We start from the raw sequence: 117,238 nt of genomic DNA, 5'->3' as shown, positions 1-117,238 counted from the left end.
TCTACTGCCACAGTTACCTCCACAAATAATTCTCAATCAATTTGTTTCCTATAATCCCACTAATTTCATCAAAATTTCATAAACAATCCCAAATCCAAATCAACTCCACTTTGTTCACGTTTTCAAACAGATCATTTCGATTTCATTATCATAAATCCTGTCGACGAAAAATTTTAGACATCCTGAGTCCTTAATCCAATTCTCTCTCAGCATTCTTCATTTTTCAAAGAACTCCACCGCCATAGAACCGCTTAGAGCTCAGAAACGTGAAAGAAAGGGTCGACGCGGAAAACGAAGGGAACGAGGAACAATTTCCTACTTCGCAGAAGCGAAGAGTAAGTCGTTGCGAGCATCAGTGCGAAATATTCTGAGCGAGTGGTAACGCGCAAGAGAAAGTGTGAGAGAGAGAGAACCCGTGCGAGGGGCCAGACGTATGTAACCTAACTACTAATTTAGTTTACAATTAGTCGAGGAACGCTCGCAATCGTAAAAGAGTGCGTCTTAGCGCCTAAGAGAAGCGGCTCGATCGTTTCGAGACCTTCGTCAAGCCTTTGGCTTGAATTTGCACGAATACGAAAGAGAAAGAGAGAGAGAAAGCACGCGCGAGAGAGTGTGTGTGAGAGAGAGAGAGAATAAGAAAAAAAAGAGAGAAGTTTCGAAAGTCCTGTCGTTGGAAACTCGTCGATTCATCGACGGATCCTCGATTGGTTCGATTAACGCGTTTCCCCCTTCCTTTTAATTCGCGAACTATGATTTCACAGGACACGCGTTCGATCTCGATCCTTTATAGATCTAGGATTGTCGATGAATTAACGCGCGGAACAGCGACGTCTTCAACGTCATTTACACGTACAGAATTAAGCAGGAACACGTGGATACATATACATGCGTACACATCCATACACACATGCACAAACATACACACACACTCAAACACAATTGTCAATGTTTGGAATGTTGGGATTTGTTTAAATAAATAATTAAAGCATTTAAAGCGTACGCATCGGTACTTTAATTGCATTCCTTGTGATCCTGTTTGAGTACTCAGCCTTCTGGTTTGGATTTGTTTGAGTTCCATTTTGCGTGTATGTGATCAGTTATGTTTGCGAGTTATTTTAGTTTGTGTATTTTAATTTATTTACCATTTATTTTCGTTTATGGTAGATTCTATGATTTGTTTGATTTAATTCTACAGCTTTGAAGAGCTTCCTTTGCTTTCAACCCCTTAATGCAAGCAGTAGAGGATTTCAGGAGTTTATCTTGGGGAGAACTGGGTAAGTGTTATATTTATTTACTATAGCTTTAAGAACAGACTGTTGTTTCAATTGCAAGTGAGTTCCTACAATACTATTAATATTCACTGAAATAGTAGAAGCAAATTTTTTAATCGAATTAAATTTTTCTTGAGTTCTACTGAATAATATTTTGTGACTGAAATCAAAGAAAAATATTTCTCTTCCAATGGCGAAATATATTGATGTTAAGCATAGGGGAATCTAGATATGCTATGTCGGTTTTATATTTTTCACGTTTCCCTCATTCAATTTTTGTCGCTTCCACGAAAAATGATATTTCGATTATGTATTGACAAATTTAAAACCAATTTCTTACTTCCTACATCAAATGTTATGGCATGAAGTACGTAGAGCGGATATATCAATTTAAAGAAGCATATCACTTTTGCAAGTATATCCAGTCACATAGGAGCTACGTATAATCCTGGATGATTGATATTGCACTAGAGGTGCTTGCTGTATTTCTGTGCGCGGTAAATGGATGTATTGGATATTTTTCAAACAAAAATGTTACTGTAGACTATTTTGAAAGGTGAACTTATTTTGAAAATATTGGAAAATAAAGTTTTTATTTGACGAAGCTTTTAGTTGAACTCAACGTCAGGTTAAATACAAAATTAATTAAAGTACTCGAAAATTTCTGTTTCTATTTTTGAGCAGTTGAATTGATCAATCTGAAAGTTGGTTTCTGTGATTTTATCAAATTTATGAGAAATTCTTGTTCGTATATCGCACAAAAGATTGCTTTGATAATACGGATAAACATGAATCATTTCATCATCCTAAAAGCAGCTCAGCTTTCATACTACATCATGTCCTCTCGTTAGTCACATTCAACTTGGCATCTATCCTACTGAACACTGCACGTCACGTAACATATCCTTGTAGGAAATCACAGAGAATCGTTCCTCCTCCTATCTCTCTTGACAACAAAATTCTGTACGTCTGTCAGATCATTTCACAAAAAGCTTCTACTCAGAAAAGTAAGAATTCTTTATAGAACAAATTTTAAACCAAAAAGGATCTAAATTAAAAAGTCTTCACCCTTTAAAAATCAAGAATACAATAAAACACGAAGTCCATAATAGACACAAGTATAGAATTGAGATTCAAAATTTCGACGTCAATATATCATACCTATTCAAAATTAAAATATATGACTCACACTCTTTTACTTTACAAGCACAAATACTTTCCCCCTGATAGTCTAACAATCTCTCTCAACTCCCAATAGAAAATCAATTTCAATAACCCAAAGAATCAAGACGCCAGTCGTTCCCTTCGCCGCCTGAACGTCATCAGCTTAGGTTTCATCGCCCATAAACTTCCTGCTTGGCAGCGGGATAGAGCTTAGCAAGCTCTAAGTTATCGTATGACGTGTAGGTTTCTAGGAACTCGTACGCGACACCCCGTGCACGTTGCCGCGTAAAGCGAAGTCGGTTCCCAAAGGGAATTCCAAATAACGTCTAAAGAGGGGGAGAAAGGCGGGGTAGTGTGTACGTCGTGTAAAAGGTGAGCGAAACGGGCCAGAGGAGGTCCTTTCCCGAGGCGGTGCTCCGCTTTCCCGAGAAAAGCACGTTCTGTTTCGATCACATGGAAGCGAAGCATTCCTTGTTGAGGATCTGGCACCGTCGGCGACGCCAGCTGCCGTGAAAACCACGGAGACACTCGATGTTTTAGGGTAATGGAAATTCCGGTCCCCTCGCGGCTCCTCGAGAACGAGCAATCTCGAGGATCGTTTCTGGGTGAGCTATATACCGCACCTCCTTGGCCTGCCAAAGTGGCACGTGCGACAAACTCGTGGATGTGTGAATGTACGCCAACTCAACCACCCCTACCCCTTACTACGGCATATACATATGTACGAGATACGAGGTGTGCTGCGTTAAGTGTCGTCGCGATGGTCTAAGACTGTTACCTCATTTTGCTTTCGAATATTTCAATGTTCCAATTTTCACGATTCTTTTCCGCACTTTTTTTTTAATACTCAAATTATCAAATCTCTTTAGCTATCCTAATAGTTACACTCTTAAGTTTTCAAATTTTCTCGGAGTACCAAATTTTTTGATAATCAGATGTTAGTGTTTGATAGTTTTTAAATATTGAAGCCTTTAAAATTTCAAATTTTTAAATACTCGGGTTAACAAGTTTTTTTACATTTAAGTATTCAAATTTGGAACTGTTTTACTTTTTTTGTTGGACGAAAATGAAGTAATTGGTTTTAAGATTTAGGAAGATAATACATATGAGTTTTGGCATAGTCGACTTATTACAGTTTTGTAATTCTTGATTTTGGAAGTAAAAATATTTTACAGATGCATTGTCTATAGTGTCACCTGCAACAGTTTACCTCATAAGGTTTCGCCAATTTCCTTTCAGAAAAAACACGCATCATACAACGTAAAAAGAGCTATAAAACGAGAACAAGCTCGCGTAAAACAGAAATCATTCGTCACGATTTCACATTACCACCGCCCTTAAAGTTACATTTACATTTTATGCAACACTCTCTATGCGTCATGCAGCATCAAAAAAATACAATATCACGTACGATTCGAAAATAAAATGGAACAAAGCTCCCTCGCGTGCAAAACAAATCCAAAAAACAGAAACGATACATCAAATTCATACCCAACAAAAAGCAGCGAAAAATATTAAAAAAATATAAAAACGACAAAAGCAAAAAATCCGCAAACACAACTACGATCTACAAAAACATACTAGTGACCAAATGTAACAAATTTAAATTGAAAAAAAAAGGCTCCCCAAAAAACACAAAACTCAAAGTCCAAAAAATCGCAGATTGGAATTGAATTCAGGACAACAGGCATCCAGAAATGAAACCCTCTGGAATATTCGAACGAGGCTGTCGACGGATGGGGGTGGTGAAGATCGTACATCAAGATAGTTGAGCACGTAGGCAGTAGAGCGTCGGCGTACGAAAAAGAATAAACGTGGGTTCGCAGCCTCTGTCCCCCCGTTTCCTCGGGCTCTATCCCTCGCTCCTCTTCTTCTTCCGCTCGGCGTCCTCGTCCTCCTAGCGGCCTCGTATCGGCGCGTCTCGCGGTCTTCCTTGCGGAGGGTGGTCGAAGCTCGAGCTTTAATGGGGTGCTTCCCGCCTCTTGAGGGCCGAGCCAACGAGATCCGCCGCGGGCTCAAGTATAATTAGTCATGCCATACAGTCCATGGCATAGACCGAGTGTACCGACGGATATGTATATACCCAGCTATATCGCCGCTATAACACTGCTGACTCGAATGTAAATGAACGCCGCGTGTGCAAGCGGTAACGTTGCCACGTCCGTCGTCCATCGAACTTGTCTTGCCAGAGAGGCGAGTCTATTACGCTCGACGGTCGCGTGAATAGGGCACTGTGATTTCGAATGGAATCAGATGCACAATGAATGCCGACGAGCCTCGCTGGAGGTCTTTCCCCGACGTCCGTTTGTCGCGCTGACCGGTGACACTGCACGATGGACGCTGGGGTCGAGTGTCCCTGGGGGTTTATCGGCTGGATGCGCGATTAAGTTGCTGCTTTTGATGGCTTGGTGCTTGGGTTTTGTGTGGGAGTTCAATTAGTTCGTTTTCTTTTTCTTTTTTAATTTTAATCTGGGTGAGAGAGGGTGCGTAGGAGGAAATGAAGAAGCGGTGGGATAATTCTGTGGTTGTAAGGCAAAACAACCTAAGTCACATGTTTTTGTTTTAAAGTTTTCAGCTTTAATACTAAACGTATCTTTAGTGCCTTTTCTTCTCTTCCAAAATATTTGAAATGTTTGAAGGGGAATTTAATTTTAAAAATTTTTCTACAATCTCGTGAGCACAGTCTTTCTTTCTTTCTCTTTATGCTTAATAACATTAAATTTTTGATTCCTTAGTAAGCTTGAAATTTAGAATGATATCACGCACAATTATCTTACAGTGTTCTCCTCTTATTACGTATTCCGTTACGTGAAACATACGGACGTATACGTAAATTAGATTCATTTCTGGTTCGTTGCTTCCATTCATTTTGGGAGACGCTGCGCGGTGGTACGTTTACAAAATCCAAAGCGGGATCCTCGAGCTTTACAGAGACTGACTGATGCCCTCGTTTGTACTAATTAATTGCTGACGTTAAGTAGCGTCGCAAGATAAACGACGAATAAACGGGCTCGCGTGGTGGTGATAAAGCGACGTCAATTAGAAATGTCTTTCGTTATCGACTCACGAATACGATTATCCGAATAATCTGTGTATAATGGTGAAAAATTTCGTTTATTGCTGTAATATTGACCCGATTCTAAAATAATTACTGACTTAGGATTAAACTGATTAATTTAATATTTAATGAGTTTTTAAAATACTGTCAGGTGGGCTTATACTTCTCATCATTAATTCATAGTTATATTTTCATCCAGTTAGGGAATACAGAATATAAATAATTATATTTGCAAAGGAAATTATTTTGTATTTCCTATTTTTTCTTATTTAATTCTGTTTTTTTATTTTTATTATATTTATTAATTTTAGTAGCGAGTTAAATATTACAAAAACTACTATTCTAATAATATTTAAATTGACACTTATTCATATGTCATGAGTAATTGAACGTAGTGTGTGTATTGTATATTTAGATTTAATTATATTTTATAAAAGAATGATATTTATTTGAAGGATTTACGGATATTTGAATTGTAGTCACGAAACTACTACCACGCATGCGGATAATCACGTGATTGCATCTGCGCATGTACATAGTCACGTGGCCACTTTTACGCATGCGCAGAGTCACGCGTTATCTACTGCGCATGCACGAGCCTGCTTCTCGCAGTTTCTTCCCGCTTGTTCAGAAGTCGAGACTCTCTCTCAGTTTTTACTTGGTTTTCCATAGGAAAAGCATTTGATTCTTTATTGTACAACTCAGTTTCTGTTCCTGTGGCCTCGACATTTCTGTTTCTTGTATTTTTTTGTGAAAATTCTGATTATCTTACGAGGGAGAAGTCTCTGAAACAAGGAGCTATAGATACGACATTTTGTCTAACAAGTTGCATGGTAATGTTTGTAATATTTTGTGTCGAATATAGTTTTGCATGATAGCATATAAGTTAATAGAATTTTTTAAAATTTACGGTGGGGAGAAATTATTTATGTACATGTTCAGTCAGGGAAGGAGGATTTGAAGTATAACACATAATATTTTTATTACACAGGTTCAGATAGAAGGTTGGAAAGTGGAAAGTTGATCTGCCGTCACTACTGTGTGCTAAAAGATACTTCGAGAGGATTTTCATATATACAGAATACATATTTACTTTGCAAAGGATTGAGTCTGCAATGAATTTCGTGTAGAGTAATGGTGAGTACATGAGATCATATATCTTTATTTTGTTTCATTAATTTATTTGTGGAAAAATTATGTAAAATTTGTATAGCTTATACAATGTTTGTTCCACGACATAATGCAATTATATTTTGCATTTTGTTCTTTAAAATAATCACTATCAGTATTGTCTTCTCTCATATACAACTAATATTGCTACCAAATTAATTTCAAAATACTTTTCATCTACATACATAAATGTAGCACATTTACCTACATTTTTCCATTAACCTTTAAAACACAAATAATTCCCCTTAGATTCAACATTCTCTCAGGTTTTCAAATTCGAATCTACATTTAACGAAGGTGTATTCCCCCCCAGGCTGCGCAGAAAAATGTTTTAATCGCTGGGGGACGTTTTCACGCAATTTCGATTGAAACGCTCTTCCAAGCTTTTCCTCCAAAATGTTTTCTCGCCTATTTACTTTTACCTCACTGTCGCATATTTTGTCTAAAAAAAAAAACGTGTGTTCTTTCGGAAAGCAAATCATAACGCTGTGATTTCCATCGCTCCGTCTGCCACCTGGCACTCGCGTTTCTGGCGTGTCGGTTTAGCAGAATCGAAAGGACAGCCTTAAAAAAGGCTGACGTCGCGATGGAAACTGGAAAGCGTTTCCGCGAAAGTACAATATTTGTTTCGCGCCCAAGCACGCTGGCTTGAAGTATTTGACGGTCGTTTACGAGCGACATACTGGGCGTGCAGCGATAACGCCCAGCTATAGATATCACCCCATTTTACGATCGCGCGAAAGGCATTTTTGAAATAAAATCCTCGCGTGTTACGCCCGCTAAAGACTACACTGTGACTTTTATACGCTCCCTCTGTTCGACAGCTTTTCAAACAGAATTTCGTTTCCGCGATAATGGGCGTGCAAGAGCGAATTAAAGGAAATTAAAGGGCGCCGCTTGTGTAGTTCGAAAGGCGGAGGGACAATTAACGTGCCGCAGAGGGGCTCTCAATCTTTCTTGTATTTTTATTTGCAGAGGTATTGCAACTGCATCGACTTTATCGTCGAGTTACATTTCCCTTTGTAAATTTTACGTAATTTTTTTAGCGGTTCTTGCGGGGATAGAGTAGATTCAAAAGGAGCTCTGCGAGTTTCCTTTTTTAGGAGAAGTAGCTTGTAGTACTGTCTTTTAACGATGATTCTGGTGGCTCGCGGACGAATGTCGACGCGGCTTGTTGCTCCTGCCTCGGCGATTTCAGTAAATATTTCCTCGAGAGTATTCCCTCTTCCTTTATGAACTACGCTGCCAGGGGGTGGGGATCTGTGAAGCTATAACACTCCACTAAGAACGCAGCCTCCTTTTACGACCGTGTAAAAAACACTTTTGACATGAACTTTTTATACCTTACGATTATGAGCTAGTAGAATATTGTACCCGGAAGTTCATTTTATTTAAGGTTTAAGGAAACTTAACTTCGTCTTTCTGACAGGGAGTTATTGGTCGCGGAAGGGAAGAGGTGAGGAAAGTTGAATGAGTTCGTAAAGGGATAGGCACTAGGGCTGCGGTAGGGGTGGCAGACTTCAAAGAAGTTTGAAAATAAATTATATGACTTAAAGAAAAAAAAGAATTTTTCATTGAATTGTTCTCAGTAAAATTCTTGCAAGTAGATTGCACTACTTGTGCAGGGGTTAATTGAGGAAGCTAATGCAGTGTAGTAATTTAGTCTTAGAATAGGGTTCTTTTGCTAGTTTCACCCTTTATCCTCCATTAAGCGATAAATTCTTGTTTCACACGAGCACGAATCGTATTTTGGATAAAGGTGGCGAGGTATCGATAACGTCGAGAAAATACGACGGAAAGTTTATTCAGAGGCAATCGGTCTCGATACCCGAGGTACGTTTAATTCGTAAATTGTGGTCTCCTGTCGACCGACTTTACAATCCTGGAGAATTATGCTTGGACAATCGATTGTACAGTGTACCATTAGTAACGCAACTGGGGAATAATTAGATAATACGTATACATACCTCATACTACAGAACATTAACGGATATATGTTCTGCTACTACGTAATGATACTATTATCTCGGCAAGGTTTAAGAGGGATTATACATTCGATATTTTGAAGCTTTTAATGAGAAATTCGCGCAGCGTACTTAGAAGAAAACCAATTGCTTCCAAAGTGAATCCTGGAATCAGTCTTGAGACTTGAATAGTTGAAAGTGAAGAATAATTAATCAAAATTGCTGTATTATGAAAATACGAGTTGCTTTCAAGTGACACAAAATTCATTTTATTTAACTTCTGTAGTAGTTTCTGCTTCACAATAATTAAGAGTCATTCTTTAGTCGCTATGACAGTAGTATTATAAGTTTCGCAAATGTTTCAGTGATCAGCGCCTACATTCACACTAGTGTAACGATTCCTCCACGTCGGAGAAATAATTGGGTAATCACAAAGTAATTGTCGAACGCGAAGGAGGCTCATTGTCGGAGCTTGGGTGATTCGATGAAAGCACAGGGTAGAAACAACCCTCGCCTTTACTATTAACAAAGTGGATTAACACGGCCAATGGAGCTCTCGCTATCCTATTCAGCCTGTTTCATCTTCTATGAGGCATGACTGTGCCCTGAAGCTTTTATTTTACACTAAACGTGCAGCTGCCTCTGCTGAAGTATACACTGACAAACTTCCCTATCAAGAATGAATAATTAACTCGCAGAGGAGCAGCTTACAGCTGCGAGTTGCCCTTAAAATTAGTCTAATGCACAGTAGAAATCTTCAGCATTCTACTCACCTAAAAAGTATTCCATATAGAAGAAGAAAAATGAAAATGTATCGATCTGAATTACTATTCAGTTCCATGGCAACGTGCTCGATAGCATCTCCCATAAAATTGCCCTGAAATATTTTTTTTAACCGTCGATGGTAGCAAACCACGGAAAAATCGACGAAAGGAGCCGAACAACTTCTCTCGTTCGTCTATGTTACACGCGGAATGACAGCAGCTCGATCGCGACGCGGCGACGTCGATATTTTCTGACGATTTATATGACGAAAAAATGAAAATCCTCTTTTTCGCTCGTGTCCTTTCACAAGCTTCAAGCCGAATTCAACGATGGCCATTTAAATCGCTGCACGAGCGTCGATCCTCGGGAGAAAATGAGTGATTACTGGGAATACATCAGGTGGAGCGCGTGTCTCTAGGATGGAACGTTTCATTCGTCAGCTGGAGACAATATTGTTGTCGATCCGAGGAGGCTCGTGTCTCGTGCTCCCCTTTTTCTACAACGAGTAATAGAATCTGAAATACGGCCTGAGGAAAATTCTGTTGAGCCTTCGATTTTTAGAGAAATCTCGCTACTGATACCACGTTATTCTGGTAAAATATAGTGGTCTGTTCGACGAAGGAAATTGGAGCTTGTATCTAGGTCCAGGTAGTTGTGCAGAGAAATTAAGTGGCTCGCAGAGTACAATGTTTCAAATTAGATCAAATACAGTAAAGATAATAGCTTGTTGATGGTCGCTGTTATATCTAAGTTTCAGATATCTACTTGGCTTGCTCTTTCTTTAAACTTTTAATATAAGATTAGTTTTTATTTCACAACAATTTGTATAATACTATTACATATCACGTATACTTACTCTACATGAAAATATCTCTACCATCAAGTCCCATTCGAATAAACTCTCTAACACGTGTCAACTCATTTCCGCCAAAGATCCCCCAAGCAAAAGTTCGTCAAAATTGCTTTCAATCTCCCTGCATCCTCCCCTTGGCAGCTCCACGAATAACGATAGACGATCGTCGAAAGTTTCCCAGGGTCCTTTTTATTTATCGCTCATTTCCATCGAGCAGGAATATATTCCGAGGAAAAGCCATCGTTCTTTTCTCCTTCCTCGACTGTAAGGCAGCAGCTCCATTCTCTCTATCCCTCTTTTTCTCTCCGTCCCAACGACCGAATATCCTCGCAGTGCATCTTCCCGAGCTGACATCACCTTCAGCTATCTCGCCGGCGTATCGAGCCGAGCACCGATGGCATTTCGCGAACATCGCCGCGAATCTTATCGCTTTTCCTGGCCGTTGGCGGCGGCGCGCGATTTCGAGAAATTCGCGTCGAACGCGCGGAATGGCCTGCATCCACGGCGTTCCTGCACCTGTTGAATTAGGACATCGATCGGCTCGGCTCCTTACGACCGGATGAATGCCAGCCAAGGAAGGTGGGTCGACTCGCCTCGGCTCGGGGCCACTGAATAAAGCGATAAATTCGACGGGATACGAACTCGCGCGACAGTTTTATCTGGCCTTCGCTCGTTGTTTTTCGGAGACGATGGAGTTAATAGCGGCTGGGCCCTTGCGCGGGTGGGATCGATCCAGGGAATTAACGCGGAAGAGATAGCGACGCAGACGTAAATTTTCATGGATCGCCTTTATGATCGAGCGATTATGACCGATTTGGGAGGGGGATTCGAATTTGTAGCGATCCTCGAGGGGTAATATGTTTTGGGGTTGGTAGTGGTGGCTTCGTTTGAGGGAAAATTTTGGCAGTGGTTAATTGAGGGATTGGATTGTGAAAGGGGGAAGGGGAGGAATATGAAGGCTTCATGTTTTCGTAGGGTTTTGCTTCATTAGTTTGTTTAGTCCATGTTGTGGATCTACTGTGTTTGTAAGAAACAATTGAGGATTTATCTGTGTTCAGATATTTGTTGGGTTGATTGGGAGATACTGAGACTGTAGGGTATTTTGAGTTTCATCGTGTTTTTTTAACTTATTAAATACGTATAGAGCGAAGAAGAGTATGAGATATTGCTTCTATCAGAAAGTTGGGACTGTTAGAAGCCTTCACAATGAAACTTTCGTTGAAAGTATTCATGCAAAGAATTTGCACTAAACTTCTGATTCTTGATAACGCTTTCACCTTCATGAAACATCAACCGCGTGCATACATAACACGTTACACATCAAAGTTATAAAATTTGTTTAAAAATGAAAAAGTAAACTGTACAATATGATATTCCACAACACTTCTCATTTTCAAAATTGAACAATATTACCACAGCACGTACCAGTCAGTTCAAACTTTCCAAACCAGAAAATATTTTCGATAAAGCCCAACGAACCTACCACGATCATCATTTCATATTTAATTTACCAAAAAATGCCAGAAATGCGTACAAAAAAAATGAAATAAAGAAATATTTTCTAAAACAGTATTGGGATACCTCTGGACAGCACAGCGGAGAGTTTGACCATCGACGCAGGTAATGGTCACATTTGACAAACAGATGTTTTATGACCCCTGCGACCGGGTCTCGAAAGGAAAATTCCGAAGGTCTTCGAGGCGCATGTTTTCCATCACCCAAAACAGATTGGGGCTGTTACCAAGGGGTACCATCACTCCCACCAATATACAATTTAACAACCAGACCTGGTCGTCCAGGGTAGACAGAAAAAGGTCTGTAACCATCTCGTGAGGGCTAGTCCGATTTAAGCGTTGACGTGAACAACACGCGTCGTACCGAGTGTTATTTAAATGAATCCATTTCTGTTGATTTCTAAATATTTTCCTAAATACACAATAATCCCACAACAGTGCTTTGCAACACGGTCGTAAAAAACGACTCACATTTAGTGCAAGTGAAAATTTACATTGGAAACAATTGAAGTGTACAGAGTGGGTGGTTGAGTTAAAGTCGATCCGTAGTTATCACGAAGAAATATTTCATTGGTTAAGGGAATCGATACCGCTATAAGCTAGAGGGTAGGTATACCAGCCGCGTCAGTATAAATCGCGCCAGCAGGTCGAACGCTATGCCCTGCCATTCCTCGCGAGCCACCGTTCTGGCCACCAAGTGTTCCGCTTCATTTCCGATTCGCACGCGATCGAAATAATGCGTTACGATCCCTCTGTGCAGATTTCAGTTGGAAATTTCGTCGGTATTTCGTTTGGAAACGCGAGATCCTGGGCTCGAGAGTGCGCGTCCCGTCGCAGCGAGCTGAAGGAGGAGCATGGTCTTCGTGTGGACAACGGAAGAGTGAGTACTCAGTATTTATCGATATTGTTCCTCTATTATCACTGGTTATTTACATGACTTGGCGAAAGGGAAGGCAACACGAGGCGACTTCTAACGTGGCTTTTGTCGCGTGAATATTTAATGTGTTGGTACACAATTTTTTATCACCTTTCAGGCTTTCCTATTTCTTTGAATATATCTTTTTTAAAAAATAGAAAAGAATGAAATTTCGTAGCTCACGATCACTGTTGTATTTGATGTTTTGTATGTTTTGCAAAGTTTATGAATGGTAGGATTTATTTATTATAAAGTGTTTAATGTAATCTAGTGTCGATCACCAGTGATCATCATGGCAACCAAATATTCGCATCCCTGCAAGACAGTTGTCAAGATTTACAAATTTTTAAATTCTTGAGATAAGTGATAATTATTTTGGAATGTGTAGGTATTGTTTACAAATTATTCATTTCAGCCCACGTTGTTAAATTATTATTAATTAGTGATGCTTCGTGTCATAGACATCTGCTAAGGAATTGTAGGAAGGAATGCTCGCTATATTGCCTTCTGTTTCGCATTCTACAAAGCGAATTTGAAATATTCAGTCGTGTCTGTCGAGAGAAAGTATCCAGAAGCAGATGGCGCGCCAATGGCGGCGCTGAATTTCAAATGGCTCGTACATGCGTACGACAGCCCCATTGCTCGCGATTGAATGCTCTGAATATTTAACGCGTTCTTTACCATAAAACTGCTTCGACTTTCGTACGTACCTACCTGTCTGCGCCTTTCGACACCAATCAATCAAATGAACTTTGTCATAGCACAATGGTCTATGTCGAAGGAAAATAATAGCCGAATACGTAAGTGACTTCAAGAAACTCGAAGTTAAAGGGAACTAAATTTTTAATCTGTAAAAAGAAACTGAGTGGAACAGAGACACTTTTACTTTCAAATATACATAGGGTGATACGAAACCAATATAATTCATTTTAGGTGGTCGAATATTCTTTGACCTTTGACTTTTGCTTTATTCATAAATATGGTGTTTTAATATTCATAATTTTACTTTACGTCGTAAAAACTTTTTGAAGAAAATTATCGTAATCTTTAATCTCTGTTTCACTGTTTACCATCTATTTTGAGTTACTTTTAAAATGTTTATTTCCTGAATTTCTACCAAACTGCTGTTATCGCTATAATTTTTTTTCTGTATGTGAAATTTTTTAGAGAATTGTCATTGCCTGAAAAATTACCTGATAGTCACGTAGGTTTTTAGTAATATCGTTACATGATCCCAGTGGTATTTCGAAAAAGCTCGTCGAATCTGGACCATGTGTTCGGATCAGGATATATCTTATGAGAACTTACTATCCCAATCGTGTCACGTATCGAATTCTAGAAGCGATACTCCAACTTCGTGTTATATCGACTACCACTTTGCTTCCAATAAATTTCACTTACTTTGAACCTTCTCACCCTTCAATGTACATACGCTCGCAGTATGTGCGAGTACATAGCATTACACAATTTGCTTCAAATTCTTACTGCGCCGATATTTTCACTCCCTTATCGTTATTTTTCGTTCCCATTTTCGATGCATAACTTCTATATCTATTCTAAAATTACAAATTGAATTTTAATATTGTTTCTAAAGAGTTGAGGGAAGTAAGCAATTCTTTTTTCTTTCTTACCATCTACTAATATTACGAGCTCTAGAGATCTTGAAATACTTATTAAAAAGACCTAAAGGTAACAATAGCATTGTTAAATCTCCAAACTCCACTCTTACAGTAAGAACAGCCTTGTTAAATCCTCAAGCTCCACTCTTATTGATTCTCTTAAACTCAGGTCTGTTAGAGTACTTCTGTAAATTCTATAGTAGACTTCAACAACTTCACCATAATATTTTTCCCTTGTAGTACACTCAGACCCTCCCCTCGGATACTCCCATCAGACTCGACATATCTCAGAGCTTATTTAAATAATAATTCCATACGAGACAGGGGGAGAGCAATCGACCATCCTCCAAGTGTTCTCGATAGCATCTCTCCTTCCACATAGGGGTCATCCCCAGCTCCGCAGCCTCTCCTGGAGTCCATCCTTCGATGACCACCACTTGGCTTACGATAATTCTATTTACTATCTTCTATTGACCCGTACTTTCTTCGCTGCACCAAGCGATTGCACGTCGCTGGCCAGACTCCTGAGAGCTGTTCCACTCGATAAGGTGGGCGGGAGGTTGCTATACAGAGGAACACCGCGGAATATTGCGATGGGAAATTCGACGTTAGATATCGGCGAGTTGATAAAATGGAAATGCAGTAGGCGGCAGCCAACGAAGCTGCTCGAACCTTTCGCTTTTTTAACGGAACCGCGAGACTTCTCGAAACTTTCGAGGTAAAAGGGATACCCAGCTCGAAGCCCGATACACCGAGGCTGGCGTCGAGGCGATAATAGGGCAGCCGTCGAATCGAATATTAAGTGTCATTTACCTCGCAAAGAGGGTAATTTCGGCTCGCGAGATCGTTCGCTGGGGAATTGCTTGCGGTTTTGTTCGCCACCGCTTCGATCGTCGTTTCGAAAAAATAAGCGGCTGAGGAAACACTGATGGCTGGCGTTAGGCGATATCGGCCAGTGCTGGGCGAGATCTTGGATACTGGGGACCTGGCTCGAATAGGTATTCGATATTGTTTAGAAGGAGTTCCATTAAAGGGCGTTTCGAAGACGGGGTGGGGTAACTAGTCTTTATTGGTAATTGTATTTTTTGTTTGTGTAGGTATCAGTGTTTGGGTTCTTATGTTTGTAGACTATAGACTGAGGTTGATGCTTATACGAATTCATTTTTCTTATAGGCTTAATTGAAAATATAGAACTTAGCTCATTAAGGCTTATAGCGTAAACGTAACATTTCATTGACTATCTTTTTTTCCTTAGGAATGTTGCATTGAATCTGCTTCTTCGGGCAACACTTTTATGTTGCATTTACGCAATTTTGGGCCTTAGGGGCTTAATAGAGACTTGTTTCTGAAATATCTATACTTAAATTCAAAATTTAAATTTAAAATTTAAATTAAATTTGAATCCAAGTTTAATTTTTTGAATCAAAATTTAAAAGATTCAAATTTCTAATTCACTTACTATAAATTAAAAAAAAATTTCTTTCACAGTATTAAACACTTTAGCTAACGTTAATAGCAATTAATTTTCAAAAATTTGAAACGCGTTACTCTGTGCTCCATCCGTCCCGCAATTTTATCTAAAGAGATAATTAAATTTCACGCGCAAAGAATTCAATATAATACCGCCACAAGTTATACGCAATTATAGGATATTAAAACGGCTGAAATTTGTTCAGTTTATTCGAGTAATCATCATGTTATTAGCGACATCGACATGGCAAATAACATTTCATTTTCACGTGAAAATCACGAAATTGGGCATTGGTACTCCATTAATGATCGTTGCGCTATTAATAACATCTAGCTAATTCAGTGCTTCGTACGTTGAGTACACGATTTACCAACAGTTTTGAAACGGTTCATTATTTTCGAGGTTTACACGAATATACCTGAACTTCTGTTTGACGTGAAACGTATTTCAGGCTCTAATTTGGTGGGGTACTGGACGACTAGGATTTCGTGGGCAGCGATTGGCGTTTTACAAAATGAAAAGTGAAAAGGGTTTCCAGCAGAAAGAACGATAATCCGCGGACTTTGAAGTGAACACGAATTGAGAGAATGGAATTGAATTTTAGGCAAGCTGAAATGGCAATGACAGTATTGTGATATACAATGGGATTTGAATTAAAATGAAAATAAATTTTTGACGTCGGTGAGATTCCTTGAAAATAATAGAAATAATTGTGGCTGCACCCTCGGGAACAATTGCTATTGCGTTAAAACCGCGCCGCGAATCGTCCACGTCGAAATAAGCGGAATTTTTCGGATACAGTCGAGTCAGTGGCCGTGCAGCACGCACTGGGGTGTTAAAATCGATAATTGTTTGGCAGCCGTGTAAGCTGCAGCATTTTAGAATTCGATTTCCATGAATTTACGCGTTATCGATTGTACATACGTGCGCGGGTTTTCGGGCTGAGTTGTGCCAAAAAATGATTGAAAGGGGACGAAGTGAATTTTTGGTCTGAATTGACGAGGTGCCCAAGGCACTTTGTGTTGGGGCGTAATTGGGAACAATGGGGCTGTTACAAGTTAACAAAAGTAAAGTAACTTATGACAGGTAGTGACTACTGTAGAGGTGAAACAGTTTGGGTGAAATTCTTTTAGATAAAAATTGGAGTATTATTTATTGGGAATAAAATAGTTGAAACTTCATTTAGGATTATATCAGTCATATTACATTTCTTTCTTTCTATTTTGTTATATGTAATAGACATGCAATAAATAAAAAATGAATACATAAAATTTTACTCCTGTTATCGCTAACTACTTTGAGTAATCTTGTAAAATTGAGAATTTGAGATGGTCATATCGACTCTGGGGAGGAACAAGAGCAAGTTATGAACTGTCTTTGGTGCGGCAAGAAATTCTATTAAACTTTATACAGGTCAGATAACTGAACAAAAGCAAGCTTCCATCAGCCATACTTCGTATTTTCGTTCTGTCTTGCTGAAACTTGTAACTCCTGAACAATTCTCATTTTACTATTCACTTTATTATCTTGTATTTATAAATACGAACTTTCCAAACGTATTGAATACTGACAAGGTAAAATGAGAAGTAACTGATAAAGCAGAAATACGAGGGAATATTGAAATATGCAGAAATTATTTTTTTAACTCTTTATTCATACAAAATATACAATTCTCATAACTCCAATACTTGCAGTAAACGATTTTTTAACCAGCAAACTCATCATAATTTACAAAACTGTTTTATAGCTGTAATTAAAAAATCACAATTAATTTTTGATTGCATCACTTTTGAAGTACATTTGCAATACGTCCTAGCCATAACATTGGACCTTAAAATCTACTCAAAATTGATCCTAGAAGTTCTGCTAAGCCATTGGCTTCATTTACAGCCACTTTTACGACCTCACTGTATTTCATCCATCGACTGTAAGCATAACACGAAACGATCGCGCAAAACGTCGCGTTCCAAGTGGAAATTCCTCGAGAATTCGGGCATAGCTGCGAGTACGTGAATCGAGTGTCGATATTGGCGGAAACTAGCCCCCGAGTCTGGCGCAAGGAAGAGAGGCGGTCAGAAGGGCGGTTTGCCATTTGTCACCCTAATACTCGAGAACGGCGTGCGAGCGCCGTGGAGGATGCGCGGGTGGCGGGATGAAACCCTGTCGCAAGGGCATTTCAATCGAATATATCTGGGTTCCGATGTAGTTCTATGGGCATTCGTGCCGTGTTAAGTTCTCAGCCCGCGTGTACAATCTCGCTATCTTGACGGAACAGTGGCTGCAGGGCTTTCTGGACGTGTGAACTACAGTCGTGTCCAAAAACTTGTTACTCAGTAGCTTTTACTTAACTTTTACTTTACTTTTTTTTAGTTTTCCTAGATATATTTTTTTAGTTTTCCTAGATATATACAAACAAATATTTGATTTTTAAAAAATCGTCAATATTCTCAAGCACCCCATTTAAGAAACTATAGTAATCCATACATTGGTCTAATTTACTGTATGTTATTATTATTACATTACAAGCTACATCAAAAGATATTAATACTCTATGAATTCTATTTTATCTTTCTCTGTCATTAAAAAATAATTTCGTACCTTTTTTAACCATATGAAGCTAAGAAAAGTAGAGTCAGAAACTTTTGGAAGCCACTATACCCTGCAAGATACTTCATTGATTAGAAGAGACTACTGTGTCCCTTCGTATGCGAAAATCGAATGTCGTATTAAGATGGGAGGATCCTGCTATCCCTTTTTAGGGATCAAGGGACGCTGGTAAATCCATATAACGCTACTAGGGGGATGTTTCAGGATATAATATATTTCTATAACTGTTCCAGGACAATATTGAATTCTTTCCTTTTTCTCTTTTTCTTCTTTTCGCTACTGGCGAGTTAGAAACGTCCCATGCATTGGCATCACGAGGTATTGACTATTTATCCATTGTAAATGTCGCGTTTTTCTGTCGTACTTGTTGCTGGAACTCCCTCTGGCCGAATGCAAAAATTTCACTGACGCTCGAGTGACGGAGGAACTGACGATATCGAATACAAATCCCCCGTGTTTCTCTAAACATGTGTCGGGAGTTTCGAGTCGATGGATGCGGAACAGCTCGCTCGGAAAAACGTTCCAATTTGCTAGACGTCGTTGACATTCCAATGAGAAAAGTTATTTGGCATATGGAATCGTTATGGTATTAGGTTTTTCTACGAGCCTTTCCACGTTTCTCGTACGATGAGAAATGAGGCGAGTTAAAGACATAGGAGAATGAAATTAATTTAAGTGCATTGTTACGTGCTATTTTAACTGATATTAGAATTTCTCTATTTCTGTTCTAAAAAATGGAGCCTTGTGTTAATTGTTTTGAATTTTATGTAATTCAGTTTTTGAAATTTATCAATCAGCGTGTAAGCTTCTTTCAATCGGTTAGAAAATATCTTTTCAATCTATTTAACACTATTAGTAGAGTATTCAGCTAAAATTCAATTGAAATCGCTTTTAGAGCCTCAAGAGAAACTGGTTCCCAAAGTTCGGCAGTTCTCCATATAAAATGAGCTCGTTTGTGGATTCCCTTAAACCATTTCCCACGAGGCTTTCAGCATAGGCACCCTGAAGCTCTCACATACGCAATTTTCTATTCACATACTTTCGTAGAGGCCTCTGCCAGAGGTGGGCACTACTGATATAAAAAAGTATTTAAATAACGATTCCAGCGAAAGATAATTTCTCTATTTATTATTTGAAAATTTTGTCGACCTCAATTATCTTTCTTCAATGAATAACAAATGAAGATTCGTTATTTTTTATTCGAACTTCGACATTTTTATGTAGACAAAATTTCACGCCTTTCACATTCCCCAAAGTTTCAGTCTCTGGAATTTTCAGGTCCCCTCAGAACTCATAAACACATCGCTTTAATTACGCCCAGAGATACGAGGTCCCCGCGGTTAGCTCGCGAATGAATTTTCTTCGCTCGTTGCAAAGTGACGTCGTTGAGACTCTCCACCTAGAGATCCAGCGACATTCTTTCTGAGAAGATTTCGGAACTGCCACTCCCATCGTCCTAATGTTTTTCGTTTTCAAGCGCAGGGGTATTCCGTGTATCGTTAGCGAAGGGAATCGAGTCTCTGCCTTCGTCTCGAACAGCTCCCTTGAATTTTTCTTCGCGAGGGTCGAAGTTTCTTTCGCGATGCTCCCACTTTAACCGTTCTTTTACTTTGGCAGCGGACTTTCTTGCGCGTTCTTTCCGTCGTTACACGGATAACGGAAATTTGTGTTCTTCAAAGTTCACCGGACACGCGTTCCGCGTAGCACAAACACAGCGAAATGTAATTCGCGAGGGGAACTGGAAAGTTTAATTGGCCGATCAGCCTCTGGTGGTAGTCTGGTAGTTTGCCGCCCTGGCGAGTTTCAGCGGACTTCATTGCCAAGTTCCGAGAGTGGCTCGATGTGCCGTGGTTTTTGAGTGTCTTTTTAGAGGAGGTACCAGACCTTGGAGTTCGTGATCGATATTAGCGTGGTAATTGCATAGACTTCTATACAGGATGTTAAAAAAAAGTGCTTCCAGACTTAAGGATTTATAGTACTTAGCGAGAGGAGTAAAAAAAGCTCTGAAAATTTGAGATGTTTATAGTAACGTGTATGTAATAGATACTATGTATGTGTAGATATTTATATACTTGTCAGTTTAGTGCATACTTTCTAGGTACATTCGTTCTGTAACTACACATGAGGAGTTAGCAGTCTAGTGTATTTATATAAAAGATAGAGGTCTGTAGGTGAGAGGCAGAGATAAAGCTAAAAATACAGCTAAGTAGTTGAGCTAATATATAGTGTACTCGAAGTCTGATAAATTACCTTAAAATTAATGTGATCATAAATAAGTGTCAAATTGGAATTTTCTGGTACCCAAAATCAAATATAAAAAAGATTGTTCTCCTCTGTGTCAGTGTCTAAAATACAACGGGGATTAAGATCTTAATATGTACGAGGAAAATAGAAAACTGTGAAAAAACAGTCCCGCGAGTGTAGTCCTCGTCAAGGCGCTATCAGAGAAAGCCAATGTGTCCAGTAAAACATGTCAAACAGGGTGGATAGACACGAGGGTCAGCCAATATGAAATATCACGGTTTTGATTGCGTTAAATTCGTTATATCTGCAACCCAGCATTTCGCTGGCCTCGGTTGATTGAAATGTTATTTCAAGCAATGACTTGTATTTCTGCTATAACCGCATTTTGTCAGTGACAGTGGAAAGGGGCAATGTGTTGGATAGCCCGCGACAGAAAATTGCTGTTCGGTTGAATAAACGGGAAGGGATTTCGAAGCTTCCATTCACTGCACAGTTTGAGCGTTGAAAGACATCCTGAAGAATATTTAAATGAGAATCTCGATCCGTAAATCTTGCAGCGCGGGAAGCCGCATAAAACCGTAAACGCTCTTTTCTTGCCGCATTGCTTTCTCCCCTGAAGGAAATTTCACACTCCAGTATCAAACTTCTCTGATAAAAACTGTGCAGGGAATATTTTTGCTAGAACTGCTTGCCACAGCGTTCCTGTGGTAATTGATGATGGGGACTTTGACACTGTCTTTGATAAATAAGGATTACGATATCTATTTTCTACCATTTATTGGGCTCAGATTTTAGGTGAACTTAATTTCCATGAGAATAGAAAATAAGTTCAAGTGTACTTAGCTTTAGGTAGTTACAAGTTTTACACAAAGTAATTTTTCTGTTTTCGATTATCTGACATTCAAGAATCTAGGTGTTAAGGGATTCAGGTGTTAAGAAGTTAAGGGGTGTGGGTGTTAAGACGATCAGGTGTTAAGACGATCAGGTGTTAAGACGATCAGGTGTTAAGTCGATCAGGTGTTAAGACGATCAGGTGTTAAGACGATCAGGTGTTAAGACGATCAGGTGTTAAGACGATCAGGTGTTAAGAGGTTCAGGTGTTAAGAGGTTCAGGTGTTAAGAGGTTCAGGTGTTAAGAGGTTCAGGTGTTAAGAGGTTCAGGTGTTAAGGGGTTCAGGTGTTAAGGGGTTCAGGTGTTAAGGGGTTCAGGTGTTCAAGAATTCAAGTTCTTTTTTACAGTTTAATACCTAATTTCTACCTTTTAACAAACTGGATGTTTAATGCAAAAGAAAGATCGTTTAAAACGCTTTAAATAAACTTCAGGGTGAGTAATTCATTTCTCTGGCCCTTCCATTACATTTCAGCTTTTCATATTTTTTAAATTGTAGAGCGTATGATACTTTTATTGCCAAAGTGACTATCGTAATATGTAGAGTTTAAAGCAGATATAATCTTCGTAAGCGCAGTATGTATATTAATCACACCAGACTGACGCTTTAGTGCTCATAAATATGCAATTTTAGTCTCTGAATATTCTAGAAGTTTATTAAAAATAAGGAGAAGGCTTTTCCTCACTTTTCAAAAAGTTAAATTTTACTACGTGCTCCGAATCGGTGCCACCTTTAAAAGGATGCTACTGCATTCCACATCGATCGAAAAAATTCTTCTGTACGATAATTTCAAGATCTAAAGTATTCTAAAGTAGAATAGATATAATAAAAAGAAAATAGTAGACACAAAATGTTATTTTACCAACTTGAATTATAAACTTTGCTCTGATTTTTCATTGCCCATAAACGTCACGCGAAACAATTTAAAAAGAATAACGAAGGCAACGATCTTGAAATATATTCGAATCGCTTTAAAATGCATATTTCACTTACGGGTGGGGAATAATGAATAACAGATAGCTGGGATTCAATTGGCGTGTACGAAAATATATGGTAAATAAATTTAAAGGATAAACGAAATAACTCGTCGAGCCATTATCGTTCGCAAATATAGCGTGGATGTGTGCGCACGTCGGAGTCTCGGCTTTAATACAGGAACCTCGGCGAATCAATGATTTATCTCTGACCCTATTTGAAGTTTATAATCATGGTGCGGGCGGTCGCGAATGATGTGTTGCACTTTAATTCAAACACGTTATCAGGTGCAACGTCAGCGACGCGGATGATGTCATACAATTCGATGTTCCGCATATATATTGCGGTTCGCATCCCATAATATTGGAATCACGTTTACAAGTAGGCTCTCGATGCCATGGCGAGAAGAGGAAATACAAACATGGTGGCTTTAACTTAATGGATTTTCGCATCTTTAGACATATCTCTGAGGCTCTGGGTAAAATTATGAAATCACTTTGCAAATGAAAAATTGTGAATATTGAGATCTTCTGTACCTACATTTTTTCGAGGTATAATTACATTTGATATCGAATGGGTAAAACATTCAATTTCCAGAGACTCCTCAGAGTAACTAATATCTTTTTATCATAGGTCGCATAAAAAGTACTTGAAGTCGTTTTGTAGAAATTTTGCTCGTCGAAAATCGGACGTGTAACTGGCATGTTTTCTTGAGTAATTATTCAGTTTGGTCTCACCTTCTCGAGGGACGTAAATCTCAATGAAAGTGCGTGGAAGATTATCTGAAAATTAAAATTAATGGAGCTGTATTTGCATTTTCATACCGGTGGAAAGTTCAGTCACGGTGAGACTAGCGAACCTGAAGGAAGCTTTGAAAGGTTTATCAATTTTTTGCATCCGAAGGCTAATTTATAATAGTTCTTGCGGGGGTGGTCGTGTTTGAGGTGTATTCTCAGTAAGTTGGGTTACCATGAATTTTCATCGACCGAATAGATTAACATCTATTATATGCAGACTTGAACGTAGTGATTTGCTCAACTTTAATATTTATTCAGTAATGTAATCTCCCTTCTGCTATCAGTCTGATAAATTATCAGTCTCTCTACAATAAATTGCACCAAGAATTTCCATTCTAATGATATAATAAAACGATCAGAGTTTTCCCTCAAATTAACCTGTCTCATTTGTCATTTGACTGTCACAGTTTTTAATTTAACTATTAATAAAAGAAATACTACCTCGAATTGAAACAATCTTAAATTCATACTGTATAGAAAGACTCTAAATCAAGACCCAAAAATTGTATTTTGTTTATATTAAGTGTCACAAATTGGGTGTACACATTTTCAACAATCACTGTAGTATATTTCTCAAAAAGATGATATGAATAAATCCAGGCCTAAGAGAAGAACGATTTATTCGAGTCAGAGATTTCGTACGATCTCGGCTTCGTTGGCAGGCAGACTCCGTCAGTGTCAATTAGCCGTCATTATCGTGGTTTCAACGTAACTCGCAGGAAGGAGAGAACTCGAGACACGCATTGACGACGGAGAAGGTAGGGATAACGTCGAGGCGAATGTAACCGAGATTCTCTTCGTCAGGAACATCTCTGTTCGGTATCACAGGAAGCACGTCGTTTAAACCCTGAAAATTAGCGAACGATAATTGGCCTTTCGATCCACTGACGCGGAACGTTTCCAGCATCACGATAATAAAGAATATTACTGTCATGTGATGTCAACAATGCGAAGGAAGTGTGAAGTGATTAACTAAATGATCGCAGCTTGTGTTTACTCTTTTCCAATCTTCCATGGTGTTGAAATCAGATGAGGATCTCGTCATTAGCAAAGTTGAAGCGATTTTAGGGTGACCTTGAGATGACCTTAAAGAACAAGTAGATTGGAAATTTCGATGGCTTCATTTTTAGAAAGTAATAAATTTAATTAGAGCAATCTTCTTTGAATTCAAATATGTTCTTTTTTTATTTCTTTATTTAGTAAAGTGTTTTGAAGTAATTTTCATCTGAATATATATCCTCACTTGCCTCTCGCAAGTAGAGATGATTATATTTTCATAAAATTAATCGAATCTCCAAGAGTGGAAGCTTGCACTCTAAATGAAACAAAATTTAGAATTCAGTTTCTTTTTCTCGCGTTCTCTTTTCCAATGAAAGGCAAGTGATATTTCACAAAAACTAGGACATTCAAATGGGGGCACTGTGTACTTCCACTTTTTATACTCCAGAAATTTGTATTACTTTTCAGAATCATCCCTATGATTTTTCCACGTGCCAGTACAGTTCTGAAAGAAAAAACAAAACGTAGATTTGAAAGAATCGAAAAATCATTGAAACTAAGGGGAGTGAACCAGCCTGAAAGCGTTTCAATTATCGTTCACCGGAATTCGTAGAGGTAGCCTGAAATGCTAGCTGGTACGCGTGATAATTGACCCGTGAACATTTTCCAGTCGCTGCGATCGGAGCACATGCCTCGACGATGCGTGGCTCCGTATCGTTCTATCCAACATCGAGGAAATTATTATCCCAGGTGGCATCTGCACCCCTGGAATAAGTCTGAAATAAATGCTGGAAGTCGCCAGGCTGGAACCGTACGCTTAATGGAATATTTTCCGGAAGTCTGGTTAGCGTTTGACTCGGAAACTCGCTATTTTTCCCTTGGCAAATGTTCCTTGCGTTAAGTGATAATATTTTATGAAAAAGCTGCGAGAGCAAGGGTAATATGAAACTTAATTGTAAGAATGACAAGTGTAATTGGAACACTTGGCCAAATTAACATTATACATGAATAGGAAAATGAATAATTTTGCAAAATAATTTCACACGAAATTCCACCTCCAATTAGAATCTAATTATTGTTACACAGAGCATTAGTAGGTTCCTGAATATCTCTGCTTTTAAAAATGTAATTCAAAGCGGATTGCTATATTCTTATTTTAATGAAAGAAAGTGAACGTATAATGCGATAAAATAAAATATGTCGTAATTGTGGGGGATTGCAAATTGTGCATCCCTATTCTCGAAGTAATTGGTTCTTTAGTGATAAAGAAAGAAAGGGAGAAGAAAGACACAACAATGGAAAAGTGAATAGGCGAGTGGGGAAAAGTATGCAAGAGTTTCTCGCCTCGCATAATTTCTCGCTTAAGAGGTTAATAAACGCGTTTCTCGTTTAATGAGGAATTCGTTAACTGCGCCACGCGTTTTCGCATTTCTGCATGCCCGCTTAAGTGGAAGCATATTTAAGAAAAGTTCATGTTTATACTGCTTATTTATTTGTGCATGTTATCCTCTATTCAGAACAGGAGACGCATGGGACGCGATAAATGGATATCCTCTAAAATGCCACTAATGCTATAAAATATTACCAAACAGAGCTCGTGTTTTAGATGCCACGTTTTTTCCTGCAAATTTACTGTTTCTGCTTGGAAACATTGTAGAGATCTCTAATTCACTAGCTTCTTGTTTTTTTCAGTAGGTATTCCTGTAATCCGTGTTTCAACGCAGCTAGGAACTACGTATAATACTTTCTGCTTTTCGTTTGAGAAGCTTCTTTAATGTTTACATGTGGGAGAGTGTATTTTTACGAAAAGTTTTTCCTTTGATATATTTCAGGTTTTTGTAAAAAGATTTTACAACACTCATATTTTTGCGATATACAGAATCCCCACACTAAGTTTGCTATTTGCTTGAAAAATATCTAGCTTCAGTGTCTGAGTAAATTGTTATAACACATAGCTAGTCACTAATTTTTTAGAAAGGCAGAATTTCTTTGTGTATCGGATACTGGAATACTTTTTTCAAGAATAGTACAAGATTATTTTGAAATAAATTAGGTTACCTTTTACTATTTTTCTGTCTAAAGTTTACGTAAACATTACTAAGAATTCTGGATAATGCAGCTATTTTTAATACTTAGCTAATTATTTTGTGCAAGTGAATGAACATAAAAAAGTATTTGTAGCACAATCACAGTTGCAATAAAAAGACGAAGCACAGCTCAATGCTTTCACGAATCCAACCTTGGAACGCCTAATCGCATCAACGCGTTACGCAATGCTTATTAAAATTCCAAAGCAATTTTCTAATTATCCGTATCCCATTTTCGTGCTCATTTTCTTCTCGCTCATTATCATCTTTTTATGTTACAAAAACAGAACGATGCATCCTGTTCACATTGACGTTCTTCAGGCTTAAAATCACTTCTTCAAACAACGTCGCATAGAATTGCATATTCTGAAACAATAAGCATCCAGCACGTGACTTACTCGTGATCTATTAGTTCTTATTTCAGAATTAGAAGCTCAAACTGTAAGGGTTGCGTTTAGTTTGATCCAGAAAATCTCGTGATTTGAGATCAGTTTTGTCAAGAATTCCCGATAGTTTTTCTGATTTTCACGGTTTTTCATTCGCTCGTTAATTTCCACTGCAAAGCCAAAGATTGCAGCGAGTATTTATGTGAGATTCAGTAGACGTTACCCACCCACACAATACGAGACATTTTCCCACAATTCTAAATATAAAATTCAATCTCCCACACGTAATATTTCAAAATCAAATCAAACTAATTCATTTCATCATGTACCACGATTAAAAAAATTCTAATTTCTTCAATTTCATCTTGACACTACTCGAGGCCAGCAAACTCTCTACAAAATGTGTCTATACAAAATCTACTGTACTACTTGATCAGCTGATTCCAACAGCGGTTGCCATTCCACAAGCGTTCTGGGTCAGTTCTATCTCCAACGCAGTGTCGCATAATTGATCATTATCCCACATACGTGTACACGAATTTTTCCCCCAATCTTAACAACCAGCCCGACCTCGCAAAAACAGCCCAAATTGATATCAACATTCTTTCTGTTTCGTAATGTCTTACCCATTGTCCTTTTTGCGCTCGCGAGCCCCTGTTTGCTCGGCTCTCGTCGTTTCGACAAACATATCGCCCAGCATATTTTTTCGTCGCATTATCGCGAGAAAAATATAGGTTATTACCGCGAAAGGAGGTGTGCTGAACAGCGGCTCCGTGTTGTTCGGATTCGGCCGCGGTGAAAAACAGTCCCCGCCGGGGCAATTTTCGTAGCCACGATAATGAGAGCTAATAATTGGTAGTAGTCGTTAGCGGAAGTCCGCGACAGAACGGTCGCGATGAGGAATAATTCTCTGTCGTGATTATTGGTGGGCCGCAGCTATGCGGTGTAACTGTTTCGCTCGTTAAATCGCTCGACTCGTTCCGCGGGAACGTCGAACAGAGATTAACGACGACGATGATACCAACGTGGCTTGTTCCCTGTGTTCTTATTCCGAGCTCCTTCGTCGTTGTGTTATCAGGTTGCTTTGAAAGTTTATGCGTTTTTTTTTCTCGTTCATTTAGCGGAGATTGAGGTTTCTTTAATGGGGAATAAAGTGGCGACGAGAGGGACGAGAAGGTTGTTAAAAAGGAGACAAATTTTATTGGTGGCTGACTCTGTATCTGTGTGGCTGTTCTTGGGATTAATATTCTGGAAAATTTATTTCCCTTTTGGTACTCGGAGACTGTGTAGCTTTTAGTGTTAAATGAACGCACTTCGATGGCACGAAAGTGTGAAAATATAGTTCACCAGTTCTTTAAGTGAAAATAGAAAACAATTACCCAGTGGATTATTTCTCAATTGTTTTATCGTGTTAAAGCAGAAAAATTTTTCATGCGAGCTCCATCGTGGACATGGCCGTGCCCGTTTCACGCTCGTTTGCCAGAATTTAAGAGATAAAAGGTTCAACGTTAAGCGGCTCATCTTCTACGCTCGGGCGCGCGTTAATTAAATTTTCCTTTAGAATTTCAAATTCTTTCATTTTTTTTTCATCTGCGTCTAGTCAGCTCTACGAAAATGTCATACTCTTACGAAACAGTATGTTTGCATTTTGCTGCAGTTAGCGTGTGGGCGAACCTGTATCAAAGGGTTTGAAATTATTTTGCTCGCGCCATTCTCTTCATCACCGTTTTAATTAATTCCAAGCGATATTCATTGCGACGATTTTCGAGAACCTTGTAGCTTTGTACCTTTGGGGAGCCACTGTTAGACGCCTCGAGTTGCAGCTGTTGCGCTTTGCGATTATTCAGGAGACAGAGAAACTAGAAAGAGATCGAGGACTATCGTAGACCCTGTTTAATTTAATCGCGAGGGTGAAAATGAAAATGTGTAATTAGTTCCGCCTAATGCAGGAGGAAATGTACAGTGTCGTCTATGTCAATGAATTCCCACTATTGGAATTTCATTCACATTTGATACTAACCAAATCCGTGAAGAATGAAATTGTTGCTAGGTTTACAGTGTATTTCATATTAGGTGCCAATCTTTGAATACACTTTTAGAACTCGAAGTTTTCAGGGAGGAAAAGATTCTCTTAATCAGAGAAATTTATTCTTTCATCATCAGAATATATTATTTCATCTATTTCTCATCTTTTCCTTAGCTTATTAGAGGAATATTTTTAGTCTGACATGTACACGGCATTTTCTACTTGCTTTTACATGTAATATCACATAACCAAAATTGAGACATCTTGTACATTTTCTGAAATGGAGCAGGACAAAATTCTTATAATAAAAAAGTCATCCAAAAATAACACATACATAAACAGTAATATTTTCAAGCCTTGCAGTTTCTATAGCTACCATATTAACTAACACGAATTTTGACTATATGTATACAATCACAATTGGTACAAATTCCCTCGAAATTATTTACTCCATCGCCATCTTATTTATCACCTTGAGTTCGCAGTTTCACAGGAATTTATCGTACCTGATCCCTCAGTGGCTGCGTTTTAAATAATGCCCTGCAAATTACAGTCTCGTTCATACATAGTCGAGCAAACCGGAAGCGCAAATTTTCCCGCGAGGTTCGTGAATTATCGTGCGAGCAGCATTAAAGATTACTTTATCGAAAACTCTTGAGTAAACGTGCGCAGCTCGACGGCAGACGAAACGCGGGAGAAGTTCTTTGCGATAAATAATAACTTCTCTAATAACGAAGGAATTTACGAGCGAAGAGGTCTGGATCTGACGAACGCGGAAGCCACCCTCTCGCTGCAAACCACCCACGGCCCTACACCCCTTGGCGAAGTGGTAACAACGAAAAATGTCGGTCGTTGAATTTCGAAAATCGTAAAGTACGGCACGCTGGTGCCCTTGCGGAGAATTTCGTAAAAATTTCTCTCCGGTTTTACGCGAACCTCCAGGTGTGTGCACGATGCGAAGGATCGTAGCTTTCCTCCTCGAAGGAAACGACACTGTAACGGGGAAGTCGCGTAAAGATAAGAATAAGTTCGCGTGCTTAAGGCTGGGAAGACGTTAAGAAAGTTTCGAACAAGCGAGAACGCGAATGAGAGCTTACGAGCTAATTGAAAGGTGTATCTCTTAAAGGTTGAGCTGCTTAAAAAATCGTGATCCTGGTACGATGATACCCTTGATATTTCTTGGAGCTTGTTTTGTTACTGTAGTTACGTTTTATGAACTCTTTGCTAGCCTCCTTATATCTTAAAATTACTTTAGCGAAAAGCTCTCTCAAAAGTACAGAAAAGTTCAAATTCTCTGCAGTCCTATTATACAACACGTATGTAGTACAAATCCATCTTAAAGAAACAGAAAGTATCTCACCCCAAAAAGAGGAGACTCAAACAAGCCAAGGACCCAAAAATCTATTTTTAACCCCACTCTTGCGTATCACATCCCCTCGAGGCAATTTCCAAACAGGCTATCCAGTTTCCCAAGAACACTTGGCGCCATCGCCTCCGTGAGAAGGGTCCATCTCGCGAGCGCGATGAGCTAGCCGCACCTAGCTGGACCTCGACGACCCCGTGACATTTCTCAGGCTGAATGTCCGTCTTGCTGGTCCAACTGAATGATTATAGCGCGCGGTGTGCCGCCTCGGCGAAGGTTGTCGCCGAGGCCACTATACTTTCCGTCGTCGTCTGGCAGCCCTTTATCTCCGCGTGATATACGAGAGCCGAGCAGCGCTTTTCTCCGCGCGTCGCGGCGCTCGTTGCCCCCAGGGCTTTTAAGCTAATTCGAGGCGCACCAGCTGCAACTGCGCCGACCGCCCACCTTCTCGCCACCTTGCTCTCCGCACCCTTTCTGTCCGCGCCCGGGGACACCCCTGTCCTTCGCGTTTTCGGCTGGCGAAATCTGCCTAGCGCAGACCACCCTCGTCCTTGGCTGAGACGATCGTCGCGTACCCTCGAGAACGTCTTCCTTCGCGTTGGATACTGTCGTTTATGGGCGAGATGATTTCGTGGTCCACGGGGGGTGGTTTTCATGTTCAGAGTGCTCTGTAACAGTTGCGAGATCGTGGAGGAAGCTCTCCTTTCGAAATGGAGGACGTGTTGATAGTTATTTTTATCTCCGCGCTCGCGGAGGGAATGCTGCTGTATTTTCGAGGAATTTCATTTTATGGCTTAATCCAGGTCTCGAGTGCTTGCAGAAGGAACTTTTCCTTTTGCGAGTGTGATTTAGGAAGGGTAAATTAAGATATGTGATTTGCGTTAAGTAGGTGTTTTATTTTGCCTTGGAGTCGGGAGATCAAGATTGTGGTATTTTGATCCTGGAATGGTATATTGAGTTAATATGGTTAATATTGCGAATTTATTAATGCAATACGTAAGAAGAGGACTATTATTCAAGGGTTTCAAGATAGGTTTTTAATGCAGAAAGTAATTACTTAAGTTATGTATGTACATATGTAACTTTTTCGATTTTTATCGAAGAACGTCAAGCTACTAGACGTAGAGTCAAAGAAAAGTCTTTAGTTGATCAGTTTTTCTTGAGGCTACTGTTCCGTTGCAATTTCAGTCTCACAGATGAGTTGCTCACCGTTAAAACTTATTAGCAAAGTCATCAGCTTTTCAACTCTGTTGCTGAACCTGTTACAAAAGTAATAATCGTAGAATATTTCGTCCTTGATCATCTTGTCTGCTGCTTATATTACACAAATCTATTTCAATAGTTTGGAGAAGTTCCAAGTCGCTTCAGATTCATTATTTGTGTTTCAGTGATTGCTTGTCTAGGTCCTCCTATACCCCTCTGTTACACCTACAAATATTGGCAATTGCGCGAAGTTGTATTTCTCTAATTGCAAGCTAAATTTCTGCAAATAGCAAGTCCATTAAATTATATATAACAAATTAAAATGTTCATAAACCGAGCTACTAACATTCCAGAGACACGTTTCTCAAATCAACCTTTGAGTTTATAGTCTAATAGTTACAATCTTACTAAAAGTTTAAGGAACAGATTACAAGTGCAACTCATTTTCTCAAAATAATATGAAAATATGCTGAATATAGCACTGAGCTTAAAATGGAAGACCTCTACAGGAACTTCTATCTCTGAAAACAAGTCATTGATCTGCATCCTCCATAGGAGAAGCCATCAAGTCATCTGTTTAGAATAAATCAAGACGTTTAACCTTTAGCTTACGATGTCCGAGTCATTTAAATCTCGTACGAGTCAGTTGAAGCATTTCCAAATGGGTTGAGGTAAATCCAAATGGATTGTTGGGAGTTGGAGAGGGTCGTAGCGGGTCAAAACGAGGTTGAAAGACGTTCTTCCAGTGTCATCTTAAAACGTCTAGATTAAAAGCAGATTAAAAAATTCACGTCCTTCAGAATGACCCAGTCACCATTCCTCGCGATCCTGACATCTTTTCTCCCCAGAAGAATGCTGTTTCAAAAGGTGTGCATCAAGGATTCAGGCAGTGAGGTTCTCGCATAAATCACGCGCGATTCGGTTAGGCTGTCGGATTTTTCAAAACATCCTAATCCATCAAGATTTATTTCTCCGAACATTTTCATCCACGGAGATAATCTCCGCCACGTAACTCTTGAATGCGAGATTCCAGAAGGTCCGACGAATTATTTCAATTTAACTGGCTTCTGCTCTAAGTCCTCGCACGTGACGAGACTTTCTCGATTTTATTCCTGGGGTAGCTCGTTCGATCTTCTTTGAGAAGGAGGACAGGCGACTGGCTAAGTCAGAGAATGTTGCTATAGGGGGCAGGAGAGCACGATAACCGCCTCCCTGAAATATATTCCAGCTTCACTGCAGATAGCGTATCCCTCGAAAATAAGCTTTAAACGCACGCTTTACCTCGTACGGAATAACGAATGTGATCTACAAATCAAGTTTACGCGGCATACTTATGGGGAAACTTCTTCTACGTCTCTTCCGTCACAACGCCATTTATATTCTACAGGAATTTATTTTAAGGATTGAGCAAGAACACTTGAACTTGCAAAGTATATTTAACTAGCACAAGAGTGCACGGTTATAGTTATGATTTTCGTCCTGTGTTATAGTTGCGGGTGACAACACCATATAATACGCTATCTTTATTTTTGTTTCACTTGCACGAAAGATTTCTGACCGTCATTTTTTATAATATTCAAATATTCAAAGATGCAAAATTTGGAATATTCAGGCACTCAAATATTCAGATTTTTGAACCTTCAAATATTTGAATTTTTGAACTTTCAGATTTTGAAATATAAAAATTTGCTAGTCTTTGAATCTTCTAGTGTTCATACTTTTAAAATCAAATCGAATAATTTCCTGTTAATATTTCTATGAACTTTGGAGCAGAAGTGTATGTGGGGTACAGCGTGGGAGAAGTTCGCGTAACGCTTTCTATTTTCTAAATAGGATCTGATTAATCATGGGGACATGTGACTGCATGTGATTGATTAAATTGTCGTTGTGTTTCTGATAGGGAGTACTTCGCCTAATTGTACGGTTAGTATGTCACTCTAATCGTTTTAGCTCTGTCGTATATATGTATGTATTGACTTATCGATCATTTCGATCATTAATCGATCGATCCCTCTTGTAGTTGTATAATTCCACGGCAATAAAAAGAATCTGCGTTTTTATTGAGTGGATGTTTTCCATCTAACTGTATCATCTACTTCAGCAAAATGATTACATTGATGAATCTATGTCTGCCTGATAAGTTTTAGTTTGTGTAATTTTAATTCGAGAAATTTTAAGAGTTTAATTCTGAAGATTTTGATGTATTTAAATATCTATTCAAATATTCAAATATTCAAATATTCAAATATTCAAATATTCAAATATTCAAATATTCAAATATTCAAATATTCAAATATTCAAATATTCAAATATTCAAATATTCAAATATTCAAATATTCAAATATTCAAATATTCAAATATTCAAATATTCAAATATTCAAATATTCAAATATTCAAATATTCAAATATTCAAATATTCAAATATTCAAATATTCAAATGTTCAGATACTTAGATACTCAAATGTTCAGATACTTAGATACTCAAATGTTCAGATATTTAGATACTCAGATATTCAGATATTTAGATACTTATATACCCAGATACTCAGCTACTTATACGTTCAAACATTCAAATTCCTGAACTCTTTCTATCACCCCCGCAAATACTCCCATCTTTCTAACCACTCAAAATTTCTGTTACACCCAACAAATGCCACATCACCATAATCACCCAAGCCTCCGTCTTTTCCACGCCCAACAGTCTCATCCTTCATCCTCCGCAACGTTATTCCAATCTCCATGCCCCAGTATATCTTATCAATCATCCCGTCCGCGATTATCGGAGCGTTTACGCGACCCAGTGCACGCGGCCGCGTGTGCGCGCAAGGGTCAGCCGCTCGCGGCCGGACGAGAGGCGGAAAGATGGGTCGGAGAGACAGACCAGAGAAACGTGGGAGAGGGACATTTGCAATTCCAATCCCATCTTCGACCTCGTCTCCCCTCCCTCCCTCTCTCTCTCTCTCTCCCTCTCTCTGCATCCCCTCCACGTCCCCCTTGTCTCCGTGATCATCCGTTCCGCCGCGTGTGCAGACGATTCTCGCGTGACTGCGGCCGCCGCGGAATGCTCGATGAAGGACGGAAGTTCGCGTGCCCGCGAGCTCTCCAGAGCACGAGGAGGAAGCCGATGAGCGGGCGAGATCTCGCCAGGGCTCGGCTCTTTCGCGGCCGCGGCGAATTTCAGAACTTTCCAGCTCACGTTCCTCGACCCGAGGCAACCGCGCGCATTCGAACGAGGCCGACTCGCGTTTGAACTCGCGGAACACACCAAAGGAAAGTGGCCCCACTTCTTGGAGATCTTTCTGAGAGATGTTCCCTGGGAACCATTAGTTCAGCGTCTTCTTTCTGGTCTACTTTGCGTCTGTTTTTTCTCCCTTCTTTTTTTGCTTCGTCGGGGGCGGGCTACTCGGGGTGTTGCGAGGCTGCAGGGCAGAGAGGAAGTTGGTGATAGAATTCGTGGAAGAGAATAGGTGTTTGAAGAAGCGATATTTCTTTGCTGGGGAACGTATTTCTTTGGTAGTTTTCGGTGGGGTAGTTCGGTGGTGGCGAAGATGAATGGGGAAATGCGAAAATTGGGGTGATTCGTAGGGAGGAGCTACGGAGATATCCAGGAAGGAGTGGGCAATTTTGCGTGTAAAGGTTTTGTGGATTTCTTTGCTCTTCGTATTTAAAGTGACTTTAGTAGCTGAGTTAGACATCATTACTAAAAGTGTGAGAGATAAAGTAGGAAATATTTGCCACAGAAATTATTTTTATGAATGGAGAAATGGGCATATGCAGGGATTGGTAACAGATTTTATTATATTTTTGTTACATTTTGTTACATATGTATTTACTGGGAGAATTACGCTTTAAAGTAGTAAAATAATTGACAAATATTTCTTGTAGATTATACAATACGTATTAGTAAGTAAAAATAGAACGATTCCTTGTGAAAGAATAGTACAGAATTTTAGATTAATTTTTTTAGAGGAGATTTCATTTCAGAGGAAAGTAGCTTTGTATTTTTATAGAAGTACGTGTGTTGTTTAGTAAATTTCGTTTATCTGACTACTAACCAGTGTATCTCGACTGGATCAGGATGCACTACGGTCTGTGATCTCTCAACCGCAAACACAAACTAAAGAATGCTTCTTTTTATGCATGACCCATGTTCATTCAATCAGGAACGTCGAATCACATACGAATTATCAAGTATATGAAGATGGAGCATGCATAAAAAAGTAGCTTCTGCTGCAAGCTTATACAGTTGAGTGGCCAAAGCCCATCGAGCCGTGTCTACTGTGAATAGAAGCACGAGTAGAGTCTACTAGTCCGTGGTCAGACAAGTCGAGCCAAAGCGAGTGCACGGGCACTCGATTTTCAGAGCCAATTTTCTCGAAATCCCAGTACAGTATATCTTATTATTGTATAAGTTCATTCTTATATAAAAAAGTAGTCCATTTAATATTATTTAAATATAGGAGATATAATTGATTTTCCTCGTTCAAGAATTCTCTTGCCTCGTAACACGACATGAAGCTGTGTTCCTCATGTGCAACAAGTGGCAAATATATTTATAATGCTTCAAAGAGTTCGCTAGAAATAATTTTGCTTCAAACTTTTTCTCTCATTAATAATATTTAATACTCATTAATTTTCTGTGGCTTTACTCTTTCAAAGACATTTCTGTATTAAATTCTCTCTAATTAATACTATACAGACAGCTTCTGTTTTATCAATTGGAAATCTCTTTACCTATAAAAATCTCTTTCTTTCCCACAAAAATTCTTTACTTAGCTTCCAAAATTTAACTCTAAAATTGCTTTAATAAAGTTTCCTCTTATAGTCTCGTAACTCTGTCCAGTAACCCTATCAAAAATGATAAAGTATTAACAACTAAATATCAAAGATCAAGGAAAATCCAATGCAGATAATCGACTGTATACAATATATCTACATTCACAGTTTCATTTTAACTAAATCAGTCGTCGAAACAGCGTTTAGTAGCAATTCTTCGTTCCACAGGAAACTCGTTAAGCCTCCTAGCGGAAACGCATGTTTAACCCGTGGCTGATTAATTAAAAATCGCTCGACGCTTGTCCACGAGCAGTAATTTCGACCCAATATTTGGGAGCCAGTGGCGTCGTGAATATTTCAGCGTCGGTTGCGGCTCGAGAGCTCCTCGCGATAGTAAATAGGTCTCTGTGGGTAGTGGCCAGGCGTCGCCTGAAATCATTCGATTGGCAGAAAATACGGCTTGGCGAGCGGGGATTCACGGCTAATGAAGAATGAAGATTCGCGACTTCCGCGAGCTCGAGTCGAGCGTGCATGCGAAATCATGATTAGGAGGATGTGGCGGCTCGCGACGTGCGCGCGCTGCTCGTCCGATGAAAAACGCTTGTTCTGTCTGACAGTGATGGGAAGATATGCCTGGTAAAAGGGTACAGGGTTGAGGTGTGTCTCTCTGGCCAGATCGAATTAGGGGATCCTTCGTAGAAACGCGAGGGAAATGGATGTGGGAAAATGGGAGAACGACTGTGAGGAATTTTGGAATTTTTTATTTTAATAGTAGAGTCCATTTGGATAGTACTCAGTTTTCTTTACTTTTTTTACTGGATAGTAGACATATGAATTGGTATTGTGTATTTATTGCATTTCTGTCATGAAACATGGTATCAATTTTGCAAGAGTGTAGCTACACTTTCTGCCATAACAAAAAGAACAGACTTTGTGTCTGGTATTTTTGCTGTTATAGGAGAGTAGTACCGATATTGGAATTAGAACTGGAAACACGGGAGCTTTTACTAACACGGAATCTTCATTTTTTAAAGATATGAATTCAAAACGGTTTTAAAAATAAGCTCTCCAATTTTCTACGAACCTCCATAACGTCCATTTTCTCGTAAGCTTTGTATTTCCATGCATTTTCATTGTAAACACATTTCACAGTGTAATAACGGTATGCGTCTAAAATAACACTGAAAAGAGGAGCAAAAGCACAAAGAAATAAAAAATTTCAATACGTTTGTGTACAATACACCTTAAAAATATAAAATTTCGATCGCTATTTAAGGGTAAATTTTCAGGGAAACCATTTCTGTAAAATGTAGAAATAATACAGTTGAAGTAGAAAAATTCTTATTTTCCATGATTGTTTGAAATATTTGTTTTATCCATGTAAAAAATTCAATATAACAAGTATTTTTTTAATAATTCGAGTTAATTTTATATATTGTTTTAAATATGGGCACGATGGTACGTGATTTATTCGACACCATAGTACTTGAATATATTTATATACCTACAATAATCGACACAAGAGACCTACTCGAGATTCCAAGAGTAGTACTACAAGATATCTTGGGAAGCATATCAAACCGATAAAAAAATGATTATTACGGTCATATGACTCGAGTTATCTATTTGTTCTATCTGTTTTCTCCGTAAAGTTCATGTCACATGTTCTAAAACACGTCGATACCATATTGATGTTAAAAGTTGCATTTCACAACTTTTGAGCTGAAAAAGGAGTATCATCAAAGTAATTTGAAACCTTGAGAAAGAAGGGTAAGAATAAATCCATAAAGAATAAGCTTTCCTTGCATTTCCTGGAATCTTTTCGTTCAGAAGAAACGTTTTCCTCCCTTTAACAATATTTTAGCAAAATGTCTCTGCATGTGGGAACGTAAAATCGCAAAAAATAAGGTGATCGGGGATTTCCCTATTTTAGAATTCTACAGATTCCCAAGATACCCATACCAGATAAGCCCTTATATACATAATCTAAAATAGCATCTTAATTCAGACGAAAGCCCCGAGGCGGTTACACGTGACTTACAACGTACATAGATCGACTCTATCTATCTATTCTACTGCACCTTCTCAAGGTATTAGGAAAGACACGTTCCTTCATTCTGCATGAGCTCACGCTACAGAATTTATCTTCCTCCGCCATAGCTGCAGCGTCTATCATACCATTTTTCAATGTCATTGAATTTTCCTTTGGTATGTACCCTGGTTATTTCAGAATCGCTTCGAGCCGATATTATATCTGTCGTGTATCAACAACAGAAATTAGAACGCCAATCTGATAAACATCTCGCTATCGAGATATTGAACCTTTTAAAAGTCAAACCGACCCTCTCCACTTCCTATATTTTTTTCAATTTTAGAAAATCGAAAAATCAGAAAAATAGAAAATCAGGAACTAAGAAATTGTCAAATTCAAAAATTCAGAAAATCAGAAAGTATTTTCTATTTTTTACTTTACATACAGGATCCATCGCTTCGTCCCTCAATTTAATAGAATTAGTCGACATTGCAGCATAGAAAACAGTAGATAACCAAGCGATAATGCGATCGATTCGACCCTAGGATCTGTTTCTAGCTGCGTAGGATGAAATTGAAGGCAGAAACGGGCATGAAGTTTTAATTGCAAACGGTTCGCGAATACTTCCGTGACTCGCGGCAGAGACTTGCGCGCGCTAGACGAGTAATTAATTCTCAACACTGACCGTAATACCCGTGCAATCGAGCCGCGAACATGCATCGCGTTCCAGCCTGGCAGGAAGATGAATCGCGTCACCGGATTAGAGCAGACGCGACCGCCCACAACCACTTTCAGCACTTCCCCCAGTCGTTTCGTGTCACCTAGCTGTGGAATGGTATCGACTAGAAACAATTAGAGACGGGATTTAGGTAACGTTTATGAGTCCTAATCGCGCGCAAGTTAGGCTATCGCGTGAACCTGGGTCAGGATGTTCGATGGAACCATCGAGGTTTGCTGCAGGCTATTGATAGACATCATTTCTCTTCTAAAGTTATGTTACATATGTTTTTCATTGAAACGTGTATTATATTCTCTTATTAAATTAAACTTTTAGGCTTCTGCAGGAAAGGTATCGTTATTACATTCTGTTATTTCTGTAGGGTAGAGGATTTTTTAATTGATTTCATGTTCACTATGGCAGAATATTAATTTAATTAAACAGTTCAAGATAGTATTTCATATGGATATCAGAAAACATTGAAAATGAATATTCCATTTCCCAATTGAGATTCTTGAAATCGTGATTTTCTGAGTCCTTGAATTTTTAAATTGTTGAATATTCGAATATTTGACTGTTTGAATTTTTGAATATTTGAATATTTGAATATTTGAATATTTGAATATTTGAATATTTGAATATTTGAATATTTGAATATTTGAATATTTGAATATTTGAATATTTGAATATTTGAATATTTGAATATTTGAATATTTGAATATTTGAATATTTGAATATTTGAATATTTGAATATTTGAATATTTGAATATTTGAATATTTGAATATTTGAATTTTTGAATTCTTGAACACTTAAATTCCTAAAAATTAGATTTAAGACTCAAAAAATTAAAAAATTTAGATATAATAACATTGAAGCATTCGACTATTTTAATACTTAAAAATTTCTCGACTTGAACCATCCTATAACACAATAACAATTCACACGCGAGCACTTTATTCCTTATCTTACCTTCTACACACTTTCTTCGTCAAAGAAATTGATAAAAAACGAAAGGAAGAAAAAGTAGTCTACCATGGCTGAAAACACATCAACAATTAGATTTTATTGTTCAACTTCTGTCTTCCGCTCGAACTGTTAAGGTCAGCAGAAAATAGTTTCCCTCCCTGTTCTATTTCATTGCATTGTAATCAAGGGGACATCGATTAATCGCGATGTCTTCTGGTCGTCGCGGAAAGTAGGAGATTAATTACGCGAAATGGGTGGCCGTTCACAGTTTCTCGAGTTTCTTGCCGCGATTCCGTTTACGCCGCATCATTTCGGCTGAAATATCCGCGGAAACAAGCAATTAACCGCAGAGCTCAGGTGACGCGATGGAATGTAATTTGTGCTGAACTTTCTCATAATCGCATTACAAACTGTTCCTGTCCCTCAGCAGTTCGCGTGAGATTCCCTTTGCTCGCGACAGGACAGAAAAACATCAATCCTTTTACGAGGTCCTTGAACCACGACTTAGGATATCGAAAATACTTCTTACTGATTCCTCCGCGTGTAATGAATCTTCGTCTAGAGTTCCCTAACCGAAGAATGGAACGAAGGAATCCAGGAGTCTAAAGTAGGACTCTCGTGGTGCTAGTTAACAGAAATAAATTGGTTTGGTTAAAGTTATTTAGTAACTGTAACCAAGTTAAAATTGGCTGTCAGGACAGCTTTGGTAGAAGCTTGTTACTGCTAACTAGCCCAGCAAAGGTTTCTGGAGACCTGCCAACTATAATGCCATTTTTTAAATTTAGTTGAACTATTGTTTTATTTAACGAGATATAATGAGTCAGGAAGAACACGTAATATACATATTAATTGTAAGTGCAATATTGTTCCAATTATGTTGACGGAATTGTACATGAAGAATTGATTGATTTCACAAAGACGTTCGACGATTGAATTGAGTGATTGGGTGTTTCGGAGATGACAAGCGAGTAGAATGCCATGACTAATCCACACGCGACAGCATGCCTAAGATTCCGTGTGTCAATAATTATTCCGTCGTAATCAATGCAATTAATCTGGTCGGCATAGTAGATGGTTCATGTTGTAGATACGTTATCGTTGACTTGTCACGACGTCTGTGGTAATCCTATCGATAATCTTCGATAGAATCGTAATAACGACTTGTGACACGGTTCGAGGACTTTGTGGAATCGTTTGCCAAAAAGTGAACCATTTATCTTGCTTTTTGTGGGCGATAAGCGATTAAGAATGGAAACGCTGCCCTAAGTTTATCGAAGTCACTTTAATTGGAATCGCGGAAACTATGTTCTGCTTCATTCATGACATTTTATTAGGAAAGAATTGATATCTTCATTGCCTTTTTTTTTGCTCTACGACTTTTTTTCTATTAGACTTGATTATTTAGGAAATGATTTTAAAATTTTCCACGAGCTTACAAATCTCAGAGTTATCCAAAGATTCTTCTGCCAGAAACTATAATTACTATCGAGATTTGCAAATTGTACGTTTGCAGTAATGATATAGTCATATGATAGCTCTGAATTCCTAGGCTCACATTAAATACTAAATTCAAGCATTACGATGCGAACAGTTATCGTCAAAACGATAATTATTGCAGTATATTGTTTCGCCATAATATATTTCATATAATAATTACAACAACCTCCCTACCGGATACGATGATTCATATAAACAATAATTGTAACATGCTATTGAAACGAATATCAATTACAAGCATGACGAACTGTTTAATTTGCTACTAAATGCTGCTAAATACAACTCACGGCTACAATAGGAGCATTAATATTTGATTATTACTGTCAGCCATCAATATTAAACTAAACATACAAGTAAGCATAATGAAACACTATGAATGAACGAATAAATTGATGGTAACGATGCATTTAGAGTTAAATGAGCTAAACATTATCCTAATTAATACTAACTATATTTCTGTTTTTCGAGGGTCTTTCCATTAATTAATACAGAATTCATTATAATTCTGTAATATTACCTATACCTATACTTCTGCTCATGTTAATTCTACACAGCTGACATAATTAAATTTCCAAGTATTAGGAATCCAATAAAATATGGAACTTTGGAAAACCCTTGCTAAAAATTTTCAAAATTTTCAGACAGTGCTCCAAAATGAGACAGCTCCTAAAAAGAAAAACAAATACATGAATATCGTGGTCATGGCAAGTCCCAAGTCTCAACCTAATTTTGGCGTGATCTCAGAAAATTGACATGCTGGTTTCGTTCAAGTGATCGAGAGTGATGGTAACCCTAACTAGGAACGAAACTACGAACGAAACTACGAAATCATCTGTAACGTAAGTAAACAGTTGGCGCGAAACGCAGTTGTGTCGCGTTTAGAATACAACAGGTGCCTTGATCAACCTCGACAGATGAATCGAAGCCCAGCGTGATGTAAACACATCGTGCCAGTAGGAACGACACAACGTTGACAATGAATTCGGGTTATGGGCGTCGGACGATTGTATTGACACTGGGCCCGTAGTACTGGCACGAACGTGTCACGGAAAAGATCGAATCGCCATTACGCGACGCGCAGCAACAATTAATTACCGCGTGAGATTGACACAGTGTTCGTGCCGTATTTATATTCGAGTATCACCGAACACACTTGTTCGCTGCACCGAGCCTCGTGTAGTGAAAAGACAATATTCCCTTCATTAATTGGCAATTTTGATCGTGTCCTGACTGTAGAGGGGGAACGAGGCTTGATCGATGGATTGTCTGTTTTAAAAGGAGCAATATTTCAACTGTAATTTCCGAAAATTCAGTGTCTGCTTTGTTGAATGAGGAACATCATTTGTGGCCTACTTTTGAAACAATGTTTTACACAGGAAGATTCTTTTTAGCTTGTTTTACGCGAAGGGATACATTTAATTTTATTTTCGAAACGAGGATCCTTGTATGGATTGTTTCAGAGTAGTGAAAGTTTCAAAATAGTGAAAGATAACGATTGTTCCATCGAGGTCAAGTTTTTAAGAGGCATTGTACGCAATCGAAGAAGCGATAAGTTATCTGGTGTGCAACTTGAGAAGCTGAAGTTACTGCGTATCTGAAAAAAGTACAGTGAACTTTTCTAACTTTTCAATCTTCTAGTGATCTCTTATTGCATCATAAGCGCCACATTGTCTTGGAAAAGACATAAACGTACAAGTGTGTTTCAAGGATTTACTTAGCAGCAAACTGAAGATAACCTTCAGACATTCCTCAACCCTTGTATCTTTTGAAAATCCAAGAATTTACTAATAAATCAGACGATACACACTAGTTATAAAACTGAAGTGTTTCTCACACTGATCAACACATCAAGTTATGTCATATTGTCCATGTCAATTTTTACTCCAAATGGAATGAAGGAATAGTAGCTTCAACTTCAAACAGTTCTCTCATGAAATTAGAAAAAGAAGAAAAATAATACTTAGGCAAATCGTAACAACCAGAAGACAAGTATTACAGTCTACAATTTTATTCTACGTCACTCTTAAACTCAACATCAAAGAGAGGAATTCAACTCAAGCAAAAAAATCTCACAGAACAAAGCAACTCCAAATCAGAAGAGGGTCCTCGATTACAAGCCGAAGGTGCTCAGAAACTCAAAACAGCGAGCAGCAAAGAGAAGTCCTCGACTCGTGGAAAATCATAGTCATCAGGTCCCCGCGGTATTCCGAGGCCATTCTCCACTGGATCCTCCGCGATTCTCTCGGATCTTGCTAAATCAACGCGTTGACCTACAGCCGCGTAGACGATCAGGGGCACGACAGGTCGGTGGGTTAGGCCCGAATAGACTGTCAATGAGATGTCCAGCTGTGCCCATCCTGTGCAACGCGGTAACAATTATTACCGCGAGCGTAACAGCCGTGTCCCTCCTTGTCCGTGTTCCAGCACTTTTTACCAGCCCCACCATTCGCATAAACACACAGCTGAGCGGTGCACGGTTTGCAGCGTTTAGTCTCTAGTTAACTGTGCTCGTTCGACAGCGTTCGTTAGCTCGCCTATCCCACGGGTCAGGCTGTCGGCGACTTTTCCCCAGCGAGGAGACCTAGGGGCACACAGGGACAGATGACTTTCGTCTACACGCGACGAAAGGATCAGTCGAAAGGGAGCCGATGAAGGTGAAATCGCCGTGTGCATCTCTAAGTCGAGTCCTCTTGGAACAGAGGAGCCAGCTGGCTAGCCCGAGATGAACACGGACCACTGTCGTCGAGGTTTCGTTCGCTGGAACGTCTGCGTCGAGGAGACAGCTAGGTAGCGCGTCATCGATCATCACCGTGTTATCGATAGCCCCACTGTCTGTCTCTTGGGGATCGTGTTCGGTGCAGAAGAAAAGACAGCTAATATTTAACAAAGGGAAGCCTGCTAGAACCAGCAGCGTCAACCTTGAATCTCACGCTAACGAGGCGAATAAAGCTCTCTGCGTCGGTGGATAGGATCGCCGCTGCAAAAGCGGGTCAAGGTGTCGAAGACGTCAAGCGTTTGTCAAGATATCGGCACAAGGTGTTAGCGAGCCGATTCCCTTAGGAAAACAAAGTGTCACGCGACTCTTAACGATCGGCCCCGGCTGCCCCTATCAGCCGCGTGATCGTTGATCGACGATCGGGGGATCATCGTGTTTGGACTTTCACGGAGTCATCGTCACGCGACTCCACTGTCAACGATCGACAGGCAGCTGTCGAGCCGTGATCGTGAACCGTTGCCGACTCCCATCGACAGTCAATCGTGGAAAGCCGCGGGTCGCTCGTTACGCTCCTCAACTCTCATTCCTGCGTATCGTTTTCCATTTATCGAACCGCGAGTTTATCAGGACAGTTGCCACTTATTTCCTTGGACTAATATTCTGGGGATCGGTGTACTCACACGGTGCTCCAAAAAGGAACTCTATTTTCAAGAAGCTTCAGACTCAGGAATTTCTCAACTGCAGGAGAATTTCAGTGATCGAATAAACCGCGTGAACTTGGAAAAGCAAGAGAAGCTAAAAAAGCACAGTGTCCCTTTTCAGCTCCTTCGATAATTACTACATTTTCAATTATCCAAAGCAGTGTATCCCTCCGTATTGGCATCTGGATCCATTTAATCGCTCCTCGGTTATCCTGGATGCAAACATACACAAAGTAACGTCCCCAGCATCGAGTCGCGATAATTAATCCGGTACACCTGGATCTGATAGAGAAGCACGGAGTACGTTCGCGGATTCTGAATCGAAGCGTTGGAGCCTCGTCCCCTCGTGTATGCGTTGTGTGTTGGGGCCGTGTTTTCCCAGCAAACGTCGTTCCTTGGTGGCAGGCAACCAGCTCGATATGGAGATCGATATGAGCGGCAGGACAAACAAATCGACGGAGGAATTAACGAAAAGACGCGTCTCCATTAGCGATCAGATCCTCGGCATGGATAATCCGAGCTTCGAGCATCATCGGCGCATAAGCGCCAGCTCCGAGCATAATTCCGATCAGGGTCGGGGGAAATCGATACTGGCCCACGGGGGCAGCAACTACGGTAGCGCGGAGAATATTCCGCAGCACAAGTTCGATCTCGAGAACGGGAGGATCAATGGGAACAGGAAGAAGTCGGCGTATAGTTTGACCAGCTCCATCAGGGACAAGATCGAGTACTCAGAGGAGCTCGAACGGTGAGGCATTGTCTTTCGCGATTCCAGTTTCGTTCGGTTTTGCTCTGTGCTTGTCGGTCCCAGGTTTGGCTGGGTTTAGGGTCAGTATGTTGATTTGTATGTTTTGGGGTCGAGTTGGATTGATTCGACGGGAGGGTAATTGTGGACAGTGTTGACGGTTAGTTTAGTAAACGATGATTCATGGCATAACTTGGAGGGACATTGACGAATAAGTAGCGTGCTGTTGAGTTTAGTGTGGAGACGTTTTATGCAATGGCTTGTTTGGGAGGAAAGAAAATTTGCGACCTTTTTGGGTAGTGGTTTTTTTATATCGTTGGTGCAATTTTTGTGAATTTGTGTTCATTTTGGTTTTGTTCTGGGGAAGATGAGGTTGTGTTTGAAAGTCGATTTGAAAGATATGGGAAGATTATTTTAATGAAAGTTTGGGTAATTTTGTAGGAAGTTTGTATTCGAATTGTCTGCGAGTGTTTTACTCGAGTGAGATTATATTTATTGCTCGATTACAATTTTTAATATTTGTACTGTGACTCGAATTTTAGACGAATCTTTTTTTAATTACTTTTTATTTAGTTTGTAATACGCACTGTTCTTCTAATTGCCTATCCTAATATTTGTTGATGGTATAGTTGGTCTCCTATCACTGATAAGAAAAAACAATCAGACATTCTTTAATGGAATATCATCTACTAATCCTCTTAAGTATAGTTTGTTGCTTGTCAAGTGTTAACACATATAGAATAATGATCAAAAATATAAACAGCAATAGATGAATTTTATTGTAGTTTAATGACATGGAATTATGTCCCATAATTCACATGATATGGAGTGAAGGGAATTCCCAAACTGATAACCAAAATCTGATATTGTAGTTTGATATATTAATGTGTGCAGAGAAATATTAATCTCTTTACTTTTAGTCATTCTTATACTTCGATTGTTTATTTAACTATCATGGTTAACATGGTTTTCAATCCATAATCCAAAATTGACAAATTTCATAAAATTTAGAATCATTTACCAAAGTGTGTAAAATTCTTCTGTCACATAAACTCAGTGGTATGTCACTATAAACGCGAATTACCATTTCACGGGACGGAGTTTCCCGCGCGTCAATTAAAAGTTAATGAATGAAAACTATTCGAGGTAGGTGATTGTAATAAAATTGATTCTAACGGATCTAGGAAGTGGTTCAGAGATCGTGATGTAACAGTCGCAGTTACAGAGCCTGTCATTTCCAATCGCCTTGATAAGATCATAAAGTCTAATGAGATTAAATCGAGCGCGCCGCTGAGTTTCCTATGGATTTCATTGTTCGTGTCTTGGAAAGTATGCATCCTATGATTTTCCGACTCCTCGAGTTTTTATTTTATCTTGGATTAAACTACGTATTGAATCAGAATAAATCGCGACAGGGAAACCAAATTGAAAAATATCGCGCATGCAAAAAAAAGACATGGAAATACCGAAGGCTGCGACGCTTTCCGTCTGAGCCTTTACATCTGTCACTTTTTTAGAGGATCGTTCTCTAATTCGTAGCACAAGCAACAACACGGTAATTTGAAAGCAAAATATGTGATAGTCTGTGGAAGTGACTTGTGAACGTGGCATAACACTTTTTGAGCAGAGTTTCTTTCTTTAAAAAAAATGTTTCTCTAATTTCTTGAATGCCCTCTTTTTTACTGAGTCTGACATTTGTTCTGTCGATTTTATAATTAAAATAATTTTTAGATTCGTTAATATTTACTTCCAATTTGGTCTGTGAAAATATCTGAAGTTTTATTACGATCGATGATTCAGATGAAGAAGGTTTACTAATTTTTTCAGCAGGCAATTACTTTGCCATTTCTGGTAGTGGATCACAGAGTAAACCTGAGAAATAGAAGTGGATATTGATACTTAGTTTGTTGTTCTACGCGAAAGTTTCCATTTGTAAAGTCAATGTTAGAAGATGATCGGTGCCGTGTATAGAAGCGCAAATTTTTTGAAATTTCAAGTTTTGAAAGCAAATATTAGCGATGCTGTTGGTAATCAACGTGCGGTACAAGCACAATTTGCTGAAGGATTTCTCAAACTTCGCGACTTGCTCGTTGCTCCGAGTATATTGACTTTCCTTCTTCTTCTTCTTTTCCTTCGGTGCCTTACTTCCAACTTTTAAATCAGCAGTTCGTATTTCACACTACCTATTTGTACTTCGTATTTCCGGCTTCTTCATGTGCGCTTCTGATTTCGTGTACTCCGATCCTGTAGTACCTCGGGCTTAAAGTGCTGGAAAATTTGAATTCAAACACTTTTCCACGCTAGTTCTCCACTTGTAAATACTTACAAATTTAATATTTCCTTTTTTTTTATTTCAGGTTGGTAGGAAATTGTAAGCATTAAGTAGGTCGGGGGTTTTAATAAATTTAATAATAAAAAGTCACTTACTATTTCCTGCAATTTATTTCTTTTAATTTGTGAGCACCTGTTTGAACAGTAAAATATAATTCAAGAGTTCAGTGTTTCTCCAGCATAAAATAAATTTTAATTTCTTTTCCTACCACTCCTACACATATTACTTCACACTTCAGTGATCATGTCATTCGCATATAAGGTAAATGTCCCAATACCTGGACGCTTAGGATACATGCACAGTAAGTAAACAACCTAAAAATGCATGTCCCGATACTTGAATTATATTCTATTTTATAATACCTTTATTGTTCTCTAAACATTGTTTCTTATTAGATACACAAGACCTAAAGCTGAAAATGAAACAAAATTGGCATCACTGTCCAAGCACTGGATCCTGTTCAGCTACTGGGACATTTACCTTAAGTGACAATTGGATTTATTAGGTCTCTAAATTTTAGAGACTTCACAGCTCTAAAAAAGAATTTAAAAAAAGCTTTCGTGACTCACGCAACGTTTATCACTGAACTGGCAATAAGTAACCTCAAGTAGCAGTTCTCTAAACCTGTAATAAGGCAGGAAACAAAAAAAGAGACCAAAGAAACACAAATTCTGTTCTAACCACGCCTCTCTTTAATGTCCCTTTCAGGTCGTGGTTGTATCTATTTTGCGCGCGATGCCACGGTCGCGACGACACACCGTCTTGGGAGCCTCCCGGCTGGAGAAGAGCCTGTCCTCAGCCATTTTGCCCCAGCTACAGAAAATTCGCCCGTCTGGTCTGCCTGTTCCTGTTAGGGTTGCTACTCTGGGGCATCCTCTACTCCATCCTCGGCGAGACCGCCGCCCCTGGTGGCCAGCTCTTCGGTCTCGCAGCTCTTTGTCTTGCGGCGCACTTCGGGGGATGGCTGTTCTCCTTGACCACCCTTCCTGCCCTAACTGGCATGCTAATCACCGGAATTATACTGCAGAACGTCGGCCTGGTCAACATCGAGGGCGGCTACACCGTCGTCGTCTCCAATTTTCGGTGAGTCTACTCTTTGCTTGACAGTCGATTATAGAGAGGAATCGTCCATTGGAAGTCGTTCGATGAACTGTTTCGCGATGGGAGGGTGAAAATTTGAGGGCTCGGTGGAGGAACTGGTCAGCTCCTATTTTGAGCAAAACCGACTGTTTCTGAGAACTTTAATGTACTTTAATATTTGGTGTTTTTTTTACTGATATTGGTAAATTTTTAAAAATTGGAGCTGACTGGTTTTTGCACCGAGTACTTCAATTGCTGAGAAGGGAGTTGTAACATTGTGTTTTCGTTTCTTTATTGCTTTTTTACACTATAGAGAGATATTCGATAATTTTATTGATTTGTCTAAGTGATTTTAAAGAATCGTTTAAGTAAGAAAAGACCACGAGGTAAAAGAGTTTATTACAGATTGAACTGAGCCTCAGTCAGAGTAATAACAGATGATCGATGAGAAAATATAAAATATAATAACAAAGTTAAAAGAGAGTTAAAGTAGCGAGGAATTGTTTCAACACTAAAATTTTCCATCAATTTTTATCACTAACAGACATGAAAAGAGTTGCCAAATGTTCTATAGTAACACCAACAATTTTAATCCCAACTCCACTAACTTTTAATTAGAAACATAGTAACAAGACCATAGTAGGATTAACAGAGTGGAAATATTGTCGACCCACTGTACAGTGTTAGCGACTGCCTCTCAGCGATAAATCAACACAGTTCCCTTCTCGTCATCTCCCTCGTCTTGAACTTGTCTCACAGATAAATGAAAAGTAGACTGGCAGGGGTCTCAGTCATCAAATTGAATAACATTTCTCCACTTAGGCGGCTCGCGTAACAAGATCCTTAAAACGTTACTGAAGCTAAAAAAAAGGAACGAAGTGAGAGAAATTGGCGAGGGTCGACTCATAAGGGAATGCATGCACGCGTTCGAAAGTCATAATTTCGAAGCGTCGGGTATCGAGGCGTACCGCCTGTAGTTGGTTGAACGACATTGTTGACCCATTCGAGCTAAGGGGTTAATTATTATGCTGTGGCGCGTGACTACAGTTAGACTTTAACTGGGCACGTGATTAAAATCATGTGCCGTTACGCACACATTACATCTTCGGCTGAATTTGTAAATGGAACTTCATCATTTCGTAATTGAAATTTATTCCACCGCGTCATGTGATAGTATTTATTTCGTCGTATGCGCCATCACGTGTGCGTTTCGCCGGAATCGATTATCGATTCGATTTCCGTAACAGTGGAGTATTTCAATACCTTTTCGTGTCCCTTATCTATACGCTTACAGTTCCTTTCTTACATTTTCAAGTGGATAGATTAGACATGTTTTCGTTAATTAGCCATGAGCAACTATATCCCTCATACATGAAATATTTCAAAGTAATATCGACTTGATAAATTTAATTTAATATTGAAATTATTCTACTAATGGATCTCTGTTCCTAATTTACTAGAATTCTCTTTCAAACTTTCTAAAATGTATATTGAAACTGGATTCGTTATATTTAACCAGTTCTCCCATTTCAAATGTGTATACTTCGATATATCAAAGACAAAGAATCAGTAATATCGAGCCAGCAGTTTCCGCATCAATTTTTATTCTATGACCCCACTTCAGTCAAATTGAAACTCTTCCCATCCCCATTTTTATGCGACAATCTTCTGCTCGTCTCTATGTTCCTAATTTCTTGAAATCTCCAACGTCTCCGAGAATATCGTTTCCACGATATTAATATTATCTCAGCAATATTCTTCTTTCGTTACTGTTTGCTCGACGAGTGCATAGAGAAACATTTTACGACAATAAGGAGTTCCATAGTATAGCCGAAGATTGACTCGTCGAATGGATTGATGGATGAAAGGGGACAAACTGATGGATAAAAGCGCGAAGGAAACTGAACAAAACTCGCTGGTACAGCGACAGATAAGATATAATAGAGAGAGAGATTTTCGTTCGTCAGCTATTTCGTTCGGATTGATAGATCGCGCACCGTCGATATATCGAAGGTTTAAATCACAGCTATCCGCGCGGTACTTCATCCCCCATTCCGTAAGGAAAAACAAGAAATATTTTTACGGTTTCGAGAGGTATAACTATTAAAAGTTTTCCCATTTTCTCGTCAATATTTTATTTTCTTGGTGTCAGCTTTTGAAAAATACGAACCTCATTCTTTTTCCATTTGGGAATCATTTTCAGGGTAGTCAAACCTAGATCACGATCATTACTACTTTTATTAACGTTTCAGTGTCAGAATTCAGTGGCAACTTAATGCAATAATTGTGAGAATGATCCTTTTTTCATAGTCACAGAAAAACGATACTTATACAGGGAATTGTAGTAGAATAATAATTAATACGTTTATAAATAGGTGTGAATTCTTATAGTAAAGCATTTTTATTTTTCATCAACGCGTAACCAAATACAGGATTGAATTTATTTTCGGTACAATAAAAAATTACACCAGATTATGTTGTTTCCGCTGACAGTTGCGTAGCAGGTGATTATACTCTCCAATCACGTGCCACCTGTGGAAAGTATCGACAACGAAGACTCATAGAAAGTCCTCGAAGTAACGATCGACTCATTGCTAACATATGGTGGCCGCTTTTTAATGTCGAGGTCGGGCAATAGCGATTCGTCGTAGGCTCGCATAAGAATTCCCGCGTAGCATAGTAATCACGACTGGAGAAATAGAAAATTCAAGGTGCATTCCCCTTGACAATCGTGTTTAATAGGGCTATTTGTCAAAAGCTTCCATTTAGTTTCAGTGCTCGACTATTTCATGGAAGTTGTTCATTATTTGCTGGACCATTTACGACAGTTTCTTGAGCTTCAAATATTTTCAGTTTTCCAGAATTGAAATTGAAATTTAAAATAGCCAAGTGATAAGTTCTAATAGCCACATTATTTACGCCTACAATAGTCGTCACTAATAACCAAAATGCAGTTGATGCAACGTTAAGAAATTCATTAGAAAAAATTTAATTTTTCAGTTATGTTTATATTTAAAATTGCGTCTTCTTTTCTATTGAATTCTCAAATCGAACTTAACAGTTTTATTTCTCAGTCTCCGTCAGAATGTTTCATCGCACATTTTCAGAGTAAACAGGAAACTTGATTCAAAGTTGTTCTTGCAAACTTCACCACTCACTTTTCTTCCTGTCGATATTCTCTTTTTTATGCAGGTCGCATCCACTTCCATTAAAAAATCGATTCCATTTTCTCTCGTACCTATTCGATACTATACTCTTTTTATACATTTTTCCATTCCCTTCTATTTATTTATATTCTTTCATTATACATAGTTTTCAATTTTTATGTCATAGTTTCGATTTTGGTGTTCATTGTTAATGTTCATAGTAAACGATAGATAATTATAAAATCACGCTACGCAGTGCCTGTCTTATTACATACAGAGAACACGATTGGCCTTCGTAGAAGGCAAAGTGTCCATTTACGTGGTTAGTATATGCGATTGAAATGACGTAAATGAAGGCATTTCTTCGCACTTAAATAACATTTTCAAATTTAGCCTTATCTAATTCTAAATTTATAAGAATTCATTTAAAAAATGATTATTACCTTTAGGCATCTCTTCTTGATACTATTTTCTGATCACACTTTGACTTTAAGTAACACTTTTTAATTATTTAACTGTAGTTAATCACTGCTCGCTACTTGTGAAGTTTTATTAGATACTGATCGTCACTCCAGTGAAAGATCTCGTGCTAATTCCTACGATAGCAGGGTGTCATTCGTCATTCGCCAGACTGGCAGCTCAATCCATCTAGTCTGAGTCTCTCGACTGTTAGTTTCCATACAGTCACTATTTGTAGTCACAAAGCATTATTAAATCCGCTTCAATAATGCACTTGACACGCTGTAACGCTATCACGAGTATCCTGTTGCGTGTATTTACGGAAGAAACGTTGTACTGTTACGAAAATAGATTCACTCGTATAATTCATCATCGAGAGTATCACTGACTCGCAGTTGCATAAATTAGTCGCTTCTGAACCTATTGGTTTTTGACCTGCAGTGGTCTATACATACATACCTATACATTGTCAGAAAAAATATTCAGATATCACTGATTCTTCCTTTTCACCGACGATCTGGTTTTCTGTGCAATGTCAGTTCAAGTAGAAGTTACTTGCAAAGTTTGTATGTCACTAATCCATGATAAAAAAGCTGAAAAATTGTAGTTAATACTACTATCGATGCTATTGAAATTATTATATTTGTGATGAATATTTTTTACCCAGTTGAAGTATTTTATCGTCATGGAGTCGCAATCAGTGAAATATCTCCAGATTTGTTACTCAATTTAAAAAAAAAACTCACAATCCTCAGCTTAAAAAATACTAATAGGTACATGTAAATGGAATTTTTCAATCCTAGAGCTATCACACACATGATACAAATTCATATAATGTTTCCAACGATTACTCTGTCGCGTAGATTGACCATCTGAAGTATTGACGCGTGTACCATCAATCATTTTTGTACATTGACAAAGATGAACAGCGTTAAACTAGCTCAGCTGTTTCTACTTCAAACATGTAACACAATTTGTGGCACTTCGGCAAGGAATTGTTTCCCCCGTGATCGTATTTTAAAAATAAGAACGTAAAATAAATTACTCTCTCATTTAACACGCGTAAATCATTTGTATCTTTGGATTCGAAATGCTCTGTCTTAACATCGCACGTAAATTTCATCGATTCTCTACCCTAACATATGGCGTGTCACGTGGAAGAATTTATATCCTCCTCCGTCTGATTTCGTGATTATAAATCATCGTTTACGCGCTTTCGGATATTGAATTATGAGCCGTGAGCGCGCATGTGCACAGCTGTGCTCTGCCTAGCCTCATGTAGAAACAGTTATTCCATAAAAATCCCAGATACTCGAAACATTCTATCTAATATTCTCTACAATTTCCTCATTTTGGCGTCACTCTTTTCCTCAACAACAACTCATAAAGCTTCACCCATAGAGGCAGCACACAATCACATCTCATGAAACTTTCTACTGTATATATTTCAAAAAAAAGATGTTCCAGCAATAGTAGATAGAACAGAGAAATATGACACGAAATTAAAAGCTTTGCCTCGAGGTTTATTTTTTAATAAACTCTAGCCAGAATCTTCTCCATATTTTTAGCTGCAACTTTGAAAATATTAAAATTGGAGGACACGGAAATCGTTTTATCCGATGATGTTAGTGGTGAGCATAAAATGATACGTGATCGCGAACGTATCGCTCGGTAGCCCGCGTATGTCAGTAGTCGGTGACACAGTGGATTTTTTTTTTTATTTATCGAAAACGAGGGAAGAGCAGCGTATCCGACGGGAAGGAATGGGACGGGAAATATTGTGCTTGGCGCATTTTAATGTACAAATATGACGATGCACGCGTTCCGCGTGAAATATTGGCCGTCAAGAACGGGCAGAATTTATGTCTTTGATGCATGGTGTTCGTATATCACTTCCCATTGCTGTATCGCCGTGCAAGCTTCGCCATCGAAGTGTTGCATTACGCGCTTATGCATACCGCGACCGAGCTATATCCGGTTTGCCAACGACGTTATTCGCGTAATTATTCCTCTGAATCACTTTTGAAGGCAGCAACGTAAAATTGCAAATACGCCAGAAGCTTCTTGGTAATGGGGACATTGGAATTAGAAAATGGATTGGAGCAGGAAAGCTGGAATAATTTCGCTCCTGCGTACTTGTATGAAAAGGCATCGTTTTATTATATTTTGTACGACAGAAATGAATTTAATTGTTTTTTTAAGTGGCAGTTATTTGGATAGTATAAGAGACTTCAATGTACTTTTTTAGTGGTGTACTAAAGTGCTGCACTTTCGCAGCATTTTTTTTTTTCCTATAAGCTCAGTGTTATTTTGGTCATTCTTTGGAATAATTTTTTTTATATTCTTTCACTATTGCATTAACAAGGTGAAAGTAAATTTCTGATGCGCGAATAGGATAAATCTAGATTAATTGGGTATACTGCGTGTCATGAATTTGAAAGCTCTCAAAGGATGAAATTTAAAGTACAATTATAATACAAGAGTGTCCAATTTAATTCATTATGTACTCAGTGCTCGTTGGCGAGTGTCAGTGTTCGATATCGCGAATATTGATAGAATTATGGGGAAATGCCTTATCTCTCGTGACACGAATAATTGATTATCTTGTTTGGACACTCGTTCTTCTTATATGCACTTACACTCAATCAACCACTAAATTTCTTAACTCAACAGTCGGACGTCCTCTCTACAAACAGCAATATTTTAAAAAATACGAAAGCCCTAATAACAGCGTACACATTGAACAATTTATTTGCCAAAATTTTGCAGTACATCAAACTTCGTACACAAGCAAAACATTAATAACCAGACACAGTGTTTTAAAAAGCCCTACCTTATTTTACAAACTATCGCCAACTCACAGGTTGTAATTCTTTCCAAACTTATTTGTATGTACATCGATAAGGCGACTTTAGTAAGTTCTTAGTTAAAAAAACCTAATAAGCCAAATTTAAATTAAATTTGTACCCCTTTCAATCTACATTCACGTGCTCTATATTTTAAGACTAAGTACCTACTTAATTACTTTAACATATTCATGAAACAAATTCCCACAGCATCCTCGCCTTATTATAAATTATTAAACACATGTACCAAACTTTTCACAGAAATCCTATCCATAACTCCATAATTAAATTAGACTCCATTAAAGTCTATTAAAGTATGCTTCCAAAGAGAGTCCACTGAAAACAACATTAGATAACAGATATAGGTATACATATATCTCTGCCTCTTTTCTTCACCTTTTTAACGCATGTGCATTATGTTCAAGGTAACATAAAAGAGATGGAGTTATATATTTTCCATATATCTCCGCCCTTCCATCTTGGCTTGAGCACGCAGTTTCGATCCCCGATATACAGGCTATACAACATGAAGCAGGCCATCAAAATATCTCTTCAGCCCAGGTCAGCCCATGGAATTTTTAATTCCCATTGCTGATTAATTAAACTAAAAAAAAAAAGATTTCTATTATATTCCAATTGCCAATCGCTCGGTTCACCACTGGTGTTTGCCCTAAGCGACACTTCTGAAAATTTCATACGAGATTACGTCCTCAAAGGACCAGATCCATGCACTGGTTCCAAAGAGGGAGATGGGTGACGTGTACTACTCGAAAGAACGCGTTGTGTCATCCCAAAGCAATCTGACGACGATATTTTAAATTCACGTCGTATCCCGTGTCCTTGCAGGACGTTCTACGAGGAAATTCCCCGTGGGTCCTGTGCGTTCCTAACAATTTCCTTGAGGGGGCGTGACCCGACACGCGGCTTCCCTTTCGATGCAAACGTGTATTCTCCGCGAGTCTGAGACGTACTGGGGGCGAAACACATTCGAATTGTCCGACGAGGGTTTCTCTCGCAAGATTAATATTGGAGGGCGAGCGATGCGATACGGGAAGATTCTTCTTTCTTGCAGGCGATGGTGCACGCTGGCGAAAGTATTTCCAAAGCGAATGGAAGGCTCGCGGAAATTACTTTCACAGTGATAAATTTTGCATTCTTTGACGTTTCGAAATTTCACAATGCCGCCTCTTCTTGCTGCCTGGAACAATCCCCCTTTGTATGGCGAAATAATAAATTCGTTGAGACGAAAGTTGTTTAGCGTCAGGGAGAACAATACGTTCTCATGGCAGATGTATAATTGCTAATAATTCCTTCTGAATGAAAGCACGAGGGAAATTACAGCGTTGGAAATGCAAATGGAAATTGCAAACTCGGTTATATTCAGCTTCACTCTAACTTCGTTTACTCTCCGTGCAATAGCAAGTGTTAATACCTGCGACATAGGGATGCGTTTTGTAAAGATGGGATGGTAATGATGTTAGCTGAAAGATATTGGGACTTTCGTGACTCAATTACAGCGTGAAAGTTTCATCGTATTTGCTTGATCGGGGTATATAGAAAATTTGAGATTTAGACTTCTTAATCTCCTTATTTTTGTAACGTTTAAGTAATTTGTTGGACACTTAAAAAACACTTAAAAATGTTCAAACTTTTAAAATTCCATACAGCTCCAGTCCACTTTAAAAAAACTTAATTTTGCCAGTTTTTTCTCAATAGCGAGTCCACAGACTCTTCATATCTCGCGATTTTCGTTTGTCAGTCGGCTGCTTTAATCAATTAAGTTGTCCAGACCTTGGACGAATTCTTTTCCCCGAAGCCTCATAATCCAACCAGCATGGCATAGTTGCCGCCTACAGTATCGAGGAATTCTAATTAATCCTCCAGTCACGTGGTGTTTAGTGACACAATTACTGTCGACGACGACAATGCTATATACTTTAGGCTTACTCATTCTCAGTAAATATTTTGCTTAAAATTCTACCTCGAATTTTACCTAAAATAATAATTATAATATTCACATAAGCAGTGAACAATAATAATACTAATTTGTAGATTTTAGAAATTATATAATCATAATATTCCTGGATTAATCTTTCTTCTCCTAGATAATTAAAGTTCAGCTAATCAATATTCTACTGTACCTTACTATACTTACATATTCTCAAAATTTAGAAGTAAAATCAGTTCCCCACTTCTTACCTCTATTTCTGAATTGCAAAAAGCTTGCTACATTAAGCCTTCAACTTATCTCACCTAACCCCAACGTTGCCTATTATAAATTATGTAATTCGATATTCTAAAACCTAATAAGCCACCCTTCCAGTCCGCTGAGCAACCATTCTCCACCCGCTAGTCAGACGTAAGAAAATAGAATGGAAAAAATCTAACGCCATTTTGTATGGTCACCGACAAATTTCAAACCATTTCCAGTCTTTCGAGTTCCATTTTTGCCGCAAAAGAGATCGGAGGAAACGTCCTGAATGTGGTTCTACGTAGACACGGTGCAGCGGAGTAGCCAGTAGGTAACAGAGCGAACAAAATGCGACATCCGGGAGCAGTCTATAAAATTCCTTCAGGAGCGCACCCGGGAGACGCCCATCCGCGCCGTTCCACCCTGGACTTTACACGAAGACAAGGGTTGCAACGACGACGGCGTCGCGCCGCGAACGAGACAAGGACAGAGACGTCGAATTGCAGCTTCTGGTCTGGATCCTCGCGATTTTATTCCCGCGCATACCTACGGGACACTCCGTTGCGCGTTATTGAATCATTTACACCGTGTTATGGATCTCGTAACCCTTTTGTGACTCTCCTTTCCTGATTCCCTCCCCTAAGGGTTTCCTCGCGCGAGGGATGGTTCTCACAATCGCTGTCAATTCTCGTCTATTCAGAGAATCGATTTCAGTTATTTGGTTATTGTTGGTTGTTCTTTGGTACACTGTGATAGCATTTAAATTTCTTTTGTGGTGATTTAGGGGATTTATATAGAGTCTCCCAGGTTTAAAGTGTTTGACATTCTGTGGATCTGGATGAGAAAAAAATGTTATACACATTGGTTGTTTTTAAGGTGGGTCTATACTACATTTTATATAACAAAGTTAAAGGAGACATGTGTGTAAGATCTTTGTTTTCTGTTTTCTAAGAAGTTATGTAACTTTGTTATAATGTAATGTAGATCCAGCTTAACACTTTATTAAGAAGTTATAGACAAAAATACGAAATTCCAATGAAACGTTACAGTTAATTATTTAATATAATAATTGTTACTACTGACACTAAGTTTCATCTGAAGTAGATACAACTAAGTTTAATTTCAAAATAGAGTATGTTACTGTTTCCTTCGAATTTCGTGTTTTTGTGTATAACTGTTTAATAAAGTATATTACATTTTTCTTATCTAGAGTCATAGGATGTACTGACAAAAGTTGGCACTTTAAACCTGGGAGACTCTGTAGAGTATTAGGAAATTCATGGAATTTGTAATCTAAAAGGAGTTAGAAATCGTACAGAGACCAAACAGGCAATTATCCGAATCTTTCTTCTCGAAAATCCTTTGATCCATCCATTACGGTATAGGAGCCTCTGTGTAAACGATTCTCTCACGGCTTTCAAGCATTTTTAATAGCGAAACACCTCGAGGAGAGATTGCATCGCATTTATATCAGGATAAATCTCCTTTGTGCGCGAGCCTTTCTGATGTATTTTTTACTGCTCCTCTCCGTCAGATTATTTCCAATGGAGAAAATAAGTCTGGCAAAGCATAAAATTATCCCGCGGAAGTGAAATTTTCCGCTCAGCCTCGCGAAACGATCCGAAAACACGGTGCAAAAGCCGAGGCACTCTGTATCTTGTAGGGATTAACGTTAAGTATTCGAGTCGATAAATGCTCGCGTTCTCAACGATCACCTCATTAAGACCGAACTTCAAAGGGACGCTCAATGAATTTTCGAAGTGTTCGCTTTTTCACTTTACAGATCCCTGAGAATAATTCTAAAAGATTCTGAAAAACTCGAAAACCTTTAAAACCTGTTACAAAATTAAACTGCGCGTAGAATGTGTCTGGCTTGGCTTGTTCTAATGCCTTATTCTACTGACACTGCCGCACCTGACTTAGCTGAAGTAAACTTACAGTAGAATAATCCCCGAGTCAGACAGACTTCAGGCACCTTTGCAACAACTAGCAACTCTGAAACCTCAAACCTACTAAATTATAAATTCTACTTCTACTATACAAGCTCTCTTTCTAAACTCTCACAGAAAATGAATCAAACACCTCACATTTCTCAAGCATAATATAGATATAATTCTCAAAATTCCCTCTACATGAGCACACTGACCTCTCCAAAAACTAAAGTATCACAGACAGCCCCAATGAATGTTCTCAGCGCAGTTTGACTCCCCAGCCAGATACCATATCCATTTCTCCTTGTACAGAGCTCGTGAACAGAAGATTCGGACAGAGTACACGGCTGAGTATCCACTAACGCTCGAAATTAAACGCTTGAGTCAATAAGTGTTCGGTCACGGATCGACCACTTTGTTAGATTTGCTAGCCGGGTGTTTACGCAGCCATAGACCACGGCTTAGTCTATCTAAGCGGGCGTGCTAGCAAATCGCTTACGACGGCACAGTGTCGACCATGTTCGGCTAGGTTTGGTTACGTACCTACCCTCCATCCGACGTAAACATCCGGTTAAAGCCTGTATTATGCTTAAAGAGGGGAATGCTCTGCAAGCACTGATCTAGCGAGGACGGCCTACTTCGGTCGCGTGTGCTCTACGCCTTGATGTGAAATGGATTCGTTCGCCACCCACACCGACACGACAGGATCGACTCGACGAGAAGACGACCCATTCTGGACACGATCCAACGCTCGAGCGATTGATGATGTGCCGACGCGTTCGTAACAGCCCTGGTCAGTGCCAGTAGACAGGACACTGAGGTCGTTGGGAAGTCTTGTTGCGGTTTTCGAGAGAATTTGCAGTGAGATTGGGAGGAAGGGTGTTCAGTTGAATAGTCAGTCTTCTCAGTTTTTGTGGCGTTGAAATTCAGGTTGAATGTGAGTATCTAGTTCTTTTGAGGGATTGAGAAATTTTCGAACTTTCAAATTTTCAAATTTTTAAGCTTTTAAATTTTCAAATTTTCAAATTTTCAACTCTTCAAATATTCATATTTTTCAATGTTCAAATTTTGAGATCTTCAAATTTGAAAACCTTCAAATCTTCCAATTTTAAAACCATCCAGTTTTCAAATTTTCTAAATTTTTAAATTCTGTAATTTTCAAGTTTCTATATTTCCCAATTTTTCTACCTGCAAATGATAGTGAGTTCATTTTTCATAAAAGATTCCTGTTCATTACTTTTGGACTGGAAACATGCAATTTAACTGCAGAAAGCTCAGCAAATTCTAGAAATACGTACATTGTAGCATGGATAAAGGACGTCCGCGGACGTTCCTTATGGTTAAGCATAAAGTTTGTTTCAGTATGCAACATACATGTTTAGTATCTCTTCGCGAGGGAATAGGTGCACATTTTACCTGCAGTTTCTGTGCAAATGTAATGGGAAATTATTACACTCGCTTGTGGAAATGAGATCAAGAATGGGACACTTGATGTCACGCTTCTTGAAAAAGGTAGAAACTTTTAACGACAGTGAGGCAATTGTTTCGAAACAAGTTGCAGTTTTGTCGAGTTCTCACAACTTTCATTTAACACACTGCTTAACTTACTAGGAAGCAAATTTTTCATTCATACACATATAAAATATGTAAAATATGTTCACTTTTCAAATTCTATTTTTACATCTTTATTCTTCTAATAATAGTAGACAAAGCTTTCTGATAGATTAATTTATGGTTTCTAAAAAATGATGACGAGATGAGCTTACATTTCAAAAAATTCTCTCTTCATACTGAAATAGAAACTCTTCCCTTTTTGCTAGTATCTATTAAAGACTAGAATTATACACAAAAATAAATGTGAACGTAGTCATGGTGTTCCAAAGATTTCCAGAGTCTCTGATACAAATAATAGGGTCAAGCATTCACTGGAGCATTATCGTGCTTTTCGTCACATCGAGGCTTCGTCTACCTACTCAGCCGAAGACACGTGTACGAGGCTCGATGTGTCGCGGTGTGCTTGTCCTCATTAACAACCGCATATTAATCCATTTTAAAATCCAACCACTTAATCTCTGCATACACCATGGTCCGTATACTCACTCGCTCGACGCACGAACGCTCGAGGGCCTCTTTATCTCTGTCGACCTCGTCACGAGTCACTCTCCAAAATGCATTTTGTCAAGCCTTACGTAGAGTTTCGTGTGGGCTAACAGTGAAAGCTGCTGCACAACGTTTAAAATCAATTTTACAAACGCGAGGACGTGTACCAGCCCTAGAATCCTCTCTACCAAGTTTACTTTCTGAGATCGCTCGAGGACCCTCCTACCTGACTTCAATTTAGACAAATTTCTATACAAATCATGATGCCAGGGAAAGGATGAGAAAAGTAGAACGAGTAGCACATTAACGATAGCAATAATAATAGCAAAGTTTCTTTGATACATTTGTATTGAAGTATTGTCCTGTGGTTGGAAAGGAAAATGATATGTCACAGTTTTAGGAAGTTTCAGTTTATGGCTTAATTGAAATTCATAATCTGTATAAGACACATGAGGAGATGAGGGTAGTAAGAGCGAACCTGAGAAATCCGAATTTCGAGAAAAATGCTTTTTATTTATCTTCTATAAGAGCAGATAAAGTAAAAAGTACTTTCAAAAATATTTAGTTCACCCTCGCTACCCTCAACACCTCATACGTTCGTATGACATGTCTAGCATATTTTAGTGCGTAGCTTCAGCTTCTGAACCATCGATATATATTCCTGAAACACCCTGTATATCAACGAGGAGATCACAGGATGAAACGTAATTCGCAAGGGAACGACGCGCCCCAGAGGATAACGCGAAAGGGGATTAAAGAATCCAAGGAAGAAAAAGGAAGGTTTAATGCAGTGAAAACGGCGAGGGCATCCTCGCATTGAGGGGCAACAATAATCGAGGACGCGAGAAATGGTCGGTGGAGAAAAGGATTGTCGGGACGGAGGAGCGATTTCTATCGAGGCAATTAGAGAAATGGAGCCGAAGAGAGCGCGAGCTACCCCCCTCGATATCGTTATCATTCCCGTTTTCCACGTGATTTCATTAAAAGGCTATCGCTTCAGTCAAGGCTCTCGAGGCAATAAACCGAGATGGATAGATGGAGGATGGACTGGGTTGCAAAGGAGCTGCTTCGTTCCTCGGTCCAGCTCGGTGATTTTCAGTTTATCATCGATAAACAGACTCCCTGGCCGCCTGTGAGCAGCGTCGAGGAGCGGATCATCCTCAGCGTCGCTCTTTCGCCTGGGAAATATGGTTCCTCTGGACGTGATACTCTCGATCGTGCCGCGACTCGATATTACGCTCCCAAGTATCCGCATCATCGGGCCAGGCCGAGGCTATTACCGCCCACGCGAGTGCTCCCGGCGCAAATTTGCTGGGGAACATGCGCCCTCGAAATTGTACACCCACGACCGACCAGCGGTACCGCAGCTCATTAGCTGCCAGCACGTTTCGACCTCAAATTTCGCGAGAAAGCGATCATTGATTCTTGCGCACTGGGGGAAGAATGCGATTAATGAGGGAGAGGATTGACGGGGTTGAATCTTGCGCCAGGGTGCAGCTTTAAAAGTGCTTGCAGCTTATTGTAACTGGATTTGAGCTTGCTCAAGTTGATTTCAGCTTGTAGTGACACTTGGTTACATTTAATTAGTGTGGTCAGACTTAGTGTAATTGACATTTAATTCTCTGGGAGATACTGATAGGGGACTCAAGTGTTTTAAGTATCAGTGACTGAGGTTTTAGAAGTATATGAGTGACTTTATTTTACATTCTTCAGTAAGAATTCCTTAGTTTTAACTCACGTATTTTTTATGAATTTGAGGCGTCTGGAGGACTCTGAAAGTTACTCCAAGTAGGACCCTAAATGTTTTAAGAATCACTGGTTGAGGTTTTAAAAGAAGTATTCAACTCAAGTAATCACTTAACTTATTTTACCTTCTTCAGTAAAAATCCAATATTTTCAATTAACACTTTCTTCATATAGATTGATCAGTTTAATGAACACTTGCAATGCTACAGCATTTACAGTAAATACTATCAACACTCAGAGAGATTCCAGTTATACTGGTCACTCTGCAGGACTTGAAAATTTTCTCTGAAATTAAGTACAACTTTCATTCCATGAGAAATGACAATATACATAATTCTTCATACCCTTAGTTCTCTGTACTTTCCCCAAAACGTGTCGTTAATGAAGAGCTTCCAAAATTAGGAAACTTCGTAATTCGATGATTACTCCTAAATTTCACTTATGACGTAAAGGGTAGGCTCCCGTAATTACTAAATCAGCTGTCATTAAACTCGAGCTTAAACTTGCGTCTAACGCTTCCGAATCTATCTGCATATCGTGTTTGGAATTCTCGAGCACAGAATGCCTGAGAAGGATTAGAGGCGCGAGATAAGCAGGAGTGAAACGGGAGCAGGCCTAAAGAACGCAAATTGCGAAATCCTAGAAGGGCGTCTTTCCAAGTTCTCGATGCGACGGAATTCCTTTGATCCTTCGAGACCGATCGACGCATCGAGGATGCTCGTTAAAGGAGTTCCTCGCTCCTTTCTCGATCGACGATCCCCCGTGAGTAGAGGGATCGTAAATCAGTTCCTATCTGCGCTGCGTCCAGGCCTTATCTTTGCCTTCGATCGGATGGGAGAAGAGAAAAGTGGATTCCAAGCCGTAGAGGCGACCGAGACGTTTACGCTTATACTTTATTCATTTATTCGTGTGAAATCCCTCGACACACGTAATACGAATTAACCATGGCAAGAAAAGTGGAAGAATAATTAAAGATAATAAAAATTCAATTAAATAAGGGCTCTTAACTTAGAAGTAGATATTAATTTTCTTCCGTAATTCTGACAGAGATTCTTGCAAACACGAATTCTGTGAAAAAATACTCTTTGTATGAAATTTTTTACATAAATTTCTTGGATTGCTTGTGAATCAAGATGATATATGACCTGTTAGAGGGAAGATTTCGTGGGGAGAAGTATGAAACTGAGCAGAAGGGAATACGGTATTTGATCGCAGTTATTTTTATCGACCACTTGTTTCTGACTTCTATGATATTCGCGGAGGTAGTCGAGGGAATATGCGGGAGTAGGCATGTGAAACTGGAATACTTGGGAAGGTGTGTTCAAGAAGTAAGAATAATTTCAGAATGTCTCGTACTATGTTGTAAATGTGAGAAATTTTATTCTTATCTCTTGTTTCGCGATGGATGAAGGGTGGATTTCAAAGGATCTTTAAAGTGGACTTGTATAGTGAAACTTACAGGATAAGAGAAGAGAATTCTTAGAGGTTTGTCCTCGATACGATCTTGAAACCTTTGATTCAGGTTCTGGTTAAATATCTAACTAAAAGAGGTGGTGCATAAAAGATAGCATAAGAACAAAATAGAAACTTCTCTATTTTAATTTCTTAATTTGCCATATTTTTAATTTTTATGCACTTAATTTTTATATTACTGCAATATCATCTACTTTGACATTTCTGTAAAATGCAATGTGATAATAATGTTGCAACATCACCTGATAAGTACATCGCAAGTTGTTGCAGTGTTTGTGACGTAATGGAAAATAACACTATGATATTCTTTTTCTCTCAAACAATGAGTTTATAAAACAATTGATAAAAAGTCATATAATTTCCGAGATTATATTCTCCGAAAAAATGTATTAACAAATCCCCCAAAAGGCAGGATTACGTTATCTGAAACCGGTTTAGATCTCATTGCTTTGATAACACCTAATATATTAAACTCACATGCTTCTGATTCATAAATATTTACCAGCAACAATGAAAGTTGCTTCTGGGTGAGAATAAGCAGCCTTTGTCAGTGGATCTTTGTCATTTGAAAATTATGAATCACCTTCAACTGACGTCAAATTGACTTCACATAGCTATGCTTACAGTATCATAATTCCAAATTAATGTATTTTGCATTTAACGTCAAGTAGACATATGGTCACCATTAGTGAGATTACAGAGTGACGTCACCAGTTGAATACCAGGGATATTCTTCAATACCCCACAAATACCTAAACCCTAAATCTCCCCTTCTCCAGGTACCAAAATCTACTCACAATCCTCAAATTCCCAAACCCATATCTCCAATTACTCAAGTACCTAGGAACCTCCTTTCTAAGATTCTCGAACCCCTGAACCCTAAGCCTCGAAATCCCTAACTACCCAAGTCTCCATTCCTCAATTCTCGAGCTTCAAGTCCCCAAACCTCGAAATCCCCAACCCTCAGAACACCCAACCCCAACCCTGAGAACACCCACCCTCCAATGCCCAATACCTCCACCACCCACAACCCCGAAAATCTCCAAATCCCCAAATTACCAACTATTCCACCGCGCAGGGTCCACCTTCAGCTCGCAAGTACAACAAACTCTGCAGCAAGCTAGAACCGTAAAGTTATCAGATCGGTACCAGAATAGAGCTTGTCTGATCGAGATTCATGGCCACCCTGTATGCACACGTTCGCGATTAAGTACACCCTGGCTGGAAGTGGATAAGTCCAGGGACTGGCGGATAAACGTTCGCGCGACAGACGCAGAAAACGCGCGAAGTTGTCGGCACAGATGCACCGTTTGCGCGGATCGAGATTACCGAGGGACGCAGAGGCATGCCAAGAATCCCAACGTTTCTGGGTTAGAGACGTTAAGGCCGATTCTTATGGATGCATAAGATGCGCGCAACCTCTGGTTCGATCGATAATGCTCCTCGGAGTTCCCGCCGACTTTATCCCGAACGAATTTAGAGTGTAACCAGTGCGCTTTGGTTATCGATGAAGGTTGGAGGTCAGGTGTGTGCAATGATTTTTTTTAGAAAAATTCTACTTTAATTTAGCGATATAGAGAGAAGAATGGTTTGGATGAGGGAAGGCATGGGAATAAAGAATTTGTAATAGTGGGAATGCTACAGAAGTTGAACACCTTAGAAAATTATTTCTGTAGGAAAATTCTGAGGAGAGTTCCTTAAGTGCAGCTTACATTTTAATAACTCTGTCAGTTTGTGGAGCACGCCAAGACGAATGCACTTACATTCCTTTTTCGGAATACATAGTCGCACTTTATGAGATATTAACAGTTGAAGTTATTCTGTGTAATCTATTTTCTTGGGTGAATTATAGGTTTGAAAAACTGTAGATCTGAATGTTTGAAAATTTGAATATTTGAATATTTGAATATTTGAATATTTGAATATTTGAATATTTGAATATTTGAATATTTGAAAATTCAAATATTTGAACATTTGAAAATTTAAAAGTTTGAAAATTCGGTAATTCGAAAATTTGAAAAATTGAACAATCATCTCCAAAAAATGATCTACCATTACATTCACAGTCAGTTTGATTGCATATTGTGCTAAATGAAATTTTGGCACAAAGTCGGCGGAAAGATGGTAGCCGATTAAATAATAGGGTCGATTCGCCGAGCAAAAAAGCGTTCGCCGAAATGGGGAACAGATTCGTAATCCTCGGTGGCTTTAAGAAAAGAGGTCGGGGCCAACTGCAATCGAAGGTCGAACGATTAAAATCAGTCGTGTGTGAACTTCACTGGGAGATGTTGTTTTGTGCACGTTGCAGTGAGCCATTAATTCAAATTAGAATACATTTCGCTGGTCTAATCGCGACCCGACTAAGATGTAGGTCAAGCGTCCCTTCTGCGACACGTTTTGGCTCGGAAAACAGCAAGGTGGTCAACGAATGTCCGCCAAAAGGCTGTAATTTCACCTCCAGACGCTTCTGTCCGAACGTCGTTGCACTTTTACGAGAATTTAAATTTTTCTTTCGCTCCACTCTTGCAAGGGAGGCCAGGGCTCCTTCGAATAATTTTTCCATCGAGAAGAATTACAGTTTTACAACTTTATTATAAAAATATCGTGGCACTCCTTGGAATTTCTAAAAACAGTTTCTATATCATCTGTTTTTTTACAATTCATCCACTTACAAATTACGATTAATATATTATTTTATTTTAGTCTCACAGTTTCGAAGTTTGGAAGAATTAAAGTGAATAACACAATGATTAGTAATTTTAGAGATAGGGTATGTCATTTCTGTTCGCAAAGTAATTATCACTGAGCAGTTTCAAAGTTTCCTAATAAAACATTTCATAAAAAGCAGTTATTTCTAAAGAAGACATACTTTTCATAACACTCTTCAGTAATTAAATCTCTAGTTCGCAGTTTAGCGAGTGAAGATCCATTAGTCTTGTATTGCTTAAATAATTTCCAGGGATATTTCGCTTAAAGCGTGAGAACTAATATTGATCGACGTCGAATGAAATTTCCCATACAAAGGAGCGTGCATTACCAGAGGAAAAGAAACCTAGGAATGTGGAATTGTAAATTCGTGATATTCTTTCCGCGTACGTGTCTAAGTCACCCAACCATGTCTCTTGAAAAGGAAAATACGTCCCGTGAAGGGGGTGGAATTTGAATTATTTAAATAATCGTGTGGCCAGAAGCTAGAATGAACATTTTCCAGCGGGCACAGCCTTTAAATAACTTATTTCCATGGCGAGGTGGAAACTCGATACGCTTTTTGCATTTTGCAGCCTAAGGTTGTCCTGTCAGTAAAGGTCGATAGCAAAACGAAATCGGCAAATCGTGCTTATTGCTTTCTTTATTGATCTACTGATCTACTTTCAACATTTTTCATCCACGTTTTTAATCCGATTTCAAAGCTTTATGCTATCTACTCCTGCTAATTTCATGTGTGAATATCAGAGTAGCTTTGATGTTTGCAATATCGCAACATCGTTTCGTATTAAAGAGCTGAAGTAATTTCGTAGGAAATGAAAAGTCTGTTAAAGCTTTGCAAGGTACCAGAAATTAATTTCACGGTGCTTTGAAGTAGCAAACAGAAATAATAGAAAATTGTGTTTCGATATTTTTATTCGTAGACGTATCATTATAAGTGTCTAGAGGTAATACAGAATTAATATCCATTGATTAATACTACTACTCTTAGAAGCTAGTACACTTGACCAGACACGTTTACCTTACTATCATTCACGAATCGTACAACTAGCTTATCTCTTTGAATCTTTAGAAATACCCACTAGGAAGCAGATTACAGTCTTTAATATTTTACATCAATGGTTATCTCGAATCAAATCTCGACCCCGAAGAGGTCTTACTTTTCACGAATTTTGATCTCGATAAGACGATAAGGAGTCACGAGAAATGGATCATCTTCGATCGTTAATTATAATCATGAGCATTCCCCAAGGTTAAACATTTTTGTGCGCGTAAATTTATATAAAATTACGTAGCTCTCTAAAACTCTTGATCTCTTTCGAATATTACGCCACAAGGAATATAAGTTTAACCTTCTGATTAGAAGCAAATTTTCTCGCTCTGTTTGTGTAAAACACAGTCTGTCAAAGCAATTTAATTGTAGTTCCTCTCACTTAACTGATCGTCGTTGCGATAACAAAACCCCTGTTTATCGGACTGCTCGACGCCTGTCAAACTTCCGGTACACGTTTCCGCCAACTTTCTCCAACTTCCCTGCAGAAACGATATTATTCTTCAATCACAATCGAATCCAATGGGAAACAACTAGATTCAAATTTCTGTCGAAATATCGTCGATTTGTTGTCGTGGGAAATAGTCAGAAAAAAGGAGGACAGTTTTCAATTTCCTTATCAAAGAATGGAATTTCCCGAAGTAGAAACTCTCGCGAAAGAATCTGCTTGAATAGAAATCTTATTAAAGCAAAACCTGACTCGATGCAGCGTTAATAATACTCCCCTTTCTCGCCACCAGACATCGTGTCGTTTATATCGAATCCCAGCGGCAGAAATTCGTCCCAAGCATCCGATAAATCTAGTTAATCCAAGGAGACGCGAAGTCCCCTTCAGTCACCGTGGAAAGTTTCCGCGCTAACGTCCTCCCAGGACAAGTCCCAATCAATGCGCCGCGAGTGGCCCCCTTCGAGGCGAGCCCGCCCCCTGTCTCCGTGTAAATGAAAATTCCTGGTAGCTGGGGATCGTTCGAATCTGGAAAACGTGGGACGCGTACCCGCTGAAAACTCGAGTGCCGCGCGGATCGTTAAAGACGGCCAGGTCTGGGGAACTTTGGGAGACCGATTCGCGTTGGAGGCAGGCCGTCCGAAACTTATCCTATTACGAGTTTCCCGTGGAAGAGAGCGCGTCTCGGTCGGGTAACCAAGCGCTCCTGCAAGGCATCGGCAATCTTGAACGAGAGGCGGAGAGGCCGAAGTACGTCGAATTTACACCGAGAGACTTGAATTCGAGCGATAACCTGCGCTTGCACCACGAGACAGAGCAGAGTGCATCTTCAAAGCGACCCCAGGCGCGAGTGACCCACCCTCTATGGACCCCCTCGGGGCTGATCTGCTTGGGGGTTCGATCGAGGGAGGTTCGCCAGCGATGGGCTCTGCACACCTTCGAGGGGCTTCAGTCCTGTCGATAACAAGCGGTTTCACTGATCCTCGAGTGGGGAAAGTGACGAGAGATGGTGGGGGACTGGGTGGAGGGGATTTTGGAGGTCTAGGTGGTGAGACGAAAGGTCAGAGAGGAGAACTGAGATGTTGGGATGATAGGATATTACGGGTTTTAAGTCTAGAATGGTGTATTGTGGTAGTAATTTGTGTGGTTCTGTTAAAGAAGCTTCTGTGGAGGTTCTTGATTTATTGGATAGATTGGACTCGGGTACTCTCAACTGTCTCGAGTGTCTTAGTACCTGTTTCAGTACCAGACTCAGTTGAGAATTTTATTTTTCTCGAGATTTTTCAGTTTGGGTTTTTTAATGCGTTATTAGCTTTGAAATTTTTGAGACCTTTAAGATTTTTTATTTTAACCCTCAGCACACTTGATTTTTGCACCTTTTATAGGCAAATTGGGTCCACGACTATTTTTTTCCCTTTTCTGAATTTTCAGAAAATTTTGAAAAAATTCTGGGATACTTATTGTGTAGGATTAATTAAAAAAAATAAAAATTCAGAAGGAATTCTCAAAGAAATCAGAATTCGCTGTGGACAAAATGGACTCAATTTGCTGGACAAAGAATTAAATTAGGAAACATTGATTTGGATTTGGAAACACTGGTTGTCATAAAAATACCGCCACTAAAAATTACAGATATTTGTGAGAAAATTAGCTATAAAAAAGTATTTCACTCTGAATATAGATTCACAAAGTACACCAACTCTGCGTTATAAACTCGACACTGTCCCCTTCATATTCTGACGCCATTCACTTTCCTTTACTCTGCTCTTTGGCGAGACGAAACGAGTCCCCGAACTTCTCTCAGAAACGTCTCTTACCCACCATGACCTTTCCACTTTGCTCAATTCTCAGATGAAAATTTTTTATTTCCCACGTTAATTTCTTCATACATTCACAGTCCAGTTATATGTAGAATAAAATTGTCGTAGTTTATGAGTTAGCCAAGGACCTCATTTCATTTCGTTTAGTGTCGCTTTTAGTGAACTGGTAGCAACTTGAAGCAAGTTGGATCGAAGTGGAACAGGTTTGAAAGATTGTAAATGAATCGTCAAATATTTTCATTAAAGATTTATGTATTTATTACCTTCACCATTTATATCGTGGAAAATTTTCCCGAGGTCATAAATCACTTCGCGGTTGTTTATATTTGCAAGGAACTAAGCTCATAGTTAAACAACCCTCCCCACCATTCCTTTGGTAATACAATTAAGGAAGTGGTGGTAGCTAGAGCCGTGTCATGCGACCCTTTGTTATTAGTTCGCAGGTCATTTTGTCCCCGACCTTACTTGGTGAAACACGTATACTACGTTGTGGCTGAAATTTTCATTTGATTTGTGAAGTGTATAAGCGTTTCAAGTGGGATTCTAAAGGATTTACTGTATACTTTAGCGCAAGTAATTGTTACTTGAATTAATCCTATGCGCTGCAGCGGTAAATATACCTCGTAAATATATGTATATTATATGTATGTGTATACAATTAATGCAAACTGCGATTTTGTGAAGGTGCAGGAGTATGTAATGTTTTAATACCTTTTTATGTGATTCTCTAAACAAGGAAAATTGAAAATTCCAGTGTTTATGTAATTAAGCTTTTTTACTCGAGAATAGAATACAGTATATTTATAGCATTGAATATAGTATATAGCATAATAAATAGCAGTGATGTTTTTATCGAAGTTTTCCAGGAAAATAATTTTACGTTACACAAGTGTACTTGTTTAATGACCTAAAATTTGAATCTGCAACTAAATAAACATGTATCAGGTCGTTTGTGTTTATTAAATCTCAATTTATCGTTGAAACAGTGTATGTAGAGTGATAACACCGTCTGAGGCAAATGTTATCTACAATGATTCGCAATTTACAACTTCACGTCGTGTATTGCGATAGGTCCAATTCCTAAACGGGTTTCCAAAGACGATAAGGGTATTTATTTGCTGGACACTCAACTATTGAATAGGAACTGATAACTGGTTGTGAAATATTGTCTATGGTAACAATGAACCTTTTCGATAAAGACCTCGTATTTGCCTTCATTTTCATTCTTCCCGCGTAATTTGTAATAATTGTTATAGAAATACCTTATCAGTGGTGTTTAATAATTCATCTAAAATTCAGCATTCAATGAACAGCCCTCTTTATCAAACTACCAAATACATACATGATTCGGTAATAACAGAACCGAAGTAAAACCATTAATTGTAATACATTTCCCAGTTGGAATTTCTGTTGTTCGAAAATTCACCAGCAGCATTAATTAAGGCTTCACTGCTGAATTACAGTATTATCTCGAAATAAAACTGTTACCCCTTTCATAAATACACAAAAGTAATTAATTTATCTGTCCTTCTACATGAAGCTAATTAATAGTAAATTTATTAATTACAAAAACTCTGTTGTTGTAACACAAAAAGATCTTACAACATTTTAAATTTCTATTACAAGTTTAAAAATCCTACGATTTTACCAATGGTTCTTATAAAATACAGAAATTTCGATTACTATTCGAGAAGAATCAATTACTGATCTGCTCTATTTTCTGTTACAGAAAAGTCGCTCTAGTCATTATCCTCACCAGAGCTGGTCTGGATTTGGACCCCAACGCCCTGAAAAGGTTGAAAGTCACTGTACCGAAACTCGGTCTAATCCCATGGGTGGTCGAGGCACTTGTGATTGCCATAATGACAAAATACCTGCTTGGTTTGCCCTGGATATGGGGTTTTCTCCTCGGTAGCGTAGTAGCCGCAGTTTCGCCCGCTGTCGTTGTCCCCTGTCTCTTCAGGCTGCGCAGCAAGGGCTATGGAGTCGCTAAGGTAAGATTATAACACACATTTTGTAGCGTAATAATTTAATATCAGATTTAGTCAAGAATTTCTCCTGTAATATCGAAGTATGTAGATAGCTTACACAAGGTGTTAAAGATATTTAGTTTTTTATTGAAGATTTTCTTCTTAAACCAAGGGAAATTGAGATAATTAGAAGGCTTTACGCGTCCACAGTCGTCATACCGATTCCTTAATATGAGAAACAGCGAAATTGTTCCTTACATTTCAATTCAATAGGTCTCTTCGTGTGATATGCATTATATTGCGGTAGGATCACGTTCACAATGCACGAATAGCATACCCAACGCTCCTTTCATTGAAATGCCACATAAATTGTATTCTTGGAACGTTTCTTCAATAATAAGCAACATTTATTTGAAGAATTTCTTCATATTACTCGCGGTTAAGGAAATATTGCGAAAAATATCTTCCATAAGCGGATTCTGAAAATGTTGGGGAAAACTTTAGACGTTCCTATTATAAAGTATTAAGAATTTGTATTGTTATGAACTCACACTTTTAAATCATTTTTTTGTTATATTTTTTATGTGTAGGAAATATAACAAGATATTTTACATGAATATTAGTAATCTTTTAAGAATATGTGAAAGAAGTACAATGCTGAAAAAAATTATGACATAGACAAATTTTGGGCAAAAATCGGTCAATTTTGACTGATGATAACTCCGCGAAAAATTATTATAGGATCATGATCTTTTTTTAGAATTACAGCTTGAAGTCTCTGCTATAAGACACCATGCCTTAATTTTACATTTAGTGCATCTCTATTATTGTAGCACATTAAATCTGAAGGCATGTTTATCGTATTAAAAATTTAAAAGTTTGACGAAGTGCACAGACTTCTCAGAATTTTTTTCGGGGATACCGTTTGCAAGGGCATAAAATTCGATCCTTCCTCTTCAATTTAAAAAAAGAATCAAGTCGCTACGATTTTTTTTCGCAAAGTTACAGCGCTTCAAAGCAACCCTTGCATTTTGATAGCACATGGGGTAGTGCCAAGTATAGCAAAAATACAAGGGTTACTTTGAAGTTCTGTAACTTTGCTAAAAAAAATCGCAGCGACATGATCTTTTTTTTAAATCAAAGGGGAGGGTTCTAATTTTATGTTCCCGTAAACAGTATCCTCGAAAAAAATTTTAGCGAGTCCCTGCATTTTGCTAAACTTTACAATTTTTCTTTATTGAAAATCGCCAAATTTGACGAGGTGCACAGACTTGGAAAAATTTTTTCCGGAGATGCTGTTGACAGGAGCATAAAACGAGAACCTTCTTCTTTAATTTAAAAAAAAGATCATGTCGCTGCGATTTTTTTTCGCTAAGTTACACCACTTCAAAGTAACCCTTGCATTTTTGCTATACCTTGGAACTACCCCACGTGCTATCAAAATGCAAGGGTTGCTTTGAAGCGCTGTAACTTTGCGAAAAAAAATCGTAGCGACATGATCTTTTTTTTAAATTAAAGAGGAAGGATCGAGCTGTATGCTCCTGTAAACGGCATCGCAGAAAAAAATTCTAGGATGTCCGTGCATTTCGTCAAACTTTGGAATTTTCAATAAGATAAACATGTCTTCAGATTTAAGACGCTACAATAGTAGAGGTGCTCTAAACTTAAATTTGAGGCATAGTATCTTACACTCAAGACTACAGACTATAATCGAAAAAAAAATCATAATCCTACGATGATTTTTCGCAGAGTTATCATCACTCAACGTTAGCCGATTTTTGCCCACAATTTTTCCACTCCATAATTTATTTAAGCAATGTATTTAAAATATTTCTGATTTTTTAAAGAGTTGAAAGTACTTACAAAAATGTTAAAAATATAGACTGCTGGCTTCCTCATTAGACTATCAGTACTTCAAAAATAAAATCCCTTAAAGGTATCGTAGTTCGAAAATTCCGCAATCTGCTAACAAACTCACACCATCGTACACGCATCTTTATGCACCCGCTGACCCAAAACCATGCTAGCCACCAGCTCGAGTCGCTTCGAGGAATTTGAAACAGCTCGAGCTTGTTGTTCGGCACACGGGCTAGAAGTTGGTCGTCGCAGAATTTCGCGCGTCGAATTAGGTCCCCCTCGCGATTCTTCGTCGTCCCTCTGGGAGTCTCGCATCCCTTGTAAGCGATGCAACTTCGCTGCATCCGTTCGTCGCGCGGTGACACGTGGCACGAACCGTGCGCTGGGCTCGCCGAAAGCGGCTCGACGCTAATTAAGTTTCTTTTGAACACCGTTTCCACCTCTCTGCCTCCTCCTGCTCGGCGTACATAATTTCCCGTTCGCTCGAGGGCGCGATGGCGCGCGTAGAAAAATTCGCAACGAAGTCGAGACAGCGGAGGATTGCCCCCTTTGCGAACGTCGAGATGTCACGCAGTTCATTAACGTGACTGCCAGGAAATTTCCTTGGGAACGAGCGGTAAACGGGATGGCCTCTTGTCGCTCGACTGGGGGACGCAGAAGCAGCTTTTTATTTATCGTTGCGCTGTTCCAATGGCGGTTTCTCGCCCTTTTCTTTGAGCCAGCGCGAGCTGGATGTGGGTTAAGCAACTCGCTGATAAATGAAATTGTTTAGTTTGGGTGTGGGGTTATAACTGCATCGGCTCGAAGGAAATTCTTGGTTAAATGGCATTGGAGGGTTAGTTGGGGAGTGATGGAATTTTTTAAATTAATGCTGCAGTGTACTAGGTGGGTCTTCAATTGTTTTTTGTATAGTGAATCGTAGAGGGTACTTGGGGTATTCAGATGAAAGTGGTTGGTTTATTGGAAGGGAGAGAAATAATGGTTTCTCTTGTGTGGGGATACATATTTCTAGAGAATTGTAATTAGTAAAGGGAGTCTGCAGGAAAGAGATTTAAAGAATAAATAATAATAGGAGTGGTTTTATATAACTGCAATATTATTAATTATTATTAATTATTATTAATTATTCTTCGAGGAAGTAGAGAAGTAAATCAACGAGGTATTATTAATAATCTCGTAGTCAGACTCGCATAATGACTAATTCTTAGCTGAGAAGCTCCTCAGTTTTTCACGAAGAAACAGTTGAATAATTCATACTTCATTTCGTGCTCTACAAAATGAAGGAAACGCAAATCTATGCAAACAAGATGAGCCATTAACCTTCTTCACCAGAAGTACCTCCTCTATTATTCCAATCGATAACAAAAATATGAATCTACAAAATTTCCCAATTCCAAGCGCTGCACGGTTTCACCAACGACATTCACAATCTCATACATTTAATCAAATCATAGATCGAATAATCTAGTAATGAGATTTTTTAATCGAGGTCTTTAGAAATGAAACATATTCCATTACACATATTAAATCTCTCATGAACCGAACATAAAAGTTCCTCATCTCACAGTTTTTTATTGAAATTCAAATAAGCAATCACAAAAATACTAATTTTATATTTAATCTCAACACAATTAACTCGATGTCTCAGTACATAAAAAATTTATTATTCTCATTTTCAAACATTCAGAACCACTCTCGCTCACCCAAACACTGAAATCTCCAATTTTCAAAACGAAACATTACAAAACCATTTCGTTCGCCAAAGCTCTCGCCTCTGATCCCAAAGGTTGTCTCAATTTTCCCTAAGTGAAGCCACGCGACATTTGCCCAGAAATTAGTCGAAGCACCCAGCACAAGTAGCCCAATCCGTATTCCTTATACACGGCTCGCCGCGTTTCGATAATTGATGGGGCGAACGAACGCAGTCGAAGAATGGCCAGCTTTATTCCGCCTGAACGGACGAAATAAGGGGAGGAGCAGGGTTTGTCCGCGCGGTCAGACCTCGTTTAAACTACGAGAACCGCGAGGGAGTGACTGCCTCTTCCCCCGAGGCGAGACTGTAACGTTCGCGCGAACCAATGGCGATAAATTCAGCGAAAAGTACACAGTCGAATTAGAGGGAATCACGGCTTAAACAGCCCTTTGTAATTGCGGGAAAGTACAGTGGTCGCTGGACTCGGTGGAATCTCGGACGGAACGCTTTGTTCAATTTGGTCGAGGCTTGGAAGGGTGAATGGGCGAGGCGAGACTGTCCCTAGTCGTAGAATCGTTAAGATTGTGGATAAGCTGGGTAAGGTTCGGATCTACTGGTTTGGTCTTAATTCTGTGGCTGTTAGGTGAAACGACCTATGTCACATTTTCGAAAAATTTAAGTTGAGGTTTTCAGTCAGATCTAGAATATAGAATTTATATTTGCGGAAGGAAGAAAGAGCATTGAAAGTGTTTTTCTCACTTGAAAATAAGGGATGAAGAAGACAAAAGTCTGAAAGCAAAAACTTAAGAATTAGTCTGTCTTGAATTGGATATTCTTCGAATTTCATACTGACAAGGAGCATCACTTTAGTGTCATTTTTTTATTTTTATTTTTTTTTTAAATTGAGGATTTAACGTTGCATCGTCAACAAGGTCATTAGCAACGTGAGTTGTTAGTCATTGGTATTAAATGTATTCATAGAGCGTTTTGTTGCTTTGAATGAACTCGAGGGTGTTCTTAGCATTTTCTGTGTTGCAGAAAATTTCTTTCAGTGAGTTGAGAACTTTTGCCTGGGTTCGTGAAGCTTCGTATTTCTTACAGAAGGTGAAAAGGTGTGTTGACACTTGTCGCAGTAGGGGGAGGTGTTTTCTTCAGGAGATCTTCCTATATAATTCTTGTGTGACCGATTAGTGTCATTTTCTAATTTGGATGAAACTTGGTATTTGGAACGTGGTACTAGTGCATCGAAAAATATTACACAGGTATTTGTTTTAACTGCTGGTATTTATGGAATTTTCAAAATTTCAAACATTTAAAATACAAATTTTCAAATTTTTCAAATATATTTGAATTTTGAATTTTCAAATGCAAGTTTTAAATTTGAATTTCTGGAACTCTGTATTTAAATTATTCTATTTGCAATTGAATATTTCTATCTTTTCGAAATAGTTAAACGAGTTATACATCTATTAGGGATGCTGTTTAACATAGTCTATATTGAATTCTTCACTCGCGGTCTTATCGAAATAGAAAATTTCCACGAATTAAGACACCAGATTACATACAATTAATAAAATCAGCCGCCTGCATGAAATTAGAGACCTTTATCAAAGCGTTGTATTTAATGGAATTAACGAGCTAAGATTGTGTTCCCACGAAAGTCTGAGTAGAGTGCTCTAAAATTCAAAGGGCCCCGCCTCTATTTTCCTCGAATTAGATAGGATTAAGGCTCAAACAACGTCTCGTAATTGCGGAAGATTGCAGTGGTGGCTGGATTTAACCAGATCTTTATCGATGAAGTTTACTGTGCAGCGACGTTGTTCCTAGCTATTAGGCGCACGCTTGTGACTATTGCTTCCTTTTGAAAGGAACGGAATTAAGAATTCGCCATTCACGAAAAGAGAATGTTGTTATCAAATTTCATCAGGATTTCCTAATCCACTTATTTGATAAACCAACTGTATTTTATTTTAATTAAAGAATCAATTTTAGCGGATGAACGAATATGGAATATGGCTTGAACGTCGACATGTACAGTGACAAGCTTTCGAGGATAATGTTTGCTATGCGTTAGTGATTAAAATGAATTTTGAAATTAATTATTTCACGTGCATATACAGACTAGTTTTAGTAATATATTCGTGACTAGATTTAATGTGAAACTTTATTACTGTCCTTGTTTCAAATTTCCTTTTAATGTACACAATGTTTGTACAATAAATGTTTATATGTATTTTTAACGAGTTAAGTAAAATTATAGGTTGCTAAAAAGCTGTTCATTTTGTTTATCTACAGAGTAGATACTCAATATCGAAGGAGCGCAATTAGGTAATCAAAACGATCTTGAAGTTGCTCTTGTTTTCTTTTTAACATCGTCTTGAATGGGGTTGTTTTATTGAATTTATTCAGCTAGCATCACTTATTCACAAAGCGTATCCTTAGCTCTTTGACAGCCTGTCGCTGACAGTCGTCATTGATAAATTGACGTATTCATCAAATTCTCGAACGGGGCAAGGAAATTTCCATGAATGGGTAATTCAGTACTGCAGGGTCTGGCTATAACGATCCATAACTACTTGATGCACGCTTAGGTAACGATTGGAAGTGTTTTACAGTCAAGATGAAATCAATTAGTGACAATTAGCTGTTCTAAGGAACTCTGATAGTGTATATTATTCTATTTTGTTGCTTCCAGTTATAATTTTTTTGGAGCAGTTCTGTGGAATTTTATAAATATAGGAAAAATTGTGAGTGTTAACTTTTATATACTTGAAGATGTATAACTCGACCTGGAAGGGTTCATTAATCACGCCAGCATGGAATAATTTATATTTCAACAACTTTTGATGAGAGTGCTTCATGAAATATCATCTACATTACAGTTTTTATATTAATTATATTTGCGCTTTATATCTTAAAAAATATTAGGTCGTGAAGGTTCCAAAATTAATTACGATATTCTTCATAGAAAGTACATGTAATGTATATAAAACCAGATAAAACCAAAATGGCGTAATAAAAAACGACTGTGGGGAAAAGAGCAGCGATTCTGTGGAGCATCTTTTTTTCTATTCGCCGAAGTTTTAGACTCAAGGATTTATTACTTACCGTAAACTTCTTCAGGAAGTATTGACTGAAGGAGTAAATGCACAAAATAGATCCTCGAGTTTACGTGACACAGTAAATATACTCTTTACCTCACGAGAAAGCCATTTTACGAAGAAGTCTCAGCATCTGGTGCACTACTAAGAGAATAGGCTACTCAATCTTTCGAAAATCTAAGCACACTGTTCGTACCTGAAACCTGCAACAAATTTTTAAGATACTTACCCCTTATACTTCATTATATACAATGTTACATCAACTCTCGAACATAATTCAATAATTCACACTCATTCCCAGAACACAGAGAGTACAGAAAAATATTAATCACTAATTTTCATTTCAATTTATTATAATTAATCAATACTGTATCACTGATTTAATTATCCATTGTCACCAATAGAGACACTAGTTCACACAATTTGTTCTATTTTAATTTACATAATCGGTTACTTTTAAGAGGAATGAAAATTGTAAACGATTTGTTAGCTCTGACTTTCAACAAAAAGTCAACTCGTGGCTATAGTACGAGGTTAAGATATCCAATTTTATAACAATAATATATAACATTCTTCTGGAGTATCTCAAGTTCGCAAGGACATCACTCACAAACCAAGACTCCCTCGCTTCCACCACTTATCAAACTTCACCCAAGGCCGTGATCATTTAATTGGAACGTATTTCTATACACGTCTTCTCTCCCTCACGGAGTAACACAGACACCAGTCTCGCGGGAGTGTCGTAACCCGAGGAAGAGCCTTATTAAAAAAACGAGAGCTCAAGAAGGGGAACACGGCAGCTAACGAAGACATTTACTGCAACCAGCATTCCATTAAATTGCCCGAAGCATTTCGTTATCTACTAACGACGCGTGAACTTACAAATTGGAACACGCCACCCTCGAAGCGTGTCACTCGCTCAGGTCGATCTTGTCGAGGGAAAAAATTAATGAGAACGATGCCACGCAGTCGTCTTCGATCGTCGACGAGCGCCTCGAACTTGCTTCGTCGTGTCGCCTCGCCACTAAAAATGATAATGTCAGAAACGACGGCGAGAATAGGCGAAAGGGGATGGATGGCGAGGAGAAAAGGGGTTAAATAATTCAGTTTAGAAAATGGAGTGGAAGCTGTTCGAAGAGTGCAAAGGCTATTCCCTGGAATGCTATATTCATGAGACAGAACATCTACGCGGTGCTTTTTGTTTATTCCTCGGCAGTTGCTCCAGCAAGCCGCCACTCGAGAGGAATCGAACTTCGTGTCAGGTAATTCGCATTATTCGCTAGATCAAAGAAATTTTCTCCATACGTCCGTTGCTTCCAAGTCCAGGGGAATCGAGAGAAGGCTTTCGCGATGAAAAGTCGCCATGGATCTCTGAAATTTCTCTCCACGGGCTTTGCTTGTCGGAGGCTGTCCCTTGTTGGATTCTCCTCGAGCAAATATCTGCTCGCGTGGGAAGATTGAAGTGTCCTTTCGAAAGCTTCCTTCATAGACTTTCTGAGGAACAGAGGGGATACTTTTAAGAGCTCGTCAGGACGTCAGGACTCGAGAGGAGGGCTCGGTTTACGATACTGGTGTGGATTCTATGACGAGCTAGGGGTTTATTAATTGGGTATACTTTGATGGAGCTATTTTTGGTTCTATTGTATGTGGAGGAAAATGTAGGAACTTGGGATTGTAGCTTGAAAGACTTATTGAAAATTGTACAGTATCGCTCATAAGTATTCGAACGATTTCAAACATTTAGAATAATATGGGTTTATTGGTAGCAATCGATTTTTATTGCTTAGAGTAACTATTAATTACTGCCATAGATACAATTATTGTAATTGTTATATGCTTCGTTTTAAAATATTACTAATCCACACTGCTCACCCTTACTTCCATCAGAAAACCTTTTCACGAGTAATCCCCATCCCCATGAGTCGATCTCCGAAACGAGACCAATCAGACAGCGTAGCTAGGGAATCGAACAGCAGTGGATACGACGAAGCCATGACAAAACAAAGCGTCGCAGGAATCGCTGACCAGCTGGAACGTTTACCCAGGGACCTCTTTCTCGTGTCGGGATTCGATTCGCCAGGTCGAGGAATCGCGATAGTCGGCAGTCTTAAATCCCATACGAGCTGTGCCGACTCTCGATGGCTTTCCAAAGGCAGAAGGATCGTCAGCCATTCTCTCGTTAGTCCCTTCCCCTAATAATTCCCTTTTCCCTCGCCTGTGCCGACTCCACGGCCCGACAGATTATTTTCGCCGCTCTCGGGAGCCCTCGAGGCTGAAGTTCCTTAACGCAGGGAGAGTGGAGGTGGGCTGAAGTTCCCTCGAAGAAATCTGATTGCGCTCGATAACGAAGTTTCCGCGAACCGCGACGTCGGTGGTCGTTGCCTCGCTGAAAATAAGGAAAGTTGGGGCTCGAGCGAGGTCGAAACGCGGAAGCAGTCGATTCGCGACGGAAAAATCTCCGCGGCGATCGGGTCCTGAAAGATTGCTCATCGCAAACGGTTAATAACTGTTTCCTAGAACTTCGCTACGACTGACCCTCGTCTTACGTCCCTTCGACTTGATTTCGTTTCGTGTTATCGGCTCCACTCGACTCTCGAAAGCATTCCAGTGGGAAGCTGGGGTCGGCTGCGGGAGGGCGCAAGGAAAAATGAATTGGTTTGGACTTAATCAAGGGAGTTAGGAGGGATTCTGAAGTATGGGGTGGAGTAAGGGAGTTCTGAGGTCACTTGACAATTTTTTTTAAGATTGAATTGCATGGCAGAGTTGCTTTCCATGATACTATTAGTGTGTAGGTGTTAGAAATTTTGAGATGTGATTTTACATGCTGAAATGAGACGACAATGAAGATACAATCGTGTTTCAGGTTTTTCTTTTGAGTTTCTGAGTTATGGATTGTTGAGAAAATGCCTTGTATAGAATATAATTCAGTTTTATCTATTTAAATATTTAATTCAAGGTTCGTTATTAATTTTGTAATAATTGTCATTAATTAATAATTTTCTTTACAGGGGATTCCAACTCTGATTATTGCTGTGTCTGGAATCGATGACGCAGCGTCAGTTGCGATCCACGGAATAGTGAAGAGCATTATGTTCTCCCAAGATGCACTCTGGTACCAAATACTCCAGGGTCCTATCGCTATTATCGGAGGCCTTGGGTTCGGCGTCATGTGGGGGTGGCTAGCTAAATACGTTCCAGAGAAGGGTGACGTGAGTAATTAAAATACTTTTACCTAATTTTTACTGACCAGCGGTCAAACACTTTAGTCTAGTAAGTTACGTTGGGAAAGCCTGGAATTTTAAGATAATTACTGTGATAAAAATATTGTGGAATTTTGGACTTATTGGACTGGTAATTGGAGATAAGAGGATCAACAGGACATAAAACTCCCCACAATACGGAGTTGTTCTATAGAAAGTTTCCTATTTCACAATATTTTATTTGGTTCCCTCGGAACGTTAGTGACTCGTTCACCGGGTCAGATCGACCACAAATCGATTTTGAAGTCTGATTCAGGCGACGAGGCCCGCTGCCAAATCCTCGAAAGTGTCTCGTCACCCACCCCTAGCCAGTCTAATAGGTCTTTTAATGCTGTTAGCCTTGTTCGCCGCAGTGTAAACGCGTTCGATGGAGCGTGTGACCCTCGTTGCTTGACTTATTGACAGGGAAGAAACGTCGAAAGACGTTCTCGATTGCGCCCTGAAGAATTGCATTGACTCAGAATTTCAGGGGCTCAAATAGTTAGTAGTTCATTCTAGAAATTTTATTACTTAAAAATTCGAAATTAGGCACTTAGAGAGTAGACATCATAACTTCTCTAATAAGTGTTTTTCGCATCAGGAAAAAACTACGTAAATGTAACTTTCCTTAAAATTGTAGCTTGTCTCTTTCGTAGCCAAGTAGTGACAATCAGTACATGCTCAGACGTCCCTTGAACAAAGCGTTCTTGAATGCGAATTAACCTCCAATGGCAAATCTCTTTGACAACCCTAAGTTACATACAGCATGGATCTTGTGAATCTGTAGCCTAATTCCTTTGTGCCCAAGTAGTAACAGTCAACGTACGGTCAGACATCCCTTGAAACCCGACTCCTCAAAGCAAATTACGCTCTAAGCCCGAGTCTTTGAGTACCCTCAATTCTACACAGCATAAATCACGCGATAATGTAACTTGTCTCCTTTGCGTATAAGTAGTAATAGTCAACGTATAGTCTGACATCCCTAGATGAATGATTTCAATAACCTGATCACACTAATTCATACTTATAAGACAAAACGACACAAATCACATATTTCTATTTCCAAGATACTTCCAAGATTCAAAACTCTAAGGTTCAGAATTACATTTTTTGTAATTTCGTCCTCAAAAAAAAGAATTCTTTTAATTTAAAAGACAAAATACAACTTATATCGTGTACCCTTATATTCACAGACACAGGAAACCTTAATTTTCATTAATCCCTGTTTTACACATCCCTGTCAATAGTATCTGTTACACAAATAACGTAATTTCATCTAACTACAACTCTCCTCTTCTCCAATTCTCAACCACTTCACGAAAGACTGCCTCAGTTCTTTATACTATCGAACAGAACATCCTTTGGGCTTTCCATTCCATTTTCCTCGGTGAAAGCGTTCCGTTCGAACGCAGACACGACCTCGTTGCAGTCCCTCCTCCGTTCGTCATTCGCCTGAACGCTGGTCGTTCGCATGATTCACGGTGTCATAACGCTTGACCCGATCCTGGAGCAATAAAAGATAGCGCCTTGGCACGTGACCGCCATGATCCCTCGTTCTTTAACGCCACCGCCCGCCACCCCCACGAAACAACCCCCACGAACAGTTTTGATACAATACTACTGGCAATTGTCCGTTACAAGCTGGTTACAGTGGAAGCGTCGGTCGTTTCTCCTTTCCTTGGGCGAGAGAACGCTCAGAATAGCCCCACGACGAAAATTGCGCCAGTGCTTTATTGTGGCCTCGCGATCTGCCGCGAAGAGTGGAACGTAATCGGTTGGTGCAACGTGCGGGAATTGCAATTGCGCGGAGGATCGGGAATGCTTTAATGGTTATTTTTTTTTCTGAAGAAAATGCCTGGGATTCTGGTGTCTTGGGGAAACTCAGGAAATGCGCAAAGCAATTCGACTGTGGCGAATGTATTCAGTTCCCTTTTTTCCTTTTGTTTTCGAAAGATTTAGATGTAGATAACTGCGAGGAGAAATTTAGATGCGTGGTTGTGTTGGGATTGTTATTGAGAGAACATTTTGTAGGGGTTGGTTGAGTGTCTTCTTTGGGAGATGTTAGTATACTATACAGGGTGTTTCATATGTGGGACCCACTTCTCGCATATGAAATTGTGGATGGAATTTTTAAACTGACATAATTTTACTACTACTTAGTAAATATTAAAAATTTTGAATATTTAATTTTTTTAAATTTGCGAAGGAAGAAACTCTGCTAAAAATATCCCATGAATGGTACAGTGATTTCATCACAGTCGTAAGAAGTCCTTAAAAATTATTCTAGTAGTCCTTCAGAGTATAATTTATTATGAGAGATTGCGAGTCCTCTTACGCTGGAAGCTTTTTATTATCGTCAAGGAAGAGACGTCAAGGGAAACGTTTAACTTTAATAAAATTTTAGTAGTATATAGCCGCGCTATTTTAAGGAAGATGCAGCGGTTGTTTACGGGTGGATGTTAAATTTCCTGCAGTTTCTACGTCGTGAAGTTCCTTATTGGAAGACGCATGTATAATATTTTCTATAATCTTAATGGGACTTCAGGGGCCATTCTGTCAGCTGCTTTGATAGAAGAAAAGTTTAGCGCAAATGAACGACGCCCTTTTAGGCGGGTAAAAGGAGATTTATTCAAACGATGTTTTCGTTAAGAAAAACTTTTATGACTAATATCCCAGAAAGGAAGGTGCATGTAAGATAAAGGGCTTGAGCAACTCGAGCATGAATTTACTTATGTTTAAAGTTTAAAACAGCGTACTAGAAGCTGCAAGTTTTTATTGCAATACAGGTCCATCACAGTAAAAATTAGAAACAGTATTCCAAAAATTGTAATTCTGCAGTGTTCTTGAACAGAAATAATTGATTTACTGTCATGGAATAAATCATGTAGTTTACGTTAACAAAATAAACTTAGAAAATAACATAGTAATCAGATCGCCTCGCTGTCGCCTTGTATTTTCAAAGATCTTCGTCAATTCGCCCTTTGACTCCTTCGAGCTTTCCAATTCGAACACACGGTATCGACTCAAAGCACAAAGGGCATCTGAAACGCAATCCTCGAGTTCAATCAATCCCAGGCACCGATACGTTTCCTGAAAGCTCCCCGTTTCAGAAACAATCACCCGAAACTTTCGTGCTCTAGCAAACACTTGTCACTCACGACCACACAGAGGCCACGTGTACAAAGTGACCCATTTTCATCTCGGAATGGCTTTAACTCCCAAAGTACGTTCACTTAACTAACTCTGTCGATGAGTCGGGAAATAACTATTTTTTACCACTTCTGAGCTGTTGAGCAATAAAATCGTAGCACCAAGGTATAATTAGTATTTCAATTAAAATTTTTTATTAACCTGATTATCGATTAAACTTTCGAAGCACAGAGTTTTCTTCTCTTTCTTTCTAATATTCAACTCCATTACTCAAAAAACTCCAAAGCAGCAAGAATTACTTTAACCATTACAAATTACTCCCCCTCAAACACAGAAATGCGATTCCCCAAGGCAACATTTTGGCAACACTTTTGCAACGTTTTGGCAACATTCTCGCGGCATCTATCACGCAGACAAAACCAAAAAGGAAAAAAGCGACGCGCAATATCCATGTTGAACGTTCCCTCTTGCCCGCTGCTGCCTCAATAAAATTCCATCGCCGCACAAATTACGAGAAGAAAGTCGACAAAAACGAAACACATCCCAGAGCCAAGTCGTAATCTACCTTTAATCGAATCCCTCCGCTAGAAAAACAGTACCCTCCTCGAGAGAGACAGGTGAGAGTGGTCGTAGGGCGGTTTCCTAAGGGTTGTAAACGCTGATGTGCGTTATCGGGACAGTGGATCGATCGAAGATCAGGAAATCAGTGATCCCGCGGCAGGTCGCTCCTCGACGACGAGAAACCCTTTGTAACAGTTCCTGGCGCGGCTCGATGGAATCGTTTTTCATCGGAACGCAGCATCCCCGTCTTGGCAGATCCCTGCAGGCCGCGAGATACCGGTCGAACGACCGAGCACCAGCTACACCGCCGACAGAATTTATTATTCGCCTCGTGTTTCAACGTAATTTACACCCGTCGACTCTCGCGCCTGCTCCTCTACGCCGGTTGACGCAAATTGTACGTTATCTGTCTGGGCCTCTGCGCGCCCACGGGGCTGAGTTATCAATTTCGGAGGCAGAAGCCGCGCCGTGGCTGGCTGCGTTGCCTTCTGATAATTATCGCCTGCAATTGGTCGTAATTGGTTTCGTAATTGGTCTGGCCTGACAAACTGTTTTCTTGGACGCTCGGACGGTGAGTGATAGCGCGCGGCGAGGGTGGAAAACGTGGGGGAGGGAATGGGAAAGAATAGTGGCTTCTGGGGGATCGATTCTTGGGATGGGAATTTGATCATTTTAAAACAGTCTTAATTTAATGTGTCATTTTGATATGATAAATAGGGGAATTGTTATTTGAGGTTTTAATTTCTGAGTTGAGTGTAGTTTGATATATTTAATGTCTTTAATGAGACCTAGCAAGTGATTGAAAAGGTTTTGCTGATAGTGTGCATCATTTGAGTTCACTGCAAATAGTTCCAATCAACTTCAACTAGCTCTAGATAGCTGCAAGTAGCTATAAGTAGGTTCAAATAGCTTCAACCAAGTCCAACTAGAGCTCTCCAACTGTCTGCAACTAGCTTTAGCTATCTCCAGCTATCTGCAACAATCTCCAATTATCCTCCAACCTACTCACACGAATCACAACCAACCCAAACGCCATTATATCTCACATATCCCCCACCTACTAGCTCAAACACCCTCTCTCAAACCTCATCCATCAGACCAACCCTCCTTAATATCCCCATTGCTCGTTCTAAGCTTCCAAACCCTACCTCCAACAGTATCAAACACACACCAAAGCCCTCCTTAACAAAAAGAAAACTAATTTCAGTCTCCAAAGCTCGCGCTAGAAAATTCTCCCTCGACACGACCCTCGTCGGCGATACCAATTAAGAAACAACACCTTCGACACAGACACGCTGGACCAATCTAGCTTTCCCTGGGGTGGACAAACCAGTGACAAACTTTTCCACGATGGTAGCTCGCGGCAGAGGGTGAATCGCTTGAGGTGGGACAAGGCAGAAATCGATTTCCCAACAATCGTTGAAATTCGTTTCCGGTCCCCGGCGAAGTGGCTCGTCCGCTGCGCCAGTCAAGGTGCAGCGCACAGGGCAGGGGTGAGACTGGGAGAGGGCTCGAGGGGTGAAAAGGAAGCGCAAAAAGCGGGCCAGTGGGTCGATCAGCGAGCCGACCAGAACTCGAACTCGATCTTGCTCCTTTCCAGTGCAGATGTAACGACGCATAGTATTCTGAAACGATTGTCCAGCTGCGAAAAATAGAATCCTTATATTTTCTACTTACTAGGATACTACTCTACTTTACTTAGGGGACGAAGTTACTTTTCATTCGAGATTATGTTTGATTACTTTTTCCTACGTTCTGCAGTAATTTGAAACTCAATTTGATCGTGTTCGACGTGTAAAAAGGGGAGACATAGTGGTGAGACCTATTTGTAAATTTAGTTTGCACTTAAATTTAATTTTAACTTTTTGTTAATTCTGCGAGCAAAAAGATAATTGAAGCAAACGCTTATCTGAAATGAGTAAGTGAAATTTTCGCGATAATAAAACACAGATGAATGTGTATGCTTCAAAAAGTTTTTAAATTCTCATCTGTTTCCTCATTTGAAATTGAAATTGTCACTCTGTAGAATAAAAAATGGGTAGAGAGTTTCTGAATTAATACCACAAACTTATTAATTGTATTCTAAAACCTAACACGAGATAATTTATTACAGGAATAATTACTAATACGAAATTAACTAATTAAACAATAATTAATCATTCCGTCATGAACAGGTTTCCTTCTCTTGGCAAAATAATTTCGTCTTTTTAAAAGAGTTTAACAACATAAATTTTTTGGACGCAATTAATCACCTCTGAAATATTTGCTGCCAACTTAATCTTCCTATACGATTAAGCATAAAACAATAATATTACAAAATTATTAAAATTTGGTGTCATACGTTTATCTAACATTACACAAATAATATTTATAGTAACCTAAACATATAGCACATAACAATTAATAATTCAACAATAACAGTTATCTGTAAAGACCCTGAAAAATCTGTTATTGATGTGATTAATTCTAATTACCAATTGTAATTTAATTCTACATATTCATTGAGTTCGGTAGATTTATCAGATCCAAAATTCATCTCATGAAACATTAAAAATTGAGATTAATTTAATCCAGCCAATCAATTATTCCTCCACATCGAATACGTTAATGCTTTAGACATCTGCAATGCAAATGTAAAACCGTCGTTTTAAACAACCGTCAGTAGCTGCCAAAAATATTCTCGATATTTGGTTATCGGTAACGTTAACACGTTACACTGTCGGATTGGAAAAGTTTACGGTGTTTGTACCTGCACAGAACTGACAGCCGAGTCCAGAAACATTTTATCGAAACGCTGAAAAAAGAGACGCCGCGATTTTCACAACACTCTGGGAGCCTAAGGGAATTAGTCAAAGTTCGTTTAGAACAGTTGAAAAATTGAAATTTGTGCAACTACTGCTCGACACTCTCGAAGTCGATGCACAGGAAATTTCACTTGATCAGTTTTCACTTTGCGAAACGAAATATGATCGACAAACTCGTTTTGTGCAAAGTGTTAACAGGGAATTCAATTTTCTTTAATGGAATAGAAAAGGGTAGGTTACTTTTCTAGATTTTTTAGTTAAATTCTGTGGCTAATTTTTTGATTAATTCAAAAAGAAAAATTCATTTAAGATATCACATGTTTCCAAAGTCTCACCAAATGTCTTCGTCTCAAATTTAACACATTGGTTACCCTGTCACTCGTATATGGGTCAAAACTGACACCATTGTAAGTAAAATTAATGTATACAATTCTGAACAGTATTAACAAAAAACTATAGTGACAGCTAACTAGACAAAAAAGAAGACCCTAGAACAGACACAGAAATGAATTAAGAATATTCTCTTTCAAGTTAGAGTCACCGCCAAAGCGATAGAATTTTCAGTGAATCTAGTGTGACAGTGTGTTAAACAACCCCTTCCCACTAAATTATTCCCTCAGACCCTCTTCCTCATTCTCTCAATCCTCACCAAAAATTCCCCCTATTATTCACAGCCTCTCCGAATAATAAATATCCATAAACCCTCGCATCGCAACCCCAGCATCCCCCCTGAAAACACCTCAAAGAAGACACAATTTTTCCCACCCCAGCACACCCAAAAAGCGTCATCGTCGCCACGTACCGTGTCCCTAATAATTTGACTTAGAATCAGCCATTCCTAACCATGATACCAAGCTAATTGACGAGACGGGGGCGGGGGTGGGTCGCTCGCGTGAGCAAACAGTTTTACAAGGCAGGGGAGAATCGCGAAACAGGCTGCACGGTACGAGAACTCGAGTTCTGGGGGTCGTGGGCGGCTCGGGGGTGGCGTGGGGGTGAAGGCCGGATATGCGGGGTAGCGGGTCAACCGAGAAGGGGTCGTTCATCCCTGCGCGGCGTGGATTGCGCGTCAGTCGCGCTCACGAGTGCTCCCCTCGCCGCGGGGACCAGATAAATCCACTTTTGCGAGATAAATCTACCCTCGTCGCGGCTCGCTGGCGGAAGAGAGAGGGACAACAGAAGGCGAGAGCTCGTGAACCGATCGTAAATCGCGCGTAGTCCTAGCCTGGCACGCGGACGTGCGAATATCGGAACGTGGTTCTGATCTAGCTGGGAAGTTGGACCCTCCATTTTGCCCCCTGCCACGGGGGAGGGAAACGATTCTGGCCCGCGCGTCTTAGCGATTCGTCGAAGAAGCTACGTGACCGACAGACTTGGGTTATAATTCCGGATGGGCGTGGAATTTGGCGGACAATAAATTGCACGTGTCGCGAATCACGATGATCGGCGACCCCCGACGAGCATTCGGGGCAGATTTCGGGGAAGGTTTAGTCGCGAGGGCGCTGTGCTGCGGGACGCGTTTCACGAGGTGCTCTCTGAGGAGCTCGTGTTGTATACTGGTGGTCAGTAGTTTGGGGCTTCTTTCTTGGTTGAGGAAAATGAACATTAGAGTGTTTGATTATATTTCTGTGCCTCAGGATTTAAATTATTTTTAAAAAGTAGTTTTATTTCAGATATAATACTTTTTTCTGATCTTACTTGTTACTAAGCAAACTTGAATGATGAAAATTATTTCTTGGTTTATGTATCAAAGATCGTTTTTTATGAGTGATTTTAGTCCAAAGGCACAGAATTAGGTACATATACATATGGGTCATTTTTGTCCGAGCTGGTGCCTTAAGTGTAGGTTTGCAGGAACTTAAGACGAGGTGATAGGCATCGTACGTATATCTCTACACTGTTCATGGGAATTTTTTTGCATTCTTTAGATCAGGGTTTCTTAACCATCTTTGGCTTATGGCTCTGTTGTGAATACAGAGTGAGTCATTAACTGTATCACCTGAATTTTCCTATAAACAGTTTCCTATAAACAAGCTTGAAGCATTTTTTCATACAACAAACAGTTAATAAAAAAAATTCAAGTGACACAGTTGCGCGACTCACCCTGTATACACAATTCATCGAGAGCTTAAGACAAATTATTGTTCCCAGAAAATTTTCTAAGTTACATATACCATCTACGAACTTATGATATCTGCATCACAACAGAAGCGCGCGACTCTCGTCGAGACAATGAATCAGGGATTCGGATTGGTCGCGTGCTCTGTCCATAAATCTCATCGGGAAGTCTAGGCAGATTGCCTGGCAAGAAGCGCGCGTTCTTCGTCGGAGTTCCGAGCCAACGAGGGAGGGCAACCCGCGCGAGAATCGTGCCAGTAGGTCGATCAACGAGGGGCTTGTTTCCGTACGATTATCTATCTGGGTGCGTTTTCGCAGCGACATTCTGCGCACCCGATGCAGCGGGGATGCATCGAGCCGCGAAGCGGAAAGGAGGTCTGTCTCGTTCCACGAAATGCCTTGATACGTGTTTTATGGACGTACACGCATGCCTCCGCCTCTGTTACGCTGAATTCGAAATGACGGACGTGAACGAGGCAAGTGTCGGAGCCTGGATCTCGTGGAAATGTTGCCAAAGTGGATAGACGTTATTAGGGGATGGTGGTTGGAGATGAGAGAGAGAGGATTTTAGGGACAGAGTCCTGAATTTTTGGGTGCTGAGGTGAGAAGAGGAGAAGAGTGATGGAATGGTTACAAATTTTTAGATATTGAAATTTTCAAATGAATTTTGCATGGAGCAAGATTAATATAGGATTCTAATGCATCAGGTGTAATCATTTTCAAGTGAGTACACCCGGTAGAATTTCACCCAGTTCGTGGACAATTAAGGAAAGCCTTCTCATTTGCAATTTCGTAAACGCGCCTTAGTTCCTCGGTCGCATTAAAACTTCATTCGTCTTCCTGTCGTATCAGTCTTTAATTCCTTTTCAAGGCGCAGATCGGAAATTCACTTCGACAGATTCCAATCTCGTGTCCTGTCGGTGACAGGTGCCGCTGACGCAGGTTTTCATAAACTTTGTCACCGACATTATCGACATCGAATTTAACGACAAATGTTACTTTAATACGGCCACGGTAACGCCGAGATAAATATTCTCGTCGCCGCGTCAATTTTCATTAAAATTATATTCCCGTTTTTTAAAGCGTTTTTCAACCGCCCGCCAGCTTAACCACCAATACTTTCCCGCGTTCCTTTTTATCCTAAAAGTGATTCCACGAACGTGCTCAATTGCTTTGCAAGCGGAGTTACTGATTTAGTCGTTGAATTCATTGGCAACTCATTAATAACCTGTTTTAATTACGAAAGAAATATTAATACCTGTTTCACTTCCCCTTTTAAAGCTCCCGAATGTGTTAAAATATTCAGATTTTATTATTTCATTTTGGCGTATAATACAGGGGAGGAATTGAAGATTCTACTCGTACGTTTTGTATTTAAATATTATTCGCTGGTGATTGGAGAAAACGTATCGATTCTTAATAGATGTGAGTAGAATTTTTATCAATGGAAAACAGGGAAGTTGGGTGATATTTCTGTAATCATAGTTCCTTTAGAGATGTGGAAAAATTTCGAGCCTCAGATAGTGAAGAGAGCTTGAAATTCGCAAGACTGCAGAATGACTTCTGTCGTCTGTGGATTAAAATGAAAATTCAGGGTTTATAACCATAATAGACCAAGTCCAACCGAGTTAATTCTATGGAGACTGGCTTTACCGTGAAATCACAGTTATTAAATCGTAACGTAACGCCTGGGGCTTACGATGTAATCACCCTTAACACTATTTGACTCGTGACGAGTGACGTGTACCTTTCACGGTAATTTCACTTCTGACTTTTCCTAACAGTTCCGAGAAATTCCATATTAATAAAGTTCTGATTAATATTGTACTTAGTAATATGCAAAATGTTTTCAATACCAGTAGAGTATTGTATTAATACTCTACATTTAATGTATTGTAGATTGTAGAGTATTGTATTAATTATTTGCTTATTTCGAGCAACCTGTCAATTCACAAAATACAGCTGAAAAGCTTGTAACAGAGATGGAGAGACCTTCAGATCGTGTTATATAAAATTTCATCTATCCAAACACATCCTCGTTTCTTCCAATAGAACGAATTGACGTCTCCGTGGATTCGCTGTTCCCCCAGCATATTCGCCAGCAAAAGGGAAAACAGGGTGGCATAAAAATGAATATGGCTAGGAAACAAGTGAGGACAATATTTCAGTTAAAACTAAAAATATTTTTTCACTAAAATCAAAATCCTCCAGCCAATATAATAATATCCTCCAAACAAGTATCAAAAGACTACAAAGAGTCAAAAATCGATTCTTCAAAACATCCAGCCATACATGAGGATACAAGACCCTTCAAACACAAAACGCAAAGAAACGAATCCCAATTGATGGGAGACTACTTCCAACAGAAAAAAGAGTTTGCTATTTAGTCGTTGTGAGAACAGTGATCATCGATGACCCAAAGCAAAAGAGTCATGGATCAGACAGTGGCCAGGGATGATCATTCAGACTACCTTGAAACAATCCTCAGTTCGAGAGAGATCCATAGCTAAATACAAGCGAAACTGTGGCAGAGTCTCGATTTGTATGTAGACAGTGAGACATGGTCAACATAGCGACAGAGCGCGATACGATGACAGAGGAAAAAAGTGCTAGGACAATGCTCTTTTCCGCGAGATTTTTCCGCAGTCAAGATCCTGAATGCATGGCCACGGATTCAGGCCTCGGTCGTATCTAAGAAACGATGAAAGGTAGGCTAAAGCATCGCCTGTCTCTTGAATTGAAGGCTGTGGAAACGGGACAGAGATGCAAACGCTGCCCACCGCTGTCTTTCTGAAAGAAGCCTGATTTCGTGTCCAGAGGGAGGGAGCTTGCGACTTTGTGTGTCAGTTCGATGATAGTCTCGATGACGGGGAGGCTGGAAGAAAGAGTTTAATACAGGAAGATTGGAGGATCCGAGATGAATCCTTTGTAGGAAATCTGGGTCGTTGATAGCAGGGAGTTTTCCCTGTATTTTTATTTCTATTGGGAAAAGTTTTTTAAGTGCTTGATTTAATTGCATCTCTGAGGGGAAACTGTCGCGAGTTTCCGAACATTTTTGCAGAGTGGAATATTTTTTAGTATAGAGGGCGTTCGATGAGAAGTGTCAGTAAAATTTAAGGAGTAATTCTACATGGCTAAATAAGTAACAGTAAAATCAAAAGTGATGAAATTACGTTGGAGATTTCTTTTTAAAGGTATTAATTTTGTGTAGAAGTATCTAAAGATCGTCTGAAGTGTGTCTGACTTGGGACTTGTTCTACTGCCAAGGTGCTTAAGTTAAGCAGAGATCAGTAGAACAAGTCAGTAGAATAGGTTGAGTCAGATACATCCGTATTATAGGACAGGCCAGTAGAATAGGTCAAGTCAGACATATCTGTATCAGTAGAACAGGTCAGTAGAAGAGGCTAAGTACGAAACAGTGGTATCAGTAGAACGAGTCAATGGAATAGACCAAGTCAGACGCAGCTGTATCAGTAAAACAGGTTAGTAGAAGAGGTCAAGTACGAAACACTGGTGTCAATAGAATGAGTCAGTAGAATATGCCAGTAAAATAGGCCAAGTCAGACACGCAGATATTAGTAAAACGAGTCAGTAGAATAGATCAAGTAAGACACAGCCGTATCAATAAAAGAGGTCAATAGAAGAGGCCAAGTAGGAAACAATAGTATTAGTAGAACGAGTCAGTAGAATAGATCAAGTCAGGCACAGTCGTATCAGTAGAGTATATCAGTAGAATAGTTCACCAAGTAGGTCACCGCCGTATAAGTAAAACCAGCCAGTAGAATAGGTCAAGTCTGATACAGCCGTGTCAGTAGAACCAGTCAGTAAAATAGGTCAAGTCATGTACATCCGATGCACGTTTTAAATGTATCTTGTATATTTTAATTCTACATTTTCGTCTCATTTTAGCATTTGGAATCATCCTTTAAAGTTTCTATCACCTATCATAGAACACAGTAGCTAAGAATCCTTCAACCTTTCAATTAATTACTTCGATAATTTCAAAACCACAATTAAATAGAAGTCCACACTTCCACGTCTCACAATCTCACAATGCTCTTTCCACAACAGTTTTCTTCTTTACTCAAAACAGATTGAAGTTCCAAACCAGCTCCAAAAGTCTCGTATTATATCTACTCGCTCGAATCGGAAATGGTTCACGTAAGCGTAAGCGGTCAGTTATGCAATTCCATACTTTATGTACTCAGCGGATGCAGTTTAGATCCTTAAGAGGCGACTCTCCGCAAAGCTATCCAGCCCGATCCAGCGGAACGTGCTTAAACCTAAGCAAACTTTGATCCTTGATTAAATTTGTACGTATTCCTGGGATGGCATGGCTCCCGAGGCTTAACCAAACGTTTGCCAGGATAAGTAATTAAATTTGCCTCTGTGCGCGACCGCGATTAACATTTCCTCCCTAAAAAAGGGGAAACTGTTCCCGTCTGCCCTTCGTTGAGGCAACAACAGTGATCCCCTGGATCGGACAGTTTCCGAAGGATCGCTTCGTTGCTAGGCACAACGACGCAGAATTGAAATTTGCGGGTTACGTTAATGGCTATTCTCGCTTAACCAATTAATCGGCCGATTACTCGCCAACGGATAATTGGTATCAGCGAAATCGGGGGATAAGCATCGCTTTGTTAATCGTTTCGACTGCATGGATGGTTTGGTACAAAAGCTACTTTGAGTGGACAAATGTGTCGCGCGATCAAATCCCTTTCACCTTGTCCCTCCGTTACTAGGATCTAGTACAATCTTTCAAATGGAACGCAATTAACTCTGTAAGGCTGGGGTTACAGTGGATGCATTTTCTGACGAACTGTTGTTTTGACAAGTACGCCTGAACTATTTATTGTACAAGTGAGAGAAGCTCAGAGGTATTCGTCAGAAAACGCATCGACTTTAAAATCACGTACAAGTATTACAAAACGCTACTAGAATAAGAGCACAAACGAAATACAAATTTTCAAAAATTAAAATTCAGAAAATTGTAATAAAGTCACGTAACAGTCTCACCTGAATTTTCTTGCAAATTAAAATTGTTTCAACCGAAAATTCTTTAATATCGAATGGAGCATACTAAAGAGCAGCATGCTCTCGATACGAAACAACTTTCATTTCAGACATTCGTTAACGCAATAAACAGTTTATAATAAAACTCAGATAATACAGGCAGACGACTCATCCTGCGTATGACTAATTAAACAAGGTAACAGTTAGTATTAAACAGTCTCAAATAATCTTAGCTAATAACCTTCCTGAAGACTCCCGAAAGGCCAACCAGAGTTATCACGCGCTCTAGCCCCCAATGCTAATTACCCTCCTCGACAAGGGAGCGCCTTCAATCATCCCCTACACTCTCAGCTAAGTTTCATCAAAGAATTCCTCGGAGACCCGAGATAGTCAGCTCACCGCGGATGCAGCAGCGACAGGTGTCCAGGCGCGAATAAGTAAATATCGACGTGGCTGCAAACGAACTTTCCCCACGCGGGGGTAAGAATAGCAGGGAACAAGACGCCCCGCGAGGGCAGCCGCGGGCAGAGAACAATATTCAATTTACAGGCGTGATGCGCGACAGTTCGCGAGATATCGATTACGAAAGATTTGAAATTCAATGGAAGTGGGTTCTGCCTCGGTCGTAGGGGCCCACCGCCACAGTCGGCGCTTATCGATTTGCGCGAATTAAATGTTTGTGTACGGATTCGGTCGGAAAGCTGGCCAGCACTTGGTTGCCGCATCGCCACCTGCATTGCCTCTCGTGCTCTACCCTCCTGACCCCCTCGCGACCCCAGAGCCCCTTGGCTAAACCCTAGCAACCTTGCGTGGATGGCTTCGAGTCATTCTTTGCAGCCTGGTGAATCGCAAACTTGGCGGAATAATCGCGAGGAGGGAACGAGGTCGACCTCGAGATTTCTAAGTGTGGAGGATCTTGATGGTTTTGAGAGGATTGCTGTGTGACAACTTAGGTAGACTCTTTTCTTGGTGGGGAGATTGAGAGTTGATTGGGTGACTTTTTCAGGAAGAATGTATTGGAATTAGGGGAAGGGGGTAATCTTATTTTTATCTTGGTGTCTGCAGTGTAATTCTATAATTCTGAATTTATGTTTGAAGGAGTACCTAATATTTTTTATTCTGAATATCAGTCTATTTATACATCTAATTTAAGCTAACATTTTTAGAGGGTTAAAAGGTATAATTGTATATTATAATATTCTTGAGAAATACACTTCTGATTTGATCAAGTGAGATTATTGAGGAATTGAAGAGATTTCGCTGATCTAAATCATTGCAAACGAGATTTGTCCCCTTATTATAGGTAAAGGAGATCGTCGTGTTGCAAGCGATTTCTCTTCCGTCGTCTTCCTTGGTGTCTTCGGTTTCCTGTCTGCCGGATATCGAAAGCTTTTCGATAGATTTGGGCGAGGAGAAATAAAGCGGCGAGACTCGCGTCGGCTCGCTGTCTTTCCCGTCGACCTCAAAAGGCGAAAGTACGAGCAGGAAACGAAATATCGTTCCGCGGCCGATTGCGACGCGTTTTCCCTCGGAGGAGGGAACGTCTCTTCACCCATTTTGCGAACGAAAGATGTTCCATCGATTCACTGCGACAGTGAATAAAGAATGAGAAAAGTACTTCGTATTTTGCATCTTCCATTTCTCCCCTGAGGAACTTTGTTGTTAATTCCGCGCTCGATTGCTGTTAAAGAGGGGAGAAAGAAGAAAAAGCTTTTGAAACATTAATAGAAAATGGAGGGACAGCAAAAATAAAAGAATTTGATTGCTGGTTATTCTTCAAAGACTTAAATTAACAGTCACCAATCTTAATAAATTACTCTCGAGTTAAAGACCACAGAGGAAGTAAACGAAATATTACCTACATGAAATAGTAGCCACTTAACCATAAAAATAGCAGTAATTTATTATTAAGTCACTCTTGGAGACCAGAAATACCCATAGAAATGAAAAACAAATAACATCCCCTTCGCTACCTGCATCTCAATAACTCGTGATACAAATATTTCATCAGTGACAAACCTAAATATAAAAATTAATAATAAAATCCATTCACCAATAAAATAGACACGCGTAGAAGTACCATTTCCTGATACATCATCCGCATACTTCATCACCGCGATCTCCATTAAATCCGTTTCAAGTCGTCCCCAGCTCAGCAAATGAGAACTGCAAAATAAAATAGGTTAAGCATCGCGATTACGCCCTCAGTAGCCGGCAGGGAACAAAAGACGGTCTCTTGAAGGAAGAACTCACGACGGCACGAAGCTCCTCCGAATTTATTCCCGATTGAACAGACATTCCGTGCTGGGATGTATCGATTCCAGGCACGCGTCGGCCCTCTTCCGTCTACGTGTATCTTCCTCTCGAGGAGACGGGGGCCGTGCCACCGCGTTTCCGTGACGACAATAAAAAAGTCCCCAGTGCACCTTGCCGCGCGCAGATCAGAGGGAGGAGACGTCGAAGCGAGATATCGTTTCTTCGTGGCGAACTGCTGTCACGTTGCCTCGTTGCGTCGAGTACCCATATACCACGGAGATGTTTTAAAAATGTCTTAAAGGCATCCAGCGAAGCCCTAAAAATGTCCAAACGACGCCTTTCAAACGATCGATGTTACAAATCAGCATGTTTTTAGGACGTCTTAAAAGACATTCATAAGGCGTCTTAAAGAGGCTCAAATTACGTCTGTAGAATGAACAGAAAAAAATAGACGCCTCTGAGACATTCAAAAACATAAATCTTTAAGGCTTCTAAAATGTGCGTTCATAAGACATCTTAAGGACACCCTACATGAACCTTTTAAAGACTTACGCTTATGGATGTCTTAAAGGTGTCTACTTTTTGTCTGAACATCTCATAGATGTAATTTGGATATCTTAAGAACATTCGACATCGTAAGTCTCTAAGACACCTTTTTAGAGTGTCTTTAAGACGTCTTATGGGCGTCAATTTCGAAAGTCTTTAAGACATTCGCTGTCGAATATTTTCAAGGCGACCAAATTATGTCGTAAGACGTTCAGACATAAAATAGACGTAAAATAGACGTCTTCGAAGCATCGTGTGCTATTTGGGTACGTGTATATCTCCACGTCGTTCGTGGCGTCTGTAGCACGGCTGGGAACGACCGAAGGATTAACGAGGAATGGGTACACGGACGTAAGGAAAACACTATCGTCCCCCTATTCTTCCCCTCTTGTTTCCGAACCGTGTTCGTGGAGCAACCACGACTGCTTTGTGATACAGTGATTGATCGAACTTCGGAAACTGTTAAGGAGCAGTCAGTGGTCAGGGCTGGGAGGGTTTGGACCAGGTGTAATTGAAATAGCGAGAATGGAGTAAGTAAGTGTGCAAGTAAATGATACTTGTAGGTGGTGGTGAGGGAAGTTTGCTTATAATTATTTCGCAGTTATAAGAAAAACGTAAAGATTCTCTATGAGAATATTCTTATTTTTATGTTTAAGTTTCTTAAAAAAGTCTCTTTAAATTTTAGAAATTTTCGAAAATCTTTGAATTTTGGTCGACTATTCGAGTCGACTATTCGAGGTTTTACTGTAGATATTTATTTGCAATGACCTGAGTTCGTATCTCCCATAGATTTGCTGCTACCTTTTAGTTCTAGTCGATTTCAAGATTAAAGGACTTTTCGAAAAGCCCCTCTAAGTTGACTATCGTTATCGAAACCTTTCCGCTAGATTTCTTTCGAAAACCTCGATAGAAGGTCGAGATCGTTTCGAATGAGAATTGGAAAATCTTAGATCCACGAAAACCACTAGAACTGGAAATACCGAATACTCTGAGATAACCAGAAAATTGAAGACTCATATCAGAGTATGATACCTTTATTATAAATTCTTGTCTTTTTCTAGAAAAGTAAAAAGAATACTCTAACAATATTAATTCTTGATCAATAGATTAAAATGTTGTGCCCTTAACTATTCCTCAGATTAATCACATAACATTTTCCATTACATATATCTGACTAAAATCTATTTTTACAAAATAAATCACAAAAAATCTAACAGTTTCCCGATTTCCAAATTTCTTTACTCATTGAATAAACAGAAACCTGTTACCAAACGTACGTTGCAAAAACCAGACTTATAAATAACAAGTTACTGAATCACCCAATATGTCAAACGGTGAACAAAAGAAGAAAATGAGGTGAACAGAGAGACAAAAGAAACTGAAACGTTAAACAATAAAATATTAACACCCCCTTCAGAGAGTCGAAGCGCTGTATTATTTATTAAATGCAAATCCACGCGTCGTTTCCACGCGATTCACTGGCTGATCCGTATTTTATAAAGCGATATTAATGTCAACCTTTAATTGAGCCGAATCGAACGCAATAAATTTCCCGCGCTCATGAAATGGACGACGTGGTAGGAAAAACAGCGGTAGGATCGTATGCATGGAGAATCGGTTTCAGTATAAAAACCGAAGTGATAGTTCGTAGATATTGGAATCAGATCCATCCGACTGCGTTTCTTGCCGCGAATCGATTACGAATGAGAGAGGACGGGGAGGAAAAAGTCGAAGACGACTCCCTGTCGTGGAGCTCATCGACGCGGTAGCGATGGGGATAAGAGGACTTGAAATTTCAGCGAACACCGCGACGCGGATCTGCAGAATTGAGGCTTCCCCGCGGGAATCTCGGGGCTTCTGGAAATTTTTGATAGCCTTCGACTCTTCGGAAGCCTGAAACGTTCTTGACTATTGTCAGAGATTGAAATCTACGCGACATTTTGCTCCTGACTAAGAACTTCTCGATGTCGATGTTGCATACTACTGGATTCAGGTTTTGTTAAGGGTTGTACAAACGTCAGCTTTTCAGAAGTTCTTTTATACTTTGTGTGCGACTGTTAAAGAGGATGTGACAGGTTCCTTTTATCGTGCTTGGAAATTTTTTAATTTGAAAGTTTGAATAATTGAGTATTTGAATATTTGAATATTTGAATATTTGAGTATTTGAATATTTGAATATTTGAATATTTGAATATTTGAATATTTGAATATTTGAATATTTGAATATTTGAATATTTGAATATTTGAATATTTGAATATTTGAATATTTGAATATTTGAATATTTGAATATTTGAATATTTGAATATTTGAATATTTGAATATTTGAATATTTGAATATTTGAATATTTGAATATTTGAATATTTGAATATTTGAATATTTGAATATTTGAATATTTGAATATTTGAATATTTGAATATTTGAATATTTGAATATTTGAATTCCTTTATCTTTAAATTCTCGAATATTTGTGTACTTGTGTATTTGAGTACTTGAATCCATAGGAACAGTAACCCAGTATGAAAACTGCAACAATAAGTCTTCAGACTCTTTTTCACCAGTAAAATTTGTCGCCTAAACTTATTTCCAAGATCCATGGCAAAAATGTGTGCACTTCCCCACGTGCTCGTCTCCACGTTTAAGGGTCGCACCCGCCAGCTGACACGCATCTGTTTGAAAATCTGCAGGGATGCTCGCTTATTTGCGCGTGGTGCACACGCAGACAGGGGGTCGGATCGCCGCAGGAACGCAATATTCAGCGACTTATGGCAATATCGCGACGCATTTAGAAGAGGCTGCGTGATCACATGTAACCACGTCGCGACTGATCGCCATGAAACACGTGCTGGTTACGTGCGCACGTCTCCTGCGTGATTTGTGGGCGCACGAAAATTTCATAACAGCGTCCAACGACACAACAGACGAGAATCGGGGCGGGGGGTGGGCGCAAACTGGCTACGAAGCTTTCCATCCCTAAATCCGCTGGAATATCACGCCATTTTGCTCGCCTTCTCGATATCGAATTCCTTCTTTTAAGCAGAACGAATCTCTCGTACACTGGATGCCTTTAACGACGTCATTCGCTAGGAACCATTTTGCATAAGGGGTAGAGGTGCAAGAGGGTTGGAGTTACTTATTAAGGGTGACTATAGTTTGATTTTCTTTTTTTTATTTGAGATTGTGTAATCTCCTGCAATTTTAGGATTTTGTGGACATGAAGAAATGGTTGAGCTAGCTTTGATATCGAGAAAGGAAAAGGCATAGCTCTGAAAGTAGAAGAAATCGTGATATGTCAGACGTCGCGAGAAATGAGATTTTTCAGTATATTTTGACGCACGATTTCTTGATGCAGAAACTCTTCAAGATGATACAATTCTATGGGATACTATCTTATTTATATTTCCCTTAGCAAGTTATACATATATCGAGATGAAATATATTCTTTCTAGAGAAAGCAAGTAGATATTCATGAGGGAATGAAAATAGGAAACTAAAAATTTTGATTTTTATTCCATCAGTTGCCTTCACATATTTTCTATTTCCTCTGTTCTTATCATAGCATTTCTCTCTTCTGTTTGCTATTTACTAAATAATTAAATTTATAATAAATTCAAATACTGGTAAAAGATCAGTTCCTTTAGACAACATGTACAGGCAACTGAATAATAAGAGGATTATTAAAATTACCTCCTTGCATGTCTGATCCAAACTACTTACAAGATCCTCACGATCATTCCACGGTTCGCAACAAAAATACTCACAAAGGACGCTTTTGTCCCATTATACGGAGATAACAAGAAGACATCCATACCAAATGAAGTGCACCCACTCAGCATACTTCTCCACATTCCTCGACCAATTTCTACGTATTCCCAGATTTTCCTCCTTCCTCGAGATACAAAGCCTTTCAAAACAAACGAGCACTGAAAACCAAAAACTGTCCCCAACGAATCAACTCATAATCATACCAAAATATCCTCGAACGATTTACCACAAATCTCAACAAACCAACTACTCTTTATTTTCATAAAGAATACCATATAAAACATCCCTCAATTTCAAGAAGCTAGCAAAAACTTTCAATCCTCTTAAGAATCAAAAGCCTCGTAGTTCACAAACATCGAGGCAACAAACGAAGCAAGGAGAATTCCTAAACGTTATTGAATTAAAAGTCAGACGGAAGAGCGAGACTCACGATGGCTTCCTGCCTCTTTGAAAGTGCCAGGAAGGAAACGATGGCGGGGGTGGCGCCTTACTCCGCACAGCTTCGCAAAGTGCGACTTACCCTAACGCTCGTTAAAGGCAAGCAGATTTTCCGTGGTCGCCGACGTAGTTGCTCGGGGCCAGGGGCGAGAAACAAGGCCAGGAGGAAAAGAATTTAAAGGGGAGAGGAAAAACGCTAGTCGCTCGCGAAGAGGGTGGTGGCGCTTTAAATGAGGTCAAGGTGAATAATCTGCTTGTCACTGCGGGCGGAATCGCGATCCCCTGTCTCTCTCGATCCCTTTCTGGGAAGATTAATCGCGCCTCAATTCGACCAGAACCGATCCGATTTCCTCTCGAGGTCGGCCGCGTGATTAAATAAACGAGTTTGTCGGTTTGAGCGCTTGCAGCGGAGAATGAAGCTTCTGTGGTAAGTTTCGGAGTCCAGGCGTTACACGTGTCGTTGTGGTCTCAGTGGTGACCCTTTTGCAGTCTGAATTGTCAAATACTAAATTGTATCTGGGGTGCAAGTGTCTTGAGAATACGAGCGATAATTAGAAAATGAGAAATTGTGAAGAATTCTAAATACTGGAAGGAGGTTTCTTTTTTATCTCTTAAGCTGCTGACGACATTACTTTCAGCCCAGTCCCGTGATAGCATTAACAGATTAGCGCTGCTTAGGGTAATCGTTAGTCAATCGAGGATTCAATGAGGTTAAACCTCACTGAAGCGATCGTCCCTGAAGACCTATCTAATCGATCTTTCAATTCGTAACGTTTCAGCCTTTCATGGTGCCCCTGAGAGTGCTGATGCTATTAGGAGGTGGCTTGTTGGCAGTGTTTGGAAGCGAGGCGATCGAGCTTGGAGGTGCTGGGCCATTGGCAGTGGTTGCTGCCGCCTTCGTCAGCTGCTACTTCTGGCAGAAGCAGGGCTGGGAAGTGGATGACGTGAGTACCATTCAGATCTTTCCACAGAAATAAACAAAGAATTAAACTAACAATTGAACACCTACACGTAACATCGGGGGACCCATAGAATTAATTAAATAGAAGAAGATAGTCGATAGAGTCTCTGAGAACTAGTAGTTAAAATGGAAAGTAGGAGTTTTTTTGCATCGTGTTTCGTGCCCCAGAAAATTGACTTTGAATTTGTAATGAGATACCAGAGCACAGAGGTGCAGTTTTAGAGGCTCGAAGGATATACGAGGCAAGAGAAATAGGCTGTCTGACCACTGGCTCTGTCTACTGTAAAGTAGAAACGCCTCTTTCGCTTCGTACTTCCCTTGGACCCCACGATCTTAATTAAAATTCAAAGTCGATTTTCTTCAAATCATAGCACTATACCAGGTAACTTTTTTCCACAATCTAGACTCTTTTTCTAATAGAATCACGACCTTTTCCATTTATGTTCTTCTGTCTTCTTGATTTCCCTTCATTTAATTTTTAATTTAACACTTGCATGCTACTAATAGAAAACTACAAATAAAATCCCTAATACTAGAACTCTAACCTTACAGCAACATCTCAATTCACAAAGCATATTTTACGGAGTACTTCAAAAAAATCTTCACAAAGTGTTAAAACCTTTATTACCATCAACTTTCGCATTACAATTTTGCATCAACCACTACCAATCTCACTCTTCCCTCACAAAAATCCTTAACCCTTCTCACGGAGTCGCGAGAAATGGATGAAAAAGAAGTCGCCCAGAAAGTCATTCTCTCGAGTCAGAAAATTTTTATTGACCCTCCACGAGATATTCAAGCCGACGTGTTCGTTTCGAATTCCAGGCCTGCAGCACGTAGCTATCGGTATGTCGCGTTCACAGTCGGACACGTAGCCCTTCGCGATTCTATCCAGCGACTGTCGATATTCGCAGGCATATTATGAGCAGCGTGCCTCGCATCCTCGTAATTCGTTTCGGTGATTAGTCTGGCTCGTTGGCTCGTGACACGTCCTGGTCTGGGGAGGAGGGGGAAGTCGGTGATTCCTAGCGTTATTAATCAGCCCGCCATGGCGAGCAGATTACGCGGGAGGCTCGCTTTGTTGGACTTTTGATCGAATGGAACGGCGGTCAAATGGCGGTCGCCCTATCGAGGTGGGGTCGTCGATTGGTCGTGTTTTGATGAGTTCCCGCGTAATCGTAGGGTGGAGTTGAATAGTTTTTTGGTTGAACAAAGTTTCATTGAAGTGGAGCCTGTTCTATGGCCTCTTCGTGACGTGGTGAACACTGCAGCTGTGGGGGGTGGTTTACGTTCACGTTGTGCGTATAAATCGTTATTGTTGTGCAGGGGTTTCGTGGTTGTGTAGACACGATTGGAGGATTTAGTTTGGCTGAAGTTTTCCAATGGAACAGCGGGGTAGGTGTACAGTATTTTCTGGTTACAAGCTCGTCGATATTCCCCTTATTTCTTGGAAGAATTCTCGAAATTTTCTGTAGTGAGAATATGTACAATTTTATGTGCACGCGTTATCATATCGAGTTTATAACAAATAAATTATGTGTAGGTACAATTTTAGAGCAACTGTTGGCTTCATTTTCTTTCATAATCTTGTTTAAATATTTCTCCAATCTTGAAGAAGATATGAAATACTTGTTGCTGCATTTTTTATTAATTTGAAGTATATGTACTAAATGATAGATGTTCTCAATAACACTGTAATTTTTTTATCGTAAATGTTTCTCAACATTGTGTACGGAATTAAGTGAGCAGAAACAAATAATTTTCGTTTAAAATCAAAATATCAGAATCTGTAATTACATCCCAGTCATCGTTTACAACGATTCTGCTTGGAATTAAATTAAATATCGATTAATTTGAAACTGCAGGGATTTTGAATAAACAAACCATTTCAGAACAAACATCAATGTGAAATACCTAATGATTGAATTTCGCTACTTTAAAATAATTTTCGTTTAACAATGTATGAAGCCCTATTTATTTTATTCACCAAATAATCATCGCAATTTTCCCGCGTATGTAACAATAGAAATAACAGAGTTTGAAGAACCTATGTATAAAAAAAACACTTTAATTTCCAGATAAAAATTATATAATTACAAGTTCTCGAATCAGAATTTTTCTTCTTTAATTAATCTCACACATCATATATAATACAGCAAATATAAATTAATTAAGAAAAACATTGACTTTCTTTCGCCATATTTTTTGCCACTTTATCGCCTTTTCAAAGCGTCCCGTCACGCGACAAAAAGCCTATCCATTTTCTAGAAGCGTTTTATTTCCAATAAAGTGACTGCACGGCGGCTCTGCAGCGGAAAAAGCGCTGCTGTCGCTTATCGTTGACCCCCATAACTCGAACGAAAAGTCCAGCACTGGTCACTGGCCACCCCATAACGTCGAACGTGTTAATATTTCCCGCAGTTTACTCATAAATCCCTCGACTTCGAGCCCCGACACGTACCTCGTACCGCAGTCGCTCCAAATATCTGAACCCGACCCTAATTTTATCCACGAGTTACGTTTCCCTTGTGTCAGCATTGATTTTTACGATCCATATTCGATTTTGATATTTAGATACCTTGGATTCGAACAAGAGCAATTTTACTTAAGAAAGCGACACATATTTACGGTAATTGCAACTAGTAATTATAATAAAACATATATTGCTTCGATGCCTGGTGTATAATAATAGTCGAAATTTTTTCAAAATTAAGCTATTAAAGAAAGGCTGAAATTATGAAAAGTGAACAAAGAATATCTCATCAAGCTTTTAAAACAAGCCAAATTAAGAGTAAAATTGGGACACCCAATTTTAAGAACAAAAGACTTTGATTGAAACGTGGTGATATGAAATATTGTTAGAATTAATATGGCGTTAATTGGAACGTGGAAACGAGATATGCCATGTATCCTCAACCTTTTATAGCCGAATCAACGAGACAAATTGGCAGATGTAACAAAAGTACATGTTATAGCTGTAAGGACGATACTAATCTACCCCTACAGGACCCAGCCCAAGTATTTGGTATCAATAGCGTTTACGAGCTGTTACGTATATTTTATAATTTACATTATAAATATACACAGTTTTGTTACTCAAAATGTAGTATCACGCTCGCCTATCTCTGCCTTCTTACATTTCTGAATAATTAACTGTGATATGCGTCATAACATTCTAAAACTCACTATTCTTTTTAAATTTTACATTGAACACTTTTCATTTATTTCTATACAATCTATCTCTTATATCTAGCATATTAGAAAGAAATTGAGTGACAAAACTTTAATTCCTGGGTCTATTAAGACCCACTATCTGCTCTACCAGCGTTAATAAAAGCGTATAAAATAAGCGAATCGCTCTGCTCGCGGGGATTTCATTTTCTGGTCGATATGGCGGTCGAAGTTTCACGCTCGAGCATCGCCCGAAATTACGTCAAAGTGGAACGCGTTTGTGGTTACGCGCCACGTGACTCGCGATTGAAGAGGGCGAGCAGAGGGCAAGAGGGGGTTGATTAAAAAACTTGCATCACAGCCGGAAGTGGCGTGTACATCTGGCCATTTTCTCGCGCGACGCCTCCCGTTCCACTGTTTTCCCGCGTTAATTGCTGGTTATCAGCATGGAATACGAACAGGGAGCCGCGGCTGGTCGGATTTAATTAGAGTCTACTGCACGAATCAAAAAACGCCGCTCGCGTCACGAGGCTTTCACCCTCCAGCTACTCGCGGCACGCGAACGTGCACACGAGCTCTGATGAAAGGACGAATGTTCTTGGACGCTTTCGAGACGCTTCCAAAGAGAGGGAAAGGAGGAAGGGTTGGCGAATGAAGGGGCGATCGTGGCCTGGTCTGAATGTTTTTGATATTGTTGGCAGTGTTCGGGGCAACGCTGGGTCTGAAGGCAACAGAGTGTAGCTTTGTGAGTGACATACTTCTTTTTGTGGGAGTTTCTGTGGGTGCCTTTGAGTGGAAATATTTAGTTGATGGAATTGGGGTGCTTTGGTAATGCCTTGAAATAAATGAAATTGTTGAATAAAATTAATTAGAAATTAATGAAATTGTTGAATAAATTTAATGAAATTAATGAAATTGTTAAATGAATTTGTTGAATACAGGTTACTCGGTATTGTAGCACAGATTTTTGTATTATTCTCCTTTAAGGTTACAGTTTCCCAGCAGTTGCTAGCCTGCTCATGTTAAAGCTCTAATAATGCTTTAATGATATAATTACTAGATTAACTAAGATTAGCAGTACATGAGTAGTCGATGGGCGTTACCACCAAAGCAATCTCCAATAATATTGGTTTAGCCCGAAACTACCCTAATTACTCAGAGTATGTTACAGTTACAGACTTTAATATAGCTGCAGCTTTTAAATCAGAAATCACACTCCACTTGTAACTAAAATTATCGTAATCATTTGGTGATGAAGTTTCAAGAGAAAATTAATTATATACCTAGGTAGATTTATGAGAGGATCCCTAACTTATTAGGTATTAGTTTGAACATTAATAATGTTCTCAAAAATGTATGAGGGTTAACTTCATTTTAGAAAGGGACCATAGAGGGTTTCAGAGGGAAGCTCTCTGTGGAAACTTGAGGGGAAAGTTTGGTCTTGTTGTGTGAGTTAGAGCCGATGGGAGCAGGCGAGGATGTCCTTAACAGGAGTATTATTTATATTGAGAACTACTTGCGGTGGACAGGGACTTTGGGGAGGTTTATGAGGGAATGATTCGTTATTTGTGGCTGATGTAAATTACACATAAGGAATTTCTACGACGTGAGCATGGAAAGGGTGAATTCGCGGCTTTTGTTGAGAAATTTAGGAAAAAAGGAAAAAATAGTTATACTAATGTCTTTTTTATGAATGTGTCTTGTTTTAAGAATTATAATAGTAGTGAATCATAATATATAATCAGTAATAGTATAATAGTAGTGAAATAATTAATTATTGTAAAAAACTTACATTATTCTAAAAAATAGAAATTTTTCATGAATAAAAGAGTATTCACTAATATTTCAATGACACAGTAAATCGTAAAACACTCTTCATATTATTCTACATACAGTTTCATAAAAATGACACTATCGAGCTATTCGTCCCATTTAACCCATTCGATCCATTCGACCCATTCAATTCATTTGACCCAATTTTGAATGCGGAAATCGTCGATATAAATTCTGTTTCTTCTGTTCAATCCTTTTCAGTGAAAAATTCCTTCACTGAAATATACAAATCACTGAAACTACTTTCTAAAATGTTCAGTAGTAAAGATCAACGAATAACCCACTCCCATACAAATTACCTTCTTGAATTACTCATAAATTCTACTCATCATTTGCCAAAATATTTCACTCAAAATTTATCTAACTTTTCATTGCATAGAACAACTAATCTTCAATATTTCTAACATTTTATATCAAATGTTAGTTTATTAGGCTGTTCTAAAAGAAATATCCTTCTCAACAAATGAATAAGCATTAACATACGTATCAATATAAGGTCACTCAAGAATCCCAGCACCACAAATATAAGGTTCACAAAAGCTGATGAGAATACCATTTAATATAAGTCAGCATGAATAAAAAATTGCAGATATTTCATGCATCTCCAATAACGTCAGTGTCCAAATACTTATGCACAGTACCTATTTCTCTCAATTTCCCGAATTCCAATTCCTAAAAACCCCCATTGAAACATTCAAACCCCGAGTGACCCCACCATATCACGACAAGGGTTAACCACCCTCGCTCATCTCCGCCGCAACCCAAAAACTCCCTGAAAAACATTCGTCTATATATACCACACCCACCAATCCGCCCATCTCTACCCAAACATCCTAACCCCGCCGTCAGCCCGTAGCAAGATCAACATTCGCAAGATTAGCCCAGTGTGTCAGCTCGTCGCAAAGGCAGCGCCGAGTATTCACGGTTCGTCGGGGATTCGTCGAACTCCGAAAGCGGGTCTTGGCCGTGGCAAAGGGGGTCGAATTTGAATACAGCCGTCTAGCCAGGTCCTCCGTGTTGACGGTGGACCCCACGCCGACCGATGACCCTCTCCCTCGCTGCCAGCGACCACGTAAATGGAGGTAAACTTGGTAGTCGGGCCGCGGCAGTTGGTCGGGCGAGTTTGAGGTAAGGGTGGCGAAAAGGGGGTTGTAACTCGCCACGCGGAACGATAACTGCAGACGACCGACGTCCTTCCTCCGCCATTTCCTGCCCGACCATTCTGCCTTCTGACTTACTTTCCCCACGCAAATAAATGATTTATCCCCGAGTCTGGATCCACAGTACCGCTCGTAAGTATTCGAACGATTTCGCAAGTTTGGAGAATTGCAGATTTATTGGTGGCAGGATATTTGTTGTTTAGACTAACTATTAATTACTGCTCAAAATACAGTTACTGTTATTGTTATACAAGGTGTTTCATAACATGTAGGATGCACTTTGGGAGTTATTTATATGCCTAAAGATAATGAAAGAGTGTTATATAAACAGGTGTCCTATCTGTCTTCGTTTATGAGGTATCATGAATTTTATAAACAGAGCAAGGTCTCTGTTCGACTTCTCCTTTAATAGACTATAACATAGTTCTCTAAGTGGGTCCCACATATTATGAAACACTCTGTATATTTAATTTTAAAGCATCATAGAAATACGAAACAAGTGTGAAGAATGTACATCATTTACTACAAAGAAATCTGTATTTTCTCAACATGTAACGTCGTTCGAATATTTATAAGCAGTACTATATATTTTCCCTGTGAATTTCTTTGCAGTTTATCATCTAGAGCCGAGCATTTAACGCGCGCGCGTGTCTGTAAAAGCGAAACTTGGGGGTAAAGGATGGTAGTTTTTGCGGGGACGTTTGTGTACACTACTTTACGTTCTTCTTTGCAAGGAGGTTCGACTGGGTAGTTGACTGAGAGTTTTAATGGTTTGTCTTTGGCGAGGGTTGCTGGTTCAGGTAAGGGAGAGTTCGGTTTTGTATAATTAATTTTGTCGCGGCACACTGTGTTTGTGTTGGTCTGTGCCCTGCATTTTGGGAATCTTGTGGTGGTTGATTTTGTGATAGGTTCCAGGACGCGCCGTGAAGAAGTTTAGCTGGAGGCAATTAATTTGGTTTAAGTTTGAATTGGGATTAATGGGTAGGAGTGGATCGTTTTGTAAAAGGTAATTAACTTGGTTAGTGTCTACTAAGAGTGTAGATACTGACTTACTTCTGTATTCCAAAAGGTGATAAAAATGTCATAAAGTTAGTAAAAATATCGAATAAAGACAGTGGAGGATATAGAAGTATCGTAAAAGATTGTCGTTTGAAATTCCCTGACCCATACGTGGGTCATGAGACAGTGGACGTATTGAGTCTGATAAGGAGATACAAGATAAGTTCAAATTAAATTTTCTTCTCGACGTTGGTAATGAATTTTTAAGAAATTATTAAATCAATTTTAACTGTTTCCAATGCTAAGTGTTTTTCATTTTAAGTGAATCTCGAAATTTTATCAAAGTTAGGAAACGAAGCTTTTAGAAAAAGTAAAAGGCTGCATTTGTTGACACAAGTGTAATTATAATAATTGTATTTTAAAAAATAAGACTCGAGAAACTTGTACCTCTACTATGAAATTTCAGAATATTAAAAGTAAAGAGTGGCAGTAATTTCCTCTGTACTTTAAACATTTTTTGCAGCAATATCGCGGGAGAGTCAAACTTTTGGAAACTTGTAGATAAAACTGGTCAGAGTTTGAAATGTTAGCAAAGCAAATATATGTATTAGTTTGATGTTGATATTTGAAATTTTAATTCAGACGGATCTCAGCGTGCTCGGTTCCATTTCCCCTGAACCAGTAAAATACATTTTCGCTGGAATTACGAAGCGGCTGGATTTTTAAATTACTCGAGTGGAAGCAATTAACGTTTCAAATATTAGTGGAGACCGTATATCAGCTCCTGCTTTCGTACATCGACATTTAAAGTTCCCATCCCGATTATTCACCGAGTCCTCTATTTTTCAGACATCTTTCTAGTTTTTTACATCCCAATCTGATTTGCAATTCTAGAATGCATAAAAGGTAGAATTACCTTGAAAATTTATCTAATTCTGTTGAATTAGATTTTAGGAAATTTTATAAATGTCCCAACACCTGAACACTTAAGATGTCAAACATCCCAATAAGCAAACAACCTAAAACTGTATATCCCACACATCAATTTTGAGGTCCCAGAAACTGACGATTCTATTTCATGACACTAGTTTCTAAACTTACTGTCTAAATATATATTAGAATTTAAATTAATTTCCCAATATATTACAAATTAAGCCTCAAATTAAATAAAACACTCAAACAGTTACCTTAACTCCCCAGTAACTAAAAACTCGCCATTATTCCACCCCCACCACAATCCCCCCAAAAAAACCACGAACACAACCCTTTCAAATCCTCCCTTCAAAATCACTACCTCAAACAGCCAAAGAATCCTCGTCGCTCAATCACAGCACGTCCCACCTGGACACGCGCATCGAGCGACTAATTGAACAAGTGGTACGACAGCGCGTGTAGTCAGCCTCTCGTGCTGGAAGATCGGTAAATAAGCGACCTTACACGGGGACGAGGACGGAAGTCGAGGCTGGCAGCGAGAACAGGACAGAAGGAGCGAGCCCGATCGACAGAGAATAGGGAGCGGTTCCGTAATTAAGTACTGGAGGTTATATAATGAAGTTCGCCTTCCTCGAACGACGATCGATTTCATTAATTATGCGAAATACCGAGGGTTGCTCTGGTTACAGGTCGCAATGAAAGCTCTCCCGCGGAAGTGCTCCTGGTAAGACGGAGGGTGGACGAGGGGCTGGTGGATGGCGAGAGGGGGCAGTGGAGAAAGGGAGGAGGGGAGGAAAGGAGAGGGACGAAGGGCGGCGAACGAAACGGGGTGAAGGAGGGTGAAGAAGGAGGAGACGAACGGGGTGAAGGGGTGGAAAGAAACTCCGCGATTCGGTGGGAATGAAAAGAACTGGCAAACCCCCCCTAATTAACTTATTCGATCGGGTCGCGTTAATTAATGCATGCCGGTCGTGCAAGCGGTGCAATTCAATTACGCGAAATCAACCGTCGCTCTGGATTCTGACCCCCTATTTTGGACACCAGGCGACGAGTCGATTCGACTCTCGCCTCGAAGGGGGTGAATTGTATCGATGACTTCGGGGCGAACGATTTCGTTGCCGAGTTTCATTTTGGGTTGATTCACTCCGGGGGAAAGGTGACTCTTCGGGGAGGGTGAAAATGAAGCTGGGTGGAATGTGTCTTTCGAGGCCTTCTAGGAGGATTCGGGAACTTCGTGGAACTGGATTAAAATATTCATATCTTTAGGTATTTCATTGACAGTGTCTCTGTATAGATGAATAGTCATCAGTTAATGATATTGAGGTCTGAAAAAGTTGATACGAAAGACTTTTAATATGTAACTGGTATTCATTTGTTTAGGTATCAATAACATTAATCTGATGATCTATTTAGTAAGGTAGTTATTAGTAGACCGCGGATTTCTGTGTGTTTATGGAAATGTGAAATGTGTAAAAAATTAGAAAATACATGTAATATTCAAAGACACTGAGAATATGAAAAACAGTGTAATTTATAGTATTCGAAAGTTGAAGTAAAGTTTTATTTAGCTGTGTTCATAAAAATAGAAAATTGCACAGATGTCCGTAGTCTGATTCTTAACCACACTATACTGGGCAGTAGTATAGGTCAACGTATGATGCTAGAGAAATAGTGTCGTTCGTTACCCGATAGAGATGTACTTTGCAGATGGAGTTTGGAAGCATTCAGTATAGCTTATGGTACATTCTCGGTCCATTCTGAGCTGCTCTCTATAGTGCTTCGGTTCATCTGAAATATTTTATTATTTGTGGAGAGCATACGGTAGTATATGGTGGGATCGAAATGGGGTTGTTTGTTGTGCAAAGTGTGGGATAAGTTTTTTTAGATGAGAAGCTTTATTTAGGAGGAATAGTATGTCTTGGTAACAATTATAAAAATTATGTAAATGACAGATCTATCACTTATTTGGTGTTGCATCGATTTACAGTGCAAAATAAGTGATAAATTCAACTTTTTTTAGACTTTTTATTTAGACCACTTCTATAGTTATACTTATTTTGAATAATCACTAATTAACTATCCCCAGAGGGAACAATAAATTAAACGATTTCTTCGACAAGGGTTCCTCGATGTCACCGAAGTAGCCATAAATATCCCCGATTACCTTCTCTCATCAAAGATATTTAATACAGAGGAATTATTTACCCATTTTAATGATTCGAGGCGAGACGATAAAGGCGACGATACCTCACCGCTGCAATATTAATGGTGTTGATTTACAACAGGAAAGAGTGGGATCGTTAAGTCGGGGTTATTAAGTAAGGCAATATCTGCAGTGAAATATTAATGATATTGACGATCTCTTGTGGCTAGCCAAGAGGGTGTCGGCGGACAAGGGATGAAGAATAACGACGCCACCCCCTGGCGAAGTAATTGTATCGCGTGACACGGTGGAAAACGACACCTGTGACAGATTCGAAGCCTATTTTACTTAGGTGACTTTTAATTATTAGCAAGTCCCTCGTCAAACGATTTTTCCTTGTCTCTGTTATGTCGTCATCTAAGATTATTTAACATAATTTCTGTTAGAATATAGCAGAGACCTAGATAATGATATTCTACCACCCCCAGTTTTATTTTCGTATTCCTTTCCATGAAATAGTATATTGGAACAATTTAGCTGGGATCTATTTTTAATATATATCTCACCAACAGTTGCACAAAGAATATCACACTAAGCTTCCATCGTTTGTAAACTTTTGCTTCTTTAATTTTTCACTGTAGGATCGTGGAAAGCTTAGAGCACGTCACTCCTATACAAGCATGCTACTGTATAAGAGTATTAGTCTCTGGCGTACCGTGTAGCGTATTTGCCTGGAGGCAAATGACATAGCGCTGTCGATTGAATAATAAAACCTCGGAAACCAGGGACTTTGTTCTCCATAAACATCATACAAACAACTATTGAATATTTGAATCATTTTACTTGATTTTTTTTCATTCAGCGCGAATAAATCCTACTTTCACAATTGGGTATAGCGAACGAAGAAGGGGATTTAAAAAATTCACGAGGTTAGAGTAAATTGAAGCGAATTAACATAGATTAGAGAGAACTGGTGCGTATTTGAATAAGTTCACGTAGATATAAATGAATTGGAAGGAGTTAGAGACGCTCGGAGCTGATTGAAGCGAGTTGGAGCAGGTTGAAGACAATCCAAATGAATCCGAATGAGTTGGAAAGGATTAGAGAAGGTTGAAGTGGGTCCAAGCGAGTTAAAACGAGCCTGAGTGGAGCTTCAAATTAGTTGGCAAGAGTTGAAGAAAATTGAAGCAAATTAGAGCAAGTTAGGATGTTCACAGAACCTTTCAACACAAACAAGAAGCATCTTCCACAAACTCACAACCACCACAAATCCACCCACACAAGTGTCCTCATCGCATAACCACTCTCAAGACTCATCAAACCCATCAAATCACCACAGATCGCCCTCTCTATAAACCAATCGTCTCTAATCCCACATCCCTCGGTTACAGAACCCAGTGGCGACAGCCTTCGAGATCTTCTGGATGATCTTCGAGCCGATCCTCTTCGCCGTGACAGGCGCTCAGATCAGGATCGACGAGCTGGACGGGAAGACCGTGTACCTAGGCCTGACCTGTCTCCTCTCTGGCATCGTCATCCGCATCATGGCAACAGTCCTAGTGGGAATCGGCTCGAAACTGAACCTGAAAGAGAAAATCTTCATAGCCCTATCCTGGATGGCGAAGGCAACAGTCCAGGCTGCCCTGGCGCCAACAACCCTCGACAAAGTCGACCCAAACGACTCCGAGCAGGTGTTCTACGCGGAGACAGTGGTCACCATGTGCGTGTTGTCCATTTTGCTCACAGCTCCAGCGGGAGCCATCATCATCACTCTGTCAGGACCCAAGCTGCTCACGAAGACCACAGCGCCAGTGGCGCCACCAGAGGGCTGGAAGGCGCGCAGACCCTCTATCAGAGACATCTCCATCATTAACGAGGACCCAGACCTCGAGGAGACCGCGAACGAGAGGAAGCCTTGAGGCAGTTCAGCGTTCTCGTCGAACGTGACCGTTTTTCCTCACTCCTCTGAAGATCTTGCTAGGCGAACTAGGTCCTGCTGGGTAACACGGAGCTATTCCATCGGCGAATCTCTGTCGACTCTCGTCGCTCGTGTACCTCCTCCCCCGTTTTCTTGAACGCTTCGTGCCGACTCGCGAAGCTGCCTAAGCTTTGTTAGAGGACGATTCACGAAGATCGGCGCGTGGATCTGGTTCAATTCGCCTTGTCAGAATCTTCAATGTTCCTATCAGCGGTCGGGGGTTCTATCGCGTCGAATATCGCTTCAATGTATTCTCTGGGACCAGGTTCGGGGTTGAAGGGCGCGAATCGTGTTCTGGATCGTTCGTCGTCTCTGTTGGGGATCGGTTGGACTAATTGGCAGGTTCGGTGGCGACTGTTGATTCGAGAGGGGCGCGTTTGGAGAACTTTGTATCTTCAGCTTCGAAACCGACTGGAACGTCTTAATGATGTTCCATGGGGAGGGTTGCGCTTGGGAATCTCGAATGGCAGCTGAACGATTTGTCTGCCGAGCTGTGTGCATGGGGACTCTTGCCTCGATTAGACATTTTGGAACGGTGACTTTGGTTAAGTGTTCTGTTTTGTTGTGCTGATGCGGGAGGGATGAGTGAGAGGGACAGGGGTTGTAAATGCTGCGTTAAGGGGGTGTGGGAGTTTCAGCCAAAGTTTAGAGTTTCGGGTAGACTGTTTCGAGGTGATTCGAATGGAACTGTTCTGTTTTAACGTTTAATGTGGTTATAATGTGGAATCTT

General features: G+C 39.4%; 1 protein-coding gene across 2 annotated transcripts; it reads left to right on the top strand.

Moving 5' to 3' along the window:
* The first annotated feature begins 12,549 nt into the window (after positions 1–12,549).
* On the top strand, positions 12,550–116,520 carry Nha1 (Na[+]/H[+] hydrogen antiporter 1). 2 transcript variants are annotated; one of them, XM_076388791.1, is made up of 6 exons: positions 12,550–12,639; positions 48,535–48,909; positions 72,550–72,814; positions 82,450–82,650; positions 104,110–104,274; positions 115,922–116,520. In XM_076388791.1, the coding sequence occupies exons 1-6, from the start codon at positions 12,614–12,616 to the stop codon at positions 116,447–116,449; spliced, it is 1,560 nt and encodes a 519-aa protein (XP_076244906.1). In that variant the 5' UTR covers positions 12,550–12,613; the 3' UTR covers positions 116,450–116,520. The 2 variants fall into 2 exon arrangements, with proteins under 2 accessions (XP_076244906.1, XP_076244905.1); XM_076388790.1 differs by lacking the exon at positions 12,550–12,639 and adding an exon at positions 44,920–45,497.
* Positions 116,521–117,238: the final 718 nt, after the last annotated feature.

Source organism: Calliopsis andreniformis, chromosome 12 (assembly GCF_051401765.1).
Source record: "Calliopsis andreniformis isolate RMS-2024a chromosome 12, iyCalAndr_principal, whole genome shotgun sequence".
Taxonomy (NCBI): domain Eukaryota; kingdom Metazoa; phylum Arthropoda; class Insecta; order Hymenoptera; family Andrenidae; genus Calliopsis; species Calliopsis andreniformis.
This window is presented reverse-complemented; position numbering and strand designations above follow the sequence as displayed.

Coding starts and splice junctions, on each gene's coding strand:
- Nha1 (XM_076388790.1), top strand. CDS start 45,100: ATGCGTTGTGTGTTGGGGCCGTGTTTTCCCAGCAAACGTCGTTCCTTG. Junction 45,498..48,534: donor TACTCAGAGGAGCTCGAACG/GTGAGGCATTGT, acceptor TGTCCCTTTCAG/GTCGTGGTTGTATCTATTTT. Junction 104,275..115,921: donor AGGGCTGGGAAGTGGATGAC/GTGAGTACCATT, acceptor CCTCGGTTACAG/AACCCAGTGGCGACAGCCTT.